This window comes from Paramormyrops kingsleyae, chromosome 24 (genome assembly GCF_048594095.1).
Source record: "Paramormyrops kingsleyae isolate MSU_618 chromosome 24, PKINGS_0.4, whole genome shotgun sequence".
NCBI lineage: Eukaryota > Metazoa > Chordata > Actinopteri > Osteoglossiformes > Mormyridae > Paramormyrops > Paramormyrops kingsleyae.
Genome location: NC_132820.1, coordinates 14,059,901 through 14,203,329, shown reverse-complemented (window position 1 = coordinate 14,203,329; position 143,429 = coordinate 14,059,901). Strand labels below are relative to the sequence as shown.

Below are 143,429 nucleotides of genomic sequence, written 5' to 3'. Positions count from 1 at the left end.
CCTGGAATTTAGGCCCTGTGATATGTGCATGTGTGATCCTACATGCCTCTGTAAACAGATCGATGCAGCCATGCAAGATGGGTTTAGTGAGTCAGAGGTCGTTTGAGCAGTGCTTAAGATCACCAAACCTGGTACGTTCAGGGAAATGCTCATCAATCACTCTGGCCTTACTGTGGATGGGTTAAAGAGGTTTCTTCGTTCTCACATCAGAGATAAACCCGTAACTGAGCTCTTTCAGGAATTAAATAATGCTAGACAACATGACAGGGAAAGCCCACAGCAGTTTCTCTACAGAGTTATGGGGTTAAAACAGAGAGTCCTTTTCGAATCACAACAACTTGGTGCAGAGTTTAGCTATGACGAACGGCTGGTCCAGAGCACCTTCTTACACACCCTATACCAAGGTCTTAATGAGAGGAACAGCCATGTTAGGCACCACATTAAACCTTTCCTCTCAGACAGGCAGGTCAGTGACGACTTCCTCTTAGAACAGATAACGAAGTCTACCGCTGAGGAAGAAGGGAGGTTAAAACGCCTGGGCATAGTCACTAAATCCCGACCCGTGACTGTAAGTGCCGCCCAGCAGAACCGTAATGACGAGACTAGGCAGACTCAAGTTGACACTGAGTTAAGAGCAAACCGTGACGCTATTAGGGAACTGACCATACAGGTGTCTTCACTGACCAGACACTTCACCCTGAAGGAGGGACCCACTGAACTCATGAGACCAGCCAGTACCAGCACGCCTGTAAGGCGTGCCCAACCCATTCCCACTGAGAATAGGGGCCGATGTAGTGACTGTGAGGCCAACGGGGTTGTAAGCTGCCCCCACTGTTTCATCTGTGGCCAAGCAGGACACAGGGCTATTGGCTGTCTGCAAAGGAAGTTGTCGGGAAATGGGAGGAGGTCGCTGGAAAAGGGTGGCCAGTGACCTCAGGCAGTGAAAAGCCCGCTGAGAAGACCAAGCCTTCAACGTTTGCCCAGTACGCCACACCGTGCTCACAAAATCCAAAGAAAAGAATAGCTCAAATCATTGGAAACCGATGCACGGTCTCATGTTTAATCAATGGCAAGCCTATTGAAATGTTGCTAGACTCAGGGGCCCAAGTGACCATGGTGAGCAAAGCCTGGCTAGAGGGGGCATTACCTCATCTCCGTATCTGGCCGCTTCAGTCACTCTTCAGTAATCAGCCCCTTGAAATAGCTGCCGCTAACGGGACGGCAGTGCCGCTAGATGGGTGGGTAGAGGCTGACCTTCAGATTTACAGTAAAAACCATGGAGCCATGACCATTGGAGTACCCCTCCTCATCAGTCAAAACTGTCACTGTCCACTGTTGGGTAGCAATGTCATCACTGAGATCATCAAAGAAAATGAAGAAAAGGGCAACACGGTGAATGTGACTGCTCTTTTGAGTGAAGCTCTGAGTGTCACAGAAAATACTGTAGAAGCCCTGATCTCTGCCCTGCAGGTGATGGCCACTGATGAGACACCAGTATACACTGCACGCCTTGGGAGGAAAGGTGTCACTGTTCCCGCTGGTAAAATTTATGAGGTCAGGTGCAGAGTTAGGAGGTTGCCTGAGAGGCGCACCATGTTGTTCCAGCCTGTCTTTGAGAACACCCTTCCCGAGGGTTTCATACTGTTTCCTGCTTTAGTAGACAGTCATAGGGGGTTTCCAAAGTACATTAAGATCCCCATTCAGAATGCCACCCGGCATGACATCTACCTTGCCCAGAGAACAGCCTTGGGCATTCTTGAAGCCACTGCCGAGGTGACACCCATCTTGAATCCCTCTTGTCCAGAGCATACACAGCACCATGGTGTCCAAACATCTTTGGTCCAGCTGAGCACCAGCCCCTCCACTCACCTGCAGAAAAGTGAGGACAGCCAGACTCCACTAAGGATGACCGACAAGTGGCACCCCCTTGTTGACGTCTCACACCTGGGAGAGGAAGAACGGAGAGTAGTCAAGGAGATGTTATATGACCAGTGTGACGCGTTTGCCAGAGATGATGCTGATATTGGTTGTATTCCAGATCTCCAATTGTGAATCACCTTGAAAGATGAAACACCAGTACAAAAGTCATACAATGCCATTCCAAAGCCCCTGTACAGGGAGGTAAAGGAATATGTCCAGAACCTGCTCGACCGAGGGTGGATTAGGAAGTCTACCTCTGCTTACTCTTCCCCGGTAGTTTGTGTCAGGAAGAAAGACATGAGCTTACGTTTTTGTATTGACTTTCGGGGACTGAACTGTAAGACCATACCAGATCGCCATCCACTTCCGCGCATCCAAGACCTGCTGGATAACTTAGGGGGTAATTCATGGTTCTCAATACTGGACCAAGGCAGTGCTTACCACCAGGGTTTTGTTGAAGAGAGTTGTAGACACTTGACGGCTTTCAGCACACCATGGGGTTTTTATGAGTGGATTCGCCTCCCATTTGGCCTCACCAATGCCCCAGCAGAGTTTCAGCGGTGTATGGAGGGTGTCCTGGCTGGTCTGAGGGACGAATGCTGCGCGCCCTATTTGGATGATGTGCTCTGTTTTTCCAAGACCTTCCAAGATCATGTGGAGAACCTGAGCAAGGTGCTATGTCGCTTGCGAGAGCATGGTATTAAACTTCGGCCAAAGAAGTGTGAACTGTTCAAGCGCCAGGTGAGGTATGTTGGGCGGCTGGTGACAAGCGAGGGCGTTCAAGTAGATCCTAATGATCTGGAAACTGTACTACAGCTGAAGGAGAGGAAGCCAAAGAATGTTGGAGAAGTCCGAGCTCTGCTTGGCTTCTTGGGCTACTATCGCTCGTTCATTCCGGACTTCTCCTGGATCGCCCGACCACTTTTCAAGCTTCAAGAGAGTTCCCCTAAGTTCAGCAACAGTCCGGTCAAAGAAGAATCCTCCAAAAAGGCTAAGAACGGTGGCCAAGTACCATCCAAGACACCAGTTCGGTGGAACCCCGAACATAGTGCTCTTGTCTCTCGCCTGGTGGACATGTTAACTAACCCTCCCATCCTGGCTTATCCCGACTTTAATCTGCCATTTATTTTGCATACAGACGCATCTAATGAGGGCCTGGGTGCTGTGCTTTACCAGGAACAGGGGAGCAAACTCAGAGTAATAGCGTACGGGTCCAGGACACTTACACCTGCTGAAAGGAATTATCACCTTCATTCTAGCAAGCTTGAGTTTCTCGCCCTTAAGTGGGCTGTCTGCAATAAATTCCGTGATTACCTGTACTATACCCCCACCTGTCTACACCGATAATAACCCCCTTACCTATGTTTTGAGCACGGCAAAGTTGAGTGCTGTAGGACAACGCTGGGTGGGTGAATTGGCTGACTTCCATTTTACTATTAAGTACCGGCCAGGCAAGGTGAATACTGATGCTGACACCCTCTCAAGGTTCCCAGTGAAGCTCCAAGGCCACCTGAAAGAATATACCGAAACTATGTCACCGGAGGTTGTGTCTGCTATCTGGCAAGGGGACAAGGCTCAGGAGGCAGGGGATGTACCCTGGGCGGCAGCCCTTCAGACAGTTGCTAATGATGACGCCTCCCTACAATCCATCGCACCCATGTTCACCTCAGAGGACATTAGGACTGCCCAGAACAGAGATGAATCTATCCGTACCATCATCGGATTGAAACAGAGTGGCTGGGACACGAGGAAGAAAGACAGGAGACAAGTGGACCCAGGGGCACGACGATTACTACATGAATGGAATAGGCTTGGGCTGGAAGGGGGAATCCTGTATCGGCAGGCAGGACAAAACCGACAGCTGGTCCTTCCGAAGGCATTACAGACAACTGTTTTAAAAAGTCTGCATGACGACATGGGGCACGTGGGGGCTGACAAAGTGATTCACCTCGCAAGGCAGAGATTTTATTGGCCTTTTATGCAGCAGGATATCGAAGACTATGTCATTCGCCAGTGCCAATGTATTAAACAAAAACGCCCGGCTACCTATGAGAAGGCACCTATGGGTTCCATTACAACCAGTGCGGCATTCGAGCTCCTTTCTGTTGATTTTCTGCACCTTGATCCCAGCAAAGGGGGTTATGAGTATGTTTTAGTCCTGGTGGATCACTTTACGCGCTTTGCACAGGCCTACCCACCCCGAAATAAGTCTGGAAAAACTGCTGCTGAAAAAATCTTCTATGACTTTATTCCACGCTTTGGGTATCCTGAAAAGCTCCACCATGACCAGGGCAGAGAATTTGAGAACACCCTGTTCCAAAGACTCCGGCAGTTAGCAGGAATTTCCCACTCACGAACTACTCCCTATCATCCTCAGGGGAACCCAGTTGAACGCCTGAATAGGACACTTCTTCAGATGCTCAGAACGTTGCATGAGGACAAGAAGAAAAATTGGAAAGACCATCTTCCAAGCATAGTCCATGCGTACAACTGTACGAGACATGAGGCAACGGGTTACTCACCTTTTTTCCTTCTCTTTGGAAGACACCCACGGTTAACCATTGACTTGATCTTTGACCTTAAATCTGAACAGCAGACACAGGCACGACAAGAGTATGCACAGACATGGGCTTCTCGTATGCGGGAGGCATACAGAATTGCTTCAGAAAATAGTAAAAAGTCCTCAGCAAAAGGGAAAAGGTACTACGATTGGAATGCCCGAGGGGCGGTGCTCCAGCCGGGAGATCATGTGTTGGTCAAGAACCTGTCGGAGAGAGGTGGCCCTGGTAAACTTCGCCCTTACTGGGAAAAGAGGATCCATCGTGTCATCGAGAGACTAGGAGGTGGACCGGTATACCGAGTTCAAGCAGAAACAGGTGACCGTACCCTCCGTGTGCTCCATCGTAATCTTCTTTTGCCTGTCCATGATTTGCCCCTACACTATGAGGGTCAGGACCCCGCTGTGGAACAGAACCAACCAAGGCAGAGACGTCAGGTGAGCTCTCGACGGCCACCTGACCTAGACTCCAGTGCATCTGATGATGAGGATGACGGCGCATCCCACCCCAGACGACTACCAGTGTACCAAAGAAGGGCAGTCAGGCCCCATTCACCTCAGCCCGCGTTACACAGTAAGCTGAGAGCTGTGGCTCCAGATTTTCAGCCCTTGAATCAAAGACCCGCAGTGGAAGAAGCACTGCCTATGGAACCGCCTGTCCCGCTAGTGACACTAGAGAACGAGCAAGCACCAGTGTGGGCAGAATCTTTGCCAGCAGCGGAGAACCAGGAACAACCCAGAGATGAGGCTGTGGAAACTGAAAGTCCACAGGAGTCTGAGGTGGGGGTCCTCCCGGTTCCGGTCCCAGGAAGTGGAGCAGAGCAGCCCTTCCGGAGGTCCACCCGACCTGTTAAATCCAGGAGTGTGTTCACATACAACCAGCCTGGACAGCCCACATATCAGCCCTGGAGAATGGGAATGAACGCCGTATATGCTTGGGTTCCGTACTCCATTCCTGTTTGCTCAATAGATCCGAACTTGTGCTACTATCCTCCATCTGCAGTATGGGCATACTGATCGGGACAAGGACAGTGACACAGCTGTACTTACCCGCTACTGACCCACTATAGACATGCCGGACAGAAAAAAATGACTGTTGGCCGTTACGGTACTTACCTGACTGATGCCTAAAAGCCCCTGTAATGGTCTGACGAATGTCTGAGCTGATATCCTTCTGGGCCTACTTCTTTATCTTACCCTGTGGTTAGTTTAGTTCTAGATATCGGGAGACATCTCTGAAGTGGGGGAGAGTGTAATGGAATTGCAGATTATCCTTAGTGAATAGCTACCCCCGTTTTATTTTTTTGATTGGAGCTACTGTGGCTAACTGCCGTGACCATTTCACCACCACACCAATGGTGGGCGCTATCGCGTCTCTGTGGGCGGCTTGGGAGACAGTAGCTCAAGCGCCAGCAGTATTAAACCGCGATCAGCTTGAGCAACACGTAACGTTTCACGCCTCCTTATTGTCACCCACAGCGCTACTCTGCCTGTGGGCCTTGTGCCGGCACGGATTACCCCTAGGTCGGGGCCGGTAACAAAAGCATAACTGCAGCATTGAAGATGACAGAGGTGGTGATGGTTGCTTCCCATTCCGTGGCTCAGCTAGTCCCCACCCCTTTGTGTCTTACCACTATCCCCTGTCTCCTTTGGAATCCAATTACTTCCCCGCCTCTATAAGACAGAGCTGCCAATCATATTTTCTGGAAGCACAATCATAGCGAAATGGTCTCCACAGTGCTTTGTATGCTCATGTCAGCGGGGGCGGAGTCTGCCAAGGGCACTGTGATGAAGACCCAGACAAGACGCCCAGAAGTCTTGTGAGAAACCAGGTGTTTTTAATATAATGAGCAGTAGCAGTCTTTGGAAGTTTTAACTGGCCACATATTACAGCCAATTATATTCTTGAGAATCAACATGGAGAAGCTGCAGAGCTGAATAATGCACATATCATACAACCAGGGATAAAATAAGATATACAGTGCCTGACAAAAGTCTTGTCGCTTAACCAAGTTGTAGGAACAACAAATAATAACTTGACCTGTAGTTAATCAGTTGGAATCAGAAATGGCTTATGAGAAAAGGCAAAGCCCTCTAGATTATGCTTATTATACCAAAATAAAGTTTTGCATCATTCATTGAGTTTTGTCATGTAATTAGGACAGAAAGGTCAACTTTTGCCTGGACAAAAGTCTTGTCATATGCAAAAATAATGTAGAAATTATACATATACTTCATTTAGAATACACAAACATGCTACAATAACATCAGAACATAAAGTCATGGTGCCTTGGAAAAAAAAAATTAATAATGTGTATGACTCCCATGAGCTTGGAGGACCACATCCATACGTCTTTTTATCAATGAATTGATCCATTCATTGTAACAATTGATTGATTAGAAATAAAGTTATATGCCTTTTTAAGTTACCTTGACTATGACTGAAATAACTTGTTGATGAAGTCATCAGGAATGGCAAAGAAAGCAGTTTTGCAGGACTCCCAGGGTTCGTCTAGATTCTTTGGTTTCGTCTTCCAAGCCTCCTCCTTCATCTTACCCCAGACATGCTCAATAATGTTCATGTCTGGTGACTGGGCTGGCCAATCCTGGAGCACCTTGATCCTCTTCAGTTTCAGGAACTTCAATGTGGAGGCTGAAGTATGAGAAGGAGCACCATCCTTCTGCAGAATTTGCCCCCTCTTATGGTTTGGAATGTAATTGGCAGCAAGAATATCTTGATACTTCAGGCTGTTGATGCTGCCATCCACTCTGCAGATCTCTCGAACACCCCCATGGATGTAACCCCAAACCATGATTTTTCCTCCACCAAACTTGACTGTTTTCTGGGTGAATTTTGAGTTCATGCGGGTTCCAACAGGTCTCCTGCAGTATTTGCGGCATTTGGTATGTAGTTCAATGGATGATTCGTCAGAAAAATCAACCTTCTGCCACTTTGCCTCTGTCCATCCTTGCTGCAAGCTGTGGGCCTTGGCAAATTCAACATGCTTTTTTTGTTGTGTTCTTGTTAATGCTGGTTTCTGAGCACTAATTTGACCATGGAGACCACTGCGTGCGAGAATTCGAGAATCTGTTCTTGTAGACACAGCGGTTTCTGGTGACCAGTTCTGATGTAGCTCTGCTGCAGTTGAAAAAGGGTTGGCCCTGGACTTTCGAAGCAACAAACGGTCCTCTCAAAGAGTTGTCTTACGGGGTCTGCCTGACCTGGGCTTGTCATGAACATTACCAGTTTCTTTATATCTTTTTTTAATCCTCTCCACTTGATGTTTGGATACATTAATGATGTCTGCCACCTCAGCAGCAGACTTGGTCTGTGGTTGAATCTTTGGCATGTTGTCAGAAGTTAGGTTGCACTTCAAGTGAAGGTCTGGTGTGCTGGGGTTCTTTTTATACACACCTGGGATTATGTTAATTACAATATTTGTCAAAGGTGAACCTCTAATTTGTGATTGGTTGAATAATTAAAAGACATGACAAGACTTTTGTCCTTGCAAAAACAGGTGTTTTGGACTTTAACAAGCTGTGAACATCAGGACACTTTTTGACTGTTTCATTTTGCACCCAGTTATTAATATGAAAGCCCTTGGCATTAAATTGATCCATTCATTGTAACAATTGATTGATTAGAAATAAAGTTATATGCCTTTTTAAGTTACTATGTCCTTATGTGACAAGGCTTTTGTCAATGACTGTAGATAGAGATGGATAGAGCAATAACTGGACTACATTCTCCAAAGGTTACATGGTTATATGGCATTTTGCAGGTTGCATCTTTATAGTGTTGTCCTAAGGATTACATTTACTAAGCGTTATACAATGCTAAGAAATATGCCATACAGTTTGCAAAAAAGTATTATTAAGAGACACACACCCATAAATTGAGAAATGAGTGAAACAAAAAATTATGCTGGGGTCTCAATTTTTTCTGCGGCTGTATATAAGTTCATAGCTTGGTGACATGACATAAGATAATTGTATTACCCCAATCAGTTAGCAGTCTGTGTACAGGGGCCTAAGTACAGCTAAAATAGCAAGCTAATAGCACACTTTGATAAGATCATCAGAAGAATGTCCATGTGACACACCCTTTTATAGGGTTACAGTGTGTATCTGATTATATCTCAACTTTATACACACATCATATATGCCTGAGTGAAAAGACAATTTTAAATCCCTATCTCTCTGTGTCTTCCTCAAAATTGGCTAAGAAATCATTAGATAAGCGTAGCATTTTCTGCATTGCGATGAGAAGCAGGATGTCACAGCGCATGTCCAGCTCAACCTCGCGGCAGTAATTCTTCACTGGAAACACATTTGACACTTGGATGCCCAGTAATTGACTCGCTTTTTCGATCTGCAGAGAGACATGCAATTAACATATACATTCCTCATGAAATGTATTTTCATCAGCTTCTTTACGGGTTGCTATTATGCCAGAATTAAATAAATAAATAAATGTATCAATAATTAATTAGTTGTCTCATGAATGATTTAAAATGGTAAATAAAACAATTAATGGAATGTATCATGAATTATTTAAAATGTGAAATAAAAACATTACAATTTTCAAAGTCAATGTAAACTTTATTGTTATCTCTATTATATACATATACATAGAGAGGTGTCATATATAATTATTCCACTATTTATTTAAATTTGGCACTTTTGGTACATCATGAATTAATTTAATCTGTCAGTCTGAGCCATCAAAATGAGTTGGCGGGACTAAGGGCAATCTATGCAAGGCGGTTGGCTGTGTCTTTAGAAACATGCTGGTTCTGCCAATCGGCTTGAGCCAAACGGAAATAGTCCCGCTGACTGAGTTTGATGGGTCAGACTGACAGATAAAATTAATTCATGGTGTGCCAAAAGTGCCAAAATTAAATAAATATGAAATAATTATATGTGACATTAAATTCATAAATAATATTTTTATTTCCTGTTTTAAATAATTAATGACACATTTCATTAATGATGTTTTCCAAATTTTATATAATTCATGACACATTTAATTAATTAATGATGTTTTTATTTCCCATTTTAAATAATTTGTGACACATTTAATTTTATTATTGATGTACATTACTGTGCAAAAGTCTTAGGCAGGCAAAGAAAATTATGTTTAAATTATCCTCGTGTTGGTGTAAAACTATAATTCCTGTCAAAGTGTGTCAGCTTAGCGATTTCAGAACCTCTGCTAAAATCATCCCAGTATTTGCAGCAACTATCCAGTACAGCCATGCATGTTTGACTTGGCCACTAGCACACCTCATACAGCTAGTCAATCTGTCACTGACTTTTTAAGCCAAATTATTTTATTTTTATTTTATTTTTTTTTATTTATCCTTTATTTTACCAGGAATGTCCCATTGAGATACATTATCTCTTCTTCCAGGGAGTCCTGGCCAAGGTGGCAGCAATAAGTTACAAAAGTTCCAACATAAACAAACAACTTACACACTTGTAATATTTACACCTAAAGTCATACAAACATACCAATGAATACGGACTATCAAACTAAAATACATGGAAATTCCAATTGTCAAAAAAGGCAGAGAGAGTTATGGACAAGGAGAAGAGAAAGAATGAATAAAATAATTAAAAATATATATATATAAATATATGGGCTACAAATTATGAAAAACAATGGCACTGTTGTATAAGAACTGATTTTAAAAGATTTTTGAAAACATTTAGAGAGGGTAGGGAGTCCAAATTTAGAATGTTTTGTAATGAATTCCACTCATGTGGTGCATATGAGCAAAAAGCGGATTTGCCTAGCGCTGTCCGAGTTATTGAAGAACAAAGAAGAAGTTTTACTGATGAACGCGTACTGTAAGTATTAGTGCGAAGTGTCAGTAGATTACATATGTACTGCGGTAGTTTACCCATTAAAGCCTTTGCAATAAATACTAGGCAGTGAGATTTCCTTCTAAGCTGTAATGATGTCCATTGCACCATGTCATAAAGATCACAGTGATGTGTTCTTGCTGCAGCTCCAGTTACAAATCTCAAAGCAGAATGATAAACAACGTCCAGCTTTTTCAGATGGGCTGTGGATGCATGCATGTATATTATATCACCATAATCTAATACTGATAGGAAAGTGCTCAGTACTAATCGCTTTCTGGCAGTAAAAGGAAAGCATTTTTTCAAACAATAATAAAAGCCTAATTTAGGACGAAGCTTTTTCAATATACTTTCTATATGGACTCCAAATGACAGCTTGTCATCAAGCCAGATTCCAAGATATTTGTAAGAGTTTACCCTTTCTAGTTTAGTGCCATCTAGTGTTAAAAGAGTATACACAGAGGAAGAGCATGAGCGATTAAAAATCATAAATTTTTTTAGCATTTAAGTTTCGATTTGAGAAGGGTCAATTGTAAGAAGTTGAATGCACGCTGTAAGAAATCCATTGCTACTTGTAATGATGATGCAGTTGTATAAAGAATTATATCATCAGCATATAAGTGAATTTTTGCTGGGTCTAACCCCATGCACATATTATTTATGTAAATAGAGAATAAAACAGGCCCTAATATTGAACCTTGTGGCACACCAGTTTTTACTGTAAGTAATGTAGATCTAAAACCTTCTATCGCTACACACTGAGTTCTCTCATTTAAATAATTGGAGTAATTGGAGAACCAGTCCAAAACAGTGCTACTAAAACCTATAGCCTGTAATCTTTGTTAAACAAGACCATGGTCAACAGTATCAAATGCTTTTGTTAAATCTAAAAATAATGCAGCACATGATTTTTTGTTGTCCAAAGCAGTGATTATATCATTTGTGACAGAAGTTACTGCAGTTATTGTACTGTGGCCCTGTCTAAAACCAGACTGATTAGGGGATAAAATATTATTTTCAGACAAAAAGGTTTTAAGTTGTTCATTTATAATACATTCAAATAATTTAGCTATAACAGACAACCTGGAAATAGGACAATAATTGTCTAAACAGGAAGGATTGCCTCCTTTTAATAATGGGAGGACAAATGCTGATTTCCAGGAGCTAGGGATTACCCTACTTCATAAACTAAGATTAAAAATAGAGGCAATAGAACCAGCAATCAAATCTGCAGCCGTCTTTAAAAAGTAAGGTTCAATTTGGTCTGGCCCAGCAGACGTTTTGCAATCTAAATTTAACAGAGCCTTGCGGATCTGAGCAGAAGAGATGGAGGAGAAATTAAAGGTCACAAGACTATTGGAGTTGGTGCCTAGACAATCCCCATAAGTTCCAGTGAGACTAGACTGAGTATTTAATTATTTAATTGAGCTGTTGGTGACATTTAACAAACTCATGGAACGGCTGAGGTGCCCTTGAAGAGAGGTTTGGGAACTGAAGTGGTGTTCATCTAGCCGTCCGACTAGATATCAGTAACTTTTTAGAAAACAGAAGAAATTATTACTAGTTTTTATTGTTACTCTTAATTTGCATATGTTGTAATGTTAAATTGTGTTTTTTGTTCTAAGCCAAAGTACACTTGCTACTCAGACAAACAGCTTTAAACATTTCTTTGGACTGCCTAAGACTTTTGCACAGTACTGAATATATTTATTTAATTTTGGCACTCTTGGCCCTCCATATGCAATAAGCTAATTTTGAAATGGTAGAAATTTGTCTTTAGCAGATGCTGCTGAACATGGATGTGCAATTAAAGTTCTAAAGCTCTCAAAGGCAATTTAATGTAAGACACAGATTTGTCATCCATCCATCATTGAGTCTATCCCAGGAAACAGAGGACCTGAGGAAGGAGACACCCAGGCCAGGATGCTGGCTCATTGCAGGTCACCTTTCACTCATTCATTGTGCTGCATTTATTTGCTGCAGAAATTCAGGTCCATTTCCTAGTCGAGAGACCTGGTGCAAGTATCCACCAATACTGTCCTGATATGTCACTGCAGCTTTCAGGACCGATTCCAGCGTTACACCCTGATACTCACCTGCTCCTTCAAGTAGTCACTCCAGTACACATTCTTCAAGTCCTTTCCCGTGTGTGGGCACACTTTGTCCACTTTGGTCAGTAGAACCATTACAGGGACATCTGAAAATATCAATAGAAAAGTTTTATTAGTGACATATTGTATGTTCTATGGAATAAGCCATCATTAGTTGACAGTATTTCTTAAGAAAAATCATAGCAATCAGCACACTGATGTCTGTCTTACTCAAAAGCACCTGGCAGCATAACTCTGCCCTTCCTGAATCCACATGTGTTCAGCTCAGCTCATGTTCATGTCCCAACATTCAGTCGCAACTGTTTAAATGGGCTTTGTGGGAGCCATTTATAACTTTGGGGTGTATTATGTATTTTGGCCACTGGGGGGTGTATTGCATGGGGTGGTTTGATCACATGAGGACAGGTGGGTATGAATAGGTGTTTTCCGCTTGGACGGGAGGATGGCGGAGGGAACACGGTTCTTACCGTAGCACCTGTAGAATAGACAGCATGTTACAAATAGCACACCACCAGCACATGATACAGCACAAGTGTTGTAGGTTAAAGCAAAAGATCATTTTTATGCGAACCGAAGATTTGGAATAAACGGGAACATCACTCAACTGCAGAGACCGCTTGGACATTGGTTATTTAAAGCTACGCATTGAGAACACTTGGCCTTCCATTCTGAGGCTTACAGGAAAGCCTCTTCAGGCTCTATGTGACAGAAAACCCTCAAGTTTCTCACAGATGTAGCGGCTGTGTGTGGAGGAGCATCCAGGAGCTCCTTCAGTTACTGCATGAGAACTGTTTCTGCCAAAGCCATGGAAAACATTTTATTTGCCATTTTCCATTTTCCAATCCAGAAACTGAATTTCTCTGGGTTTATGTTGAATATTCAAATATATTATTCAATGATAATTTTTCATGTATCTGGATGATTATTTAGTATTACTCATGTTTCAGGAAAGGCAGGTTGAGTGCAACAAAACACACATTCAAATCACTTGTGCGACGGCCGTCACTAACCCAGCTCGTTAGCTTTCTCCTTGATTTCAATAAAATTTTTATCTTTCTCATCTTGTGAATTCTTAAGTGGAAGTGTTGAGGCGTCCACGACAAACACCACACAGTGGATCCAATCCTTAAGAGGTGGAATGTGTTCTTGATCATCTTCTTGGCTCCGTGGTTTTTCAGATTTAAACTAGACAAACAAAATGAGGTACATTCAGACAGACACTGACATTGATATCATGAGAAACAGCAGCGAAATGATAAGCGAGTCATTTCATATGACATTTATGAAACAACAGTATATTATTAATACCAAAAAAAAACTGAATATGAAAAAGTGAATGATATATGATTTCCTCATAAAAGGGTTTGGGAAGAAAAATTATAAACATGTGACTTCTGTAAGCCATTGATCAGACTGCAGGTGTTTTTGAGGCTTGGTTAGATACACAGCTCTTACCGGATACCTTTCTTTTATGTAGCCCTTCAGGATGCTCTCAATATCTTGAATATTCATCCCTCCATCCTGCCTTGCTTCCAGTCCCATGGTGTCACACAGTAGGAATGCCAGAGGCTGTCCACCTCGGCCCTTCGTCACCTTGTAAGTGCGATACTGTAAGAAGACACATGGTGTCATTCATCTACTGACAGCTTATCCAGTAGGGATAGTGGGGAATAAACTGATTCAGTTACAAATCACTATTCTTAAAGGAGGCAATTTTTAGATTGTCTTGAAAGAAAAATAGATTTTTAAATATTATGGTGTGGGTGTTGGACATGGTACACAGAATAACACTGCGGCAGACTCCAATGCAAAAAAATTGTGTTTAATTCATTAAAAAAAAACACTACACATAACATTATGGATGGTATAATAATATCACAATTCATAATAAATTCACAGAGCTTATTGTTTACATTACATTTGCTACCAGTCCAGCATACTGCTGCGCTGTCCAATGGTTACCACTGGTGCTACAACATCAGTTTAAACATAGGTTACTTTTGGTGTGGCCAACAGGTTAGCCCATCCTGTGGTGTGTCTGGATCTCAATGCCCCAGTGCAGCAATGGGGACACAGACCTGTCCTTCAGATGATGTCATTCATCTTCTGAATTTATGAGGTAATAAAACATCCCAGGGCATCTTTCGAAAGAGTAGAGATGGTACCCCGATGCTCTGGCTAAAATTGCCTTTTCAAATCTAGCCTTTAATCATCCCTTGTATTTAAACGGTGAATTCTCTTCTGCCAACCGGATATTGGTTCAGCATTTTGTGTTGAGTGCACATCCCTTGGTTTTCCAGATAACTTTACAGGGAAATTTTTATTCGTATTTGAATGCACACTTCTTGTTCAATAGCTGGTGCGGAATGGACACAGTGCAATTATTAATAAAGATGTATAGAAATACAGAATCTGAACATCAAGCGAGATGCATTGTCCCTCAGTCCATTGTTTAAAACACAATTATCTTATATATGCATTTACGATGTCAGCAATCCACTGCCAGCATGCCTCTCTAGCTTTGGTGGCAGCCATGGTGTCGCTCTTCGTCGTCATTGAATTTCGCAATTCTTTATATTCTACCGTAATAATTCTCTCTTCAACTGCACTGAAATATGTAGGCCTGTCCCAATCCATGCTTATGTGTTTGCTGAATGTTGCAGCGCGGCACTCTTGCATTTGCACATGCTCAGGCAGTAAGTCTCAGTAAGAAAACCTGGCTTGAAATAGATTGCTGATAGTCAACATCGTGATACTAATTATCTTGGATTGCATTTAGTTTAGTCAAGCTGAAACTTTTTTGAAGCCTGACTTCATTGTGACACCGGCCCCATGAGAGGAAGATTTATATGATCACATTACCTTCAGGGTCAGGCTGGAGGGATTGTCTCCTGCAGTGGCTTGGCCTGTTATGTAGCCACAGAAGACAGAGCTGATGGAGTTGAAGAAGCTTGATTTTCCAGCACTAACATCACCAACCAGAAGAATCCGAGTCTGAGGTACCGACTTAATAATGGGTCTGTATTCTTGCACAAACTTCTTGAGACTGTTTCTTTTGCTAAAGGAATGAATATTGGAATTGGAAATAGGAAATAGTCAAAATAAGAATACAAATAATCCCATATATAGTAATATATTGCTTTAGATTCCATTTAATCTCTTTGGTCATCTGCTATTGAAACTACATAATAAAATAAATCTTACATTATTATTAGAAATTGTTTATTTATCTGATACTTTTACCCAACATGATGCGCATTGACCCAAGATGGCACTGCGTGCAAATGTGGCGACTACTCAAGGGCTGAAAGAATCTAAATGTGTTAAATGTAGTTTTTTTGTTTGGATTTCTGTAATTTGGTAGAAATCAACATCCGTCGCACCTACTGTATAATCACCAGATGCCACTAGAAATGGTGGAGCACAGCTCAGCAAACAAGAAGAGACACTGGACAGCTTTGGCGTGCTGCACAGACCAGGCCTCATGACCACAGCCTCACTTTTGGTGACTGCTTGGGTGAGTATTCGATGTGAGCGCTGCGAGCAGAAACAAAAGCTTGGGCAGACAAGCCGGCACCTGCAACAGGCTTAAAGCAAACCCGACTATAAACTGACCCATAAGAGCACACCACCCATCTGCGGCAGCAATAATTCTACACTGTAAAAAAAAAAAAGTCATGGTTTGATTTGTACCCAGGTTAATCTAACTTGTATTATAGTGTTGCCTTAACTGAAGTCAAAGTTAGCTGAACCTCTGTCTATAGGTTTGTTGAACTTTTGTAATTGAGTTGACTAGCTTAACTCAAAAATGTATTGCAGCATGTTGCCTTGAATTTTTGAGTTGGCTGAACATTTTTTTTAAAGTGCAGTAATGTTTGATACAGTGTACTTGTTTGCTAATATAATGTGAACTGGAGCATACCGAACTAGAGATTTAAGTATTTTCAGGAGAAAGAAGTAGAAACATTAGGTTAACTAAATTTGAGATCAAGTTATAAAAACTAAAGGGTTTAAATACACCTGAATTAATATCATGTTTACTTGACGTGGAAAGTTAGTTTGTTTTGAACCATTAAAAATCACACTTGTTTTCTTACGTTATCAGTACAAAAGGATTTAAGTGTACTTGAATTAATATCTACAGTAGTTCATTTAACTTGGAAAGAGTGTTTGTTTGAAATACTTTAGAAATCACCACAACTCATTATCTCAAATTTGGTAAACTGAAAATAGTTAGGCAGCCCGGACACTAACTTTTTTAAGTAAAAACCATGACTTTTTTTTACAGTGTACGGATGGTTCGATGCCCTGAATGATACACCTCCAAGGAAGACCATCCCTCCTCCTAAAGAAGATATACTGTACTGTGTTTGTCCACAGTTGACCTGAGATGACCTCTGCTGAGAGTAAATCATAAGAAGCTGCTGGACTAGATAACATGCCTGCCCATGTGCTCAGGGAATGTGCAAGCCAGGTGGCAGATGTCTTCACAATCATCTTTAAAATTTCCCTGAACCTGCCTCAATGACTACTGCCCTGTAGCACTCACATCTGTGATCATGAATTGCTTCGAAAGCCCAGTCATGGGGCACCTGAAAGCCCTATGACCTGATCCAATTTCACCAACTTCAGTTCAACATTAAACACCATCATCCCACAGAAGCTCATAGGGAAGTTAAGCCTGATGGGCTTCAGCACTTTCCTGTGCACCTGGATCATGGACTTCCTGGCAGACAGACATCAGAGACGTCACCCCCAGATGTCACCACACTGAGCACCAGCGCCCCCCCTCCCAGGTCTTCTCCCATTCTCACCACGTTCTGCCTGGAATAGGCATTTCAAGCAGAATTTTTAGTTAAATTTTGCCAGTTGTTATTTGAATAATATTTGATTAACCACTGTAGGATCATACATACATGGCGATTCAGATTACAATGCTCAGGAAAGCCAGCATTCCAACTTATATGGCTCAGATTTGGAACAAAAGTCCTGAGCTTGTCCTAAAGTATTGTGAAACTGCAGCCGTGAGCCGAGTTTTGCTACAGACTTGCTACATACCTGGTGAAAGTTACTCTCGCGGGACGAACGTTCTAACCAAGTTTAAGTAGTTATACTGTAATTAATGAATTCCATTTATATTCTGGAACTAAGTCTTCCAGTAACTGACTAACTGGGACTTCCATGATATGGTTTATTGGAGAAGCAAACCATTCCAGTATAGTAATTAATACTAATTCAGTAACTAATTACTTTCCCTACATATTGATGGAGACACAAATTATTTGAGCAATTTTTTTCTACATCACACCCATGACAATGATAAAACTAAAATCCAGGAGCACTACTAGACCCATCACTGAACTTTGATCAGCCCTCTCTGTAACATTGCTTGCCTTCGGCTATTTCTCTCTTCTAATGATGCGCAATGATGATTCATGCTTTCATCGTGTCCCATACTAACGTAATTCCCTTCATTAGCCTTCTTGATAAGTCTTATTTAGAACTGTGCAAGAGTCCTCACAAATAACAAGCACCCTACCCACATCACTCCCATTTTCTAGTTACTTTCACACCAATGTTCTGGAACCTGGTCCCTGTTTATAGCTTCCTGGGGTGCCTGGATTTGTAGCTCCTGGCCATTTCTGTGTGTTGCTTTCACACCACACAACAGGTTCTGGGACCTTTATGCTAAATCAGTACATGGGAAACTGAGATGCAAAAAGTTTGTAGGTTAAAGTTCACACATAATTTTAATCAAACCTGCACTGCCACTCCAAAACAATGAAGGATGAACAGGTAATTGTGTTAGTCATTGGGGAGATTGATCGCCATCAAAATGGTACACAGCCTTTCATTTATATTTTATTTATAAACTAAATAAAAAGTGATAAAAAGTGATAAAAGTTCCTGCAGTGTGAAAGTGCCGGTGCACTGGTTACAAGTTTTGTGCCATATCAAATTCAAAACCTACTTACTCACCTTCAAAGCACTACATGGCCTTGCACCCCCTTACCTCAGTGATCTCCTGACCCCTTACGCTCCCCTCACACTTCTCCCTCTCCCCTTATGCTCCCAATCCCTGTCACTGATCGTCTAACTGTAATCTGCTCCTTGTCCCTCAACCAGGCTTCTCACTATGGGTGGCAGGTAATTCAATGTCATTGCCCCTGTTAAGTGCCAGTCTAGGGATAGGACACCTGAACAAACAAAAGGAGATGGTGAAAAACCTCCAACACATGACGAACAAAATAATCAGTAAAACAAAAAAATTACAAATAGTAAGAATAATGGCTCGTATAACAAAAGACGGAAAAACAAGACCCAACATGAAAAATAACAAGGTACAACGCCAAAGTCATGCCTGTCTCTCACACTAGCAAAAAGCGATCATCATGACAAAACGTGACTGGAAGAGCGCAGTGTCCTCTCTCAAGGGAACAGCACCCATTTTATACAGCCGCGCACCCAATTACCGGTAGCAGGAACAGAAACAATTAGCCACCGCCGTCACTGGAATGTCCTGCAACACAACACACAGTCACAGAAGAAAGCACTGCAAGTGCACTGCAAATGCACTGAGACGTAACAACCCCAAACTGAGGAATTCTGTTCCTCTGTCTTTCTGTGTCTGTTCTTCATTCACCATTTTGAAATCTGACTTAAAGATCCTCCTGCTTAAGGAACATTTCTATCCCTGAACAGCTTGATATTGTTGGGTTTTGTGTTTTTTATTTCTTTTCTACTTGTAAAGCAACCTTGTGTTTGAGAAGTGCACTATATAAAGGGTATTATTATTACTATTATTATTCTTATTATTTTTTAATTATTATTATTACCCCCACCATACACTGGGACAATGGAGTATGGATCAAAATTAAAAATGAGATATTACTGGTTACTGCAAAAACATAATGTAAATCATTCAAAATTAGCTTGAATAAATTAAATTGAAACAAATTATTAAATTAAACTGAAGCGATAGCTCAAGTGTAGTTTCATACAACATTCAATAGCCTTTATGTTGGGCAATTATGGTAAATGGTGATTTCTTTGTTTTTAACAACACAATCCTGACAATACTTCTCTAGCTTACAGGTTATAGCATATAAAATGACCAGCAGCAGCATAATGAGATTCTCTCTCCCAGCACAAATCAATACCAACAAATCACATTCTTATGTCCAATACCGTCTCAATTTCAGAATCCAAAATATTTCCATACAGTGAAAGACGAATGTCCTCTGACGATCAGGTCTTGTTCACCTCACTCATTTTTGTTACATTTCTCACAAACGTGCCACACTATGAGTGAGAAAAATGAAAATGATTTGCTCAGAGAGTGCAGGCAGAAATAATCATTACAACTAGAACTACGATAGTGGAAGTAAACATCAGAAAACAGATCAATCCCAACTGATATTATTGCTGCTAAAGAATACTTAAAATAGCTCATTATTATTAAATTTGAAGGTTTTTATGAAATGTATATATATTATTGAATATCTGAATGTTTGACAATGCCAACTTATTCCTACTTTCCACAGAGGCACCATCGAGTGTGTCCAGACCAGCTGCATCACTGTCTGGTTTGGGAAGTGCTTCATCTCTGACTGCAAGACGCTGCAATGGAACGTACATGCAGCCTAGAAGATCACTGGGACCTCTCTGCCCTCCACTGATGATACCTTTCTGACACAGTGCCCCCGTAAGGTCTCCAGCATCGTGGAGGATGGCCCCCACCCTTCCCACAGTCTTCCTGTCTCCCTCCCATCTGGCAGGAGGTGTCGGAGAACCTCAGCCAGTCCTGCCAGTCTTTGTAAGAGCTACTTCCCCATGGCCATTCAGACTCTGAACTCTGTGCTGGCCGCCTGTCCATAGATTTAACTTTGAAACTAACTTTGCCATCCAACAGCACCTTTTTGCAATTTGCACCATTATTGCACTGTTTCCAAAACTCATCATTTATCTCAAATACTTATTAGGTTATAACTCATATATATACTCATAGGTTCCACCTGTCCTCTGCTGAGTCCATGTGTGTTTTCTTTTTTCCCCTGAACTTGTCCTGTCTATCACTGCACTTTATGTACACATATTGCACCGCAGTCCTGGGAACATTATTTCACATTGTCGTATGCAGTGAACTGAATTTGGTTTATGTGACAATAAAGCCCCATTTGACCTGACTTAACTGAAAAAGCAGTGGTCGCTTGCTTTGTCAATCCCTGAAACATTGGGATTAATATTTAAGGGGTTAACAGCCTTGTTTGTTTTTTGTAACTTTTACTTTCATTTTACATTTGTGTTCCAAATGACAACATTTTACTCGAATACATTCTGCAGAAGACCATCATAAAGACCCAGCAAAGAAAATTAAAAATCAATTATATGCAGCGTACCTCAGTAGGGCTGCAGGATTCTGGGTAAAATCACAATTTTTTCACTCTGAACAGCTATCATGATTTTCTCTCACAGTTCAATAAAATAACATACCGAAATTGCTGTCTGATACTTAAATCAATATTCAAAGATATCAGCACTTGAGCTAATACTGAACTAATGGCGATGACTGCATTGGACGATCAGTCATTTCCTATCATGGAGGGTGAGGGTTATAATTGGCTCATTCACCACTTATAAGAGGTCTCAAAGTACTGACCTGTGAAATGTTAATTCATTATTAAATCTGGCCTCTAGATTAATCTTTTGTTTTCCAATGAATTAAAACATTATTCCACTATTTATGCTGGCAAGCTCAGCAAGTTTCACATACTTACAAATAAAAAGAAAATATCCACTTAGCCTCTTGTATTGTTTTCCTAGTGTGCCACACTGTAAATTACAATGCTATTTTTTGTCTTGGGTGAATTTAAAAGGATCAGTTGCTTTTTGTAAGAACAATAGATTTGAATGTATAGTACTTTTCACTTAAGTATTTTTAAAACCAGGTATTTTTTTGTAATTTTACTTCCATAGTAGTGTACTGGATGACTTTTGCTTTTACTAGAGTAACATTTCAATGTGGTATCTGGACTTTTACTTAAGTATGAAAATTGAATGTGAAACAGCTAGGATGAGGATCAGCATCTCCTAGTCTTAAATCATCATTCTCAACCAGAAAAGAGTAGGTTGCCCCCTCCTAGGTAGGGAAGAGTTACTGCCTCAAGTTCTGCAGATTAAGCCTCGGGGTCTTGTTCATGAGTGAAAGAAGAATGGAGCAGAAGATCGACAGATGGGTTGGTGTAGCGTCAGCCTTTTGGTGGATATTGTATTGGTCTGTCTTAAGAGAGCTGAGCCAGAAAGCGAAGTTATCGATTTATTGGTTGATCTACATTGCTACCCTCACCTATGGTCAGGAGCATAGGGTTGTATCCAAATGTATGAGATCAGAATTACAAGTATCAGAAATGAGTTTCCTTCACAGAGTGTCTGGGCTCAGCCTTAGAGATTAGGGAGGGGGCGGGGAGCTCAGACATTCAGGAGGGGCTCAAAGTCGGTCTGCTGCTCCTCCTCATCGAAAAGAACCAGCTGAAGCGGTTTGGGCATCTATCTTGCATGCCTCCTGGATGTCTCCTTGGGAAGGTGTTTCAGTCATGCCCAAACAGGAGGACACCCCAGGGCAGACCCAAGACACGTACACTGGAGAGATTATAGAGATTATATCTGGGAATGCTTTCGTATCACCCTGGAGTAGCTGGAGGAGGAGACTGGGGATAGGGAGGTCTGAGTATCTCTGCTCAGATTTCTGCCCCCATGACCCGGACTTGGAAAAGAAAATGGACAGAAGGATAAAAATTGGGTGCTTTTTTCCCAATACTGCAGCCACAGAATTTGAACTATATGATCCTCTGATCATGGGCACAGCGTCCTTACCTGCCCTGTACAGTCTTTATTTGCATGTGTGTGTGTGTGTGTGAGAGACGAGAGAGAGAGAGAGAGAGAAAGAGAGAGAGAGAGAGAGAGAGAGAGAGAGACCACGATGGGGGATATAGTACTCATGTAAAATTTAAGAGTGTTTGCACAGAATTATGAAAGTGACACTGGTGAAAAAAATTATACTGCTTATAATATCTGATAAAAAACAGGTTCCATACCTTTCTTCCCACTCAACATTCCTCCATGGTTTACTGTACCAAGTTCCCATTCTCCAGACTTCAACTTGCAGACCTGTTCAATAAAACATTGTGTTTTCATTATCTGTTCGAAAACATTTACATGCATTTATTCTGCAGACACTTTAATCCAAAGAATCATAAATGAAACAGCCTGGTCAGTCTGTCCCTGGTAAAAGTTGGAGTTAAAAGGCATTTTCATTTAATCACACAGATAACTGTGGCCATGCCATAGTTCAGGAATAGTTAATAATGCAGTAATTCTCATTTCAGGGTTACTGAACAGCAGTTGGCAGAAAATACTGACCTTATCAAAGCAGCCTTCAGGTTCCGCAGTTTTTACAGATTTTTGCAAATGTGAAAGTAGGAATTAAAACATTGTGTACAGTATTTGCAGCAACCATCCAGTGCAGCCATGTATTTTTTGACTTGGCCACTAGCACACCTCATACAGCTAGTCAATCGGTCACTGACTTTTTAAACCAATTTAATTAATTATTTAATTGAGCTGTTGGTGAAATTTAACAAAATCATGGAACGGCTGAGGTGCCCTTGAGGACAGGTTTGGGAACTGAAGTGGTGTTCATCTAGCCATCCAACTAGATATCAGTAACTTTTTAGAAAACAGAAGAAATTATTACTAGTTTTTATTGTTACTCTTAATTTGCATATGTTGTAATGTTAAATTGTGTTTTTTGTTCTAAGCCAAAGTACACTTGCTACCCAGATAAACAGCTTTAGACATTTCTTTGGACTGCCTAACACTTTTGCACGGTACTGTATATATTTCGCCCATCACGTAATCTCACTCTTGTATTTCTTGGACGAACTCACCTTTCCCAAAAGATCTTCAACTGGAACAGGTTTTACAGACTATTATGAAACTAGGAGTTAAAAAGCCATTTTATATAGCCACACGGATAACGGTGGTAAAAGGTTAAAAATTAAGTACGTATGGGATTTACCAGTTACTTAATTGCTACTTTAAATTATTATATTAATAACGATTTTGAAATCCTTCTATGCAGTACATCTACCGGGGTTTCATAGAAATAAAATAGCTTGAGAATAATGGAAACCCCCAGTTCCCCCAAAAATCACCTCAAAAATATCTCTCAGGTGAACTTTGCATAAAAAGACAAAATTAACGAGTTTTACTAGCCTACATTCTGTACACTACTGAAATATACATATATTTGTTTGACAAACTCACCTTTTTCAAATGACACTGAAAAGCTGCAGTTTTACAGACAATTGTAAAAGTGAAAGTAGGAGTTCAAAACATTTATACACACAGACAATGGTGGCCACACCCTATATAGCTTGTGTAGATTTCCCATCATGTGTGCATCTTGCAGTTCAGCATCTGACAACCTTGTGTTTACCGTCTATGTATTTGGGTTTGGTGCTCATTGGGTGCCTGTTGTGATCCTTCTATTTACAATTACACGTGGGGCATACTGGGACATGCACCTCGCCAGTGCTACACTAGTATATAAAAAAGAAATCTGGTCGCCAGAAAAAGAAATCTGTTTGTCGACCAAATGTTGTACGCGAACCAATGCATTTTTTCACTAAATTTTTGGTCGCAAACCAAATTGTTTGTAGGCCAAAGCATTCGTGAACCGTAGACACTACTGTATATCCCTGGTATGTCTCCATATCCATGCTCATATTACTTATACAGATAAAGATCAACATTCGGATGAGAAGGGTGTTGCATTCTCCAAGTTAGAACAGCTCAACAACACTCGCATGAAGACACTAACTTCAACATCACAGTATTTACAGCTACTGCTTTAGCCCATGCTTGAAAATGTAGGTTACATGTAATAACTATTTCTAATCTAATAAAACAAGTTGGTTATGTTATTAAGTAAAATGAAAATGATTCTTGCTAATTAAATTTATTTAAAAAACATTTGTAAACGTATTTTATGTAATATCCAATAAAATGTGTTACTATAAAGTCAAACGTACATTAATAACCTAATAAAACAGGTCAGTTGTACTATGGAGCTAAATGCTTCTTAATAATTAACAAAAACACACTTTTTAAAAGACATTTATAAACGTAATTTATTGATGTGAACTTGCGGCAGCAGAAAGGGTTAATTTCAAAGTTTCGTGTCATGTCCCAATCGTACCTCTCCTCCTGTGTGCCACGCCCCCCTTTAACCACGTGTGGAATCCCCACGTTACCAGCTGTTCCTAGTCCTGTCTGATTAAGTTTCTGTATTTAAGTGCTTCCCTGTTAGTCTTTCCCCAGTCCTGTCATTGATGTTTTGACCTGTTTTGCTGTGTATGCCTCTCCGTTTACCTATTAAATCCCTCATCCCTCATTCCCCGATCCTCCGTCTCCTGTTTCCCTGGTTCATGCTCCCCATGTCATAACATTTTGGGGTAACTTGAAACTTATGAGGTTCCTTGAAACTGCATCATAGCAATTGCAACTAGGGCTGGGCGATATCGTATCGATATTATATCGCGCATGCGCAATAATCACTAGGGCTTCAGATGACAGGCGCAACATTTGGCAGTGCGCCAGCTTTTCTGTGATATACGGACATTTATTTACGCCCACAATTTAAGCAGCTTAGTATGGCTAAATTATTAATGAGGCTTTGTATCAGAGCATGTGAGCCAGTGGAGCAGTGAGAATTTCCGCTCCTCGCCACAAGGCTGTTGGCTCCGCCCGCTTCTCCGCTGTAATTCGCAGTAAACCGCTCCGCTCAACACCGCTCCTCACTCCAATAAAATTTCCTCCCGCTCCAGTCAAATCGCTCCACGCTCGCTCCAATTTAAAAGAGGGACAAATAATCTGCATGCCTAACAAATGTCACCTTAAACCGAAGCCTTATATCATACAGAAATATGAGCAACGGCAACATTGCCAAGCAACATATAGGCAACAACGGACAAGTTTGGCAATGGCATTCCACACAAAAATAGGCTTAAAAATAAAGGAATCAGTGGGCTTAATAGCCTAAAGAATATACAGGCTAAACATCCACGTTTTAAATTCCTCAATTTTTTTCTGCTGATGCTGCTGCTGCGTCTCTATAAAATAAAATTTCACTGACAGCGTTACGTGAAATTTAAAGAGTCGTATTAGACCTACTTTGAATGACAAAACGAATTTATTTGATTACCAACATTTACTTAATAGGATTTTATACTTTAAATTACTTTATAGACTTGATATGCTACAACCACATAAAACTTGCTCACGTTTTGCTTGCTTCCGCCTGTTCGCGTACACTCTAAAAATCTATTGTAAAATGTCAGTCAAAAGTCTGGCAGGTCCTGAAGACCAATAGTGCTGATGTATATTTGCATAGCATGACAGGGTGCTGCCTTTATTTAAACTTTTTACCATGATGGTGTTGTATAGGGCAACAGTATAAATTCCCCAGCCACGGTACAAAACATCTCCTGCCACAGCAGTGTATTCTTGTAGGATCTTGTTTAGTGGCAGACATAAAAATCGATTCAGTTAAGTTTTTCTACTGCTCTTCTCACGTAGCGAACTGTTTCAGGCACATGAGCTATACCCCAAAAGACCAGTGAGTTTATGTGTAGTGTTGGACTTACCCTTGTGCCCACTTATGTTTAAATTTCCAAAGCAGGCTAGACGGAGATTGACATCACACGCAAAACAGAGTAGGATTACTCCTGGTATTCACCGGCAATAGAATTGTCAGATTGCTGACACTGAACCCTAGATTTATAAATATGGGTTTCCAAAAATCAAGCCTAATAAAAAATTTAAATATTACATGAGCAAATTGATTTCATTTGTTCTTCTGTCCCAACTTGTGATCTAAATGCAATGAGGCTGCCACACCGCAAAAATCTACTGTAAAATAAGTTAAAAGTCTGGCAGCAGGAGTGCTAGATAAAACCTGTTAACGGTGAAAAACATTTTCACCAAATGTACATCAGCACTATTGGTCTTTATGAGAATGGGCAGGTTCAGAAGCTGCAGAGAATAACAGACTTCATAACCTGCATCAAAATAAACATTGAGAAGATTTTACCAATAATTACTGTCTTTACAAGTCTGCTGCTGTGGCAGAAATTGTTTCGTATCGTGGCTGGGGAATTTATACTGTTGCCCTATACAACACCGTCATGGTAAAAAGTTTAAATAAAGGCAGTACCCTGTAATGCTATGCAAATATACATCAGCACTATTGGTCTTCAGGACCTGCCAGACTTTTGACTGACATTTTACAATAGATTTTTTTAGAGTGTACGCGAACAGGCGGAAGCAAGCAAAACGTGAGCAAGTTTTATATGGTTGTAGCATATCAAGTCTATAATGTAAATTAAAGTATAAAAGCCTATAAAGTAAATATTGGTAATCAAAAAAATTCGTTTTGTCATTCAAAGTAGGTCTAATACGACTGTTTAAATTTCACGTAACGCTGTCAGTGAAATTTTATTTTGTAGAGACGCAGCAGCAGCATCAACAGAAAAAAATTGAGGAATTTAAAACGTGGATGCTTAGCCTGTATATTTTTTAGGCTATTATGCCCACTGATTCCTTTATTGTTAAGCCTATTTTTGTGTGGAATGCCATTGCCAAACCTGTCCGTTGTTGCCTATATGTTGCTTAAAAATAAATATTTTCTGAGTGGCAATGTTACCATTGGTGATATTTCTTTGTGATATAAGGCTTCGGTTTAAGGTGACATTTGTTAGGCATGCAGAATATTTGTCCCTCTTTTAAATTGGAGCGAGCGTGAAGCGATATGACTGGAGCGGGAGGAAATTTTAGTGGAGTGAGGAGCGGTGTTGAGCGGAGCGGCTTAGTGGGAATTAGAACGGAGAAGCGGGCGGAGCCAACAGCCTCGTGAGCTCCACTCCGCTCACATGCTCTGATACAAAGCCTCATTAATAATTTAGCCATACTAAGCTGCTTATATTGTGGGCGTAAATAAATGTCCGTATAGCACAGAAAAGCTGGCGCACTGCCAAATGTTGCGCCTGTCATATGAAGCCCTAGTGATTATTGCGCATGCGCGATATAATATCGATACGATATCGCCCAGCCCTAATTGCATCATTGGTCTGACAGCTGAGTGATACGTCACAGCCGGAAGGAGTTTTGCAGGCGGAAGAACTTTCACATGTCAGAGCCACTCTCACCCCAGTCACCAGACCCATGGGGACTGACACGGTCCTAAAAGCTAGTCCTATCAGTGCTAGTAGTCAGGACTTGTCCTTTAAGGTGCGCAATTGCGCGTGCATGCCATCACGCGCCTAAAATGGTGAAGAGCTGCACAAAGAAATGCGCGCCTATCAATAAAAAAGAATTAAGTTGTACGCGCCTCATAATTTGTCACGTGACCACTCGACGCTCCACGGAATTATTCATGACAACAATGGTATTGAAAAAAACCATGGATAGCAAGGGTCATCCGTGTCAGAATGCAACGTTTTTGGGGAGGGGAGGGATGGTTGTTGTTAAATAATTAATTCATAACGAATTAATTAATTGTAGCCTACCGTTTCCACTACCTGACCCGCATGGTCTTTGTTTTACCCATAACCAAACCATAAATAAATAAAGATAAGTTACACACAAATTACCACCTGTCAATCACTTTTTCCGCGGGACTCTGGCATGAATAGGCACAGTGATCTGTGTCGTTATAATGGCGTCAACAAACTTGGTTGGTAAAAAAGGTGCAAATTCACCGAAATTTCTGGCAATACTTTGGCTTTAGACCGAATGAAACAGGACAGCCACGAGATACGTCTGAAGTGGTGTGTAGGATTTGCGGTCAAGTTATCCGCGCAAAAGATGCGCAGACGTTCTGTTCGTTATGGTAAAACCATGAAAAAGGCATATTTGGTGTAGTTTATTTAATCTATTTTAATTAAAATTATTTAGATTTTTTTTCTGCTGTTTCTGTATGCCTCATTTAATGTAAACGAACTAGTTCGTGTAATTCGTTTGGCGTTCACTGTAATTTGTATTGTGATCGCTAACAACTTCCTTGTTATTATTTCCTCATAATAATAATAATAAAATAAGTAAAGATGTGGAAATTGAAAGCATGCATTTAATTTGGCTATAATAGTGTGTGTTTTTCTTGAGCTGGTTGCTGCTGCGGCGGGGGTGGGGCGGAGGATCGCGATGTCAGCTCAGCATCGTGATGTCTATCGGCCATCGGCGATGGACGATGGCATCGTCTATCGACCCAACCCTATTGTCCAACTCTTAATATTGAGCTATCCCCACTCCTAGTCCTAGTCCAACAGCAATATCCTTGGCTACTGTCATTACTCACCCCTGTGGTCTAGTTGCAGATTCTATCCTGGAAGGCAACCTACTCAAAACTACTCAAGCACTTAAGAGATGGCATCTTCATAACTAGTTAGTATTAGCTGTATACATGTTAAGGATTGGCTGCTGCTGGGATTGACTGCTGATGTGTTCTTCATCCAAGAATGAAGTTTTCAGAGAAGACACTGGCTAACAAATGCAATTTTAGTGGAGAAACAGAATTTGGCTCATACAAATTATTGGATGCCATCTCTAAGTTTTGGCCCATATAATCTTAATATTATGGTGCTCTTCCCCTCTGAGCCTTCTGCAGCAAGTGTTATGCAAATTGAGGACAATCCCCAAAGTATTGATGCAAAAAAGACTGAATTCTGAATTGCAAATTTTATTCACTAATAAAAAGTGATTCACTTTAAATGGGTTTCTACAAAACATGTTAAAGCATTAAAACTAGGACAAAATTCTCAACTAACACTAGGACTACAAAAAAACAGAAATATGTACAAATACAAGTACATTTTGACCCATTGCACCAAAGTCCAACCACATTTTAGGCGCACAAAAAAGGTAAAATTGTGCACCTAGCACTTTTAGGGTGCACAAAAAAAATTGTGCACCTAGCACTTTTTAGGTGTACAAATTTGTGTGCGCCTGCATTTTTCAAAGGACAAGCCCTGTAGTTGCATTGAAGTCACCCATGACCAGGGGAGTGTCACCCATCAACCACCAAGCAAAGTTGTGAGTAAAATGTCTCCCTCAATAAGACATCACTCACCTGAATAGGCTTCCTCAAATTGGGACCCAAGTGCCGCCATGCAGCAGGTGACGCCTCAGCACCACACCAGCCCCGATCCCCAACAGTCCTGACCATATTAGCTCTCTGACGGTTTCGTCCAGGGATGGGGCTCCCAAAGACTTTCCCCCATTCCCTTCAAGATATGTGCAGCCTTCCTGAAAAAGATCTTTCAAAAAAATATTATTGTCTTAAAGGGATAAGGTGTCAAAATTGCCCTTTTTTGCTATCAGTATGTGGTGCTGCTTCAATTGTGGGGTGATCTGTCTCAAATTGTAATCAATTTCAGTTCCTCAACAATATACTACCATTGCAAAGTTTGAAAAAGATCAAAAAAGGTTATGGGCTAACATACCAAAGTGTCTGCTGTGGCTAAGTCTGCCAACCGGTAGTAAAACCGAAGGCCAGAGACTACAACTACCTGCCATGTAAATATGTAAGTGGTAAGTAAATGACATGTCCATTCAAAAAGAATGCAGGGGAATACATTTGGAATGGGAGATATATTATGCATTATTATAGAAATATTGGGCTCAGAGATTTATATTGGTTATTACCTCACGCAGTTATAAGAAATTGATAACCATAATACCTAATTTCAATAGCATTGGTTGAAACTTTGTTTGGACAATTGCCAGGTATAGCAGAATAAGACCAATGTGGACTGGGATACATATTATGCATTTAAGTATTACAGTAAGTATTACAAGTAATACCCATTGCCTTGGGTTGGGTCTAGATAGATTTCGCCCATCTGTGGCCACTCTGATCCATTGATAGAAGATGTTTGTCTAATGACACTAGACTAGTATATTTAAACATATAAAAATAAGAGTAATATAAATGACATTTAAGGTAACCATATAATTGGTAATCACATAATTGGTGGGGAAAGATTTTGAAAATTTGCATGTAATTGGAATGAACAATAAATGAATAGGTGTAGTTTCAGAGTTGCATGTCACAACAAGGACTCAGATGTGCTCAGATAAAAACACATTTATGGACTTTCAGTTGATCCATGCGAGAAGTATGGATTAGATGGATGGAACAGGTGACAGGGCTGTCCGGGGAATATGATGCTCTTATTCTGAGAGCACCTCCTTATAGCTTTGTTGGTGTGTGATTGTGTGTGTGAGTCCGTGCTCTGCTGAAATGGAGGAATGCCATGATACCATCTAAGCAGAGGGGAGGAGAAACAGGTAAATCCTGTAAGTTAAGTGACCATAAATTTCACCACAGTTCTTGGAAATGAAGCCAAAAGCTGTCCAATCCTGGCTTATGTATCTGACCTCATACTGTGAATCAGACCTGCAACTTCACAAAAAACCTTAAAATGCAAAACAGGAGCAACTGACCCAGTTCTGGCAGGTTCAGCAACAGTTTCTGTCCCGAGGGGGTCAAAACATTAATACCCATCTTACACCCCCCCCCCCAACTGTTTATCTATTTATCCAATCCACTATGCTTTTTGCTCCCTTTAATTCTGCTGTATGTATTGTTTAGAGAAATTTAATGTTTCCAGTTCTGCTCTGTCATTTCCCTGAAGTCACCTGAATTTGGTTCATAGTAACTTGCAGCAAAACCATGCAAAGCAAACTACATTTCCGAATGAATCATCAACATTTTTTACCTCGGGAAACCACAAAGCTTTCAAGATCTGACTTGTTTGTTAGGCCAATCTATAACACGTAGTCAGGTGATTGTGATCTAAGCTGTCCTTAGTGTGAGATTGTAGATGTAAGTGTGTGCTCTGCTATAAACTAGCATCCTGGCCTTTGTTCCCCCTGCTCTGTGCTTCCTGTTATGGCTCCCAGGCTCACCCAAGGGCGTAACTTTGGCTGGAACATTGGGAGGGTCCAGGTCTCCACCCATTACGGGGGAAACATGATTATTGGGGGGGTTATATTGGCTGGATCTGATTATTGGGGGGGGTCATGACCCCGCTAACCCCTCTGGAAATTACGCCCATGGGCTCACCACAACCTGTACACAATAAGTGGTTACTTAAAAGTCTCGAATCCGTTTTTAGGATTTTTTTCTTTCTGTTCCTAGGCTTTAATAAAGTCTTTAACTTTATTTTAAACGTGCTATTTTAACTTAGTAGTCCTTAGTAGTGGGTCTGACATTAAACTGCATCCAACCCTGCAAATGGAACTTGCAGGAAAACATTTTTGGAGTTGGTGGTAGGATTGGCACTCCAGCCACTGTAAAACACTTTATGGTAGCTTGGTCTAAATAGACACTACACCCTTCTGCTCTCTGTGGGAGTAGCTCTGCTGTAGCTGCCCGCAGGAAGGCTGCACGCATTATAAAGGGGATGGGGGAAAGCCTTCGGGAGCTTCATCCCCAGAAGAGTCAAAACCGTTGGAGAGTTAATAGGGTCAGGCCTGTTGGGGATTGCGGCTCTTCTGGTGCTGAGGCATCGCCTGTTGCATGGTGCCACTTGGGTACCAGTTTGAGGCAGCCCATCCAGGTAGGCGTGTGGGACATCTTGTCTCTCCAGCAAGATGACCATCTTCCTCTGCTGTTGGGGGAGTGAAACTGCATTTCGGTGGTACATAGACTGGGGAGTGGTCAGATCTCTGTAGGTGGGTACACTTACTTTTGGTCTGGTCACCCTGTTTGCTGTCATACTCAGGGAGTAACTGTGGCTGTGGTGGATCAGCTCCTCCTGATGGTGTCTGATGTCACTGTTTCAACAAGCGTATTATGACTCTTTGGGTGTCTTGTCTGTTGTCTCAGTGTATGCTCCGACTGTGGTAAATGATGTCTCGCTGAGGGAGACATTTTACTCACAACTTCCCTCTGTGGGTGAAGGTTGCCCACGAGGTGACACTCCTCTGGTCACGGGTGACTTCAAAGCAACCATTGGCACTGACAGGGCTGGCTATGAGGAATGTCAGTCCCCATGGGTCTGGAGACCAGGATGAGAGTGGCTCCATGTTCCTTGACTTTGCAAAAGATCAGGGGTTGCAGGCACTGCATCCTGGCTCCAAAGCCCTGAACTGCATTGTTGGACTTGGTACTCAAGTATTGGTGGTGTGTCGAAGGAGATTGGTCACATCCTTGTGGGCAGATGCTGGAGATTCCTGAAGAACTGCAGGGTCTATAGAAATGCCCAGCTTGTGAATTCTGACCACAGACTTGTTGATAAAGATTCAGCTTAGATGTACTAGGCTACCACCTACTAGGAGAATGAGGCTGGACTTAGCCAGACTAGTTCAAGCTGTTTGTGATGAGTTTGCATGCAGTTTATGTGAGGAACTTGCAGGCTTGGGTGCAACTGCCAACTCTAATGTGATCTGGGAGACTTCCTGTGATAAGACTGTGAAGGTTTCTGAGAGTTGTGCTGGTGTTGCCGGTGTTCCCAGAAGGAGGTGTTTCATTTAGCAAGGCACAATGGATAATACTGAGAGGAGTTGAAACACACGACTTGATGGCAACTCCAGACTGTACCAGGAACTGAGGAGGACAGCTGTGACAAGGCCTCCTTCTTAGACAAATCTGTGAGCAGGTGACACATCACCTGTAGTCTAGTCCCCATGTCCTGCTTACAGAGAAATCGAAACATTATGTACATCTGAATCTGTTCCTTGGAGACTTGCAGTCAGGGCGGGTGATGGAATGATCTTTACACATGGCACAGCAGTTGTGACCTGTTTGGCCAGATACTTTGAGCAGTTGCTTAAAGCTGATCCTCCGGCTAGGATGTTGGACATCACTGGGTCCACGGTTCTGGAAGCTGATCCTCCAATCAGCTGTGAACCACCCAGTCTCATTGAGATTGCACATATGGTGAATCTCGCAGGGATCTGTGGTATCTGGGGTGAAATTCTCTAGGCTGGTGGTGGCTGTCCTCCTGGCATTGCGGGCAATCTTTGCTTCCATTTGGGAGTCATGCATTATCCCAAGTGACTGGAAAATGGGACTTCTTGTCCCTTTCTGGAAAAGGAAGGGTGATCGCCAGTTTGGGGCAACTATAGGAGGATAACACTGCTCTCAGTGCCAGGTAAGGTCCTTGCTAGGGTCATCATTAATAGGATCTGTGATCATTTGCTCGCCTGTCAGTGACTGGAGAAGTTTGGTTTTACACCATCAACCGCATCCTACTGCTGAGGGTTCTCAATTAGCACAAGCGCGAACATCAGCACAGGTTCTTTGCAGCCCTTGTTGATTTTCATAAAGTGTAAGACTGCCATACAAACCTTGCGATAATACCAAGATGACTGAAAAACAATACTGCCAATGCAGAGGGTTCATCATTTCCCAGCTTCAGTCTTTTGCTGTTTCCAAAATGATTGTTTTTCTGGTATAATGCCCCCATCTGGCCAAATTTCATAAAACTTAATGGGTACACATTATTCCTGCTGGCAGTGAAATATACCAGGTTTGGCTTGACTCCTTCCAAGCATTCCTGACATATGACTCACTTCTTATGCAAAATTCTTTGAATACATTTTGGTCCTCTGCAGATGATACTGTACCTACCAAATATAATGATGATAGGATCAACATCTAGGACTTCTTCACAAAAGTAGAATTCAAAAGAGTGGAGAACCTGATAATCTCTAATCTCCAAGAACAGTCAGAGCAGAGCCAGCAAAGCTTAAAAAAAAATAAAAAAATAAAAAAAAGAAAGAAAAAGCTGTAAGGTCCTTTTTGGTCAGTCTTTCTCATGATGGTGTGTAAATCTGGGCTGGTTCTTCTGATCCTCATGACTTGTGCGCATAATAAAATGGGGGAAATGTTTGGAGGTGGAGACTCATTGACTTACCATATGGTGTAAATTGAACACTATTAGAGTCAATAAACATTAATACTGTAAAAACAACACTCACTGCACACTGTAAAGTGTTAAAGGTAACACTGAATGGTGTGGACCCATATAGACACCATGCAGTGTTAATTTAACACTGGCACATTTACTGTTACATAAAATATCAAAATGTTGTGAACACATGTGAATTACAATAATAACGCATAATGAATGAAAATATTTTGCAGAAAAAACATAACTTGGACATTGTCAGTTATTTTCTTCATTAATCATTTTGTATTCATTTGGGTTTAGAAATTGAAAATAAATCAACTGTTGTCTGGAACTGAAACCATTGGCTGCCAGGAAAATGGGAGAGTTGTTTTGCTGCTCTAAATTGTAATGATGGGAAAGAAAAATTCCATCCAATATTCAGTTATACTGTTTAGTTGTATAATATTCACCTGCTGTAAAAACTGGTATTTTTGTTTGAAAGGAGTTTTGAAAGAATTTTGTTTATAGCCCAACTGTTATGCACTTTTTAAAATGTGCTAGCTGTTGCTCAGTGCAATTTTGACAACTTGTTAAATCAACATAGTTATGAACATTTCTTGTCATATCTATACATATGCATTTTGTGCATGTTTCATTTAGAGAAATGGACAAAGAAGTCATTTATATGGTTGTGCATAATAAAATCTGAAAACAAAAGATTGTACCAAATATTTTTAGTAAATGCATTTCATGGGAATTTTAAATATATTTAATATAGTAAATGCAAGTATACAAAAAAGACTTCTTGAAATCATACTATAGTTTGTTACGGTGCAGTATTTTACTTTTCTATAAAGCAAATAACTGTATTATAAAAACTGCAGACTTTAAGTTGACTTGTCTAAAATTTCAGTTGCATTAATAAAAACTATTGATTTGAATGTAATCAGATTATTCAGTACACCTAACTTAAAACAAATGGGTTAATTAAACTTGTTAACTTGATTTGAAAAAACTTAATTAATTTGTGTGTTACCAATTGAAGCAATTTTTTAAAGTTGGTCCAACAATTGTTTTTTCAGTGCAATTTTTTTTAAGTTGGTGCAACAATTCTTTTTTTTCAGTGTACCCCGGGCGTGTTACGGCTGCGGATGCGGGGTGGGACAGTAGGAAGAGGCGTTGTGGTGTCTGATGGCAGCAGGCAGTACGGATCACCTGTGGTGCTTTTTAGCGCTTCGTGTTGAAATGAGCCGGTGGCTAAATGTGTTCCAAGCCCCTGCAGGGCGTGGGCAGAATTGTTCTTAATATTGTTCAATTTTGTTAGAGACCTTTTATTAATGGGAGGTATTTTCTGCAAAAAATAAAATGAAAACGAAAATTATAAAAAGAAAATACAATCCACACTTTGCCATTTAGTTTCCAAAGTCTGTGCGCAAAAATCCTGCAAAAAATAAAAAAAATAATTTGTTACAAATCAAAAATCACATCACACCCAGGTAATTCCACCATTTTCAATACAGGAAGACTTTCTAGTACGAAATAAATATACGTTCTATAGCTCAAACCTTTTATTCATACGTTATTTTGTATTTCCAAAATGTCTTTTAAAAACTGCATCATGCGTGAACATTCCCTTCTAGCGGTGCTGCGAATAAGAAGCGAACTTAAGCCCCGAAATAAGACGCTAGGAATAAGAAGGTAAACGAATCGGAAGGTGCAGATAAGTAGCTAACTTAAGCCGCGTGTGACTTTGCCATTAGTTTGGGCGACAAGTTTGGACCATGGCTAAGAAACACGAAGACAACGGAATCTGCCCACGCACTGAGAAAGCGCGGCAGTGATCCGCAGCTCCGCCCACCGCCCCGCTGTGAATAACATATATTTGCATGTCCTGTTCATCAGGACGGTATCGTGTACCTTATAATTACAGTAGTTTGCACTATGTTTCTTTTTTGTTTGCAGTATGTGTCCTTTGCACCTTGTCTTTTGCACTGAATATATGTTCGTATGTGCTCTACATGCTCGCTGCTGTATGCACTAGAATTTCCCTCTGGGATCAATAAAGTTCATTCTAATTCTAATTACACCTAATAATGCATGTACGCCTATATATGGACTGTGGCACTAGTTTTGGACTACAGGTTGGATTTCTGTACAGACTGTAAAGACTTAAGAATATATGTATCTGGATACCAGTCTTGTCATTACTTGTTATGGCACCGAAAAGAAAATCAGCGATACTGCCGATCCCTATTCCACAGTAATACTGCGCCATCTATCAGCTGAAAGATGGGCTACCGTCTCTGTTCCCAGCTGCGAAATCACGTGATTTTCCATCAGCACCAGGCATATTGCATACGTGACTAATTGCATCGATCACGTTAAACATAAAACGGAGAAAATTTTAATTATTGTGAGGGGAGCAGAGAAATTCTTGGCAGTAAAAGACCTTTCCTGGGAACATGTTACTAGAAAACTAGAAGTAGAATCGAAGTCAGATGGACCATGTGATGGGACAAACTGATTATTTTACAGTGGAATGCAAGAAGTCTCATAGCAAATGGACAAGTTTAAAGGCTTTATTAATAATCTCAGAAGGAAATCAAATGTTATTTGTATTAAGGAAATCTGGCCTAAGCCCACACTGAACTTTGTTATTAAAGAGTACACTGAAAAAAAAGAATTGTTGGACTAACTTAAAAAAATTGCACTGAAAAAAAAAAATGTTGGACCAACTTAAAAAAATTGCTTCAATTGGTAACACACAAATGAATTAAGTTTTTTCAAATCAAGTCAACAAGTTTAATTAACCCATTTGCTTTAAGTTAGGTGTACTGAATAATCTGTTTACATTCAAATCAATAGTTTTTATTAATGCAACTGAAATTTTAGACAAGACAACTTAAAGTCTGCAGTTTTTACAACACAGTTATTTGCTTTATAGAAATGTAAAATACTGCACCATAACAACCTATAGTATGATTTCAAGAAGTCTTTTTTGTATACTTGCATTTACTACATTAAATATATTTAAAATACCAATGAAATGCATTTATATACAATCTTTTGTTTTCAGATTTTATTATGTGCAACCATATAAATGGCTTCTTTGTCCATTTCTCTAAATGAAACATGCACTAAATGCATATTTAGAAGAGATATGACAAGAAATGTTCATAACTATGTTGATTTAACAAGTTGTCAAAATTCCACTGAGCAACAGCTAGGACAATTTAAAAAGTGCATAACAGTTGGGCTATAAACAAAATTCTTTCAAAACTCCTTTCAAACAGAAATACCAGTTTTTACAGCAGGTGAATATTATACAACTAAACAGTATAACTGAATATTGGATGGAATTTTTCTTAACCATCATTACAATTTAGAGCAGCAAAACAACTCTCCCATTTTCCTGGCAGCCAATGGTTTCAGTTCCAGACAACAGTTGATTTATTTTCAAATCAGCAGCTGAATACAAAATGATTAATGAAGAAAATAACTGACAATGTCCAAGTTATGTTTTTCTGCAAAATATTTTTATTCATTATGCGTTATTATTGTAATTCACATGTGTTCACAATATTTTGATATTTTATGTACACAGCAAATGTGCCAGTGTTAAATTAACACTGCATGGTGTTTATATGGGTCCACACCATTCAGTGTTACCTTTAACACTTTACAGTGTGCAGTGAGTGTTGTTTTTACAGTATTAATGTTTATTAACTCTAATAGTGTTCAATTTACACCATAGGGTAAGTCAATGTGCACTGTAAAAAATGAAACATTGGATCAACTTAAAAAATTACTTCATTTTTTCACACTTCATTTTTTCAAGTTGGGTTAATATAATTTTTTCAAGTCAGTTCAACTTAAAATAGTCAATCTAATACATTAGATTTTTTCACTTAGCACTGTAAAGAATGAAACATTGGATCAACTTAAAAAATTACTTCATTTTTTCACACTTAATTTTTTCAAGTTGGGTTAATATAATTTTTTCAAGTCAGTTCAACTTAAAATAGTCAATCTAATACATTAGATTTTTTCACTTACAACCAATCATGCTCAACTAATGAATATAATTTGAAACAAATAATAAAACCAAGCCAGTTTACTGTAACAGTCCACTTTATTTTGACGCATTATTCATAAACAAGCCATAAACAAGAACGTGTAGGTGTGTAACGCCCTTTCCCCATGCCACCTGTTATTAAAATTGATTTTGATTGGGAGGGATCAGTGATAGGGCGCGAACAGTGAGGCTAGAGATAGGCCAGTATGAAATGGGATGGGATTTTGTGGATTGGGGTGAAGAAATAGCCATTCTAGGACGAACTGAATGGGAGGGGGAAAAAAAGTTGGTTATTAGCGGTGAGCGAGTGAAGGTGCAGCCACTAATAGCTACTTGCGCGGAAGATCTGTTATTTTTGTGGGTAATTATGACACCTTTCTTCACTCTGCGAAAAACAATCACCTATAATTACAATATAATCCTGTCCACACAAACACTACTTTAAAACATTTGTGCCCACATAAAACGCAAAAAATGGCTGTCCACAGCATGTTAAACCAGCTTCTGATAATGTTCACTCTGGAGTTTTGCAAAAACTCCGTTTCAATGAACTGAAACTCAGTTTACGTGTGGATGAAAGACCAAAAGGTTAAGAAAAAGCAACGTTTTTTAAACATTCGTGTACATGTTGAGAAATCCTTTTCCCCGTTTCTCTACATGCGACACAGAACTGTTTTCTTAACAACTAACTCAAAAATCGCACCTTGTACCCTTGCTGTGGTTCTTGACATTAATTCAAAAGGAACTAGTACTTAATATGGCTAGCTAACACAGAATAATATCTATATATTAATACTAATATTCACATTGAGCATTTCCCAATAAACGGCTAATGGCGACCAATCTATGTAAAATAAACTTGCTAGGTAGATGTTCTACATAACTATGTTCTACCCAATACTAACTTTAAAACGTCAACATGCAATCATGTTCTCGACTAAGATATAAGAACAAAAAAATTAATTTACAGGTTCCATTTTTCATTCTTACCTGAGGACAGCATATACACTCACCTAAAGGATTATTAGGAACACCATACTAATACGTTGTTTGACCCCCTTTCGCCTTCAGAACTGCCTTAATTCTACGTGGCATTGATTCAACAAGGTGCTGAAAGCAGCAAAGTAGTTGTACATTTAGAAATGTTGGCCCATATTGATAGGATAGCATCTTGCAGTTGATGGAGATTTGTGGGATGCACATCCAGGGCACAAAGCTCCCGTTCCACCACATCCCAAAGATGCTTTATTGGGTTGAGATCTGGTGACTGTGGGGGCCATTTTAGTACAGTGAACCTATTGTCATGTTCAAGAAACCAGTTTGAAATGATTCGAGCTTTGTGACATGGTGCATTATCCTGCTGGAAGTAGCCATCAGAGGATGGGTACATGGTGGTCATAAAGGGATGGACATGGTCAGAAACAATGCTCAGGTAGGCCGTGGCATTTAAACGATGCCAAATTGGCACTAAGGGGCCTAAAGTGTGCCAAGAAAACATCCCCCATACCATTACACCACATGCCAACAAGGCATGATGGATCCATGTTCTCATTCTGTTTACGCCAAATTCTGACTACCATTTGAATGTCTCAACAGAAATCGAGACTCATCAGACCAGGCAACATTTTTCCAGTCTTCAACTGTCCAATTTTGGTGAGCTCGTGCAAATTGTAGCCTCTTTTTCCTATTTGTAGTGGAGATGAGTGGTACCCGGTGGGGTCTTCTGCTGTTGTAGCCCATCCGCCTCAAGGTGTGTGAGTGTTGTGGCTTCACAAATGCTTTGCTGCATACCTCGGTTGTAACGAGTGGTTATTTCAGTCAAAGTTGCTCTTCTATCAGCTTGAATCAGTCGGCCCATTCTCCTCTGACCTCTAGCATCAACAAGGCATTTTCGCCCACAGGACTGCCGCATACTGGATGTTTTTCCCTTTGCACACCATTCTTTGTAAACCCTAGAAATGGTTGTGCGTGAAAATCCCAGTAACTGAGCAGATTGTGAAATACTCAGACCGGCCCGTCTGGCACCAACAACCATGCCACGCTCAAAATTGCTTAAATCACCTTTCTTTCCCATTCTGACATTCAGTTTGGAGTTCAGGAGATTGTCTTGACCAGGACCACACCCCTAAATGCATTGAAGCAACTGCCATGTGATTGGTTGATTAGATAATTGCATTAATGAGAAATTGAACAGGTGTTCCTAATAATCCTTTAGGTGAGTGTATATAGTAACGGCAAGCTTTGTGGCGGTTATTCTCAGAGATGTGCAGTAGGACTTGCGCATGTGCGATCCAAGCACACAAGCAATTTTAAGCTTTGACCGAAAGGATCATTCTGCTTTAGTGGTGCAGTTTGTCTAATTGAGTCTGTTCAGCTAAAAAACTTAAGTTGAACACATGACAGAAAATAATACATCAATTCTTCATGAAAATTTTAGGTCAAACCAGCTACACCCTTGTGACACTTTTTTCAGTGTGTCTCCACCTCTTCCCAAATTGCAAGCCCATATGGGTGGCACACAAGTACAAAATGGGTGGCCCATATCTGCCCCATTTTAATGTACTCACATTTAAATTCATTGGGGCATTCAGCTGCTGTGTTTTACTAACCCACCATAATAAGAAAGACTCAGACCAACATAGCCTTTTCTCTTTTTATGCAAATTTTATTTCAGTTCAGCTCTTGATACCCAAAGAACTGTGCTCATGTTGGAGGGCATTGAGAAACTGTTGCTATGAATGTATTTGTTTAAGTATCAACAAGGTTTCTTCAGTTAGAGTAAGAAAGAATCAGCCTAGTTTTCTTAAGAACTGCCTGTAGTAAAAATGTGAAATAAAAGGGCTGAGAAAAGGTAAGAGCTACCTTAATGGTTGAAGGAGTGTATTTCCACTAAAGCATATATAATAGGTGGTGGCCTTATTGCTTTTAGACCACAACTTGGGATAGAAGAACAAATCAAATCACTTTGCTCATTTAATATTCAGATTTTCATTAAGCTTAATTTGTAGAAACCCACCATGATTGAGGATGGTATGGCACTGATATTAGTCTTTACTACAGTTTATTGTTAGTTCTTATGAGTTGTCTGATGCACACACAGTATAAAGTTAAATGTGAAATGTATAGTTAGTGTTTAAAGTAAATAAAATTAAAAATGGAATTTGTTCCCAAGTATCCTGCATGTGCACTGGGTCTGAGTTATGTAAAAACTCCCGTAAGATTTATGCTTGCAGTTTGAATGAAGACTGTGATGCTTACTGTGCTCCAAGTTCAGATTGTGCAATTTGGAGATTTTTGATCCTTAACACTAGGAGGCGATGTTGTCAATTGTTTTAAGGTAAACATATCATTTGCTTAATGGAAATTTTATCGCTTTTAATCTTTCCTTTGGTCTAGTAATACAGAATCCCTGTGATAGAACCAAGAAATGAATTTGAGGTGTAATAATTCAAGAAAAACAGCAGATGGCAGCAGTGCATCAATGGCCAGCTATCCTGTCACGGCATTCTACGTGTGACTCTGCTTGTGCTTTTTTTCTAATAGCTTAGAGGCAAAGGCAATTCCTGTTACAAAATGTGAAATGTCCCAGCTTACCCTTTTGAGCCTGGGAGACGTATCTACACATGCTCACGTCCAGGAATGAAGCACAGTTCTCTGTCCCCCCAGGGTTTCCTGCAGGTTGTGTGTTCACAGCTTCTGGCCACATTCTGTGTGATTCATCTTCCTCAGAAGCCGATAGAAACACTTTGCTTGGGGCATTTTCAGTGCTGTGTAAACCTTCTACCAAGCATCTGTGCTTTTAGACTCCACACAAACTCCACACAGCTTCAGTCAGCACAATGACAGTGTAACTCAATTACCCCCAACATGCTAGCAGTGTTACCACAGTTTCAAGCACATGCAGAAGAGCCTCATAAAGACAAGCCCTGGGAAACCATTTCCTCAACATTTACAGTTTATCACCCAAGCAACAGGACTCTAGACTCTATTTAATATCCAAGGTAATTTAAGGAACCTTTAACATTAACAAGCCTGTATGTTATTACAGCACACAAGGTGTAACTAGCCCTCAGGGATTAAGGAGAGCAGAGCACTTTGTCAGGAAAGGATGAGCCACACTAAGGGACACACTGTCAGGTGTGGTGCAAGTCACACTGAGGGATGTACACAGTCACTGGGGTGTGATGTGAGCCACTTACAAACAGCTTAGCTGTCCTATAAACATCCAGAGAAAAGAACTGCCATTTTATGACTTGTTTTTCAAATAAATGTGTGTTGATTTGGAACAGCTTGGTCAGTCACCCTTAGATGATTTGCTGTCCCTTTTGAGAAATCATGTGACTTCCCATAAGCACCAGGCACTAGATGATCAGCAATTCTTGTAGCCAAAGATAAGGTGCATTTTCATCTAATCCCACCCCCCCTAGAAGGAGAGTGAAGCAGCGCAGGAGCAGCATGGCCTTGCAGGGGCTGTAATGCAGCGGCTGACAAACAGGAGACTTTTGCATGGGGGTGGCTATTTAAGAGGCTGTGAGAGTCTCTGTGCAGGACCATGTGTGTAGACCGGAGATCAGAAGTTAAACCATGTGGATACTTCTGCATTTAAAATGTCCAGTGTGTGTGTGTGTGCGACACATCAACCCAGTGTTTTTATAACCCAGTTTTTATGCCCAATCTATGTGTGACATCCCTGCCCAGTGTATGAATGATGTACCTGCCCAGTGTATGAATGATGTACCTGCCCAGTGTATGAATGATGTATCTGCCTGAGATTATTAAAGCAGCAGGGGAATAAACAAGCATTTGGTGATGATGGAGCTTACAACACAGAAGGACTGTAAGTCTGTTTCTGTTTCTAACTCATTTCACCTAATTTCATTGTGACGTGGAAACCATGATATCTAAGGTTAAAGTGTGTTTGGGTTTTGAAACATATTTGGTATAAAATGCATATACATCTTCTGGTTTGGCTAATTAAAACCCCGAGCACCTGCCTGGGTGGGACATCAAAAGCTTTTGGTTTGTAATTTTGATACTTTCTTTTATTATAGAAATAAGTAATACTATACATGCCTCTCAGCCTATTTCCTTTATCTGTTTATCTGCCTGATTCCTGTCCCCACACCCCCCTCCTTGTTCCCCTTCCCCACCTGTAAAGCAAAAGGGGTTTGGTCCACCGGTGCACAGATCTGTCATGTAAATAACATATGCAGTCAGTAGCTCTTGCCAGTTCTGATTCCAAAATGAAACTGAAACTAAAATCATGATTTCAGCAGCAGAAGGAGAGCAGAAGGTCAAGAGGGCAGGCAACTGCTGACAAGTTTATTTAAAAAAACTTTCTCAGGAGGGGCATAGGGGGGTGATTGGGGGGGCAAGGGGAAAATAGGGGAGGGGGAATGTAATGCTTCAGCATGGTCAATGACAATCCTCTGAGCAGTTTACAGAAAACAAGGGGATTTTAATTACAAACTCAACTCAGGGGAACAAAGGACTATGAGGGGTCTAAACACAGATGGGAAGGCAAACAAAAACTAACCCAAGAATAAATCAAATGAAGGACTGCTTCAAAGTTTGGTTCATTCAGAGAAAAAAAACGTGATCTACGATGTTTGAAGAAGTTTGTTTCAGTCAGGCAGTGAATCACCAAAGTGGTTCAGTCTGATGGGAGGAGGTTCAGTCGGGTAGGGAGCTACTCAACTGGTCGGCTTGTTTTCAACAGGTGGGGCTTTGCTTTGAATATTGGTGGGATCATATGAGGGAAAGAGACTCCAGATGATGGGTTTCATTTTTCAGTCCATATTGCCGATACAGTGTGTGTTTGTGAACATCAAAGTTACACTCATGGCCCAGTCAAGAAAACAAGCCCAAGTGTGAGAATATTATGAGTTGGTACCCTGAGAATGTACCATAACCAATAACTTAGACATCGGTGTGTGTAACATGATAGCTGCTGCAAATACATTAGAAATAAGACATGCTGTCTGCATTGCTCTAAATCTTATGGTAAAAAAACAATTCATACTATTACTGGAATCAATGCTGTTAGAAATAAAGGAAGGAAAATAGTTAGTTATTACAAATCAAGCACTACATTGAAGGAGCGACTAAAGCCTAAGAACAAATGGGTCGGCCTGTAATGAAGGTAATTATGGAAGCTGAGACACAGTGGAATGACACACATGATATGCTGCAATGTCTGTATCAGCAGGGGGAGCCTGTGACTGCAGATCTTTCAGCACTTCAGACTGATTTGTCCCCACTAACAGCTCATCAGTATGAGGCCACAGCACACTGCATAACATGCTGCCTGCTTTCTGTGTAGCAACTATGGAACTCAGAGTATCGGGATCAAAGACACTCCCACTTATTCATATGCTGCACTTCACATTAAATTAAACAATGTATCAGACCATCAATGACATGGCCAGCCAACCTGGAGGAAATCTTTACAGTTCTTAGTAGATAAACTGTCTGTAGCAGAAATAATGAGTGTTTTGTGTCTGGCAATACTGTTAGACCTGAGAAATAACTGCACTCACACCCACTGAGTGGCAGCGTTAGCACGCATCTCGAATGCTGCAAAACAACACAACTAAAATGCAGTTAGGGCTCTCAAGTCTCACGCATTGGCCGTCAGACACACACATTTCAACCAGTTCACATGCTGACATGCCACACTTTGTTTCTCACATTGAGAAGTAAGGCATAACCCCCACCAAGGTGTCCCTTTTATAGAATTAATGGACGAGGGGCAGGCAGATGGAGTGGAGTTTTCAGCCGAGTTCATAGCCGTTATCAGTTAAACAGAGTTAATAGCTAACCTACCAACCAATCAGAAAATAGCATTTGTTGTTTCTGGGTAAATTGCAAAATAACTTGAATGTGATCCCGCTGCAAGCACATTATTACATGGATGCGCACATACATGGAGTGCAGACAATGTGGAAGAGGAAGATCCGGTGACTGCGGTAGGCAGGGCTCTGAAGTGTCACGCATTGACCTTGAGACACACGTTTCAGCCCTAATGTAATCTCACTCCAAACTTTTGATGAAGCTTGAGAGCCAGGTAATAATGGGAAGGAGCTGTTGTGCAGTTGATTGTATAAATTGGTTTTACAAGAAATAGGAGCTATCTTTTTACAGACTGCCGAAAATTATGTATCAGGCATGGATCGGTTGCATACGGCTGATACCCGATCCGTATAATTAGGTATGGATCAGTGCCGATACTGATCTGAATATCAGATCGGTGCAAATTGCATGCAGCCCACCTGAGTAGGGTTGCACGAAACTCTCTCACAATTCTTGAGCAATATTTTAACTTACCAAAACTGCTTTCTGATGTTTAAACTTTATCAATATTTAAAGTTTTCAGCGCTAGAGGTAATACTGAAATAATGGTGATGATTGCATTGGACGATCAGCCATTGTCCATTGTGGAGGGAGAGGATTTTAAATTCATTAATAAATCTGGCCTCTAGATTGATCTTTTGTTTACCAAAGAATTAAATCGTCATTCCACTATCAATAATGTCAAAAAGTTCAGCAAGTTTCAGAGGATTTTTTGAATAAAAAGAAAACATCTGCTTACCCTCTTGCAATTCAGTTTTCCTATTGTGCTGCAAATACTAAAATACTAACTTAAAATACTATAATACTATATTCAAACTTGTTTTGGATGAATTTAAAGGAATAGCTAGGTTGCTTCTTGTAAGAGCAATAAATTAGAATGTACAGTGGTACCTCGGCTCTCGAACTTAATCCGTTCTGGACTCTGGATCAAATCCTAAAAAGTTCGAGTTCTGATCGAATTTTTCCCATAAGAAATAATGTAAAACCAATAAATTGGTTCCCGGCCCCCCAAAATTACACCTAAAGATGTTTTTTTTTTAGCATTTAAACACAAAATGAACAGGATAAAACAAGAAGAGCATTCATTTGTCATTTGTATTTTTTTTTTACTTGTATATGTAATCATATGTAACTGCTTGTTCAATGTCTGGTGTGTCTAACTCAAATTTTTCTGAAATTGTACTACGCCATTTATGTCTGTTAAAAAAGCTTGAATAAAAAAAAAAAAAAAAGTATTAAGTCCGCATTTCAGTTTGTTTCCCCAGTCCGGTCATTGGGTGCGTTCGACTTGGTTACAGCGCTGGCTTAAAGCAAGGCATTCTGATCTTGACGCAATGCATTACGGTTAGATGCATTGCGACCTCTCACTCGGCTGCACAAACTGGAACCGCCTCCGTGACGACACACCTTTGCCCTTATTGGCTGAAGAGTTTAGTTACATGCATGACGTTTGTATCCCAGGCAGTTCCGATGCGTAATCTGCTATTTCTCCCGAATATCACGTAAAGCAGTGAGAACTGGTTTTCAGTTAATTTACCTGGTAAAATAAAGTTTAAATAAATGACATAAAAGCTCTAATAGTACACGTAAGTTAGTGGTTAATTTATTGTTAATTACTGTAATGTTGCGCTGCTTTATTTGGTTAATCGTCCAGTCTGTCAAGAAGGCATTCAAGTAAGAATTGCATTGTAGTATGTATGACTCATTTCCTGGCACGTACAATTTATATTAGGTCAGCGTTCACGGTTCGACTTCTGATATTCAGATCGAGTTCTAGGTCAAACCAGGTATTTTTTTTTATAATTTTACTTGTAGTATTTTACTGGATGAGTTTTACTCTTAATTGAGTAACATTTTGTTGTGGTATCTGCACTTTTACTTAAGTAGAAAAATTGAATATGAAACAACCTGAAGTCATAGTTTTCAACCAGAAAAGGGTGGATTTCCCCCTCCAGGGTAGGGAAGAGTTACTGCCTCAAGGTTATTGAGTTTATGTCTCAGGGTGCTGTTTACGAGTGAGGGAGGATTGGAGCTGGAGATTGACAGGTGGATCGTTGCAGCACCAGTAGTTATGCGGATGCTGTACCAGTCTGTCTTGAATTAGCTGAGCCAGAAAGTGAATTGATTTATCAGTCGATTTATGTTCCTTCCCTTACCTATGGTCAGGAGCTTTTGGGTAGCGTCTGAAATAATGAGATCATAGATACAAGCTTGGACATTCAGGAGGAGCTCAAAGTGGAGCTGCTGCTCCTACACATCAAAAGGGAGCAGCTGAGGTGGTTTGGACATCTGGCTCGGATGCCTTCTGGACGGCTCCCTGGGAAGGTGCTTCAAGTGTGTGCAACTGGGAGGAGATCCCAGGGCAGACACAGGACACACTAGAGAGATTATATCCTCCTGATACCCAAGGAAAAAAGTGTCCTCCAGTTTTAGGTAAATTGTGATTTTCTATGTCTTTGGAGGAAATAAGACATCTTTTTTGAAATTTATTTTTATTTTAAATTTTGCAGCATGTCCTCTTTAGTGTACAACAGGAATAAATATGTTTCCTTACATCAGTGAAAAGATATATGCAAAAACAAAATGTCCGCTGCAATGGACATAAATGAATGGGTGGGGTCTCAGGAGGTTACGGATTATATCTGGGAATGCTTTGGTATCCCCCCAAAGGGGCTGGATAGAGAGAGGTCTGGGCATCTCTGCTCAGGTTGCTGCCCCCATGACCTGCACCTGTATGAGCAGCACAAAGTTGATGGATGGATGGATAAAAATTGGGTGCTTTTTTTCTATACTGCAGCCACAGGATTTGAACCAGTGATCCTCTGATCATGGGCACAGTGTCCTTACCTGAGCTGTATGTGTGAGAAAAAGGGGTATAGAACGCATGTATAATTTTAAAATATTGTATATGTATTAAAATTATAAAAATGATGCTGGTGAAAATAAATAAATATAAAACAGGATCCATACCTATCATTCCACTCGACATTCCTCCATGGTTGACTGAACCAATTTCCCATTTTCTAGACTTCAACTTGCAGACCTGTTCAATGAAACACTGTTTTCATTATCTGTTTAAAAGCATTTTGATGTATTTATTTAGCAGACACTTTAATCCACAGCAATGAAACAGCAGGGTCAGCCAGTCCCTGGCAAAAGTATCCTTGTAGGACATTATCAGTTTTCCAATGTTGAATGGGTAACCTTGACAATGAACAAGATCACTGAAGATCACTCCTATGGCTGAAGAAGCACTGTTAAAGTATTTTAAATGCCGCTATTGGCTGCCCTTCACACGATTTAGCCCCCATTATGTGAGGAGATGTGCCCTATAGAGCAAGAAAGTGTGAAGAAGTGCCTTAATGAGTGTCCTTCTAGTGGAGAGAATGCGATGCAGTGCCCTATTAGATGCCCTTACAATGGTCTAAGTGCCCTCTATGGGTAACCATCCAATAGAAAAGGGTGCTGCTATGAAGTGCCCCTGTAATGGAGAGAAAAACCTCTCTGAAGACACTGCCCTTCCAGTGAAGATAATGATCCCTAAGCTTCCTACACTTGCGATAAAAGTAGATGAATAACATACCTTTGAGATGTTCCTACAGTATGTATACGAAAGTGTGATATCAATAGGTCGCCTCTGTAGTCCACAAAACAGTAGTTGGGCAATCTAAATCAAGGACTAACCCAAACATATCGTACCATTCTAAACATGTAGGGGTGGGGTGGGGTGGGGTGGGGGGCACGTGTCGTAAAATAGGCGCCCTTTGTATTTTTTCGCCGCTGCCCTCTAAACAGTCTGAGTGCGCCACTGAGCAAGATCAATGTTAAAACAATGTTGAAGATCATTATTGTTTCAATGATTTTGTCTGATGTTTAATCAGTGTTGTTTCAATGGGACTTTGCTATCTAGGTATTATATAGTCACATACAGTATATAATAGTTTTAAAGGTAAAATATAGGCTTAAGTACATTTAGGATTTAACAGTTATACAATTGGAAGAATAAGTTATTATAATTCAGATGTTGAAAAATCCTTTTACACATCTTCATGAGTTCCCTAGCAATGACATGATTTGAGAATGTTTATTTGGTATATTGGTCAGTGTTGAGTAAAGGGTATTTAGAATTAGGTTATTAGTGGTCATTGCTGACACACCACAACACACAGTGCACATCAACAAAATGTGTTCTCTGCATTTAACCCATATGTGACAATATGACATACACTGTAAAAAATGTCCGTAGATTTAACAGTAAAATACCGTATAAATGCTACCGGATAAAACCATATTCCACAAAACATGCGATAACCTTAGAATTTACAGTGAAAAACCGTAATTAGTTTTACAGAGTAAGACCTTACATTTCACAGTTAAAAACATATGAAAATATGGTTTATTGCAGTAAAATTAACAATATACTGCACTGTAATCCCGAATAAGTTGGCAAAACTCAAAAAATTTGAGGTAATCAGTTACATCAAATTTTTTAAGTTATGAAATTTCCAGTTTTAAGTAAACAGAAAAATCTAGTTTTGAGTTTGTTGTACTCATGCAAAATAATTTGTTCTTACTTAAAATACCCAAGTTACCCTGTTTATACATTTTGAGATCAATTAACATTTTTTTTAATATCTCCCAACATTCACTTGTTCACTTTTTTTAAGTGTACTTATATATTTAAGTTAACTCAACATGAAAATGTAACTTAAAGCTGTTTAACAATGTTCTTATATTTGACTGCAAGTCCCCATGGGGAAACTGCCTTTTATGTCTCCCTCAACTTGCTCTTTGTAAGTAAGTTGTCCATGAAGGGCAGCCACTCATGGCTGTGCCCAGGAAGCTGGGGGTTAAGGGCCTTGCTCAAGGACCCACAGACATGCTGAAACTGGATTTGAACCGGTGACCTTGTGATTATTGGCACACAGGCTTAGCCCACTGAGCCATACAGAACACATGGACCCTGTTGCTTGAGTACAAGAACTTTTATAAATAAATTACAAATATCAACTCTAAACACAGAAAGCATACAATAGGTATTTTAGACATCCAGAAATTGTGCAAATGTTGCAAAAGTAGTCAAGTAGAAAACAATTTGAATAGTGGAATATAATCGTGTGCATTATATGTGTGTATGATCAGCAGGGTTTAAATATGAGTACAGTCAATCAATTTCAATACATCTATATTGTACAGCACAATACTATATACAGTACTATATGCTATATACAATATCTATACAGTATCTAAGTAGTATTGCATTTGTAAAATGCAACTAGAAAACCGCTTGTCTCATGCTGTCTTGCCATGCTTCCCCGAAGATAATACTTGTTACAGTTCGCATCAGTTAGCATAGCACTGCGCTAGCAGACCATAGCTGCTCTGGGTAAAATTGTTCTAAAATACGTTACACAGCAAATGTGCAAGTGTTAAATTAACACTGCATACTGTTTATATTGGCCCACAGCATTCAGTGTTACCTATAATACTTTACAGTGTGCAGTAAGTTTTGTTTTTACAGTGTTAATATTTATTAATTCATATAGTGTTCAATTGACAACCTAGACTGTTAAGTCATCAGCTCCACATATTAGCCCCATTTCAATATGCACACAAGAAGTCATAAGGATCAGAAGAGCCACCCCAGATTCACCCACCATAATGAGAAAGACTCTGACCAAAAAAGACCAGCTTTTTCTTGTCTTATGTTAAAGTGTTGTCGGCTAAGTTCTGTCTGATCTTGAAGATTAAAGAGCTGTGGTTCTGGTGGTTTTCCACTGATTTGTGGTTTTATATTATATATGTCTGGTCAAAGAAAGTTTTGTGGAGATGTACAGGACATGTCTCCAGAGTGATATGTATTTTAATGGGGTGGGGGTGCATTTGATTGCTAGTCTGGCCCTTGGATGATTAATATATGCGGAAAGGTGTTAGGACAGTTGTGATACCCTTTTCTTTGCAGCTCCTGGTACCGCCCACTCCACTGTAGACCAATGGTACTGGATGTATATTTGCATAGCATGACACGGTACTGTTTTTGACTTAATAGATTTTTTTTTTTCAATCCACCGCGATTGTGATGAATAGGGCAAGAGAATAAAAACCACAGAAATGCCACTTGTGTGCTTGCCAATGACTAAATGAGATTAATTAGCCTATATGCTTTGACTAAAGGCAGCACTAGGTGGGAAAGAAAAGGCTATGGAAAATCAATATATATTTTTTTTTTCTCCTTTTCTAAGCCTGGGCTCTCTAGGTAAAGTATCCAGATCACATGCACCACTACAGTTAAGATTCCAGCACCAATACACCGCTCAGACCAACTAGCATACACAAGTAGCAAAATGTGGTGAAGACTAATATCAGTGCCATACCATCCTCAGTCGTGGTGGGTTTCAAAAATTAAGCTTAATTAAAATCTGAATATTAAATGAGCAAAATGATTTTATTTGTTCTTCCATCACAAGTTGTGGTCTAAAAGCAATAAGGCCACCACCCATTCTGGCTGCTTTAGCTGAAACACACTCCAACCATTACCAGAGCTCTCACCTTTTCGCAGCCCTGTTAAATAATTGTTATGCGGTTGAACACAGGCAAGTTTTGTAATCTGTGTTTGGTGGCTGGTGTTATACATTTCACACACATTAATACCACAAGCAGTTCATAGATGAACTTAACTGGTTCTTTCTTATACAAATACAAAAAACCTATTAGTCATGCTTAAATGAGAAAAGGCAATGTTGGTCTAAGTCTTTCTTATTATGGTGGGTTAGTAAAACACAGCAGCTGAATGCCCAAATGAGTTCAAATGAGTGCATATTAAAATGGAGCAGACATGGGCCACCCATTTTGTACTTGTGTGACACCCATATTGGCTTGCAATCCAGGAAGAGGTGGCGACTTACTGACTTAACAGTCTATGTTGTCAACTGAACAATATAAGAGTTTTAAGAAATATTAACACTGTAAAAACAACACTCACTGCACACTGTAAAGTATTATAGGTAACACTGAATGCTGTGGGCCAATATAAACAGTATGCAGTGTTAATTTAACACTGGCACATTTGCTGTGTAACGTATTTTAGAACAATTTTACCCAGAGCAGCTATGGTCTGCTAGCGCAGTGCTATGCTAACTGATGCGAACTGTAACAAGTATTATCTTTGGGGAAGCATGGCAAGACAGCATGAGACAAGGGGTTTTCTAGTTGCATTTTACAAATGCAATACTACTTAGATACTGTATAGATATTGTATATAGTATTGTGCTGTACAATATAGATGTATTGAAATTGATTGACTGTACTCATATTTAAACCCTGCTGATCATACACACATATAATGCACACGATTATATTCCACTATTCAAATTGTTTTCTACTTGACTACTTTTGCAACATTTGCACAATTTCTGGATGTCTAAAATACCTATTGTATGCTTTCTGTGTTTAGAGTTGATATTTGTAATTTATTTATAAAAGTTCTTGTACTCAAGCAACAGGGTCCATGTGTTCTGTGTGGCTCAGTGGGTTAAGCCTGTGTGCCAATAATCACAAGGTCACTGGTTCAAATCCAGTCTCAGCATGTCTGTGGGTCCTTGAGCAAGGCCCTTAACCCCCAGCTTCCTGGGCACAGCCATGAGTGGCTGCCCTTCATGGACAACTTACTTACAAAGAGCAAGTTGAGGGAGACATAAAAGGCAGAATATTACAATGTAAACCCTGGAATTTGACAGGTATAAACTGTTTTTATAGCAACATAAATATGTTAATTAGACAGTTATAAACCGTAATAAAAACAATTAAAATCCGTAAAATATACAGTACAGTGGGTGCAGTCCTGTAAAACCAATAACGTTGCTACCGTATTTTTGACGGTAAAGTTCTGGCAACCACAGCTGCCAGTTTTTTACCGTAAAATTTACGGTTTATTTTTTACAGTGTAGCAGGGGGCAGCTAATTCAGCGCCCGGGGAGCAGTGCTTGGGGGTGGTACTGTACCTTGCTCAGGGTACCTCAGTGGTGCCTTGCTAGTTGGGGATTCAAACTTGCGATCTTTCAACTACTAGTGCACTTCCCTAACCATTAACGCTGCCCAATTTACTATTGTAATTTATATTTTTTATAGCAACTAGTAAAATCTTTGGGTAAACTCATGATATGAGTTTACGGTACGTATATATTTTTCATAGGACAAAACTGTGCATCTTGCTTTGTACAGGACCATATTGGAAAGTTCTAGGACTGGAATGTGTTATGTTACATATTAAGGTATCGTATACCTGAGTTTAGTCACAATACATCAATTTTGATGCTTTTGAAATGAATATTTAATAAAAAATCTATACTTCTGTACAATTTTTTAAAGGAAAAGGTGAGTACTGCATGTGATATTCTTTTTATTTGGAGTTTTTATCTGGAATATAGTATAATATAGTAAACAGATCGTGGAGATTGCTGCTATATGGCATTTGATTTGTTGAGGTTAGCTTAAGGCAGGTTTGTTTACATTAAGTTCAGTTAGGTTAGTTTAGGTTAGTTAGGGACCTGCTGAGAGAGTCTGCCTTGATTTGGTGACAAGCTTACAAATGTTTTGCCCAAAGTCTTTTACTTGACAGAAGCATGAAGTGGGCAGAATTTTACTTACTATGGGGCCCGGAAATTTCTGCCCGCCATTTTTACAAACAACCTTCCACCACTGCAGTCTATACAAACTATTGTGAAAGTGAATGTAGGTGTTCAAACACAGATCACACAGATAACGGTGGTAAAAGGTAAAATATAAGGATGTTTGGGATTTAACAGTTATTTAATTGCTATAATTTGTTAGGCCTATTATATTAATATAGAATTTAATATCTTTCTACACATCTGCATGAGTTCACTAGCAATGATATAGTTTCAGAACAATGGAAACTCCCAGTTCCATCCAAAACCATCTCAAAAATTATGGTTCAGCTGAGCCTTTCATAGAAAATAAAATTAAAGATTTGTGTGGTTTACTAGTCTGCATTTTGTATGATATTGAAATATTCAGCCACAGAAAAAATGAAGAGACCATATATATTTTTTTTTAATCTACATTTTTATATCATGGTATAATTGTGGCAGGAGGCAACGCGGAGCAGCAGGATGCTTTCAGGTTCAACATTTCTAAGACAGCAGTACACAAGAATAAGGTGAAGCAGGAGACACTGGGAATGACGAGAAACCAGCCAGGTACAGGGTGGAAGCGACGTTCTAATGTCAGAGATGACTGTTGTCATGACCTGCTCATATGATCCTCGTGTGTGCCACGCCTCCTCATTACCTACACGTGCTACCCTGATTGTGATCACCTGTTGTCTGTTATTTTCTGCTTGTCTTGTGTATTTAGTCCGCGTTCAAGTCTGTTTCCCATTTCTGTTTTCCCTGTTTCATTAATGTGGTTTTGTTGTGTGCTGTCTGCCTTGAATAAAACCCCATTTTTGTCCTATTCACGGCTCTCTCGCCTGCTTCCCTGCTCGCCCGCACACCGCATATCAGAACTGTTAACTTATCCAGGATGGCTCTTCTGATCCTCATGACGTCTTCTGCGCATATTAAAATGGGGCAGATATGTGAAGGTGGAGACTCCTTGACAATACTCTAGGTTGTAAATTGAACACTATAAGAGTTAATAAATATAAACACTGTAAAAATAACACTTACTGCACACTGAAAAGTGTTAAAGTAATACCGAATAGTGTGGACACATATAGACACCATGCAGTGTTAATTTAACACTGGCACATTTGCTGTGTAATAATAATTTCGAAAAAGTTACTGATATCTAGTTGGATGGCTAGATGAACACCGCTTCAGTTCCCAAACCTCTCCTCAGGGGCACCTTAACTGTTCCATGATTTTGTTAAATTTCACCAACAGCTCAGTTAAATAATTAAATAAATTGGTTTAAAAAGTCAGTGACAGATTGACTAGCTGTATGAGTGAAAGAGAAATGAATGAAACAAAAAATCTCATTTTTTTCTGCGGCTGCACATAGTCTATATATCTTGGACAAACTAACTTTTTTCAAACTACCCTTTAAAGCTGCAGTTATACAGAAAATTGTGAAAGTAAAAACATCATTTTATGTAGTCCCACAGTAAAAGTAAAATGATCACCTCAAAGACTTTCTAGAATGAGTTATTATAGTAATATGGATGCTGAAATCTTTCTTCATCGACATAAGTTCCAGGAAGATCCCCGGAGAAGGTCAGTAACTGTCAATTCCAGCCAAAGACTTTCATAAAACCAATAAATGTATGGGTTATAGTGTTTCTTTCATTTTGCACGGTATTGGAATATATATGAAAACTCACCTCTTCCAGACGACCTTCAACAGACAATTATAAAAGTGAAAGTAGAAGTTCAAAAGCATTTTATATAGTCACACAGATAACGATGGTTAAAGGTGAAATTTATTTAACAAACTGCAGCTTTACAGATAATTGTGAAAATTAAAGTAGCCGACACCTTATCATGGTGGAGGGGTTTGCGTGTTCCAGTGATCCCAGGGGCTAAGTTGCCTCGGACTTTATACCCCTGGTAGGGTCACCCAAGGCAAACAGGTCCTGGGTGAGGATCCAGATGAAGTGCAACTCATTAGACCTCTTATGATAAGTTATAACATGGATCCATGGGGCCAAAGGGGTCGGGTGCAGTGTGAGTTAGGCAGTGGCCCAAGACAGAAGCTAGCTCAAGGGACATGGAATGTCACCTCTCTGACGGGGAAGGAGCCTGAGCTGGTGCATGAGGTTGTGAGGTTCTGACTAGATATAGTCTGGCTCACTTCGATGCATTGCTTGGCTCTGGAACCAGTCTCCTCGAGGGGGGTTGGACCCTCTTCCACTCTGGAGTTGCCCGCGGGAAGAGGTGCCAAGCAGGGGTGGGCATACTTATTGCCCCTGGCTGGGCGCCTGTGTGTTGGGGTAGCCTCCCTTCACCATTGAGTGGGGGGACAGGCCCTGACTGTTGTTTGTGCTTATGCGCCAAACAGAAGTTCAGAATACCCACCCTTTTTGGAGTCCTTGGAAGTCGTGTTGGAGAGCACTCCTCCTGGGGACTCTCTTGTTCTGCTGGGGGACTTCAATGCTCACGTGGGCAATGACAGTGAGACCTGGAGGAACCCGCTGGTGGACACCGGCTGTGAGGGATGCCGTCAAGCTGAATAAGGAGTCCTATCAAGCCTTTTTGTCCTGTGGGACTCCAGAGGCAGCTGATGAGTACCGGTGGGCCAAGCGGAATGAGGCTTTGGCAGTTGTGGAGGCAAAAACTTGGGTGTGGGAGGAGTTTGGCAAAGTCATGGAGGATGACTTCCAGACAGCTTCAAGGAGATTCTGGTCCATCATCCAGCGGCTCAGGGCGGGATAGCGGTGCTGCATCAACACTGTTTATGGTGGGGATGGGGCGCTGCTGTCCTCAGCTCGGGTCGTTTTGGGTCAGTGGAAGGAGTACTTCGAAGACCTCCTCAATCCCAACGACATGTCTTCCAAAGAGGAAGCAGAGTCTGGGGACTTGGGGGAGGACTCCCCTGTATCTGGGGCGGAGGTCGCTGAGGTGATTAAAAAGCTCCTCGGTGGCTGAACCCCGGGGGTGGATGAGATCCGCCTGGAGTTCCTCAAGGCTCTGGATGTTGCAGGACTGTCCTGGTTGACACCCATCTGCAGCATGGCGTGGACATCAGGGGCGGTGCCTCTGGATTGGCAGACTGAGGTGGTGGTCCCCCTCTTCAAGAAGTGGGACTGGAGGGTGTGTTCCAACTATAGGGGGATCACACTCCTCAGCCTCCCTGGTAAGGTCTGTTCGGGGGTCCTGGAGAGGGGGGTCCGCCGGATTGTCGAACCTCGGGTTCAGGAGGAGCAGTGTGGTTTTCACCCTGGCCGTGGAACAGTGGACCAGCTCTATACTCTCCGCAGGGTTCTGGAGGGTGCGTGGGAGTTTGCCCAACCAGTCCACATGTGTTTTGTGGGACTTGGAGAAGGCATTCGATCGTGTCCCTAGGGGAGTCCTGTGGGGGGTGCTCCGGGAGTATGGGGTACTAGGCTTCCTTATCAGGGCTGTGCTGTCCCTGTATGACTTTTGTCAGAGCTTGGTCCGCTTTGTTGGCAGTAAGTCAGACTCGTTTCCGGTGAGGGTTGGACTTCGCCAGGGCTGCCCTTTGTCACCGATATTACTCATAATGTTTATGGACAGAATTTCTAGGCGCAGCCAGGGCTTTGAGGGTATCCGGTTTGGTGACCTCAGGATTAGGTCTCTGCTTTTTGCAGATGATGTGGTTCTGTTGGCCTCATCGGACCGTGACCTTCGGCTCTCACTGGAGCAATTCGCAGCCGAATGTGAAACGGCTGGGATGAAAATCAGCACCTCCAAATCTGAGACTATGGTCGTCAGCCAGCAAAGGATGGAGTGCTCTCTCCAGGTCGAGGAGGGAGTCCTTCCCCAAATAGGAGTTTAAGTATCTCGGGGACTTGTTCACGAGTGAGGGAAGGATGGAGCGGAAGATTGACAGGGGGATCGGTGTGGCGTCAGCAGTGAAGCAAAAGGGGGAAGAAACTCCAAGCTTCCCCAACTTGTGCACAAACAGTTATAGCTTTATAAAATAGTTGCAGTAGACAGTATATAATATGTTATGCGGTAGTGCAAATGTATAAGTAATCATGTTAATCATACTAATCATATGTTAACCATTTATTTGCAGTGATTCAATGACAATATGTCAATGTGTTAATCATTAATCAATGGAACACCCAAACATTAACAGTGATGCAATGTCATATACTCACCTAAAGGATTATTAGGAACACCATACTAATACGGTGTTTGACCCCCTTTCACCTTCAGAACTGCCTTAATTCTATGTGGCATTGATTCAACAAGGTGCTGAAAGCATTCTTTAGAAATGTTGGCCCATATTGATAGGATAGCATCTTGCAGTTGATGGAGATTTGTGGGATGCACATCCAGGGCACGAAGCTCCCGTTCCACCACATCCCAAAGATGCTCTATTGGGTTGAGATCTGGTGACTGTGGGGGCCATATTAGTACAGTGAACTCATTGTCAAGTTCAAGAAACCAATTTGAAATGATTCGAGCTTTGTGACATGGTGCATTATCCTGCTGGAAGTAGCCATCAGAGGATGGGTACATGGTGGTCATAAAGGGATGGACATGGTCAGAAACAATGCTCAGGTAGGCCGTGGCATTTAAACGATGCCCAATTGGCACTAAGGGGCCTAAAGTGTGCCAAGAAAACATCCCCCACACCATTACACCACCACCACCAGCCTGCACAGTCGTAACAAGGCATGATGGATCCATGTTCTCATTCTGTTTACGCCAAATTCTGACTCTACCATTTGAATGTCTCAACAGAAATCGAGACTCATCAGACCAGGCAACATTTTTCCAGTCTTCAACTGTCCAATTTTGGTGAGCTTGTGCAAATTGTAGCCTCTTTTTCCTATTTGTAGTGGAGATTAGTGGTACCCGGTGGGGTCTTCTACTGTTGAAGCCCATCCGCCTCAAGGTTGTGCGTGTTGTGGCTTCACAAATGCTTTGCTGCATACCTCGGTTGTAACGAGTGGTTATTTCTGTCAAAGTTGCTCTTCTACCATCTTGAATCAGTCGGCCCATTCTCCTCTGACCTCTAGCATCAACAAGGCATTTTCGCCCACAGGACTGCCGCATACTGGATGTTTTTCCCTTTGCACACCATTCTTTGTAAACCCTAGAAATGGTTGTGCGTGAAAATCCCAGTAACTGAGCAGATTGTGAAATACTCAGACCGGCCTGTCTGGCACCAACAACCATGCCACGCTCAAAATTGCTTAAATCACCTTTCTTTCCCATTCTGACATTCAGTTTGGAGTTCAGGAGATTGTCTTGACCAGGACCACACCCCTAAATGCATTGAACCAACTGCCATGTGATTGGTTGATTAGATAATTGCATTAATGAGAAATTGAACAGGTGTTCCTAATAATCCTTTAGGTGAGTGTATAATCAATATCTATATACATATCTCAAGTAGAGTCTAGAAGCAGAGCCATATTCCGGTAAATTGAGCAAGATGGGTGAACTTTACCTTGCTACCAAGGTGAACCAATGGAGCAGGAGAATTGTGTTTGTTATACGTTTCAGCTTAGTTTGTTGGTATTTTGTGACCAATCAGGACTTAGAAGTCCTTATAGGGAATTGGGAGTTATGGTTTATTAACTGGTTGCTCTGTGTGTTGGGGGTGACTTGGTACCGAGTGCCAGAGTGTGATGGGAGCGCTTTGCTGAAATCGCTGGAATAAAAGAGATTTTCTTTACTCACCAAACTGAGACGTCCAGACTTTTATTCTAAGTGACTCTCTGTGTTATCAGAGAGGTTGATTCATAATTTTTCTACCACACCAGCTTAATATTTATCGGTATCATTAATATTTTGTATTATCCTGTTCATCGGGACTCTAAAGTGTGCCTTATAATTACAGTAGTTTGCACTATGTAACTTTTCGGGTCGAATTAATTTTGTAGCACTTTGAGATTTGCTTTCAAATATAAAGTGCATTATAAATTAAATGTATTATTATTATTATTATTTTTTGCTTGCACTATGTGTCCTTTGCACCTTGTCTTTTGCACTAAAAATATGTTCGTATGTGCTCTACATGCTCGCTGCTGTATGCACTACAATTTCCCTCTGGGATCAATAAAGTTAATTCTAATTCTAATTACACCTATTAATACATGTACGCCTTTATATGGACTGTGGAACTAGTTTTGGACTACAGGTTAGATTCCTGTGCAGAAAAGACCTAAGAATATAGGTATCTGGATATCAGTTTTGGTATTACTGGGACCAAAAAGAAAATCAGCGATACTGCCGAACCCTACTGTACAGTAATACTGCGCCATCTATCAGCTGAAAGATCTCTGCCGAATGATCTCTGGGAAAAGACATCTCTTTTCCAAATTGCAAAATCACGTGATTTTCCATCAGCACCAGGCACTAGACGATCGGCAAATTTTGGCACCAAAGACGAAGCGCTTTTGTGCCTAATTCCCTTCATTGAGTCTCTCTGCCGGCTTGCCCTGGAATAACCCCAGCAGCGACCTTTCCCCCCCTTCCTCAGCTCTCCGCAGCCTGCGCGTCCCCGTGCCTTCCTGAACGCGCAGCCGCGGCGAGCGCTCGCAAAGATGGCGGCCTTCAGCAAGTCCATTCCGCATACGTGCTACGAGATCGGGCACACTTGGAACTCGTCCTGCACCGTGTCTAGCCTGCAGGTGACGGCTGGGGCGCTGGAGGTCTCCTTTAAGATATACGCGCCGCTGTACCTCGTAAGTATCGCCGTGACCGCCCGCGGCCTCGGGTCTCTGGCGCGCCCGGCGGGGCCTGTGAACTGCTGGCTGTTCGGAGCTTCATTCGGAGGAGGGGGACTTCCCGACCTCTCCGCGGCACCCAGGGTTGCTGTTTTTACAGGATCGAGTTCGTTATAGTATCTATAAAGCCATGTCGGTAATGCGTCCGTGTCTGTCGTTTGCTTCTCATTTCTTACGGTTACGGTCAATTTGAGTGTGTGAAGGACAGCGGTGCATTACAGAGCCCGGTCACAGTCCGTGTGCTGGCTGTAACTCTAATACCTGTAACTGTCATAGGCATAACTCTCATAGGGAAGGTCCTGTCTGCTCTGGTGTGAACACAAACCCCCCATACACACAAAGACATGCATGTGTGCGCACACACATACACACACACAGAGTCACCGTGGATAACAACATGGCTCAGATCCCATGTGGGGTGAGGGTTAATACCCCAGGACTGGGTATGAGCTCAGACCCCGTATGGGGTGAGGGTTAATACCCCAAGATTATATATGAGCTCAGGTCCTGTGTGGGGTGGTGGTTAATACCCCAGGGCTGTGTGTGAGCTTGGATCCTGTGTGGGGTGAGGATTAATACCCCAGGCTGCCCCCATAAGTCCCTGCTTGGGGGAACCCTAAGAGACTCTCAGCTGAGGACAGATGCAGCAATAACGGAGGAGAGCGCCACATGCTGGCTGGTACCCGTCCGCAGTAACTCTCTCTGCCCACAGATCGCTGCCATCCTGCGGAGGAGGAAGAGGGATTACTATGTGAAGAGGCTGCTGCCTGAGATCCTGCAGAGCGCCTCCTTCCTGACGGCCAACGGGGGTCTCTATATCGCCTTCTTCTGCATCCTCAGGTACGTGCAGTGTCTGTCTGTGTGTCTGTGTGTGTTGGGCCACTGGGGGTGCGAGTGCAGGGCTGAGGCGCCTCCTATGTCTTGCCTGGGTTCCTCAGCACATCGGGGGTTAAAGTCCGTGTAACACGTCAGCCGCGTGTTCAGCCAAAGGTCACTCGGGAAGTGAGATTTCCACATGCATTCCATGCTTGGCCCATTCCGAAGGGGAACAGGGATTTGGAAATGACATGCAACACTGCAAACGGCAAATTAAAATATCCTGACTGTAACGGGGGTTTGCTGTTCAAGCTCTGTTACAGCCCAGTGGATACACAGTAAACTGCTGAATGTGAAATATATAGTTTGTGTTTAAAGTAAATAAGATAAAAAATGGAATTTGGTCCCAATTATCCTGCTTTTGCACTGGGACTGAGTTACGCTGAAGCTCCTGTGATTTTTATGCTTGCAGGTGGAATGAAGACTGTGATGTGCAGTGTGCTCCGAGTTCAGATTGTACTGTTTGGAGACTTTGTTTTTTTTGCTTTTGACTCCCAACACTAGGGGGCGATGTTGCTGATTGCTTCTTGGGCGTTGGTTTGCCTCTCACAGCGTATGTGAAGCCACAGGCCGCTAAGCCATACACCTGAAACTCTTTTTGTCCCATGTCCCCCCCCCCTAGTTTTGCCGTACCGCATTGTTGGGATGGTGAGTGATAATGCACATCCCTCTGTCTCCCTCCCCTCCCCTCCCCCCACCCACCCCGCTCCAGGAGGATTCTGGGTAGGTTTTACTCCTGGTCAGCGGGATTTGGAGCAGCACTGCCTGCATCCTACCTCGCCATCCTGATTGAGCGGAAGAGCAGGTGAGGGGTGTGTGTGTGATTGTATGTGCGAGTGGGTTTACCTATCCTTATGGGGACATAATGTCCCCGTAACGTGATAAATATCCGTTTTTTTTCCCTTATGGGGACCGGTTTCCTGGTCCCCATAAGGGAAAACTCTATTTTATAAAAATCGGTGACTGCTATGAAAAAACTAAAAATGCAAAAACTCTTGTATTTTGTTAGGTTACTTATGGTTATGGTTAGGGCAGGGTAGGGGTTAAGGTTGTCATAGTTAGCATTAGCATTTTTCTCATAGAATTGAATGAGCGGTTTCCATAAAGATATGATTACAGGTCTGTGTGTGTGTGTGTGTGTGTGTGTGTGTGTGTGTGTGTGTGTGTGTGTGTGTGTGTGTGCGTGCGTGTGTGTGTGTGTGTGTGTTTGTGTGTGTGGGGCAGTGCAGATGCTGACTGTCCCCCTCCCACTCTCTCGCAGGCGGGGGCTCCTCACCATATACATGGCCAACCTGGTAAGAGCCTGACCCTTGTGTGGAGCTCGACTGCGAGCCACTAGCTGTTGTTCATGTGGATCTTCTTCTTTGCTGCCGTGCTCCCGCCTGTCCAGGCCACGGAGACGATATTCCGCATGGGTGCCACCAGAGGAATCATCACTCCAATCAAGCATGGCGAGGTGAGCCCCCAGCATGAGGTCACACCATGCCCTCCACCAATCAGAGCAGGCTGTTTACTCCCCACACTGGCTGTCACACCACATTTCCAGCCAATCAGTGCAGACTCTGCCTGGTGTCCTGCCCCTCCCACCCTTCCCCACTCAGGGCAGGGTGCTGGAGCGTAGCTTTCATTGAGAAGTGGGTATCACATCCGATTTCTCAGGAGGAAGTTGATAGAATGTTCCGGAGTGAGCCGTTGACAGCCTCGGGCCCTTCAGCACTGTTCCTGAAACACAGCCACGTGAGAGAGCGGCCTGGCTGCTTGTTCAGGATCTGCCAGGGCTTCCGGAAGGCTGCCGCCGTTTCCGGCCTGTGCGGGTCTCCTCTGAGCCCTTTCTGCTCTCTCTGCAGGTCCTGCTCTTCTGCATCACAGCCGCTCTCTACATGTTCTTCTTCAGGTGAGGAAAACTCTTGTCCGCAGTATTTGCGGCTGTCAATGGTGCACGTTGTGGATAGTAGCTCAATAAGACAGGACTGCCCGTGTTTGCCAAGTCCGCAGTTAGAATCCCCTGGATGACAGACTAATGCCGTCATTGTGCCCTTGACCGAGGCCCCTAACCCCAGTTCTTCATGGGATGCTGCACGTTGACTGATCCTGTGCTCGTCCCCAAAACGTTCGCCTCCTATACAGATTTCACCTGTATATCCATGTGTGCACAATGGCATATGTGGAAATCAAAGAATTTCTGTGTTCTTTACCTGTAAAAATAGCGAATTAATTTTCTTTCATATTTCTTTTAATTTCACTCATTGATAAGGGCTTCATTTCTGGCTCAGTGCTGCCCTCTGCTGTTAAATCGATGTTATGACTGATTGCAGTAATGTACTGTGATGCAATATCTCAGGAAACTAACAGCCAGTCAGAAAGCAGTGCAAAGGGGAGACCATGACGATGTGCAGGCATGTGGGAGGGGGGCAGCTTAAGGACAATTGTGGTTACATTGGACCTACTCAGGCCGTCTGCCACTGGACAAACTGTGTTTCTTTTGTTCCCCAGGTGTAAAGACGGACTGCAGGGATTTACGTTCTCTGCCCTGAAGTAGGTGAAAGACACAAGGTCTGCCCAGTGTGGTCCTATCCACAGAGCACTGCTAAAGTTGAGTCTCTTCTGTGATGTCTACTAGGTTCATTGTGGGCAAAGAGGAGATTCCCACACACTCATTTCTGGCAGAGCACACATACCCAAAGGGCCCAGAGGGGGGCACTGTGGAGCCAAAACAAGACCGGCCTCGTGTCCTGTCTACCTCCAGTATTTCTTCCATCACGGACCTGACCAGGAGACTGCTGGAGTCTGTGTGAGACGGGTTCTGGGCTGCATGGGGACATATCCTCTGGAGTTGGTCCGCCGAAAGATGCACCAACTTCTTTTCTCTTGCTTCCCTAGATGTAAACACGGCCCCCGGCACAGGTGCTGCAAGCACTACGGTGACAACTGCATCAGCTACTGCGTGAAGGTGCGAGCCGCTTCCATGCTGCCCTCACGCTGCCGCCGCACCACCCCTGCTGGCCTGACCCCACGCGTCTCCCCCCCCCCCCGTCCCCCCCGACAGGGCTTCGTGCGCATGTTCAGCGTGGGCTACCTGATCCAGTGCTGCCTGAGGGTGCCTTCAGCCTTCCGACACGCCTTCACCCGTCCGTCCCGCCTGCTTTCCCTCCTCTACAATAAGGAGAACTTCCAGCTGGGGGCGTTCCTTGGTTCCTTTGTCAGCATTTACAAGGTCTGCCCCCCCCACCGTAGCCCAAAAGCTGTGCATACTCATAATGAGATTTTAAATCCCAGAATCCTTTGCTGGTTCGCCGTTGATCTTGGTCTCTGCCTCGGCCTTTCTGTCTGTCGCAGGGAACTAGCTGTTTTCTCCGGTGGGTGCGTAACCTTGACGATGAGCTGCACGCACTCATTGCTGGTATGTCGCCCCCCCTGCCGATCAGTCTCACTGCGTTGCCATGATGACAGCGGATGTGACCCCTGCCTCTGTAGGTCCAGTGACATCCACAGTGATGAGTCCTACCTAAATTAGTATGTTTTTTCCTTCTTGTCTCCTATTAGGATTCTTGGCTGGGGTCTCCATGTTCTTCTACAAGAGCACCACCATCTCCATGTACCTTTTCTCCAAGCTGGTGGAGGTAGTGACCCTGCAGTGACCTGTGTTCTGTCAGACTGCCCTTGCATGACTGTGGAAACCCTAACCCCTGACTCCTGACTCCCTCCTCCTCTCCACAGACCGTTTACTTTAAGGGCATTGAGGCAGGCCGGGTCCCCTACTTTCCACACGCTGACACTTTGATCTATGCTGTCTCCACAGCAATCTGCTTCCAGGCGGTAAGTGGATATCACTGAGAGTGTGTCTGTGTGTTTGTGTGTCTGTGTGTTTGTGTGTTTGTGTGTCTGTGTGTTTGTGTGTCTGTGTGTTTGTGTGTTTGTGTGTCTGTGTGTTTGTGTGTCTGTGTGTCTGTGTGTCTGTGTGTCTGTGTGTCTGTGTGTTTGTGTGTCTGTGTGTCTGTGTGTCTGTGTGTTTGTGTGTCTGTGTGTCTGTGTGTCTGTGTGTCTGTGTGTTTGTGTGTCTGTGTGTTTGTGTGTCTGTGTGTTTGTGTGTCTGTGTGTCTGTGTGTCTGTGTGTTTGTATGTCTGTGTGTTTGTGTGTCTGTGTGTCTGTGTGTTTGTGTGTCTGCTTTCTAACTAGCAGGCGCTGTGTGTTTCTCCAGGCTGTGATGGAGGTACAGAATCTGCGGCCCTCTTACTGGAAGTTTCTCCTGCGGCTTACAAAGGGCAGGTGCGTGGGGGCTGGGTCCTGCTGTCCCATGTGACTGATCTCATGTAACTGATCCCCAGTGTAGCATCAGCTGGTATGGGGGTGGGATCAGGAGTCCCATGTGACTGATCCCGGGTGTGATGTCAGCTGATGTTTGTGGGCGGAGTCAATAGTCCTATGCGACTGATCCCCGATGTGATGTCAGCTGGTGTGTGGGGGTGGGATCAGCAGTCCCATGTGACTGATCCCCGGTGTGATGTCAGCTGGTGTTTGTGGGTGGGATCAGCAGTCCCATGTGATTGATCCCCGGTGTAATGTCAGCTGGTGTGTGGGGGTGGGATCAGCAGTCCCATGTGATTGATCCCCGGTGTAATGTCAGCTGGTGTTTGGGGGTGGGATCAGCAGTCCCATGTGACTGATCCCTGGTGTGATGTCATCTGGTGTTCGTGGGTGGGATCAGCAGTCCCATGTGATTGATCCCCGGTGTGATGTCAGCTGGTGTTTGGGGGTGGGATCAGCAGTCCCATGTGACTGATCCCTGGTATGATGTCAGCTGGTGTGTGGGGGTGGGATCAGCAGTCCCACGTGACTGATCCCTGGAGTGACGAGTGTTCCTTTTCCTGTGTGTGCCTCTCCAGGTTCTCCCTGATGAACCGCCGGGTTCTGGACATCTTCGGCACTCAGGCCTCACAGGAGTTTCAGGATTTTGTGCCCCAGTTGGACCCCAGATACACCTTAATGCCCCCCGGTGTGGAGGGGCATCTCGGCTGAGTTGGGGTGGCCCTGGGGTGGGTCTGGTGGATCTAAGGACTCGACCGCACCCCTCATGCAGCGTGATCAGTGTTACCTTCATGTGAGCCTGTGGAAACGCTTTACCTGAAGTGCCTTCAGTTTGACCGCCGTGATGCCAGCCAAACATGCCCCCTATTGTCACGGCACTAGGGGGTGCCACTGAGTCACCTTAAGCTGGTATAACGTGGGCTGTGCTGAAGGCGGTCAGGTAAAGGGTTCCCATTAGCGTGTCTGACATAGAAGGACTGGGCAGAGACCAACTTAAACCCAACACATGTGAGTCCAAATGCGATTTTCCACAGATCCTTCACTGAATGGTTTGGCATCGATGATTGTAGTACTTTGCAGTTACGTATTGATATATTGAATATGGATCGAACGGCAGGTAAAATAACGAAAATCTTCTTATCTGAATTCAAATGCAATTATGTGTTTGAGTTTAATCTCATTAATTTACAATCAAATCTAACCAGTATGATTAGCTAAATCAGGCTCTCCTGAGATATATCTGTAGATGTCTTTTTAAACAGTGGAAGCAGGGCTTTTAAAATCCCTGTATAAAGTGAGGCTTTTAGTTTCTCCTGACTGCCCATTTTAAAGTGATGTCACACGTATGGATGGGAGACCCAGACCCACGGGCCTGTAGTGCAGTATGACTGCCCCCACGCTGGGTTAAATGCGAAGGGCCCTCCCCCACGGCCCTTGCGGGACTGTGACTGTGCAAGCTGCCAATAGCTGACAGTACCCTGAGATCTGAGATCTAGCAATGAATAAATGAGAGGCGAATTAAGATCAGTCTAATAAGGAATGTGTTCATCTTTCACAGAACTGGATGTAACATCGGGAACAATAAAGCAGCCTGTTTGAGCGGCTTTCGGGTGACATTTCCTGCTGTCGTGTCAGCCTTCTTTTCGTCTCGTACGTCACAGTTGACCCCTCTCAGCGTTTGTGGTTATGCTGACCTTGTCGTGGGAGGGTTTGGGGTTAGAGTGAGGTATAGGTGAGCACTGAATCGAGCGAATAGCCTCAGCAAGTGAGAGCCACATATTTGGGGAGACTGAGGCCAATTGATGAACGAGATCAGTCGTTCGAAAGGATACAGTAATCTTCCTGCATAACTTAGATTCCCCCAAAAACCACTAAAAAACACTACAACTTTTATTTATTTTTTTCCATTGTGTCATTTTTCTACATTTTATGGAAATGACATGGAAAAAATTCCACATCTGTCCACGGTCTCCTCTATACAGAGTACAGATTACTTCCCATCATTCTTAGCAGGTTACTTCCCATCATGCTTAGCAAATTGCTTCCCATCATGCTTAGCACCGTGTATTAAGATGCGGTGCTGGAAGACCGAAGATGCCGTAAGGAGCACAGGTGCAGGTCATCGGAGGAGGAGGTGTCTGTTGTTCCGATGAGTCATCTCTCTCTTCCAAAGTGAGTGCGGGTGTGGCCTCCATGCCAGTGGCTGTGTTAAGGTGTTGGTGCATTTCCCTGCCATGGATTATGTTCGCTGCACCGTTTAGGGACCCACCTGTTTCCCATGACTGCGTAGCTGGTCCCGTGCCGCAGGGGATGCCCCGGATGGAATGTCAGTAAGGGGATCACGGTGAAATGCGGAGCTGTTCTCAGCCGCCTTACGCATGCTGTGGTGAATCTTACAGGATGTTTGTGTTTTTCCGTCCCCAGTGAGCGACTCCTTTCTCAGCGGTTTGCTGTGCAGCCTTTGTGTATCTCACTCTCTCACAGCTTCCCATGAGCATTGGTCCCATAAGGCAGCAGCAGGAATGTCCAGGGACCAGAACAGCTTTTGGAAATTTCACTTGGTCCCTCTAAGTCAGGGATGGGCAGTCTTATCTGCAAAGGACTGGTGTGTATGCTGGTTTTTGCTGCAGCTCCATAATTAGATTACTAATTCGAGGACTGATTTGGCTGAAAAGTCCTCACACCTGCCTTTGAACAGCTGACCTAAAGGTTATCCCAAAAACCTGCATACACACCGGCCCTTTGCGCATAAGATTGCCCACCCCTGCTCCAGGTGATATGTTAATGAGGAACATGCAAATTAAATAAGTACCAACAGGGGGCACTGTGAGGCAGACCAGTGGACACCTTCCTTCTGCTGATGCTTAACATGAGCAAAATGCTGCATCTGTCTTAGTCCAAAGCCTTCGAATGCCTGGTCACTGATCAAAATCCGTGCTCATGTTGTCTCACACTCTATTCTCTGCAAACTTCGCTCCACACTGCCCTGTGGTGGAACAGTGATTTTTCAGATTCCCTGGACCTCCAGGACTGGCAGTGTGGCTCTGCATCCGTCGTACACTTTAGTGATGAGGTAGGTGAGCCTGGCTAAACCACTGTAGAGAACTATGGTTCTGTAATTGGAACATGCTCAACAGAACATTGGACTGGCATTGCTGATTGGCAATTGATGAAGGCATCTGGTGATCCCAGATTAAGACGCTACGTGGCTCAAATGTGACCCAGAAGGCTGACATTCCTCTGTAGTGAACACCTCCGTGACAAACTAATCAAAGTAAGTCAGAAGGCCCAAGTTATGTGATGATCTGGAGGCTTTTAATTGGATACTGTTTCAGTGCTCCGCCCCCTGTGGTTTCCATCTAGATGCCATCGCCCTCAATTTGTTTCTCTGAGCATAGATGGGCTTTGAGCTTCGATTACTGAGTCCCTCTGACCTCGAATCAACAGAATGACGTAATCTAGCCGTCCCCTGTGAGAACTTCCTCTAATTATCACAGTGTCTTTGAAACGACCTTGCAAATTATACTGGAAGGCATTTAAATATCGAACAAACCCCAGTTTCTCTGGGTTTTCCTGGAGGGCGCCCAGTTAAAGGGGCCACAGGCAGACGCAGAGGGACCGTGTGCTGTATCACTTACATGTCCTGCATGTTCCTCTATGGTTCCTGTCAGGACCGTGTGCTGTACCACTTACGTGTCCTGCGTTTTCCTCAATGGTTCCTATCAGGAACAGTTGCTGTGTCACTTACATGTCCTGCGTGTTGTTCTATGGTTCCTATCTGGAACATGTGCCATGTCACTATTATGTCCAGCGTGTTCTATGGTTCCTGTCAGGAACGTGTGCCATGTCACTTGTGTCTCCTGCGTGTTCCCACATGTTTCCTGTTGGGAACATGTGCTGAATCACTTGCATCTCCTGCGTGTTCCCCCATGATTTCTGTTGGGAACATGTTCTGAGTCACTTAGGTCTCCTGCATGATCCCCCGTGATTCCTGTTGGGAACATGTGCTGAGTCACTTAGGTCTCCTGCGTGTTCCCCCATGATTCCTGTTGGGAACATGTGCTGAATCACTTGCATCTCCTGCGTGTTCCCCCATGATTTCTGTTGGGAACATGTGCTGAGTCACTCGCATCTCCTGCATGTTCCCCCGTGATTCCTGTTGGGAACATGTTCTGAGTCACTTAGGTCTCCTGCATGTTCCCCCGTGATTCCTGTTGGTAACATGTGCTGAGTCACTTAGGTCCCCTGCGTGTTCCCCCATGATTCCTAGTTGGAAACGTGTTCAAGTCACCCCAACTCTGTCCCTGTCCCCTGTTTCACAAAGGTGAAGGAAATCTGGCCAAGATCCTGTGTCTATCAATTCAGCCAAATAGAGTTCCTCGTGAACTTTACACCACTTGGTCAGCTGCAGGAGGGAAGGCTTAAGGTTACAGTGTTAGCATTAGGGACTTAGGCCACGTAAAGTGGCTCCCAGTTGCTCCTCTGCTGATGTCATCCTGAGAGGTCCTGCCTCAGACAGTAGCTCTGGTTTCTCCCGTGGTCAGAATCCATCCACACAGCATTTTGCTAGGATGTTGGGTGCATCACGATGTCGCTGCTTGCTGCCTGCAGCCTGCAGCTCACCATCCATGAATAGCGATTGTGAGATGTGGTGCGATCTATGTAAGATCCACATGCACAGAGTCACCCGAGTCTATACCGAGGCAGTCTATACCCGGTGACCTGCTGTGTCAGTCATCCATTCACACGACCCCATTACGCTGAAATATAATCAATTATGGAGCTTCATTGGGTGCTTGTTTCCTCTCATCTCCCACATAAAGATTATGCAAAAAAAAAAAAACAGAATCCAGCACTCTCAATGACCTGACATTGCTCTGACTATTGAGCGTTTGTCTTTACATGTCAGAATTCCAGAACTCCCGAGTAAGACAAGCTGTCAGGAAACAAAAACAAGACAGTCCCCTCTCTTGCTGAGCTTATACGCACCAGAACATTAAAATATTCTGCAGATATTTTTGCCCACAGCCACATGCAATGGAGGAAAGCTTGTGGTCAGAGACCAGGTCAGCCAGTGTCCCCAGTGCTGTTAAAGACCTTGCTCAAGGGCCCAACACTGATATTATCAAATGCTACCAGCCACCAGAGGTGGAAAGTTCAGGTCCAGAAAATACAAATCCAGACCAAAGTTTTGTGTCAACCAACCAGTTGAGTATAAAGAGTCACAGAGTACTCAGCTGTTTGACTAAACAAAACTATGGACTGGATTTTCTTCCAAGGGTTTGAACTCATGATTTTCTAGAGGTAGGTTCCCTTCCCTGACCATCTAAGCTACCTACCACCCCAAAAATGGATGAATTGAGTTCATTTGGTCCCAGAGCATAAAGACTACAGAGTCACTTCATTCATCTGTGTGGAGCATGTACTGTATATATTACACAGTAAGGACCAAATCTCCCCACAATGTGATAAAAACCTATTATTTTGACAGTCTGGGGACATTTTTTCAGTCAGAAAACTAAACATGCCATAGGTCTTGTATTTTGTTTGGTTACTTATGGTTAAGGTTGGGTAGGGGTTAAGGTTGACATAGTTAGGATTAAGGTAATGCCCATAGAAATTAATGGAGACTCCTCACAAAGATTTGGATACCTAATCTGTGTGTGTGTGGGAAGTCAGCGTGACTGAACTCTGTAGTATATCCTAAGAAATGCTCACTGTGTAAGGACTATATATTGCAACAAGCAGTCATTATGAACTTGGTGAAGCAGAGATTATATAACCCCACACTTTATGCAACAGACCTTGAACACGAGCCGGCCTGATTTTATACATGTTCTCAGGCAGACACGCTAGTATAACTGCTGTTTGCAGCGAACAAAAGCACTTATTCAGAGTTACTGCCATTGCGGTATGCGGAATGTTATCTACACCCCCCGTGACTAGCTGGTAAACTATGGTGAACATGGCATCTTAACCAGCCATGTTCAACCCACCCAGAGTCAGCAGCAGGACAAATCAGACACTCGGGCCTAAGATTTTCATGGGTAGGGGGACAACAGTAAAAGGTGGCAAGTGGCAGCACATGAGACAAATAAGGAGACATATGTCTTCATAGTTCTATTTTAGCACCTTTGGGTTATTTTCCCTAAGAAGGACTGTGCTGACTGAGCTTTAGACAGGCGGGATTCATCAAGGTACGTCACCAATGTGACACAATGCGCATCTAACCCGCCGGTGTCACTTGGCGTGAGATTTTCTTCCTAAGCCGATTGCTTGAGTGTGACTCTGTGAAGAAGCTCTGAAGCTTCAGGCAGCTGCTAGACAGTTGGCTTCAGCACGTTCCTCTCACTGAGGTGCTGTGGAGTTGGATCTGTGTGCATTTTTCATGCACGGTTTGTGTGCTGCACACAAGGCTTTCATTAGTGGACCTTACGGGCTTCAATACTGCTCTCAGTGTCTCCATCACCTCAGTCATGGGACCCGGCTTTGTTGACTTACTCAGTTAGTGGTGGAAACAAACAAACACGCATAAACTCACAGACTCAGTATCGCTGTGATTACTGTCATGGGACCTGTCCTGCAAACAAACTGGACAGAAAGTGTAGGTATTCAAGGGATGATTCTGACCAACATCAGTGTGAAAATGGGGGGCTTTGGATGGGCTATTGGCTACACAGGGGAGTAGTGTGCTTGGTGAGCTCGGGGTGGGCGGTTTGCAAGAGTAAACAGCAGTGAAGTGAGTGTTTCTATGGTTGCATGGGTCACATTCCTCAGTGAGCACCATCCAATCAGGAACACTGGGCCTCAGGGTGTCCATGTTGGACTGACCACAGAGGGTGGAGGTCTGGATCCCTCCCCCCACCACCACCACCATCATTAATCACACATGCAACAGCCTGGACTTGGAGCCATTGATTATATCAGCTTGCTGGCCGGCCTGTATCTGACACTATGGAATAGCAGGTGCCCTCACGCTGGCATCATAAAATGGAACCACAGCAGCTGGTGCTCAGTGACTGAAGCTGGCGCCCCCTGTTCCCCTGGGGGACTCACTGCTGTCAGGGACACAAATCAGTGGATCTACGGACATGGACCAGGGCAGGAAAGCTAGAGGGCCCCTGCAGTCTACAGCTGGTGCTCAGTGAGTCACGCTGGCACCCCCTGTCCTCCTGGGGGACTCGAGAGACTATTCCGTGGATCTATGTAGGTATGTGAAGAAAAATTTCAAACTCAACCAAATTAAATGCCAATGGTACCATTGGAAAGAGCTTGAATAAACAAAGACAATGACACCAAAATCACTCAGATATCTTAACAAATAAGGAAATTATTGGCAAAAGTAGTTTGCTAATTAGCCCTATTTTTAAAAATGGAATGTGTGTAGAAAACTGTGACCAAATACCTAACTTTTTATATAAAAACGCTTGTAGTTTCCTTCATAATCAAGATATCTCAATGAAACTTTCAGGGAAGGTGTATCTCTTTATATTCTTCAATCTGAAAGAATAATATATATTCCAAGTATGTTCTTAGTCTGAAATAAAATGGATACAAGGTGAAGACTGGAATGGTGTATCAACAGGCGCCGCTGTTGGTTTAGGTCACGTGACCATGTGAATATCTCTTATCTTCTGCTTAATTAAATGCGACTCAGTGGATATAATCATCTTTTTCACATCTTAAGATATTTCCCTAATATCATGGCATATTGATGCAACAAATCACTGATGAACATACAGCAGATTTCAGGATTTTTGGCCCGTGACGATCCTGTATGCTGCCGGTCCTGGTCAGTAAACTTTTTTTCTGATCCATAGAAAGCTATGAAACTGCAGGATTAGGAAGATGAAATGATGAACAATATGTCAATTTAGCTTTCAAAAGCGTCACTTAATCCTTTGAGGTGGTTTTTGTATGTTGAAATCGAGTGTATTTTTCAACGTTTCCGGAAAAGGTCTAAATGTACACAGAATTGAAAAATTCAAAACGGGGGACGAAGAGGGGATCCTCATCTATGTTATCAGTGGGAATACCGCGGAATTCCGCAATGCGATACAATAAGAATGCGTATTTTCCGGGGTATACCCAGCGCTCAGATGACCCGATGGTGGAACAGGAATCTGGAACAAAAAAGGCGGCCATGTTGGTCGCGCTCTTCACATACCTAATCTATGTACATGCACTAGGGAGAGGAGTGTGGCATAGGGCCCTACAGTACACAGTTGTTGACCAGCTGCTTGGTGGGTCCAGATTTCAGGCTTTGGAACCATTTTATCTACATGCGCTTTGAATAAGACATTTGACTTTGAGTAATGGTGGTAACCAGCTGTACACCAGATTTTGCAGAGGCTTGTCTGTGAAAACTGAGGATGTGTCTAGACTGAGAAGAAGACGGATGTGGAGAGAAAGGGTAGGTAGGTTTAATTAGCCATTTATTCAAGGTCATGGTGACGGAGATGAAATGATGCTTTATTTGCCATTTGTACAGGTATGAGTACAGGTGCATTACAGCACTTCTTTCTGCGTTGCTCCATTTTACCGTGCTGACCACCCCCTCGTTAAACCTGTCCCCCGTGGTAGAAGTGGGCCCACTGTCAAATTTATGGAAGGTTTCAAAAAATGTTCATTATTTTCTCATTGTTTCAAATGCTGCTCTGGCTGTTTCAGATGATGGAAAAAAGAGCATTTACCAGGAGTCTTTTGTTTGATCCATGGAGTGTGTAGAGCAGGATGGGGAACCTAATTCATGGAGAGCCAGTGTGCGTGCAAATAACAGCGAGTCCTCCGGACTGGAGCTGAGAACCACTGCTTTATAATCAACCGATTGAGAGATCATCCCAAAAACCCCCACCGGCTCTCCATGAATCAGATTCCCCACCTCTGGAGTAGAGGAACCCTGAGGCCCAGAGGAAATAAGGTGCCATTCTGCATTTTAGCCACAGCATTTAATAATCGTGCCCTTCACCCAGCATGTTCATGCCCCCTGAGTAGCCACACCCCACAAGTAGCCTCCCTTCTGTATGTGACCACACCCCCCCCGCTGGCCCTCACCCCTTAAAACAGCCAGAGCAGGCGCTGTCCTTGACTGCACTGAGCTTTGGTGAGATGATGTCAGGCACGACCGACTTCACCACGTCCTTCTCACTGGCAATGATGTGCTTCACCAGGCAGTTTGCCGCCTCATTTATGTTGATGTTGTCCTGACAACAGGAGAGAGTAGAGTTCATGTTATGGATCACTGTTAGAGTGTAAAAGAGATCAACAAAGTGCAGAGCACATTTGTAAGCCAGAAACGATGCCTTTGTCTTACAGTTTGACTGCAATCTGAACTGCCATTCTGATTGGCTGGCATAATGACCATAATTAATATTCATGAAGGAATTAATTATATGTCCCAAGTGTTCTCTCATATTAAAGTTTCTTTAGAGACCCCCCAGGGACTTCTGCAAATGTCCTACTTGTTATAAAAGCTGGGAGATGTAGGACGGAGAGGGACCTGTGGTCTGTGTGACTCTCTTACTGTGTGAATATGTGACTGTGTCACTATGTGTGTTTCTGTGTGACTCTCACTGTGTCTCCCACCGTGTGAGTGTGACTGTCTGACTCTCCCATTGTATGTCTCTTACTCTGTGTCTACCTGACTATCTATCTATATGTGAGTCTGTGTGACTCTCCAACTGCATGTGTGTCTCTCACTATGTGTGTGTCTGTGTGACTCTCCCACTGTGTCTCTCACTGTGTGTGTGTCTGTGGAACCCTCCCACTGTGTGTTACTCTCTCACTGCCCGTGTCTCTCACTCTGTGTGTCTGTGTGATTCTCTCCTTGTGTGGGTCTCTCACTGTGTGTCTGTGTGATTTTCTCTCTGTGTGTGTCACTCACTGTGTCTGTGTGGCTCTCACACTGTGTGTGTCTCACTGTATGTGTGCTGATGTGATTCTCCCATTGTATAGGTCTCTTGTCTGACTCTCCCACTGTGTGTCTCTGGGTGACTCTGCCACTGTGTGAGTGTGCCTACGTGACTATCCCACTGTGTGAGTGTGCCTATGTGACTCTCCCACTGTGTGTCTCTGGGTGACTCTCCCACTGTGTGTCTCTGGGTGACTCTCCCACTGTGTGAGTGTGCCTATGTGACTCTCCCACTGTGTGAGTGTGCCTATGTGACTCTCCCACTGTGTGTCTCTGGGTGACTCTCCCACTGTGTGAGTGTGCCTATATGACTCTCCCACTGTGTGTCTCTGGGTGACTCTCCCACTGTGTGAGTGTGCCTACGTGACTATCCCACTGTGTGAGTGTGCCTATGTGACTCTCCCACTGCGTGTCTCTGGGTGACTCTCCCACTGTGTGAGTGTGCCTATGTGACTCTCCCACTGCGTGTCTCTGGGTGACTCTCCCACTGTGTGAGTATGCCTATGTGATTCTCCCATTGTGTGTCTTTCTCACTGTTTGTACATCTGTGTGACTCTCCCATCGTGTGTGTCCCTGTCTGACTTTCCCATTGTATGTCTGTCTCACTGTGGGTGACTATCTCACCATGTGTTCTGGGACAGCAGAAGCTGTGTTTCTGACCTAGTGAGGAAGTACCTTTGCTGATGTTCTGAACCAGCCCACGAAGCCACTGTCCCTGCAGAACTGCTCCATCCTGGCTGCGTCGTGACTCTGCAGTTCACACCCGTGGTCACACTTGTTGGCCAGGAGGACGGTGCTGACTCTCCTGCCGTTTGACAGGGTGAGCTTGGAGTCCAGGTCCTCCTTCCACTTGGTGACCGCCTCAAATGTGGCACGCCGGGTCACGTCAAAGACGATAAATGCACCCACGGCCTCTCTGTAGTAAACCCGGGTCATGTTCCCAAAACGCTCCTGACCTGGAAACGCAAGGCAACCTGCTCACCGGTTCAGTTCAGCTTGCAGTTGTGCTACGATCCTGTACTTTTATTGCACTGAAACCAGTTAAATCTGTGCCTCATAACATTATACAGTCCAGGCAAAGAGGCAAACCAATGTCCTGCCTTCTCAGTTCCACTGGATTGTCTGTATCTGTGACAGTTGTGCTGTCTTTTTCTCATCATAGACCTCAACAAAAGTTAAAGTTTTAAACTGTGATTCCTTGGTTTTTGTAGTGGTGATGGTGTCATTTTTTATACGTTTATTATATACATTTATGACACGTATCTGAAAAAGCAGGTTATCGAAATGACGTCAGGGAGATCAGCAGTATTCAGCAGAGTCATATTAAACCTTATTACGGTAACCGCTGTAAAGATTCGCCTTACAGAAGAAGAACCGCGGAAACCGGGGCAGTATAGCCGAATTACGGGGTACAACTGACGTTCAAAGCAGGACAAATAAGCTGCGGCTAAAGACTAAAATAAAGTTATTCTGTTGTAAAAGACTAACTTTATGGGGCATGTTTAAAAAGCAAAGATTAAATGGGCTAAACACGATTTAAAGAAATTGTTTAGGTGCATCATACACTTTGTTTTATTGGTCTTCATTTGTTATAAAGTGAGCAAAGTTTTACCAGAAGCTTCGGTTTTCAGTGTTTTAAGTAAATGAGTTCAATGTGACATGATTACCGGCGATGTCCCATAGCTGCAGGCGGACGGTCTCCCCTCCCCAGCTGAGCACCTTCAGCGCGAAGTCCACCCCAATGGTGGCGCGGTAGTTGCCGGAGAAACTCTGCTGAACGTAGCGCTTGATGATACTCGTCTTACCCACACCCAGGTCCCCGATTACCAGCACTTTGTAGAGACGCTCCTTGTGGCTCTTCTGCATGGCTGTGTATGTAAGAAATGCCCCCGGGACCCACACTGCCTTCACTCCTGCCTACCCGCTGCCTCCGAGGACCGCCCCCCGGACGGTGGGGCGACGGGGACAGGCGACAGCGGAAATTTTATAGTTATTATTGTATCGGCGTGATAGCTGTTATCCCGTGAATCACCCTAGCCGCGCAGTGGGTGTAAAGCGAAACTCTTGACTGTCAAGGCATGAAACTTTCTTTTTCTGGAGTTCGTTCCTCTGTGTTCATCTGCGGGAACTTGGAGCTCCGTCGTAATTTTACTAACCTACTTTATAATAGATGGAAATCGCTTTCCAGAAATTTTAACTTGTCAGCCTCCGGATGCAGTTTCTACGCGGTAAATAAAGGGAACATCACATCCAATTGTTCGGGAAGTCTAATTAAATGTTACGGATGATAGCTGGAGGGAATCGACGTATTTAATGGCAACAGAATCGTTGTTACGGATGTATTCTTAGATTACTGCTTTCTGGTGTTCACAATAGTCTCAAACCTGGAGAAGCAGGTTTTACACAGACAGGTGGATTCAGAGGACATTTTCAATGTTTCACGATCACTGTTCATAATATTTTCCGTGCATATATGAAGCCCAAACAGAGGGTGTCTGTGTGCCTATGCGTGTGTTCAGATGAACGCAAGGCAAGCACTGAATTAGCCTTTATAGATGCGGGGGGAGCGTCACTGAATGACTCAGGACACACCACAAACCATGTGCTGTCATTTTAAGCGTGACTTTAATAACGTGACTAGGACATGCAGCATTGTGATCACATGACAAGGAAGACGTCGCCATGGGAACAGCACAGCCAAAATACACAAACACAGCCGCTAAAACCTGCTTCGTTTACCGTCCGTCACGCAGTAAAACAGTCATAACTACGTTAGTTTTAAAAAGCACAACAATAAAAAAGTCGTCAATACTCTTACGGCACAACGAGGTGTCGCAGAACCAATGAAATTCCAGGATCAGTTTCTGTCCTCGTGTCTCCAGGATTTTACATCTGTCTGTACAGCGCTTTAAAGTAATTCCTGCGAAAGCACATTTAAAATATGTAAAATATGACAACAATAAAAGAAATATTTTGAATCAACAACATTCCCAATAAAAATATCAGCTATTTGAATGTAACAAACCAGCATACTATATGTAAAACAGTAAGCCTTATAGTTGAATTTGAATTTAGTGATCAATTGTCATTGTTGACACACCACATGACACAGTGCACAACAACGAAATGTGTCCTCTGCATTTAACCCATATGTGACAATGTGACAAAGCAGGGGGCAGCTAATTTAGCATTTTGTCAACAATTACACTTTACATACATTGTCATACATTACACTTTACAGGATATTATGTCTACTGCTTTTGTCATCAATATTTACACATACACAGATTTGTAATTATATCTTTGTGGGGACTCTCAATTAATTTCTATGGGGAAAACTCTAATCTGAACATGATGATCTTAACCCTTACCCACCCCACAACCTCAACCAACAAGTAATCAAACAAAATACGAGACTTTTGGCATTTTTAGTTTTTTGAATGCAGTCATAGATCTTTGAGGGGACCTGAGAAATGGTCCCTGCAGCATCAAAATAATAGGTTTTTATCACATTGTGGGGGACAATTGCTCCCCATAATGTAATGCAAACCTAGTCCACACCCCCCACCCCCCACCCCCCCACACAGACACACCATATTGTGTCCTGCGACAATATTATTGTAGGTGTCATATTTTTATGTCTGAAGACAGAATATTAATTGTCCTCCCACATGACTATCAGTGTGCATCTAGACAACTGATATGCAGAGATGGGGGAACGTTTCCAAGAGCAATAGAAATATTCCTTGGTCACCAAATCCATCTTGTGTCAAACACCTTATGTCAGGGTAGAAACAATACCACACAATAACAATGGTAAGGCAGCATGAAAAGAACACCTTTAGTAAGCCTAGTTTTTTTATTAATAATAATAATAATAATAATAATAATAATAATAATAACAAACTAGTATTTAAATGGTATTTTTCTCCAAACTTGTACCAGTCAAAACTATGCTAATCAACTGAATATCCCAAACTCTTGTCTAAATGGTTTTTTTCACATACTGGGAGAAGAAACAAATGTGAGACTATGTGTAAGTGAGAGGCTGTATTTCCTGTACTCACTTTGTGATAACTTACATACACATCAGGCATGTATTAACATTTCAACCCCGTACCGAAGAAGAAGGGCAGAGGTCCAAGCTAAGTGGGTGGATTAGTTTGCATTAATGTTACAGGGTAAACAGTACTGTATGCATTAATATTACAAGCTAAACACAATTGGGTGCATTAATGTTATGGACTAAAATAATAATAATAATAAAAATGGCAATTTATTGATCCCTCGTGGGGAAATTCCCTTTTCACTCACCGCATCTTACTCTCCATGACCCACATGTAGGTGAGAGTAAGCTTGGCAGTGAAGGGCAGCCACCTGCAGTGGCGCCCATGGAGCTGGGGGTTAAGGGCCTTGCTGAAGGGCCCACATATGTGACTATTCTGCCAAGGCCAGGCTTAAACCAGCAACCTTCTGAGTATTACTCAGCCGTGTTTTATTTGTTAAAAGGTATATAGCAGGGGTCACCAACCTTTTGGAAATTGAGAGCTACTTCATGGGTACTGAGCCATACGAAGGGCTACCACATTGAAACGCCCTCCTAAACTTATCTAAACTTCATGTATAATACACATGTTTTATATGCTTTTTTTTAGATATTATAATTTTTAAATCTATATAAATGCAAATGTGATTAAAGAAGAATAGCAACAGCAGGACACTGCTCACTGGTGAGTTGTGCTATTTTTAGAACAGGTCCGTGGGTGACTCATGTGGTCCTTGGGGGCATCCTGGTGCCCGCGGGCACCATGTTGGTGACCCCTGGTATATAGTATAGTGTGCATTAATGTTATAAGGTATAAGGTATAGTGCATTAGTATTAGGGGGTATAAAGTATAGTAAGCATTTATGTTATGTACATTTAAATTATAGAGTATAGAGTATAGTGTGCTTCAATGTTATGGAGTATATATCCAAAAGTCACCTGGCTGTATGACAATAGAGAACCTTGAATATTCGAAATAACATTTAAAAATAACCTTTTAAAACTATTTAAATCAAACAACACCACATGACATTTTCTTACAAGATATATTAACCATGCTTTTATATTTATATCGCCCACATTTCGTTAGCATCTTTGTGAATAACAGAACAGAAGAAATGACCTGACATTTTCTGAGGATTTTTAAGATACGGTATGTAAGTATTCCTCTGTGTATTTGAGGCAATCTGACAAGGCAGGAATGGTACCATAACGACCCTTGTAATGGTGCCGTCAGATTATGCAGGCAGAGGTGGACACTTCAACCAACCGGTGGAGTATTCTGAATACTCTTTATGCTCAGATGATTGGTTGAAACAAAATCTTGGTTTGGATTTTTACCTTCTGGACCTGAAATGTCCAACTCTGTATCAGGAATGCCCTGGTATTGTGTGTGTGAAAGCATGACTGGACTTTGGTCAAAAACCCTGTATTTAAATTCAGATGGTTTATCTGTTTATCAGATTTTAGCACCTGTTTCATGCCATACCGGACCAAAGAGTGTAATATAGACAGTAAGCACACTCTGCTCAGTGTGGTTGGTCCAAACAGCTGCTGTGCATCTTCCCACCCACCCCCACCCCCCTGCTCGAGTCCTGAACTGATGGTTCAAATATACAGTAAGTGACATCATGCAGGTGAACAGCCACCTGACCCCTCTCTGTCCAACAAGGTCACCACGCTAGTTTAATGGCAGTCCATCGCGTCCTGATTGGTCCAAGGCTGTATTGTCATTCTGGGCTGTGTCCATGACCTATCAGAATATATCTCCCAGCAAACCCCACCCGACAATGTAGCCACACCCCAATCGTGTAGCTCGCTCACAGGGATGAGGAGCTGGGACCAAACTCCCTCAGCAGCAGCCCCTCATACGGGGGGGAGGAGGGCATGCAGAGGACAGAGGTAGAGTTAGCCAGCTCTGCTTGGTCCCGGAAGGGAGAAGGGGGCATAAGCCCGATCAGATCTTCCAGGGCGCCTGACCTCCCACTGGGGGCTAGGCTGTGGGAGTGGCCTGTCCCCTCCTGCTCCAAACTAGACTCCTGCTGCAGGCCTGTATCCGCAGTCTCTCTGGTAATGCTGAATCTGGGCGTCAATGACGGGGAGCCAGGCAGCATCATGCTGTTCAGCTCACTTATGTTAGCAGTGAAGCGGTCGACCATGGAGCTGATTTGCTCCATGATGGAGACCCGGGAGGACTCCACTGGCCGCTGGCTCATGTATGAGGACAGGGCCACTTCCTCCTGTTCTTCCTCCTCCTCATCTTCTTCCTCGTGCCCCATCGAGGGCCCCGCCATGGCGCTGATTGATGACGGTGAGGGCAACTGCGAGTGGTAAGTCACCGGATAGTGCCGCGCCTCGGCCCCCGGCTCGGGTGCCACATCTCCGCCCTTGTGGAATGGCTTGATAACAGCAGTCTGGTTGCTCTCCTTCTTTTTGATATGGATGGAAATGCGCTTCCACAGGCTGTGATGGTAGCTTCGCTCATTCTGAACCCAGGTCATCGACTTCCCATTGGAGCTGCATCCAAGAAGCACAAGGTTAGAGCTCCTGATTGGTCCGTTAAAGGAACGGCCCCCACTGACTCTTATTAAGGAAAATGCAAAGTAGAAGTGCCTCACAGACTGAAGAATAAAGCACATCTTCCAGTGTCCCCAGGAGAGGCTCACTGATGTGCCAAAGCAACGTGATTATGTTCAAGACTTGAGGGAGGACTTTAGGGATATGTGTTCTCTAAGGCTGTCCTGACTCTTAACATTTACTGTTTTTATCTGTGTTCTGACATCCATCCATCCATTCACCCATCCAGCCAGCCAGCCATCCATCAAATTTCTGTAACTGCTTTACAAGGTCACTGGGGGTCCAGACCCTATCCCAGTGGTTACAGGCACAAGGTAGGGAACAACCCAGGATGGGGCACCATACCATCGTAGAGAAGTGTTCTGACGTGTGATTGCTAAATGTTTATTTCTAAATTCAGGGATAGTTAGCTGAGTGTTAGGTTGAAGTTAGGGTTAGGGTGAAGGTTTGGGTTCAGTTACAACTCACCAATTCATCACCAACAACTATAAATAGTGAAATCCTTTGGGTCAGTTCATATATCTGCTAAGTCCAGACAGCCCAAAGAAGAGCCTCCCCCCAACTCTAGATACGCAATAAGCCTGATCCTCACCTCGGTGCCTCAGCCCCGGAGCTTCTGCGTTTCCAGAGGTTTCTCGCACTACCAGAGCCACCACTGGCAGTAGAGGAGGAGGCAGACTTGCCGTCGCCCACATGCATGCGCACCACGGTGGAGGTGGTGAAGGCACTCCTGACGTTCTTCTCTGGCTTGGCCAGCATGATGTAGACCTTGGGAGCGAACATGCAGCCCAGTGCCACCGAGGCACTCAGGCTCACTGAGAAGCACATGGTCACCGTCTTATAGTCGCTGCCAAAATAGATGGGTACGAAGGCCAGCCAAACCACGCAGGTGGTGTACATGGTGAAGGCAATGTACTTGGCCTCATTGAAGTTGGCCGGCACATTGCGAGTCTTGAATGCGTAGAAGGTGCAGCTGAGGATGAGCAGCCCATTGTAGCCCAGTGGCGCCACCACACCCAGGGTGCTAGTATTGCACACCAGCCGGACCTGCCGCATGCTGGGGTGGTCATGCACGACGGCCGGTGGCTCCTTGACAAACAATGTCACCACAATGGCCAGCTGCATCAGAATAAGCAGCGTGGCGATGACCAGTTGGGCGCAGGCGCTCATGAAGCGTGGCTTGCGCGTGCAAATCTTCTTTTTGCTGCCGGCTAGGATTCTCGCGATTCGGTTGGTCTTTGTCACCAAGGCCGAGTAGCTCATGGCGGGAGACAGCCCCACCAGCAGCCTCTGCAGGTAGCAGTAGGCAATCCGTGGCCTGGTCACCAGGGAGAAGGTACTGAGGTAGGCCAGGAAGATGCCAGCCAGGATGATGTAGCAGAGCTCACGGCTGGAGGACTTCACCACCGGCGTGTCTCGAAACTTGACAAAGACAGAGGTGACAAAGGCTGTGGCCACGAGACCCAAGCAGGCGAAAACCACAGCGGCAATGGGCTCAGGGTCACCCCAACGCAAGTACTCCACAGGAATGGGTTCACAGCCTGCAATGGGGACAGAAATTACTAAATCAAAAACAGAAGAAAGAATCTCTGAAGATTGAGCTTTGAGGCTACTGAGCTGAGGATCTCAAGCTTTGGGAAGAATGTCAACCTTTCATCCATCCATCCATTTTCTGTAACCAGGGCCGAAGGGGTCCAGAGCCTATTCTGAATGCCATGGGTGCAAGGCAGGGAACAAGCCAGGATGAGGCGCCAACCCATCACAGGCTCTCATCAACCTTTCATGCACAATTTAAGTCCAACAGATGTGGGAATTTCAGGTCCATATAGTAAAAATCCAAACCAGGATTTTGTTTCAACCAACCAGAGTATAAAGAGCCTCAGTCACAGAGTACTCAACTGGTTGGTTGAAACAAAATCTTGGTCTGAATTTTTACTCTCTGGACCTGAAATGTCTACCTCTGAAATCCAAAGGAAGCTCTCAGTGTGACATTTGCTTGAAGTGGAGCGAAGAGTCACCTGTGAGGTCATCAGTGGGCCAGGATCCCAGGGCACAAGCCTGGCAGGTGTGCTCATCAAATACAAACTCATTCTCCTTGCAAGGAGTGCAGGTCCAGCAGCAGCTGACCTCACCTTTGCGGATCACCTGGGAGGGAGCACAGAGTTGTGTGGCTGGGGTGGGGCTCAGGAAAGCATTTAGGAAGGGAGACCAATGACCAGGAAGCCTTTAACCCAGTTAACATCCCACTTGATTGGAAATCATGTAACATGAGCACAGCAGATAACAAAAATTACGTTTTACAATAAAAGCGAATTCCTTAGCCTCACCTTGATCTGGGCCTTCTGGCATGGCTCGCTGCACACTGACTGGATGATCACGCTCTGGTTGGCCCACACCTCATCGTCATCCATCTTCAGCCCCTGGTTGTCCCAGCTGCCTACGCTGATATAGCTGTAGTCATCTGCTTCTGGACCCGTCTTCTTGAAATTCATGATCTCGTACCTGAGCAGGTCAGGAAATCAAGGGCCATGTATTCTGGGGTACTGCAGGTTACTCAAAAACACAAATTTGAGGTGCCATTTGATAAGCTGATGCTAAAATGTGAATGAGTGGCATGTATATGACATCACAGCCTGCACCTGGCTGATAATCAGATTATGAGAAAGCGACACTCTAGGACCGAACAGAAACTCGTCAACAAGGTGAGTGCATTTAGCCTGGGAACCAATCACTCTCCTTCAAACACAAATATTTTGTTGCGCTGTATCTCCAGCTACCCCGTTTGCTTGTTGGTTTACTTCTCTGCAGGATAAAGGCATGTCAGTCTTTGAGTCATTAGGTTGTGGGAGACAGTCATCCATATTTTTCCCATAGTTCCTAAATGCAGTAGTGTGTGCAACACTCCTAGTGGCTGCTTTGTTTCCTCACCGCCTCGGGGAGTCCCCATTCTCATCGAACCAGACCAGCTCCCCAGACACTCCAGTGAAGTTGGTCTTCATAAGATAGTCGAGCAGCGCGCGGCCATCAACAGGGTGCATGGCCGAGCAGAGGCCATCTCCGCCAGGGCAGAGCTCCCTCTGCATGTTGTGCAGGCCGTAAGCCATGGAGTAGATGGCATCAATCACAAAGCCCATCTTGGTGTCCTGGGCATACTGCTGTCTCAGGGACTCCTTATCTGCTTAGGGGAAGACAGTTAGACTAAGAGGGAGGCCTCATTCATGCTAAGGTTAGCTTAGCTGTGGAGTTGCTATGGGGCGCTCACGTAGCTGGTTAGCTTAGCTGTTTTTGGCTAGTCCACAACATTTTAGTCCAGTACTCTTGTAATGTGACGGTCAGCTCACCACTACACGTGCGATTATACTGCCGGTTCTCCTGCGGGTGACCTGCCAATCGGCACTGGAAACGGTGCTGCCAGAACTCGGGGAACCAGGGATTGCGCTGGTTGTTGTGGGGCCGCAGAGCCAGGTAGTAATCATCAAACCATCTGACGTAGGCTGACTGGAGCTTGATGGTGATGCCACCGGCAGCCTCCCTCTCATAGCCGTCGGTCACGTCATACCGGTCGGCCCAGCCATCGCTGAGAGCAAGGAAGGAACAGAAGGAAAAGCAGAAACAGAGCTTTGACTGGTAACATCTGTAGACCAGAGCCCATAACATCTCAACCATAGACCTGGCAATATATAAACCATCAGTACCACAACATTTCCTATATGATGCGTATGTCGCATAAGCTGCAGCAGCTGAGAGTCGCTGGGAAAGGTTCCTGAAGCCATGTACTTTCCTGGTAGAGTACAGGCCACCTCACTGAGAAGCTGTAAAATGCTGAGTAATATTATTCCTCCTGCTTAGGGGACACTTGATTTCTATGGCAATGGGCCTTTCAGGGGGGTGGAACGGTGATGCAGTGATTTTTGGGACTGTGGTTTGAGTTTCCACATGGCTCCATGTGTGTGGAGTTTGCATGTTCTCTGCATGTCATTGTGAGGTTTCCTCCAGGGGCTCTGATTACTCCCCGATCCACAGGTTAATTGGAGTTACCAAATTGCCCGTGGTTGTGCATGTGTAAATGGCTGGTGTGTGAGTATGCCCTGCGATGGAGTTGTACCCATAGCCTCTGGGGTAGGCTCCAGACCCTCTGTGACCCTGAATAGGACAAGCCTTTACAGATGGGCCTTTCAGGGCTTTTATTGGTCACAAAACCAGTGCAACAGATGCCTCAAATTGGGCAAGTTAAAATCATTGTGCATCCCCAGGCAGTTATGATAAAAATTAAAATCTCAAGAACTGCTAAACCCGTCTTAGCTTGTCATGTACCTGAAGTGAGTGTGAGTGAATTGGACTCATTGCTCACTGATTGCCGACAGATCACAGAAAGCTGCTACAGGCCTCAGCCTGACACTGGTTTGCTGGTACTGTTCAAACAGCCAGACACCACACAAATTCCACAGACATTACAGACAGACAAGTGCTTTGGTGCTAGTGACAGAAATCTTGGTCATTTGTGCCTTAAAAGGCAATTGTATTCCCAATTGTCTTCCACCCAATTAATATCATTACATATTTCTTTGTCAAGACTGTTGATGATGATGTAATGAGGTGGGAACAGCATGGTGGCTCAAATGAACAAAAGGTGAAGGTGAAAAGCATTAATTCAGAGACACTCGTCAGTCAGTAATATCCAGAGACCTGGTACTAGGGCAGATAGGTCATGATTATGTGAATCAGTCCGATGTGGTCACATCCCTGGAGCGGAGTAGATCGGAAGGAATGTGAGGATCTTTATGTCTCAGTATTTTGTTCTTTCTTGCTTTTGGCATGTGGAACATTGAACCAATAGCGGTGAAGGGCTGCGTCGGAACCTCCAATCAGCCAGAGGCCACGTTAGGACACGGCAGATGAAGATCAGGCCTGTCTGAGAGACTCAGCTGTGATGCAGGTGTCACACAGGCACAGAGGCCGGCGTCTAGGCCAGGGGGAATCCTCACTGACATCTCCATGGAGTCGTGGGAACAGAAGAGCCCGAGTCCACGTCAGCCAGACGTGGCTGCCATTACTTCCCGGGCTCCACAAAGCCTGTCAATATGTACCTATAAGTAAACAACAGCCCATAACACTGTGGGTAATGACCCACACTTTACCCACCCTCATTTCAGTCATTATTAAAATACCCACAAAACCAATACCTGCTAAATCTGGTGAACACAAACACAAATAATTTGTATCATGCTTTTTGTGTAACTTCGGCCTTGCTTATGTAAAATATACAGAACTCTGGGGTATCTCTGGCACCAGCAAATAGGACAAACCATCCTGTTATCTGGGTTTCAGCAGCTCTCAGAGGGTCTCGTCCTGGCAGACACAGTCGTGGCAAAATCTGGATTTCAGGATTTGCCAGAGGTGTGATTTCTGCTGGTCGGGTACATTTCTGCTCCATGGTACATCCTCTGTGCAGGGGTTTGACCTCTGCTTCTGAAGCTGAGGATTGAAATACACTCAGAAAGGGAAACCAGACAAAAAAAGAGATGTTGGAAGACTGTGCCTCTTAGGAAAGAGGGAATTTAACACCACGCCTGAGGCTGCTAGCAAATTCTGTGTTACTTTCCCTGTAAGTTCTATGCTATTCATTTGTGAATTCTGTGTTACACTCTCCGTAAGTCAGTGCTCTCCAACTTTTTTTACAGCGAGTGCTACTTTTCTTTACAATGAAAATACTCTGGCGGGCTACTGAATCTTGATGGTGCTACCCCCTTGGTATATTTTCCCAACTGGAGGGGATTGAAAGTTGTGTTGCGATCGACTAGAAACATCTTGTGATCGATCGGTTAGTTCTATTCAATTCTCTTTGTGAATTCTATGTTACTCTTCTGTTTTTCTGTATCTCTCTCTGTCTACTAATTTTATTCTAGTCTTCTATCCTTCAAGTGGTTATTGAGGCAAAAGAGGTACATGCCCAGTATTAGCTAGCTGCACATAATAAAGTGGCCACTGAATGTATTTTAAACTGTGTTAACTTATTGTATAATTTCTGATTTTAAGAGTTACATGTTTCATTCCTTAATCAGACTTCAGATGACACTTCTTGAATGCTGGGGTTCTTCTGAGACTGTAGTGTGAAGATGTGATCACTGACGCGAGCAAACCTGACCATACACACACATAGCTGCTTGACCAATAATCAAGCAGGTTACAGAGCATCCACTTAGTGAGAAAAGGTGGATTACACACAGACGAGAGAGCAATATATGATTGGGATTTATACCCATTCAAATAATGATGAACTTTAGAGAGTCTCCGATATACAGCTTCTTCAGAACTGTAACCGACTCGTATTCATTGCTAGAAATAAAAGAGATCACCAAATTGGATGCCGAGAGAGTAAAAGTTAATGAGAAATTTGTGTTTTTTCATAAAATCAGACTAAGAATAGACCAGTTTTCATTTCTGACGATGATAGCCTTAAGGTACATTCACAAAATCTTTTTTTCCCCAGTATCCAATGGAATGTGTCATCTTGTAAATTGACTCTTTTTTTAGCCAAGGATCCTCTCTGTGGAAATTAAGGTTGCATTAAAAGCCAAGATAATCTGATTCTGTGTTATGGATGTTACTGTCAGCGAATAAATACTGGAAGTTGAAGGGCAATTACCTGCAAAGCGCACTGGAAAGGTCTAGTCACTGTGCAGGGAGTCTGTCTCCTAAATGTCTTCAGCATGTTACTGTGAGGGTAACAGGATGGTGATGGCCTCTGAGAGAATGATAAGAATGATGAAGACAATGAAGATGGTCTTGGTAGAGGAAGACACAGGTGAATCCATCTCATATTGAGTACCAAAAGAAAAAAAAACAAATCAGGTTAAATATAAAACATGCACGCAGAGGCTGTGTGGACCCGGGTTCCACTGACCTGCCGACCAGCAGGAACTGGTCCACTAGGTGGCGACGGCGCATGGCCATGAGGATGCCGCGCACGGTCATGCCCTCGCAGAAGCAGGCGACCACGCGTGCGCGTGGCAGGTGCGCAACCAGCTTATCCAGAAGCCGGTCGAAGTTGTGCTCCCCAGCGTTGCTGTAGATCTTGTCGGAGTGGGCGACGCAGATGCCCTCTTTGGTCGCCATGTCCTTGAAGGCCTCCATGCCACTTTCGCCATAGTTCCCTGCAGATGAAGCCCAGAATTTTAACTAGCACTGCTTTTAGTTGCAGTACCGCCTGATGCCACAGCTCACATGCAAGGCTAATAGGTCACTGCATTTACCTCTGGGGTAATAATGGAGAGTCATTTCCAGGAACCACAATTCACTCACAAACCCATATTATACATGACACTACTTGCACATGTAGGTTCTCGGAGGTAGGGGGGCACATGCAGTGTCCCCATTTAGGGGAATGTCAGGAGTATACCCCCGTTTGCATAAAACCCATTTGCATAAAATCCAGGTCACCTACTTTTTAGCAGAATCTATTTTAAAGGGGTTTGAAATAATGTCCTGTACTAGAGACTCTCTATATGCAAATTTACACTCAGCCATATTTATATATTGATAACAGTAAGTGTTGATTCAAAGAGAGCCATTCAGAAGCACGGCCAGATGTTTTCTCAGACCAACAGGGTATTCAGCCACAATGCTTCTAAAGCATGGTACCTCGATGTCTGTTGACAGCGTACTTAAACATCTGGGAACCTTCAGGGCGAATCTCGGTTACTTAACCGTTGCACCTCCTGCTGCTCAAACTCTAAAAACCGCCCAGGTACCATTTGGATGCCAATGGAGCAAGATGAACTAATATTAACTGAGTCTCTCAACCAACCAAAGCAGCGACAAGAACTAATGTTAACTCTCAACCAGCCAAAGGAGTGAAGAGCTAGTTTTAACTCTTGCAACTAGAGCGAGATGGACATTGTATGTGTTGTTCCCCTGACTTACCCTCAGTGTGGATAGCTGAGACATAGGTCCAGCTGTACCTTTTGACAATGTCGACCATAGCCCTGGCCTGTTGGGCATCAGATGGTACCACCCTCATGAAGTACTGGTACAGGGACTTGTCGCTGAGGTCCATGCTGGTGGCAGAGTAGGCGATCTGGGGAATGTTGAAGAGCTGCAGTAGGTTCTGCACCTGGATGGCCACAGAGCTGGAGCCTGGTCCGATCAGTCCGACGATGGGCTTCTTAGAGCCTGCAGGCCGGTCAGAACTGTCAACAGTGCAGCGTGCAGTGGCTGCAAAGTCCCCCTCAGCGTCCTCCTGGCTGGAGACCAGCGAGTCGCGGATGAACTCGATGCTCTGCTCCAGGGCCACGGCCGAATGCCAGCAGGAGTCGCGGATCTCGCAGCCCAGCATCACACCAGGCAGGATGCGCTCGTCAGCGTTGATGCGGTCCAGAGTGTGCAGCATGGCCTCCACCCTCTGGATGCCATACTGCTCCCGTACTGCCCCACACTTACGCTCATGCACCTTGTCTGCAGGAGGCTGGTGGTGCACAGAGAACAGCGCACCAATGACAAGGTCTCCAGGCACGTGTGCAAGAGTGCGGCGCTCACTGGGCTGGGCGCCTACCAGGAGGTTAGAGGGAGCTGCCCCCCACTGCCTTCCTGACAGCAAGAGAAGCAGGAGCAACAGGGACCTTTTGCTTAAGGTGGAGGGGTGCAGGAAGTGCGACACACTGCTCATGGTTGCTGGCCAGAGAAATTTGTCAGCAGGCTTCTGATCCACACCAGCAGCTAATTACCGAAGTGATTCCAGGATGACGACATGCATGATCGGGGCAAGGGTGTGAGCTTCCCAACCTAGCAAGATAAACCAGGAGTCAGCATTCACAGGTCTTCTTTTGGAGGACAGGTCGGCAGTTATATGTCACTTTGTAATACCTCCAGAAGACTAAAACTCCCTATGACTTAACGCGAGATCAATATGTGCTGGAGATATTAATGACAAGATTATTTTACGGTACCAATTTCCGGTTCCTAATTCGTGGTGTGGAGGAACTATGGAATTTGTGGACATGCATTAAAGAGACCAATCATTAGGCAACTTAGTTTCCTGAAAGACTCAAGTACAGTAACATGCAAAACATGTACATTCTTGACACAAGTCAGTCGTGATAACAGCCTTACAGCTTATGGCCTAAAATCAATAAAGTTTCTTATCTTATCTTATCTTATCTTATCTTAACCCATCCTACAGTATCCTATCCTATCCTATCCTGTCTTGAGTTGTTGTCTTGTCTTGCCTTACGACTTTCTATGGTGATCTTGTCTCTCTGTTCCCACAGCATGCTTAAACTGTTCAGTGTCATTTGGGGATATTCATGCCTACTTCATAACTTACGCTTAGTTTTTACACTCCACAACGCCACCCTGTGGGTGTACCAACTTCACATCATACTTATTTTAAACTGAAAAATTGATGCCAACATGTGCCTGTTTTATGCTGGTGCCATACAAAGTATTAAAAGCTGCAGTATTAATGTTCTAAACTACGTTTGCTGTCCACGCAGAAGGTATATGCGTAAGTATGTAAGAATGGTGTTTTCTGGAAGACACGGCTGGTGCCTCAGAATCCCAGCCCTGGGAGCCTTGCCTTCTCCCAGCATGCACCCCGGGAGAGCTGCCCCTTGCCTCATCCCTCCCCTGCAACATGGTTTGTGCTTGAGAAAGAATTCCATGCACTAAGAGCGACGGTTCAAAAGCATTCAGAAAAAAAGCCTCGTGTTAATCTTATTTCAAATAAACTATTTTCACTCAATGAAAAACAAAATCATCCTCAGTAATTAAAGCTACAGGTTTTCTTAAAGAATAGGCACGAGCCTTTCCTTAACATTATGCAATATAAAGAAAATTATGTTTTCAGATACATTATTATGAAGGTCTGTGTCACAGAAGTGCAGATATGCTCATAAAATTACCTAAATTAGTTCTTCTTGCCATTCTGCTGACCTAAATACTTTGTGCCACAGCTGAAGATAAAGGAGTGTCTACTGAGGATGTTAGTTTGGGTATATGTGATGCCAAAGCTCTTGGCTAAATTTTGGCTTCACATCAAACTACAGCCTGCACTCTTCTGGCTGTCCAGCACATCACCTCCGAACTCAACAATTCTACTTCCAATTCCAACAAAATTATTTGACTGCTGTGGCAAACCTGCACACATAGTCTTATTATTCTCAGGGTGCTGTAGACAAAATCGTTTTCTGTTCCCTTATTCGTCCATAACAATGCCAAATTTCCTCAAATCTAATTCTTGCCTTCACCAGTCATAGAATGGTGCGTACTTGTAAATGATTTTTATCACCATGAAGATTTTCTCCTTCATTTGGACATTTCCCCACAGAGATTAATAAAGTATCACCCTTAAAGTCCTGTGATCGTGTTTGGCAATTTTATCCCAGGTCCTGTTTTTGAGCAAGTTTTCCTGGCTGTCTAAAGCCACACTGACAGTTAACCAGGCTTTAGACGGTTGGCATTGGATTTTATTAGGCTGTTGCAGGTATAGTTAATTATTTAGTTACTGGACTTCAATTTCACTATAAAACATATAATACACCAAATATTACAAGACACAAAATTATATTAAATATTAATAAAAATCATCATTCTGTTCCACTATGGCGACTTTTAGGTAAATTAACGTACAAAACATTACTTTTTTCATAATGCATGAATGTATTTAAAGGCATTTAAAATTAAAACATCTTATATTACAATATATTGTCTTTAAAAGCTCTACAGATTTTTCAGGACATGTTTACAAGGAGTATGAATATAAGCAGGTTACGTACCTTGCCGGTTCAATGGACTTCCATCACATAAGTGCCGAGCGCATCTGAACACCAGCGATCTCCAGTGTCCGACCATCGCCGCCGAGCGACTTTCTCTCCATGGCAACGTGGCTGCTCCACTGCGCCTCCCCTCGGTCACCAGAGATTTCATCTGCATAAAAGCCGCAAAGTCGCTCCCGCTGCATTTGGCTTAATGTACATGACCGGCAGGATAGATGGTGAATTATGGTACAGTAAAACGCATACCCCGTTATATTATCCATCCATTTTCTTTGCCCTTTTTTCCTATGCAGGGTCGTAAGGATCCGGAGCTACGGGCGCTAAGGAATATCGTCCGGTCTAATACCATAATTTTATTTTTATTTAGGGGTCCAAGCAAGGTAGCTGCTGGATCCATATAGTTTGTTATTATTATTCTTATTAATGTTAAAACAACTCGATACGTCACCTTTTCCAACTCAACAGGCATAGTTCTGAGTATGGTTGGAAAAATAGGCTATAGTGACAAACACAAAGTATGAAAATATTTGCATTTAACGTGATAAGTTCACGTACATACGTGGCGGCGCGCTTCTCCTCCAAAGTGGGCTACCTGCAAATGAGGGAGAAGGCCGTGGAGATGCATGTCATTAGTGCAGGGTTCTGAGGAGCAGAGAGGCAAGATAAGATGCATGAAGAGAAGGAGTTAAACTATATTAGCTCTGCATGATTTTAATATCATTTACAGTTATATTGCTATTTTATAGGTCACACATATTCAAACCTTCGACTGTTTTTTTAAAGCGCCAACATGGCACCTTTTGACAGACTGGTATGATAACTTTTGTGCCCTCCGGAAATCAACGGGACCATCCGTGTCCGCGTATTTGTGCTTGTAGTTTGTTACGAACATCGAATTGATTATGAAACTATTGCAGGCGTTATAGTCAGAATGATCCATATTTAATTAACAATTAATTCAATTGTACAGAGTCCAGCTTGATGTCGTAATACTTCCAGAGACCAATACATCAAAAAGTTAATTGCTACAAATTACAAATACTAAATCATCAAATGTAACAAAATACAAGTACAAAATACTGGTGTGAGAAATTGTATTTAAGTAAAATGCAAGTTATTTTAAGTAATTTGAAAACATAGAAAAAATAGTAACGTACACGACGCATGGACGTAAATTATGTCTACTCCTAAATGGGCGGAGACCTCAAACCTCCCCGACCCCCATGTTGAAACCAAAGTTACGCCCTTGCTATAACGAATACCATTAAAGTCCTAGTAATGTGTAATATTTACAAAATACACAGCTTGCCGTAACTTTAAATGGAATAATAATTTTGTGAAACGCATACCCCGGTATATTTCCATCCATTTTCTTTGCCCTCTTTTCCTATGCAGGGTCGTAAGGATCCGGAGCTACGGGCGCTAAGGAATATCGTCCGGTCTTAGTAATGTGTAATATTTACAAAATACAGCTTGCCGTAACTTTACATTATGATTAGTAACACATGCATGACTATAGGAAACTGACCAATCAGCACGCAGCAAGAACTCTGATATGGAATAGGTAGCCACCCTGGGGGGTAGCGGTTACCAGATCGTAGATGTATCATGGTTTTAGTCTATTTCAGATCTGTGACACCGTTATTGCACTCAGTGTTTCCCACTGAATTAGTGCAGTGGCTGATGACTGGGGCGCCAGTGTGTGGGCGTGCACGCGCAAATTGATACACAGACGCTTTCTTAAATTAATTACCATAAGGCGTGAATTTCCCGGTTTGTCTTACAGTAGTTTGCCAAACATGCCTTACTTAACGAAGAAACTGTCCCCCCCCCCGCGGGATCAGCGGCCGTGACGCATGTATAATATACAACGTGAACCTTTTAAATAGCCTCAGTGGCTCTAAAACGCCCATGTTCGACTGATAGAAATTATTTTTGACCTTAGGAACAAAAGTAGCTAGTCTGATTTATCGCTAATGAAGGCTTCCATATATGACAAACCACAAAATGCCCCTGCATGGGCATGCCGGTTGAAATAAACTAGAATGGCAAGTTAAATACAAGTTAATTCAGAAGTTCTAGAGCACAGGACTGCTGTTTGCTAGTCGCTCTATTTTTCTGCCCTATACCGACATTCAGTGAGCAGTATACCTGAGTTTATTTCACTACATACTTCACCATAAGGCAATTTAATTCAAGTCCTAAAGACGTCGGTCTGTTGCGGGAAGCGGTACGCAACAGGACGTGTCACGTGATTTACTTGCATCTAGCCAAAGATGGTGATAGCCTGCATTTGAAAGTTTGTAAGCCTGGCGATGAAGGTTCTCAAAATTACAGAAAATAAAATTTTTAATGCAATAATTAAATACAATCTCTCAAAGTGTTTTGTTACATAGATATCTGACTTTTTTCCGACCAGCAAAATAAAAATTTCAAAATTCTCAGAATGTAATTAAATACATATTTTAAACGCATTTAAGTGAAATACTGCCCATCTCTGGATACTTTAAATGTTTACCTTTGCGTTAAATTATAATCCCCTTTAAAGCCCTAATTTAAGTTCTGTACGCTATATATAAACCTTTCGTTGCAAAGATTTTGAGTTTGTTAATAAGCGATAAGTTGTTATTACTATAATGAATTCGTTTTCCGTTTGGTGGACTGTATGGGTGCATCAGATGCTGCGCTTTATCTCCTGGGAATGCATGTTCTGTTCATTCTCCCGTCAGCCCCGGACCCGAGGCTGCCATACTAGCATGTGACGCTTCACTACAGCCCTTCGGGCAAACACGTGCTTCGTTGGCCGGCCCTGTGACGGGCTCGTGACCGCTAAAAGCTTTTAGTCTCGATGCACTCACAATGCGACCACTCCTCTCTTTTTACCACACAAGAAAATGAGTAGGAGGACATGATGATTTACTGTCAGTGAATTTCTGTATTGTTCCCTACAACTTTTAGAATAATAAACCAAAAGTACTTTGGTCTTCCCTGCTGGTATGCATTAAGTGGATTTATGGGAATCTATATTTATTTATCTATATTTATTTATACACACACACACACACACACACACACTAACAAGACGTGAACAAAGCAAGTTTACCTATTGTCCATGGGATTAAATCAATCCATGTCAGTTTTTGAACATTAAATTAATGATTTTGTCATCTTAGATAACGCATTTCATCCATCTTTATTATTACTATTATTTTTGTGATGGTTGTTATCTTGAATATTAGTTATTCTAATAATATAATATTGATATTTTCTAAAAATAGTTCTTCTTCTTCTTATTATTATTATTACTACTACTACATTTTAACATGGGTTTTGTACCATATTTAAGCGCACACAAACACCTAAACATGAGGGCTTTGTGTACAGGATAAACTGAATATTCTCAGTTTATCTGCAATCCATGTACATCACAGTTTAAGTTACAGTTTTTCGGGAAATCTGCGTTTTTCAGCTTTTAATGAACTCCATAATATGATTTATTCATCAAAAGTAAGAATGACACAATGCAGTGTTACAGGGAAATATACAAATTGTGATAATAAGTATATAAACAAACAGTCAATGAAATCACTGGAAACTACAGAGGGTGCAAGCGAGCGGGATGCCTTTTCAGTGGCCATGCCGCGGGGGGGGGGGATGGGGGGGGGCTTATCCTGAGCATGTGACAGTGCTGGGGCCCTGTGGGGAGCCGGGGGCTTTGCCTTCTGATGACACTCCTCATAAAGCTCCAGTCCTTCCAACCCCTTGGAAAAGTTTTGCTCACCCGAGAAATGATGTTTTGTTTCGCTCTCCTAAGTTTTTTCTTCCTGCTGCGACTCACCAGTCAGCAGTTCCCAAGGCCCTGTGCGACCACTGAGGTGCTGCGCACCAAGCAGTGCTGCCCAGTGTGGGACGGGGATGGCTCGGCGTGCGGAGTCCTCTCTGGCAGGGGCTCCTGCCAGGATGTGGTGGTGTCTGACCTCCCCAACGGCCCCCAGTACCCCTTCTCCGGCATAGACGACAGGGAGAGCTGGCCCTCCGTCTTCTACAATAGGACTTGTACCTGTACGGGAAACTACATGGGCTTTGACTGTGGGCGCTGCAGGTTCGGGTTCGCCGGTGAGAAATGTGACCAGAGACGGGAGTCTGTCAGGAGGAACATCTTCCATCTGTCGCTTAGCGAAAGGACGAAGTTCATCTCTTACTTAAACTTGGCGAAAAACACCATAAGCCCTGACTATGTGATTGTGACCGGCACCTACAGTGAGATGGGTAACGGTTCGGTTCCCATGTTTGCAGACGTCAGTATTTATGACCTCTTCGTATGGATACACTATTACGTATCCAGGGACGCGCTTCTCGGGGGACCCGACAACGTGTGGACGAATGTGGACTTTGGGCACTGGGCACCAGCCTTCCTGCCCTGGCACCGGCTCTACCTGCTGCTCTGGGAGGATGAGATCCGCCGGCTGACGGGCGATCCGGGTTTCGTCTTGCCCTACTGGGACTGGCGCGACGTGCGAGACTGCGAGGTGTGCACCGACGAGCTGATGGGGGCCCGGAGTCCTCTGGACCCGAACCGGATCAGCCCCGCATCCGTTTTCTCTGCGTGGAAGGTAAAGTAAGCAGAGTGATCTGCAAGCGGGTGCTTTTAAGCACATTTCCATAAAAATGAGGGTGAATCATAGTGACTAAGGACATGAATTTGTACCATGAATGTTGCATCAAATCCTATGCATTCCTGGTGTAGCAAATTGGAGTAGAATATTCAAGGCAAACAAACAGCATGCTGATTAAGCTAAGCGATGGCTTTAATTTTACGTCATATTGTAGGCCTACTGCAGTAAAGGTAACATAAACTAGAAGCTAATTTGCAGTGAGGTTCATTAGTTATATCTGCTGGCAATTTAAGAAACATAAAACTCACTCGTACATCTCATTGGATAAAAGTGTCTACTAGATAAAATAAATGTGAAAGTAGGCTAAATAAAAATGAATAGCAGTCATTTACCGCAGTAAAAAGGCGTCCGCCACACAAACGCACAGTGAATTTATACAGAAGTGAAACAGGCCTAAAGCTACCCAGTGAACAGCTACATTAAGTATATTGCATGGTACTGTGGTTTCGGTGTAACTTTAGACACCACAAAGCAAATAATAAAATATATTTATAATTAACTTACAGTATAACACATTACACGCCTTGGTACCTTTGTATTGATCAGTGCAGCATAATTTGACACAGTTATTAGAGTTAAATCAGGGGATCAAAACTACGACCCTCACATGAATAAAAATGATTCAGAACAAGCAGAGGGGATAAGGGAATGGGCTCCATCATCAGCATGAAGCCCTGGATGGTGTCCTGGCCAGACTCCCCTGGAGCCTAACACCCCTGCGCCATGTTATCTAACTGCTCCGTGGGCGACACGCGTGGGATCCGTTGTATAATACTCAGCAAGTTATACCGAGCACCCTACACAACGTATCTCTCTACTTTTTACATGTTAAAGTGAGCCTATGGGTCAGATCTGCACTTAGGCAGCTTTATATAAGCTCTCGGTGTTAACACTGTGTAGTGGCCCGGCAAAATGAGCGCTTAAAGTAGGTCTATATGCAGTCATCCCTCAGTGCCTGCGGGGGCTTGGCTCCAGGACCCCCCGCGGACACCAAAATCTGCACAAGTCCTTTATTTATATAAAATGGAATAGTATTTGCATACAACCTACACACATCATCTCGTATAATTTAAATCATTTCTAGATTACTTGTAATAGCTAATACAATGTAAATGCTATGTGAAGGGTTGCTATACTGTATTGGTTAGGGAATGATGACAAGGAAAAAAAGAGCTTTTCTGGATTTTTTTTCTGAAATATTTTCGCATCTGCGGATGCGAAACCCGCGGATACGGAGGGCCAGTTGTATTCAGTGGGTGGCCTTGAATGCAAGCACCTGCAAAATATATTATCCGTAAGTTTCCAGCTGGGAATGGAAATAGGGAGGCATAAGTTATTACGTGCATTTGCTAAAATGGTAAAAACATACCGTTACGTGCTGTGTCGTAGGTTTTCGGGAGTGACTATTTGAGCTGAGGCATAAAGGGAATTTAACATCGCAGTTATTGCGTCTCTATTACATTGCTTCTTAGGCAGTGGCATTATTTCATTAACAAGCATAAATGTCACTGGTTATATCTGAAAGGGTTCACACTGCCCACTTCATACATGTGAACACGGAGAGCCTTCCTGATGAAACGGGGGGTCGCTCTCCAGCAGCGCGTTAATCTCTCCCCCTTAAACCACACAGGTGATCTGCTCTCGGGCCCCGGAGTACAACAGCCGAGGCGTGCTCTGCGACGGCGCGGGGGAGGGGCCCTTGCTGCGTAACCCCGGCAACCACGACCGACAGCTGGTCAGCCGGCTGCCCACCTCGGCTGACGTGGAGTTTGCCCTCTCCTTGGAGGGCTATGACACCGGCCCCATGGACATAACAGCCAATAGGAGCTTCCGGAACACTCTGGAAGGTCTCCTGCACCATTTATCTTCATATTTCTGTCAAATCCCCATCCCAATGCCTGATTCCATCCCTTTAAGCCTGCAAACTACCATAAAGCCACACTGTAAAACAGATCTGTGGCTGTACCTGTTCCCTTAATGCTTTATGAATGTCGCTTTTCACATTACTGCTGGCGCACCCCAGGCCTGTAAGGCCGAGCTCGGCTAACGTCTGCTAACTCTTGTCATATAATCAGCTTGTGTTCACCGGCCTCAGAGGTGCAGCCAAGGCCTGAGGCTGAATCTGGCTCACTTCCGTAAAACACCCAGCTGTGTTAATAACTCACGCTCAGTGACATATAATGACAGCAGAATTTTAATCTTCATCAGATTGTCTGGCACTTCCTCCTGCTAAATTTCCCCCCGTTTATTGTGTGTGATCCTTTACCTGTTTTATTCAAGACATGTTGGCTCGGACATTATTTTAAATAAGGAGAAAGAGTTCTTTTTTGAGGTTTGAGTGTGGGTGTGTAGATTTCTCTATGTTGGGCTTGTCTGTTCACTTTTTCTAACAGAATAGCCTAACTGCCAATAGGCTTGGGGGATACTTGTACCCCTGACCTCTGACCTTTGCCCTTCGCCCAGGCTTTGGAAACCCCGAGACCGGTCTGGGCAGCAGCCCACAGCTGATGATGCATGCCTCACTGCACGTCTACATGAACGGCTCCATGTCCTCAGTGCAGGGCTCAGCCAACGACCCCATCTTCCTCCTCCATCATACCTTTGTGGACAGGTAGGTCCTATCTAACCCCCCCCCCCATGCACACTAAGTGGTCAGGTGAGTCCCACCTACCCCTCCTCACTTAGGTCAAGTGATCCCCGCACCCACACCCCTTCACATTGTGTGGGCAGGTGATCCCCACATACCCCCCCACCCCAGGGAGAGCTATGCCCCGCCTACCCCTCCCCCCGCCCCCCATGGTCACTCTGTGGTCAAGTGATGCCCACCCACCCCCAACCCACAAACCTTGTGGTCAGCTGATGAGGAGAAGCATGTGCACATTTGCACCAAAACATCTCCCTGTCTCCTCAGCATCTACGAACGCTGGCTGCGGAAGCACCAGCCCAGCAGGGGGCAGTACCCCGAGGCCAATGCTCCAATTGGCCATAATGGCGCCTACTTCATGGTGCCCTTCCTGCCCCTGTACCGCAACAGGGACTTTTTCATCTCTAGCAAGGAGCTGGGCTACGAGTATGCAGACCTGCTGCCGCCAGGTGGGGCCAACACATGCAGACGCGCCTTTGCTATCATTTTAACTGCCCAGAACATCTAAAAGCTGAAAGTGCTTTTGAGTCCCCAGCTGCTCCTGCACTGTTCAGAAACCTCACTTTTCTCCTCCGTTCTTCTCCATCACTTCCCCTTTCGTTTCTTGCCCCCTCTCTCCTCTCTCTGTCTTCCCCCAGCTGAGTATTTCATTCAGGAGGTCCTCGCTCCGTACCTGGATCAGTTTAGAAGGATCTGGCCCTGGCTGCTCAGTGCCACTGCCCTGGGGGGTTTGGCCGCCATGCTGACAGCGGTCGCTCTGACCAGTTTGCCTTCGACCCCCTGCTGGCCATGGCGGAGGAAGATGAAGAAGGGATCAACATACATGGAGAAACAGCCACTGCTAAGTGCACACCCCATGCTGTAACCTGACCTCCTCGGGGGGGTGGGGAGTACTGGCTTACAGAGAGGAAGTTGCAGAGGAACCCTTTTGCACTGATACATGTGCAAATAGGGCGTCTGGTGCATTTCAATCTGGCAGTCAATCATGACAGCCCTCAGGGATTACAAGCAGGCCTCAGATGGCCTTCAAGAGAGACAAGTAAAAGCTGAAACCCAGTTTATTACTGACCTCACTGCTATAGAGAAGCTCACCATCACCATCCTAATGTCTGTAACAGCTGCAGTTCTGAATAAAAGTTTGAAATAAACTGTCTGTTGATTCATCCCTATGTGATATAACTGCCTCGGGTAACACCCCCGCTCTTTGCGAGATTTACAGGCCAAAAGGTTCTCATCAGTAATATACTGTTCCTATGTTCCTTATAGGACTTTAAGTTTACCCATTATTTATGTTTTCAGGTGGAATGCCTATAGAATACCTGTACTGGGTAATTATAAGCTGTAAAATAATGCCATTAATCATCAATATAATTTACGGTATAATTTGCTCGCAATGTAAACGGGAGAAGCAAAAAAGAAACGTCCTGTGAGAGTCTCAAGTTCACGTGCAATCACGCCGAAGCCAAACACCTGCAGGCGCGTCGCCGCGGCCATTTCATCCGCACCGGTGCACGATCGCGGTGCGCGTTATTTTTGAGCAGCGGGTGATTGGGGTGGATCCGGCCAACGACACAGTTGCAGGTATTATAATAATAATAATAATAATAATAATAATAATATTATTAATAAAATGTTTCATGTGCCTGGGTGTTTACTGCCGTGTGAAGGGTGTCTGACCGTCTTCTCGCACTAGGTTTCGTTTTCAAACTCCCCGTAAATCCGTGTTCATCATGCCGACGGCAAACGTCACCGATGCGCGAATGACCAAGTTCAAGAACAAAGGCAAAGAGCCTTCCGTGAGTTAACGCATAGTTTGCCCTGACGGTCTTCCGTTGCCCTGCTTCACGATCCTATGATCTTCACGATCTTTTTGCAGAAACTCCGGGAGCGTCGCATTGCTGTGTGTGTGGAGCTCAGGAAAGCTCAGAGGAGTGAGAGCATTTTGAAGAAACGAAACATTTCTTCCTTGCCCGACGATGAAGCTCTCTCTCCGGAGTACGCAACCGATAACAAAGAGGTGACTTCTTCCCTGCTTGAACTGCCCTAAACTACTTTGAGGTATAAATACTTTGCCCTTTCGCAGCGGGGCTGACGCGCATATGCTCTTCAGGTCATTTCGATTGCCATTGAGGAAATAATCTGCAATGTGAATAGCAACTCTAAGGAGCAGCAGACCCGAGGATGTCAGGCAGCCAGGTAAGAGGGGGGTAGGGGGTGCCATGACACGCTTCCTTTTAACTGGAAGAACTTGAATCTGTTCTCTGCAAGGCCTTGTCTGTCCTTTGCCTAAAACCTTGTAATTGTTCTGTTGGAGTTGTGATTTTGTAGTCATTGCTTTCATCACTGATGCTGGTATGCTGTGCCATGTTCCCGCCCCCATAGAAAGCTGCTTTCCAGAGAGAGGAACCCCCCTCTGAAGGAGATCATTGATGCTGGGCTACTTGCTCGTTTTGTGGACTTCCTGGGGAGGGATGATGACCCCACCTTGCAGTTCGAGGCCGCCTGGGCTCTCACGAACATCGCCTCCGGGACATCTTGGCACACGCAGCAAGTGGTGGAAAATGGTGCTGTTCCTGCTTTCATCACCCTGTTGGGCTCTCCCATGCTGCACATCAGTGAGCAGGCTGTCTGGGCCTTGGGCAACATCGCTGGTGAGTGCTGTGGGCCAAGAGCAGCCTGGGATGAGTCTGGGCCCTGGCGTGAACCCTGCTCTCCCTTGCTCAGGTGATGGACCAGCCTACAGGGATGCCTTGATAGCATGTAATGTGATCCCAGCCCTGTTGGCCCGACTCACCCCAGATGCTCCAGTGAGTACCAAAAAAAACTTGTTTTTTTGATGTGGTGGCCCAGAAATGGAATTTTAATATCTGATTGTAACCAAAATGCAAAATCTCATTTTGTTTAGTTGTGTGTGGTTAAGGTTGTCATTGTTGGGATTGGGGTTATGTCCTAGAAATGGACCATCCCCACAAAGATATGAATGTCTCTAACCTCTGCTTCCTCCCCAGGTGGGCTACCTGCGCAACCTAACATGGACACTGTCCAACCTGTGCCGCAACAAGAACCCTTTCCCACCCCTTTCTGCAGTGCAGCAAGTCCTGCCCTCCCTGGTGCAGCTCCTCCATCTCTGCGACAAAGACGTTCTGTCTGATGCCTGCTGGGCCATCTCCTACCTCACTGACGGTTCCAATGACCGCATTGATGTTGTGGTCAAGACTGGCATTGTTCCTCGTGTGGTTGCCCTTATGGAATTTGAGGAGCTGTCTGTTCTGGTAAACCTGCTGTAGTTTTCTGGTCTATGTCCAAATGTTCTGTATGGGACTAGTTAAGAATGCTTTGAATAACCTGTAGCTATTAGAGTGCCACAACTAGCGTTGATTGTGATGCCTTTCACTGAGCACTGATCTCCTTCCAGACCCCAGCTCTGCGCTCCATGGGAAATATTGTCAGTGGCTCAGACCAACAAACGCAGGTGGCGATCGATGCGGGGGTGCTGTCGGTGCTGCCACGCCTCCTGCGCCACCCCAAGCCCAGTGTGCAGAAGGAGGCAGCCTGGGCTGTGTCCAACATTGCAGCTGGACCATGTCAGCAGATCCAGCAGCTCATCACCTGTGGCCTGCTGCCACCACTAATTGACCTGCTGAGGAATGTAAGCTGTGGTGGAAGGTCTCTGCTTGGGGGTGGAGAGCTTAATTTGAACATCTGCAGTGACTAATTTTAGTGGCCTGCTGTAGATGCTTCAGGTTGATGGTAATCCTGTCTCAGTGGGACCTTTTTATGGAGTAAACGGCCTTCAAGGTGATGGGTGGTAGAAGGGAACCCACCACACCCAAATATACCTTTTGGTTCTATGCATCTTCAGATCCCTTCCTAACCTAGTCATGGGGGTGAGGTTAAGCTCAGCTTTGTGTACTAAGCCTAACGCCATGCTCCTGGCAGGGTGACTTCAAGACCCAACGGGAAGCTGTTTGGGCCATAACCAACTACACCAGTGGGGGCACAGTAGACCAGGTAGTGCAGCTGGTGCAGAGTGGGGGTCTGGAGGCCATTCTGGATCTTCTCCACATCAAGGATGCCAAGACCATCTTGGTGATTTTGGATGCCATCAACAACATGTTCTTGGTAAGGGAGTTTGGCCTTCAGCTGTACTTAAGAGCTATTTCAAGCATCTGAGCCTTGAATGACACTGGTTTACCCCTGCCAAAAAAAAGGTTGTGGGTCCCCTTCATCCTGGACTTTTTAGCAGTATAACGTATGGTTCTGAAGTGGTTGTACATGGACTGGATTTCCAGACTGCTGAAGGTTGTGAACCTAGCCTGATGCATAGGGTTTGCACTTGGCTCCAAGATGTGAAAAGGTCCAAGAGCAGTGGGTCTGCTGGGCTGCAGACTTGGAGGATCCTTATAGATGGGTGACTTGGATAAGACTGCATCAGGAGCTGGAGCTTCAGGCTGTTTCTGTACCAGCAGGCAGCCACTAAGCTGGGAGAAACTGAGAAGCTATGCCTCCTGGTGGAGGAGGTTGGGGGCTTGGAACGGATAGAGCAGCTTCAGAACCATGAGAATGATGCTGTGTATCGTACTGCCCAGGAGCTCATTGAGAAGTACTTCAATGAGGTAAGATCAGTGCTGCTAATGGCTATGCTTGGTGTACAAAGTGGAGTGTTGGGCAATCTGGTACAAGGTTCCACATCCAAGGACTCCTTGATTTTAAAGCAGTTTTGTGAGCTTGTATGTGGAATGCTGGTGATCAGCTAGTGTGTCAATCTGCTTGACTGGCATTGCATGCAGTAGGATTTCAGAATCTACCATAACTCTTTACCACTAGGATGTGGAAGATGAATGTTTCAAGACTGAAGCTACAGAGAGAGACTTTGTCTTCAAGCCTGCTGAAGTTGATAAACAATTTAACTTCTAAGGTTTTTAATGCTTTTGTGTAACTTAACTAATATATAAATAAAGCTGCTTTTTCCCAACTATATGTCCCTGGATTGGCTCAAAGATTCTGTCAAATGTAGGACACAGCATTTAAGTAGTACTGTCTGGTTGAGTCTCCTTCCTCCCCCATAGGTCTGCATTGGGCATTGCTGTCCATGATGACACTCCTACATACTTGGGGGTTTTTTCCTTTCCTACAAGGGTAAATATGGCCTTGTGGAGGCTCAATAGTACCAGCAGCAAAGGTAACTCCAAGCTGTTCCAATTCAACACTTATTTGGGGGAAAGTCATAAAATGGCAGTTCTTTTCTCTGGATGTTTACACCACACCCAAGCTGTTTGTAAGTGGCTCACATCACACCCCAGTGACTGTGTACATCCCTCAGTGTGACCTGCACCACACCTGACAGTGTGTCCCTTAGTGTGGCTCATCCTTTCCGGACAAAGTGCTCTGCTCTCCTTAATCCCTGAGGGCTAGTTACACCTTGTATGCTGTAATAACATACAGGCTTGTTGAGATGTTAAAGGTTCCTTAAATTACCTTGGATATTAGATGGACTCTAGAGTCCTGTTACTTTGGTGACAAACTGTGAATGTTGAGGGAAATGGTTTCCAAGGGCTTGTCTTTATGAGGCTCTTCTGCATGTGCTTGAAACTGAGGTAACACTGCTAGGATGTGGGGGGTAGTTGCGTTACACTGTCATTGTGCTGACTGAAGCTGGGTGGAGTTTGTGTGGAGTCTAACAGCACAGATGCTTGGTAGAAGGTTTACACAGCACTGAAAATGCCCCAAGCAAAGTGTCTCTATCGGCTTCTGAGGAAGATGAATCACACAGAATGTGGCCGGAAGCTGTGAACACACAACCTGCAGGAAACCCTGGGGGGGACAGAACTGCACCACATTCCTGGACGTGAGCATGTGTAGAAACCCTTCTGATGCTGGGATTCCTCCAAACACTGCTGCTTTTTTTTGGGGAAGGAGATGTTGAATTCTCAGACCAGCATTGACGTTTCACGTTTTGTAACGGGACTGTTTCTGCCACTAAGGTATTGGAGAAAAGCTCAAGCAGTCAGACACGTGAAATACCATGACAGATGGCTGGTCATTGGTGTACTGCTGCCATCTGCTGGTGTTGCTGATTATTACACTTCAAATCCAGGTTTATCTCGTCAAATTGCATTAGAACCATGAAACCATGATTGAAGGGATAAAACTTGCTTTAAGCAAATGAAATTTTTACTTTAAAACAATTACATATGTGCATTATCGTACATACATGCATACTGTCTAAGTATCGTAGCATCCTCGTCTTTGGAAGGCTGTAAAAATTGCTGTTCCTGGTAGAGAGCAAAATGATTGTGGGGGACTGTGACAATGAATCTGGGAATTGGAGCCATCGACGGAGGCTACTTAAGTGGGTGTTTCGCGGGTTTTCGCGCCCTTGGTGAGTTGGAGTTGATAGTAAGCATATTTGTAAGGGATGGCTGTGACTGACAATAACCAGTATTAAACCGGTTAAAGAAAAAGTTTGATGTATTTAGTACCAAACACTACAGTATGTTGTGAAAAGCTTTAATGAATTTGTTGAAAAACATGCAGGCAAAAATAATGCATTGTTTTTCATCCTCATTTCTACATTTCCAGCAAATAGCTTGTTTCACTGTAGTTTGTGTGTGTATGTGGTCATGAATATATTACATTGTGGGGACCAAATGTTCTGACATAAACAAACCTGTTATTTTGGCCTTGTGGGGACATGTTTTTTGGTCCCCACAAGGGGAAATTCAGTTTTAGAATAAAAACAATGCCAATCAAGTCTTTTTTTTCTTATGATTGAAGTTAGGGCTGGGTGGTGGTTAAGGTTGTCATTGCTGGGATCACGGTTATGCCCATAGAAATGAATGGAAAGTCGCTGACAAAGATATGGATACAAACACGTGTCTGTTTGTGTGGCTGTGTGTGTGTGTGTGACGGTCTGTGTTTGCTGTATGTCCTTGGGTAGCTTTAGTTTGACTGGGGGGGAGATCAGATTGTACATGGGTGTAGCAGATGTAAGTCATTTTTACAGTGATTTTTTTTTTCTTCTGGTGAGGTAAGCTGACTTGTTTTTCACCAGTTTCAATTTATCTGTGCTTTTATGATTCTATAAAATAGATTTCAACTGCGATTGTTTTGTGCGTGTGTAACTTGCAAACCTGCACTCTGATTCTTTTTTTGCTTAGTGTTTTATTATGAGGATGATGGTTATGGCTGCATTGTATAGCAAACCAAAAAAAAATGACAAATAAATGTAATTTTAGACTAATACAAGCATGAAAACAGCCATGTAAACAGGTAATACTGACTGAGCCTTTTTACTTACAGACTTATTTGCTGCGTACAGTATGACACCACTAACATCTTAAAAAACCTCTTAATTTGATCTTAATTTTACTGGTTTATTAATATTTCCAATATTCAGTGCTGTGAAAGTTATGGTAGCTCTGTATATTATATTTTAACTGGAGGATGGGATGCAGGCTGGAGATGCATTTGTGACAGTGTGGTTATACAGAGGCTGTCAGAGTGGTATGTTGTTCTGTGACTCCTGTGACTGCGTTGGGGAAATAATATTATCGGTCTATGAAACCCCCTGGAAATCTGGTAAACCCTATCAGTCCTATAAGTCAAACAAACATGTCAGGTCAGACTAGTAAACAAGTGGCTCGGTCTAATTCACCCTAAACTGAACCTCCAGGAACCTCCAATGTTCTGTGTTCTCCTCCCTTCAGGATAGGTCAGTGGTTGTGGGTTGTGGAAAGGTGCCACTGGGAAGCCATGCGGACCAGTCTACTGTGCCTCGCCCTCCAGTTCTCCCTGCTGTCTCTCAGCCACTGCCAAGTTTCTCAGAGTTCTGTACCTGGCCTCACTTTTAACTTCACACACTCGCTCTACAATGCCACCATCTACGAGAACTCTGCAGCCGGGACTTACATTAACAGTGAAGTGCGGATGGGAATTACGTTAGTCGTTAGGTCCTGGAAGGTCATATACAGGATCTCTGCTGGGGATGGTGGCCTTTTTCAGGCTGAAAACTACACACTTGGGGATTTCTGTTTCTTGCGCATTCACACCAGAAGTGGGAGCTCTGCAATCCTGAACAGGGAGGTTAGAGACACCTATATACTGACTGTGACAGCCGCCACCCCAGATGGCCTTGAGGCACTAGCTATGGTTGCTGTGCTGGTCCTGGACACTAATGATCTTCGGCCTCTTTTCACACCCACCATCTATTCTGTAACCGTGCAGGAGAAAATACCATTGGGGACCAGCGTGGTGCAAGTGACAGCAACTGATGCTGATGCTGGTTCCAATGCAGAGCTCTATTACTTTTTCAGAGAGAAGGTGGAGCTTTTGGCCATCCACCCTACTAGTGGGGTGGTCTTCCTCATTGCTCAACCTAGTCCCGACCAAAGGGGTTTACAAGAGATAGAGATACTGGCTGTTGACCGGGGAAACAATCTATATGGTGATGAGAGTACGAGCAGCACAGCAAAGCTCTTCTTGCAACTGGAACATGTCAATAACCATTCACCGACCATAACCGTAGTTTCCAGGGTTCCTTCCAGGCAGGATAAAGATCCCGTCTTTGCTGAGGTCATTGTGGAAGACCTGGATGATGGATTGAATGGGGACATTGAAGGAGTCTCCATTGTGGCGGGTGACCCCCAGAAACTGTTTGTCTTAGATAAATTATCAGGAGGTAATGAGTACAAGGTAGTAATGTCTGAGTCAAGAGACTGGGATCAATTCACTTACGGATATAACCTTACACTCCAAGCCAAGGACAGAGGCTCCCCACCAAAATTTTCAGACCTTCAAGTTGTCTGGGTATCAATTCAGAGCCCCCAACCTGTCCAGAGGAGATTTGAGAAAGAGTTGTATGACGTCATTATTAATGAAATTTCACCTCCTGGTTTCATTGTGGAGGTCATAAGAATTTTCCCAGAAAAAAGCAATGCAAGATATATGCTGAATCCCACTACAGATTCTACACATTTTGACATAAACTCCTTAACTGGTGTGATAACCACTGCTTGTTCCCTTACCACAGTTAATCAGGAGTTGCTTGCACTCGAAGTGGTTGAGGTGGAGAGCAGACTCAGGACTAAGGTGTACATCACTATCGAGGACGCTAATGATAACAGTCCTGTGTTCAGCCAGGCCTCCTACCAGGGGACAGTTAATGAGCACTCTCCTGTAGGGACAGTGATCCTGGTGGTGTCGGCAGTGGATGGCGACAAGGGTGAAAATGCTTCTGTCATCTACAGCATATCCAGTTTTCAGCAGCTGCCATTTGCATTGGATCAGTATACAGGTGTTCTGAAGACCATCAAGGAGCTGGACTTTGAGTCTTGCCCTGAGCTCTATGTGTTTGTTGTCAGAGCGTCTGACTGTGGCACACCATACCGCCGTGAGAGCGAAGTCAACATCACTATCAGTCTGGTAAACATCAATGACAATCCACCCCAGTTTGAGAAGGTTGCCTGTAGAGGAGCTATTTCTCTGGATTTTCCTGTGGGACAGCCGATCATCACTATGTCAGCTATAGACCTAGACAAACCAGAGTCAATTATATACAAAATCCAATCGGGAGATGAGCAAGGTTTTTTCAATCTGAATCTTGACACTGGAGTCTTATCTTTAAAGAAATCTCTGGTGACAGCTAATCCGAAGAATGGTGTGTTCAGCCTGGAGGTCATTGCCAGTGATGGTGCGATTCTCTCTGATCCTACATTTGTGAATATCTCACTTCTCCGTGGCCAAATGTCCTTCAAGAGCCTGAAGTGCGAAGAAACCAAAGCTGCTGAAAAGCTTGTGGGAAAGCTGCTCAATAAAACTAGAATAGATGATAGGTCTACAGTCATTGAGAGGTTCTCTGATGTCTTCACTATGAACAGGCAAAGCCCACAGTTTGAATCTCTGCCTTCTGAAATATGGGTGCGGGAGGATCTTGCAGTTGGTGCAAGTGTCTTTAGAGTTCATGCATATGATGGTGACAGTGGCTTCAGTGGAAAGATTCTGTTTGCTATATCTGATGGTAACAAGGACAGCTGTTTCAATATTGATATGGACAATGGTTGGATAACTGTCCTTCTGCCAATGGATCGTGAGAAAACCAACAAGTATGTTCTCAACCTAACAATTTATGATATGGGCTTACCTCAGAGGTCCACTGCACGATTGTTGATTTTGAACCTGGAGGACACCAATGATAATGCGCCACAATTTGAGCAAGAGAGTTACAACACAGTGATACTTGAGAACACCACCATTGGTACAGATATCATCCAAGTTAAAGCCACAGATAAAGACCAGGGTTGGAATGGCCAAGTCTATTACACTCTGCTAACGAGCACTACTGCATTCAAGATCAGTAGCACAACTGGGATAGTTCAAGTTTCTGAGAAGCTTGACAGGGAGTATATTCCAACATTTTATCTCCAAATAGAGGCTCGAGACGGGGCTGAGACTGGCAGCCAGAGATTCTCTTTGACCATTTTGAGTATATCTTTGGAAGACGTCAATGACTGCTCCCCTACCTTCATCCCAAAAGGTTACAGCACCCGTGTTCCTGAGGACCTGCCATCTGGCACAGTCATCACCTGGCTAGAAGCCCATGACCCTGATCTGGGACCTGGAGGCCAGGTCAAATACTCTCTAGCTGATGATTATGATGGCATGTTTGTGGTCAACAGAGACAGCGGGACTGTGCGATTAGTTGGTGACCTAGACTACGAGAAACACAACTTCTATAACCTGACTGTGATAGCAGATGATAGGGGCTTCCCGGTGCCCCTTCGGTCTGTGTCCTTCATTGTTGTGGAGGTGATTGATGTCAATGAAAACCTCAACGCACCCCATTTCACTAACTTCACCCTCAGTACTACGGTCAAGGAGAACTCACGAGTTGCAACCAGCATTCTTCGGGTTGTGGCTTGGGATAATGACCAGGGAAGGGACGGTGAGATCCGATTCTCAGTAAAGGCTGGGAGTGGACTGGGCAGGTTCACCATTGATGAGGAATCAGGTATGTCCCCAGAACCCCTTAACCATGCATTATGGATTTTCAGTTGAAGTTCTTTAAATGAAAGAAACAGATTGTAGTCATTAAAAAACACACAAAAAATGACTGTTAGAGAAAGTAAAATTACAGAGAGAGAGAGAGCAATCGTTGCCTTGCCTAGTGTAACTGATGTAACCTGTGTGAGGCAGAGCCTGTAGCGTGAACATGTATGCATACTACACTCTAAAAACTATTGGGTTAAAAACAACCCAATTTGGGTTATTTTGGTAACCCAGCGCTGGGTAAAAAAGGGACTAACCCAACGCTGGGTTATTTTGACCCAACAAGTTGGGTTACACGTTTAACCCAGCATGCTGGGTTGTGATTTTTAACCCAACTATTAGTTAAAAATGACTACACTGCTGGGTTGAATGTAACCCAAAATGGGTCAGAAATTTAATCTAGAAACTTTGGTGATTAAAATTACTAAAATAAAAACAATTCTACAGCAATACATACTTCAGTAATGGAATTTTATTTATGACAAAACATGTAAAAAATGTGTCCATATGAATTTAAGACATTTTCCCATCTCCACCTCAGCATTAAGACAATTTCTATTAAAATGTATCAAACTGTATCACAGAAACACTGTGACTGAAGTCAGTAACAATGCATCAGACTGAAGTCAGACAAATTAACTTTAGAAAAACACAATTTGAAATATGAAAACTTTTCATAACATTTACATCATGCATAAACATTAATATATCCTGAGATATACAGGAATCATCAGTAAGAATCAATTGCAATGTAATTGCAGAGTAGAGGAAAAATAAAAGTATGTAGAAGTAATAATGAAAAAGCATCTAACTGACTGAAGTCAGAAAGATTAACTTTAAAATACAAATTTGTGCATAAACATTGACATATCCTGATATATATAAATCATCAACTGCAATGTAGAAAAAAAAAATATGTAGAAGTAATAATGAAACGGCATCAAACTGACTGAAAAAACAAACAAAAAAAAAAACTTAAGAAAATACAAATTTAAGATTAGGAAAAAATAGGAAAACATTTTATAACTTTCCCATTAACAATTATGTGCAAACATCAATATATCCTGAGATATAAACTGACTGAAGTCAAATTCACTTCCAAGAAAATATGTATTTAAAATATGAAAACATTTCAAACATCCACTGCAGCAAGTAATGTACTTTGCTCAAATGCTGTGCCATTTATTATAGCAAAGGCTTGAAAGCAGTGGTTGTCTCCAAGCATGAGAACATAAGAAAATTCAATGGACTCTTCTGAACGAAGGTACTCAGCCATATTGGTCCCAATCTGAAAAAAGGAAAAATAAATAAAAAAGAAATGGTATAGATTCATTAAGAACTCAAAAATGTGTAAAAGTTAAATATCCTTAGAGCTACCTTCAGAACACCTAAAAAACCTTTAGGAGCATTAAAGACCATAACACACCAAGCTATCAGCATTAGTTAACCACTGACCATGGCCTTAGCACTATGCTTAGAAAATGTCCGTCGAACATGCTTAGTTTCAAGCCTCCTTTAGCCTGAGCTGAGCTCAGACATTCCCCGCCTGCATCAAACCATTTACAGGATTAAAGAAATTACATGTTCGTAGTAAATTAACATCGTTTGCTGTCGAATGTACAACTAAGTCAAACGAATTGAACGAAATGTACCTTACAAGCAGAGCGGGAAATTTATGTGGATGTGCTGACAAAATCAAATTAGTTAAGTAAACTCCGCTATATCAAAACCGTATCTAACATATACAAAAGTAATATTTAAAATTTTACGTTATCCTTTCCAAGGCGGAGCACGGCCGTCGCTTAGTCGTTAGGTAATCTCAGTTCAACTGACCGAAAGCCTAAAATTTGCGTGTATATATATTATACAGTAAAGCAAATGTTTTATTTATTATGAACATTGTTAAATACACACTGAATAACTTACGTTTCAGACAGAATTTCACTGGCTTCCCTCTAAAGACGGCGCAAAACTCCGTCAACTCTCGCTGATGTCCCTGGATGTTGACGTGACGTGCGTGCTCTCTTTCACGTCCGCGTTCCCAACCCAGCACTGCTGGGTTATAGATCAAGACCGATTTTCAACCCAAATTGGGTTAAATCAACCCAACTTTGTTACCCAGCAGTCTCAACCCAGCATTTGGGTTGAAAAAACAACCCAGCGTTTTTTAGAGTGTAATGCATCACCGTTAACAGGATTTCAAAGCACTAAACAGGGTGGAACCTATCAAAGTCAACCTGTCCTTTGACATGGAGCTAGCCAGTCAGGGATTAGGATAAACCAAAATGCAGACCAATCAACAGCATAAGTATTTCACTGCCTAAATGGACAGACACCTCTGCAGCTCCTGTACGTTACATCTGCGCATGTGCTGGTGCCCTTGCTACCAATCTCTGTTTCAGTTTCCTACATGTTGCTTATAGTATCTAAAATATTCATAATCTGATTCCAATTTTTTGCTAATTCTTTGTGGCGAGTGTCAGGGTCAGCACCCATCCAACCTTGCCCTTTGTGTCCCCTTCCAGTTTGGCCAGCAGGTGTTGCTGGGCATCCTGTCCTGTCCCCCGTTTCTTGCCATTCAGCCCCAGTGTACCTAGTCCCTAGTACTGCATGGGTCAGTGGGCTGAGTGGGCGGCTCAGATTGAGAACCTGTGAGTTGCAGTTTCAAAGCTGATTATGAACCAGCCTTTTTCTGGTTTTCCCTCATGTTATTGGTTAGCGGTGCTTTCCTGTTTTTTGGCGTTTTTGGATTTCAGTTAGTTCTTTGTCTTTTGCTCCTTGTTCTCGTTTACTCAGTTTTCCTTGTTTTAGTTAACCTTTAGTGTTTGTTAATTTTCCATAGTCTCCAGTGCCATTTAATTGTAACATTCCACACCTGTTCCCTGTTTTCCCTGAGTCCTCGTGATTGGTTTATTGGTTATGATTCTCGTCTGTCCTGCATTGCATCTTGTTAGCTGTGTATTTAAGTGACTGCTCTGGTTTTGTTCTTTTATGGGTCATTGTAGTTGTGTGTGGTCCCTGTGTTTGTTACTTAACTCTGGTACTCAGTTCTGTTCCCTGTGTTGCTTGGTTTCCCAGTGTATTTGCTTTATGGTTTCTTCTTAGATTCTCATTTCTCCCATTTTTGTTTTGACCCCTTGTGGTCCTTTTTTTTGCCTTCCCTATTGTATTCTATTTAGTTAATAAACCCTTTTTGTCACCGAGCCGCAAATGTATTATCACCTTCCCGTTTCATATGCATCATGCCGCGCTGCAATGACAGAAAATAATGCCTCATATAAGTATATCTGAAAGTACATGCTATACCACTGTATATGTACAGATGTACATTTTTCTATTTATCTATCACATGTATATATTGTACAGCTGATTCTAGCACTTTTGCAGTATTTTGCACTTTCGGATTGGATGTCAAACTGCATTTTGCTGTATGAGTATTTTATACTTCATCCAATGGCAATTGAGTTGTGTCTAATCTAATCTAATGTACATGGTACAGTTTCCCCTTAACTGATGATAACTGGTAAATGAGCACACTGCCCTAGGTGTAATCCATATTCTCATCTGGACACCCAATTTCTGGCATGCAGAAAATTGCCCAAGGCTGCCCAATAGATCATGACCTTTCTACAAAATAGGTCAGTGGCTTTTTTTCATTTTCATTGGATCACCAGTCTCAGGGTGACAGAGAGAAAGACATCCTGGCTCGGACAGGGTCCAATGATGTAAACATGCTTGCATTTATTCTTCCCCATTTTTCTGAGCATTTCTATGTGTCTATTTGTTTCCCTGAAATGTTTTTTATCCACACTGTCTGGCTGTGACCTCGTGACATCATCAGCTTCATGCTTGTTGGGGTTGATCCAGCCCTACACAACACACCATCCCAAAAACAAGCCCGTATTCAACTGTACATGGTATCAGAAATCATGTGACTGTAACCAACCTTTCAGAGAGATCTTAAAATCATTTGGAGTTGTATTTTTTTAACCCATATTAATGTACATAAATGTCTAAATTTTGAAAATAGAACACTTTTATCTAATCTGTTTCCAGGATTTACTGAATCACATGTCTGTCTCCTAATAGGGATAATCTACACCATGGACATATTGGACCATGAGATAAAGGACTCCTATTGGCTGACAGTACAGGCCACGGACAGAGGTTTGGGGCCACTGTACTCTACCATGGAGGTGTACATTCAGGTGGAGGATGTGAATGACAATGCCCCACTCACCAGTGAGCCCATCTACCGCCCTGCCATCATGGAGAACTCAGCCAAGGGCTTGTCAGTCCTGCAGGTGCAGGCACAAGACTTGGATACCACCACTTCCGTCAGCCACCTCAGCTACCGCATCGCCAGTGGAAATCCCCAGAACTTTTTCACCATCAACCCCAAGACAGGTGCCAGCATTTCCACACAGACCCTCATAAATGAGATTGTAGAGATTTTCCCCTTGTCTTCCTGTAATGGGAAGGTGCAGAGTTAAAGTGCTGTGTTTCTGCTATCTGTCACATTTATCTGTATTTGTATGAATGATTCAATGTGATGTGACTCTTTTTCTGCTGCTTCTTTAGCATGGATTCACCTTGAACTGTCCAAATTATTATTTGTGGTAGATCCAAAGCTTACTAATTAATCCCTGTTGTAGCTTATAAGTGCTTGGAAGTGGTTTATGAATCTATGTGTCCTTCAGGTCTCATAACCACAACCTCCAGGAAGCTGGACAGAGAACAACAGGATGAACACTTTTTAGAGGTGAAGAACACAGACACTGCATCAAACCAGACCTTTGTTGGTTTTCCAGTTAAGGATTTGGTTAGTCCTAGAAAGGAGATGATATGTGTTAAATGTGTTTGTGTGTGGACAGGTGATAGTGTCAGACATGGGACCATCTCCCAGGCATACCCCTGTCTGGGTGACTGTACGTATCCTGGACGAGAATGACAACGAGCCACATTTTCCTGAGAAGCTCTACCAATTGTGGGTCCCAGAGCATGACCGCAGCAGTAGGGGTGAGCCCCTCTGCAGGGTACTTGCCTCGGACCGGGATCTTGGGCTAAATGCTGACCTCTCCTACAGCATTGTGGATGGGAACCAGGACGCCAATTTCGCCATTGACCCCAAGACTGCTACGGTGATGTCCAGGAAGACGATGGCAGCTGGGAGCTCTGCCCTCCTGACTGTGTGTAGCAGTGCCACAAAAGAGCTGAGCAGCTATAGAGCAGATCCCATCCTAGTTCTTCTCATAGTCTTTGACCTTATATTGGATCTTCTTCCAGATCAGAGCTGCAGACAATGGGGAACCACCTATGTCATCCACGACTCAACTGTACATCAAGTGGATCAGCAAACCTGTGCCCTCACTGCTGCCCCTGCTGTTCACTGACTTGTACTACAACTTCACCATCCCAGAGAGCGCCCAGGTTTTTGAGGTGGTGGGTGTGGTCTCTACACAGCAGAGTGCCACGCCCCTCTGGTTCGACATCAGTGGTAAGGAGTGGAATGTGGTAAAAATTATAGATGGCACAGATCCAATACCCATAATTCGTATTGGGCTGCAAAAAATACTGAACCAGATATTGGAGGGGTGGGCAATTAGGAAACCAATCTGATTTTCAATCAGAGATAGGTCTAGCCTGAAAAATTGCGAAAATGCCTTAGCCAACATATCGTAAACAGAAGTGAGGGTCATGTGGTGGCTAATTGTTCAGCCACACCTGTGCGTCAGAGCTGTCATGTCAGCAATCTGGTTCCATGAAACGACTCGAGACTATCAGAGCACAGAGTGACTGCTGTTAGCTGAGAGAGAAATAGGCTACTGCTGACGTTCAATAAAACCCAAGCAAACACGCTTTATTTGCCATCTCTCAGGTACATTGGAATGCTTCGCTTCAGCAACCCCATCTTACACTCATAGCTTGGGGGGGGGGGTCACAGTACAGGGTCAGCTAATGTACAGCACCCCTGGAGCTGGGGTTTAAGGACCTTGTTCGAGGGTCTACAGACATGTGACTGTTCTATCAATGTCAGGCCTCAAACCAGTGATCTTCTGATCATAGGCACAGCCAGCCTGCTGAGCCACTCACCGCCCCATAAAGAATTTAAATAATGCTTAGTTATGTCAACTGGAGTTTGATTTGGGAACTTTAGGAACTATGGCTGAACATTGTAGAATTGTTATATAAATTGGCTTGGCTTTGTTGCATAATACTCAATGCAGTTGCTCTGTTTAAAGCTGTTTTCGTTATCCAGGCACCTGCTACGAGGTGCTTATTCAGGTTCTGAATTTAATGTCTTGTTGTAGTAACCGAACAGAGTAGTTTGATTTTTATAGCTGTTGAGGAATGTCAGTAGGATCACACAGCAGGCCCACACATGTACTTTACATGCTGTTGAGCTATATTGGATTGCGTGGCCCACACACAATTTCATTTTTGACTACACCAATGGTTAGCTGTTTTTGTGACCGTGGAATCTCAAGTTTCCCAGAGTAACTTTTAGAGTTTTCAATGGCGTTAATGTTGCACCTTTAATAATGAACACAGTTAAATTTATACTAACTAGATGTCTTCAGACTTGTATTCTTTCTAAAATTTGATTTGTATATTTTGTACTAGAGACTAGTGTGTACTTTTTCCACCTGAAATTCTGAAGACCTTGTTGAATTCAAACGTTGTATGATGCCACCTTTGCAATCAATCAGTTCATGAATTTTTTTTTCCCTGCTAGATATTCCACAGTCAACTGTAAGTGGCATTATTGCAAAGCGGACGTGTTTATGGACAACAGAAACTCAGGCATGAAGTGGTAGGCCACATAAAGTAACAGAGCAGGGTCGGCAAGTGCATAAGAGTCATCAACGCTCTGTAGCCTCAATAACTCCAGAGTTCCAAGCTGAACCCCAGCACCAAAACTGTGCATCGGCAGCTTCATGGAATGGGCTTCCATGGCCGAGCAGCTGCATGCAAGCCTCACATCACCAAGTGTAATGCTAAGCGACAGTTGGAGTGCTGTAAAGCACGCTGCCACTGCACTCTGGAGCCACAGAAACATGCTCTGTGGAGTGATGAATCATGCTTCTCTATCTGGCAGTCTGATGGATGAGTCTGTTAGTCGGATGCTAGGACAATGTTACCTGTCTGACTGCATTATGCAAACTTGTTTGGTGGAGGAGGGAATAATAGTGTGTGGTTGTTGGGCTGGGACCCATAGTTCCAGTGAAGGGAACAATTAATGACTTAACATACCAAGACATTGTGCACAAAGCAAGGTCTATAAGAACATAGTTGGGTGAGTTTGGTATGGAAGAACTGCATAGAACCCTGACCTCAACCTTGGAATGAACTAGAACAGAGATTGTGAGCCAGGTCTTCATGTCTAACATCAGTGCTTGACCTCACAAATGCTCTTCTGGATGAATGGGCAAACATTTCCACAGACACACTCCAAAATCTTATTCAATGCCTTCACAAAAGAATGGCATCTGATATAGCTGCAAAGGGGGGACGAGCTCCATATTGATGCCTATGGATTCAGAATGGGAAAAGTTCCTGTAGGTGTATAATGGCCAGGTGTCCTAATCGGATTGATATAGTTATCAGCAGATACTAAAACTTTTAATATCTGTATCAAAACAAAAAAATATATGTTGTGCCATCTCTAGTATTACTTCATACCTTATACAGCCATACCACCTACAGTACAGACTAGGTATTTCATCTGAAGGTAAGCAAGTTTGGGCCCAGTTAGTACTTACATGGGAGATCAACTAGGAAAGCTGGGTGGCTACTGGGAGAGCTGTGGGTGTGGCTAACAGGTTAGCCCATCCTGTGGTCTGTGTGGATCCCAATGCCCCAGTGCAGTGATGGGGACACTGTGCAGTGAAAATGGTGCGGTCCATTGGATGAGATGTAAAACTGAGGCCCTGGCCCCCTCAGGTCATAAAAGATCCCCGGACATTTTCTCTCCTGCCCCTTCACCAGCTTAGTTACTGTGTGGTGAGCGTACTGGTGTGGATTGGCTGCCGTCGCATCATCCAGGTGGGGGCTACACAGTGGGGGTGGTTGAAGTGGCTCCCCATTGGTTCTGTAAAGTGCTTGAAAAGAACTCTATATAAATTTAACATTCATTCATTTCTTTTGCGCTTGTGTTTTTCGTTCATTATGTCACTCAAATTACAACTTTTTTTCTATCAATATGTTTTGAGGAAAATTACATTAAAATTTCTGTTCTCATAGAGAAGTATCTATTTTGTAGTTTATAACCCCCCCCTTTGTCATTCTTGCACATCAAGGAGACCAGCTGTCCTGTGAAATGTTCTACATTCCTCAAAAAGCCTGCAGTGCCAACTGTTCTATACAAGGTACCTTGACATACCTCATAGATTTAGTATCATCAATTGAATTCATCTTACTTGAAACCTGTCTTTAACCACACCATAGACATTGCTTTGATTCTTTGGCTGGTGGCCGAACCTGAAGTCTTGCTTCTGTGCTGGTTTTTGTTTGATGACTGCTACTCCATTTTCAGGTGGGGGATACAGTAGCCATTGTGATATTTGTAAAGGGGTGGGGACTGTTATTGTGGCAAAGCCCCTGGATGCTGAGCTGCGGTCCTCCTATGAGGTAACGGTGACTGTCACAGATGGTACCCACACTGCCTCCACTCAGGTATTCCTGCCCATACATAATCGATCCAGAGTAACAATACTGTTAATGATTATTAATGTACATGTTATTTTGTAAACAAAAAAAAAATAGTTCATAAGATATGTCAGAGATTTCCTACTAGTCTACTGTAATGTCTTCATCTCTTCTACCTGTCCTCAGTCTGACTCCTTTTACGTCTCTCTAGCTCTATATCACTGTCCTTGACATCAACGACAACACGCCCACCTTCTCTCAGGCCAGCTATGTCGTCACAGTTTCAGAGGACACTCCTAGTGACACTGAGGTGCTCCAGGTCAGGGCCTCGGACGCAGATGGCAGGAGCAAGCTGAGCTACTCCATACACAGCAGCCTGGATCCGGGCAGTGCATATACGTTCCGGATTGCCCCCGAAACTGGAACCCTCTACACAGCTGACCGACTGGACCAGGAGGCCCAGAGTCAACACATCCTTACAGTCATGGTACGAGAGGCTGGGAAATGTCAGCTGAGGGGAGCATAGCTCTATATATACAGGTCTGCTGCACCTGAATTCCCACATCTGCAGAAAATGACAGGATCGCTTTCTCTGGAACCAGGTCAAGGACCAAGAGTTCCCCTACCGCAGAGACTTAGCCCGCATCCGGGTAGCTGTGGAGGATGCCAATGATCATGCCCCATACTTCACACAAACGGTGTATGAGGGGTCTGTTTTTGAGACGGCCATTGCAGGCACCTATGTTCTCCAGGTCACTGCGCTGGACAGGGACCAAGGGAAGAATGGTGAGCTCCTCTACTCATTGGAAGCAGGTGAGCCCCCCCCCAAAAAAATCATTCAGCATCTTGTTCAGTTGTTAATATTGCTAGAGCATCAAGCACACATCTTCAGTTCTAGCATCATTGTGTTGTTGCCAACCTAAAAGCACCTATTTAAATGGTGATATTTTTAAATAAAGCTTCATCCAACTTTGTTTGTATCTGTTTCAGGAAACTCAGGAAACATGTTCAGGATTGATCCGGTCACAGGTGAACTCTGTGTAATCAAGGAGCTGGACCTGAACTCACTTGGTCAATATGTTATCACTGTCAGAGCTACTGACAAAGGCTCTCCTCCAATGGGAGCAGTGGCCACTGTACGCATCACTGTAGCACTGTCTGACAGCTCCATACCGAGGTTCCTCCATACAGAATACCATGCTGAAATCAGTGAGAACATGCCTGCTGGCTCTTTTGTCATGGCTGTCAGTGCCATGAGCAGATCTGCACCGTCGTATCGAATAAATCGAGAGGGTGAGCCGGGCAGCTTTCGGATCAACCAGTTCACAGGGGTCATCACCACCTTGAAACCTCTAGACTATGAAAGTGTTACTTCCTATGAGCTGATAGTAGAGGCTTATAACATGGCTGGTATGGCCTCCATCACTTCAGTCATCATCCAAGTGGTAGATGCAAATGATAACTCCCCAGTCTTCCAGCACCTGAAGTACAGAGGAAGCATCAGTGAGGCTGCCCCTGTCAATAGTGTGGTCCTGAGTGTAGATGATGGGATGCCATTGGTCTTAGCAGCCACAGATGCCGATAAGAACCTGAACTCTCTTCTCATCTTTCAGATAGTTGACAATGTAGCTCAGACATTTTTCACTGTGGATTCAGGTACAGGATCCATACGTAGCATCTCGAATTTGGACCATGAGACTCATTCTGAATTTAACTTCAGCATCATTGTGAGAGACAGTGGTCAACCACAGCTGACAGCACAGAATCTAGCTGAGGTCAGAGTATGGGTGCATAATATTAATGACTCCCCTCCTAAATTTTGCCAGGACACCTATGAGACAGTCCTGCTGCTTCCAACCTGCGTGGCAGCAGAAGTACTGCAGGTATCAGCTGTGGATCCTGACACGTGTGACTCAGCAGGTCTGAGTTATGCCTTGACGGACAGGAGTCTGGAACATTTTGCTGTCGACCCAGAAAGTGGTATTCTCATGGTGAGAAGCAGTAACTTTTCCAAGGACCGCTATCGCTTCAGTGTGGAAGTTACAGATGGAAAGTTCTACAGCACAGCCCTGGTCACAGTGGTAGTCCGAGAAGCCATGGATGGTGGTCTGGTCTTCCTGCGGCCTCAGTACTCCTACACGGTGGTGGAGAACAGCAGCAATGTGACCACAGTTGCCATAGTCAATGTTATGGGAAGCAGACTTAACGAGCCTATCAGGTACCGCTTACTGAATGCAGGGACCCAATTTAAAGTAAGGCCCACTTCTGGAGTTATCCAGACCACAGGCCTTCAGTTTGACCGGGAAGAGCAAGAGATCTACGAGTTGGTTTTAGTGGCCACTCGGGAGAAGAACCATTTACAGGTTGCAACGACAACAGTAAGGATTCAGGTGGAGGATGTCAATGACAACCCACCAGTATTCATAGGCCTGCCGTACTATGCTGCTGTAAGGGTGGATGCAGAGCCAGGATCTCACATAATTCAGATCAATGCCACAGATCAGGACAAAGGGGTCAACAGCCAAGTGTCCTACTACTTAAAGGATGAGTACCAATACTTTGAGGTCAACCCACTGACTGGAGAAATATCTTTAAAAAACCCTTTGCATGTCAATTTGTCCAATGTGGAGTACCAAGTGGTTGTCTTTGCTAAAGATGGAGGAGTCCCAGCCCACGTCACTGCTGTGGAGTTCTCCATCACTGTTGTGAACAAAGCTATGCCAGTGTTTGAGAAGCCTTTCTATCAAATCTCTGTGAGTGAGGATACAGCTATGCATACCCCAATTCTCAGCATAAATGCCGCCAGTCCAGCTTGTGACAAGATCATTTATACCATTGTGGATGGGGATGCCTCTTCACAGTTCAGCATTGGTTATGACACTGGTATTATTAGCATTGTTTACCCTCTGGACTATGAAGCTAATTCATATTATAGATTGACCGTTAAGGCAACAGATACTGTCTCTGGTGTTGGAGCAGAGGTGGACATAGATATAGCTGTTCTAGATGAGAATGACAACCCCCCTGAATTTGAGAGAAGTTCCTACGAAGCAATTCTGTCTGAAACTTCCATGATTGGAACCACAGCTCTGCAGGTTGTTGCAGTAGACAAGGATTCAGAGAAGAACAATGTTGTGCAATATCAGATAACACCAGAGATGTACAGCAGCACAGATTATTTTCACATTGATAGCATCAGTGGGCTTTTATTCACAGCCCACTTGCTTGATTATGAGCTCATGCAGCAACACAATATTATTGTCAAGGTGACTGACAATGGCTTTCCTCCTCTGAGCAATGAGGTCCTAGTGACTGTCAGTGTTAAAGATGCTAATGATAATCCTCCTATGTTTAGCCAGACACTCTACATGGCTCATGTCAGTGAACTTGCACCCAGAGGCCACTTAGTAACCTGTGTCCAGGCTTCAGATGCAGACCGGTCTGATACCAGCCAATTAAGATACAGCATCCTGACTGGGAACGAGAAGAACCATTTTGCCATGGATGAGGAGAAGGGGATGATCTGCTTGTCCAGTCAGCGCATGCAGCGAATGCAGCATCTGTACATCCTGAATGTGTCTGTGTCTGATGGAATCTTTACCAGCATGGCTCAAGTGTACATCTCAGTCCTTGAGGCTAACCTTTATAGCCCTGTCTTCAGTCAAAGGTTCTATCTGACTCAAATTCGCGAAAACGCTGCTGGTGGGACAAGGGTCATCCAACTAAAAGCTACTGATGAAGATTCTGGAAGGTTTGGTCAGATGACATATTGCTTTGTCAATGACTTGGCAAAGGATCAGTTCATTGTGGATGCTACTGGTCAGATTTTGACCGCAAGAAAATTGGACAGGGAGAACCCAGTTAACAAGGACATTGTCCTAAGGGTCATGGTTTTGGACGGTGGAGGTAGAGCCTCCTTCTGTAGTGTCAGGGTGATGCTAATAGATGAAAATGACAACCCCCCACATTTTAAAGCCACAGAGTACAGGGCTAGTGTCAAATACAATGTGGCTACAGGTTTTCCTGTCATTCAGATCCAGGCAGTGGATCCAGATGAGGGCATGAATGGCAAAGTGACCTACTCTCTCTACAGCGAAACCAGAGTTTCTGTGGTCAACATTCTGGAAATTGACACAGACAGTGGCTGGATCATCACAAAAGGAAGCTTCAGCCACCTTCAGGGTGTAGTTCTCTCCTTCTTTGCTAAAGCAGCTGATGGAGGTGTCCCTGTAAAGCACTCCCTGGTGTCTGTCTATATTCATGTTCTTCCTCCTGAGGTACCCATCCCTTCTTTCACACAGCCTCAGTATTCTTACACCGTGCGTGAGGATACACTTATGGGGATGGTCCTGGGCTCGGTCCACCTTAACCCCAGTCGAAACGTAGTCTTCGGCCTCATCAGTGGGGAGACAATAGACACCAACCGCGGAGGCACGCTGATGGTGGAACGTGACACCGGTGTTATTCGGCTCATCAAGCCCCTGGACCATGAAGCTGTTGAAGCCTTCCACTTTAAAGTATCGGCAACCATAAAGTTGCCCCAGCTGGAGTCAGTGTCCACCGTGGATGTGGAAGTGAAGGTACTGGACCTGAATGACAATGCGCCTTCTTTTGAGACAGGCTCCTATGAGGCGGTGATCATGGAGGACATGCCGATTGGAACTAGAATAATCCAGGTCCGTGCGCTGGATCCAGACTGGGGCTCCAATGGACAGGTCACTTATAGTCTAGTTAATCCACGGGACCCTGAGGTAGACCGGTCTATGAACATGTTCTCTATAGACAGCAAGACAGGCTGGATCACCTCCCTTAGTGACCTGGACTATGAGTTATGGCCATCCTACACATTCACAGTGGTGGCAACTGACCTTGGGGAGACAATCTCCCTGTCTTCCACTGCTTTGGTGACAGTGGCCGTGGTTGATGTTAATGACAACCCTCCCTGCTTTAAAATGGACCACTACAAAGCAGCAGTGATGGAGACTGGCACCCTGGGGGAAGTGGTCGCCGTGCTGGGCACACAGGACAGAGACAGTTCGGACAAAGTGTCCTTACACATTACAGGTGAGACAGGCGTGTATTGGAGAGTTTTGGTGCTCTTTTGATATTAATAGGTTACGTGATTCCCAGTACTCATGCAATTATCAATTTACACTTTTTATATGCAGTTAAGGTTGCAGTGAGACCATGATAGGGAACATAGTGTAGAGACGTAAGTGTGTAACAGGGGATTTGGGGAGAAGGGAACACATGTCCATCCGTTAACTCAGGGGTGTCAAACTCCAGTCCTGGGGGGCCAGATCCCTGCACATTTTTGGGTTTCTCCTCATTTAACACACCTAATTTACCTCCTTGAAACTCCTTGTGCTAATTGCCACACAGCTCTTGAGTTCAATCATTTGTGGGGGGAACAGAGAAAGAACTAAGCTTCTCAGGGCTCCGGCCCCCCAGGACTGGAGTTTGACATCCCTGAGTTAACTGTTTACATTAGGGCTGGGCAATAAAATGATAATGATAATTCACAATATAATTTTCCTCAATATCAATACAACAGATTCTCCCTAAAAGTTCTATATAATTTAAGACCAATCATGTCGCCAGCGAGCTGCTTTACATCACTTAAAATGATGTCACTTTCTCTGTGATGTCCTTGCAGATGTGTGGTGGTGGCAGATTCCTCAATTTTGGAAAAGTGAAATAAAATTGTAAATATTCAGAATTGTCCATACACATCCTTCAGGTCACTTAAAATAAATACTTGAAGAGCAATCTCTTTTCATAAGGGACTCAATTTTATATTCGTAGGCTGCTATATCACCTTTACAACTGCATGCAATATCTGTCATGTTTTATAAACATGCGAGACAAGTCCTTTTCTTCATTAGCTTTTTATTTGACTCTCCAAACTTAATGAATCTGCTTCCATATCTTCCATATACAAAAATAAGCAAATGCATGTTGCATGAACACTCTTGTCAACAGTTAACAGGGTCACCAGTTGCACCATAACATCGGAAATGGAGCACAAGCGCAACACAGACGTGAAAACAAAATGATTTACTGAAATATGAAAATGCAATAGGGCAGGCAGGCAGATGACAGACAAAACAGTTAAAACAACAGGGCAACTAACCAGGAGAGCAGGTAAGTCCAAAGCAACCTGTTCAATAAGGGTAATCCAGAAAAATCTAAAACAAAAGTCCATAATAAAATTCAGTCCATGAGAAATCACGACAGTAATAACCCACAGAACATTAAAAAACGTTAGAAAGAATGTGAGTGTTTTTTTGTACTTACTCAAATAACCTGTTCAACGTCTATTTCAGACTTCTTAAATGTGACATGCTATTTAGTAGTGGTGGCCAAAATGACGTTTCATGAACCATTTGTGAAATTGTTTTGACCGCGCTACATTGTATTTTTGGCTTTGCTCTGAGCCCTTTTTTGAAACGAGAGCACCATCTAGTGGAGTTAGAAAATAGAGAAAATGGTTCCAAAAGCCTCATTTTGGCCATCACTGCTGTTTGGCCAACCCGATCTCACGAATTTTCGTGCAGCCATCACGACATAAAATCAACCCGATCTCACGAATTTTCGTGCAGCCATCACGACATAAAATCAACCCGATCTCACGAATTTTCGTGCAGCCATCACGACATAAGATCTATTTAAACGTGCTGTGATCACGTTTTCGGCTTTTTTTACGTGCTGGGGTAACGTTTCCCCTCCCTATGTGTTTTAATGGGCAGTGCCTAACACCGCCACTATGAGCGCTAACTGGTGACTAAGGGACGGGAAAGTCATGCATGGCCAGAATCATATTTTGTTTTTTGTGATCTGATAACGCTTTCCATAACGTGTGACGCGACCTTGCAAAACAGCGCTTGGATTTTACTTCTGTTAATAATTCCTTTTGAATAAGATCACAAAAAACAAAATATGATTCTGGCCATGCATGACTTTCCCGTCCCTTAGTCACCAGTTAGCGCTCATAGTGGCGGTGTTTTTGGCTATATCGACAAGCTGTAGTTTTCATTGTTCAACATTATACTGAAGTATTTCAGGGAGAGTATAATTTACATTTGCGTTTATTTAAGAGACTGTTTTGTCCAAAGTCGCATACAGTTAGGCTAATAAAGCATCAAAAGCATAAAGCTGTTATGGAGCCAACAAGGTGTAAGACCAGCTGGGCTGAGCTTCCAATGAATGATCAGTAGTTAGTGCAAGTTAACATCAGAGAAAGACCCATAGAATATATAACACAACGTCATAAAAACAGAAGAGTTATTCAAATCACATACCATGAGGACTGGTACCATGGCATCCATCCAGTGTGTTTGCATACTTATTGTTTCTGCATTTACCTCAGGGGGGAATCCTGGAGGAGCCTTTGCTCTTGAACTTGTTCAGGATCAGTGGAAAATGTATCTGAATCAACTCTTGGACCGCGAAGAGCAGGAGCAGTACTTCATTAATGTCACAGCTTCTGACGGGCTCTTCATGAGCCAAGCAGCAGTGGAAATCACGGTCATGGACAGTAATGACAACAGTCCCGTATGTGACCAGGTGAGGAAATGTGCTTCAGGAAACCTTTCCTTAGCACTGACTGTTTCATGTCTGAAATTGGGCTGCTGCTCCCATAATGATATATAGCAAGGCTATAACACAGGGGTAGGCAATCCTAGAGTCCTGATCCTAGACTGCCGCTATCCAGGAGGTTTTCTATCCTACCTGATGAGTTACTATCTTCCTGAAATCAGGTGTGGCTCATCAGAGACCAGGTAGGATAGAAAACCTGTTGGATACTGGGACTTCAGGGTTAAGGTTGCCTACCCCTACTATAACAAATCAGTTTGATTTATTGATTACTCATTGTGTGTTTCTTGGTGCCATGTCCTTATCCCAGACCATATATTCAGCCTCCATCTCAGAGGATGTTCCTCTCAACACTGTGCTCCTAACAGTAGGAGCCACAGATGCAGACTTGGGCGAGAACTCTGAGATTCAGTACTCACTGTTTGGCATTGGGGCGGAGGACTTCTATATGGATGCCAATACTGGTAGATGCATAACCATTTGTTCAGTGTTGCTGTGTGTTGTGTTTTGTGTGTATGAGTTTGTCTATGTTCATTTCTTCTGTCTGTCAGGTGATGTGAAAACAGCCTCAGTCATCAACCGCGAGAGGATCCCAAGGTACATGTTTGTTGCCCAGGCGACAGACGGCAGGGGGCTTTTCTGCCGTGCAAAGGTCCTTCTGACAATCTTGGACGTGAATGACAATGCACCCACCTTCCCCAATGCACGCTACACAACCAGCGTTTACGAGAGTGCTACACCCAAAGCTCTGCTGACACGCCTGCAGGCCCTCGACCCCGATGAAGGTCAGAAACCAGCCTTGTGTCTTGACTCTTGACAGTTGCACCACCAGCTAACTCAGCTACACAACATGAGCCAAAGCAGCAGGAGTCCACTTCACTGTTCCTTATTTTTCTCAAACTTCAGCTTTTACCTCAAAACATTTTTTACTCTCTACTACCTGTGAGCACTTTTACGTTCTTCTATTTATGCTTCTTTTTTTTCAAACACCTTGAGGAATTCTACTCCAAGCCTATTTCTCATGCTGTTACTAATTGTTTCAGGTCTACTTGTAATTTTCTTTTGTATTGCATGTTAGCAGTTTGAGGTGCCTATTGGGGAGAATGTGGAAAGTCATCACTGAACCATCATCATCTTTTACACTGGCTCTGTTTCTGCTCTCTTTTCAGGCAGCAGTCGGAAGGTGATATACTCCTTACAGAACTCAGCAGGAGGCGTATTTTCAGTTGATGAGTCCACAGGGATTGTGGTCCTCGAGAAAGTGCTGGACCATGAGCTGCGGTCATCCTACACTGTCACTGTCCAGGCTTCAGATGGAGTGCTCCACTCTACAGCTGACCTTGACATCTTGGTTTTAGACGTGAATGACAACCCGCCTGTGTTCCAGGGAAGCAATTACTCAGCCTCTGTGCTCGAGGATGTCACTCTGGGAACAGAAGTCCTGCGCGTCTACGCCACCAGCGCAGATGCGGGCACTAATGCTGAGATCTGCTACAGTATCCGGTCTGGCAATGAGCTCCAGAAGTTCCAGATTGCAGGAGCAGCAGGTATGACTATTGGATAATGTGCTATTTTCAGAAATAGTCAAACAAACATATAGGAGACAGAACACTAATAATCTTTAAATAAAAATTTGTAATTACATGCACCACAAATCAAGTATATCTTTTACTCAGGTACCATCTCCATCTCTGAGGCTCTCGACTACGAGGTGTGTAGATGCTACCTCCTGGTTGTTGAAGCCTGGGATGGTGGCCTTCCACCCCTAAGTGCTGTTGCTATGGTAACTATCAGTGTAACAGATGTGAATGACAATGCTCCAAGGTTTAGCCGAGACCTATATAACACCATCATCCCCGAGGATGCTAGAATTGGACAGTCCGTCATCAAGGTGCTCCATCTTATTCTCCATTATATTATTATTTTTGTCTGCTATCATTGGAAAGCTGCCTGATTATTGCAGAAGTGAAAGGAACACCTTTGTCATGTTGGAGCTCAGAAACATCCCTTGCTACTTGCCCTGTGTAGCTACAAGCAGAGGATGTGGACAGTGAGGGAAATGGGCAGATCATGTACTTCATCGTGAATGGGGATGACAGAAATCAGTTCTCCATTGAGCTGAATATGGGACTAGTGAAGGTCAACAAACCGCTAGACAGGGAGAAGGTAAGAGATGGTCCACAGGCGGGGTGTAACCAGATGATTGTATGGGGTGTGGCATGTCATGCAGACTGGCAGACATTTGGGTCTGGAGGAAAAGACCACATGTTGCTCTAATGAGGAAAATAAAGTCAGGAGGGATGGTTTATGGATAACTGGGGAAGTAAAGAAATGGAGATGAAAATTATGGGACTGGCGTCAACACTGGGCTTAGTGTTACCTATATACACACAGCTGGAAACAAGGGCAATGGACCTTATCGATTGATACAGTCATTACTACCGCTTCCCTTTAAGACACAACAGCCAACAGCAGTATATTCCAAGAGTGACTTTTTTGGCATTGTGTTTTGATCTTAACACTCTTTTAACTTGGCTCCTCTCCAAGGTGTCCAGATATTCCCTAACTGTCCAGGCTCTGGACAAGGGATCTCCTGCTCTATCATCTGCAGTCACAGTTAGCATTGACATCTCTGACATCAATGACAATCCACCCCTCATTTTACCAGTTAATGCCAGCATTGTGGTTCAGGTAAGCGCCTACATTTCTGCAATCAGTTATCTTTCGTAGTTCTTTCATGTGACTGGGCCTTGTGGGCAGTGATTGGCTTTATGATTCACTGTAGGGGTGACAGAAGCAAAATCTACATTTGGTTTCCTGTGCTTATTGTAAACACAGACCGATGAACCCTTGGGCAGCAACGTTCTGCAGCTATCTGTCACAGACAATGACACAGTGCTGCATGGCCCACCTTACGAGTTCAACATCATCTCCGGGAATGAGGGGGAAGCGTTTGTCCTCGACCAGGAAGGGCTGCTCCGGACCAACCGTTTCTTTGTGCAGGAAGTAGAGAGTGAATACCACATCCAAGTACAGGTGAGGTCCATTTTCATCAAAGGTGGAGTTACTCTCTATGACAGTGATTCATACCACTTCACAGGAACTTTGAATACTCCATTGATCTAGATCACTTCGATGGACTCCATCTCCAGTCTCCTCTTTGATTTTGTATAACTAATTAAGGAACTAATACTATCCCTGCTGTTTTCTATCATTTCCTTTATTTCCCAAAGGTCCGAGATTCTGGAAGGCCCCGCCTGTCATCCTCCACCTTTGTCTTTGTCCGTATTGTCGAGGATAACCTCCATAGGCCTGAAGCCTTTCCTCTGGAAGTTTACATCATCACTGCCGGGGGTGAGTTCCCAGGTGGTGTCGTAGGCCAGATTCATGCCATGGACTATGATGGGGATGCTGCATTATCCTTTAGCCACTGGTCCCGGCAGAGGACCTTGTTTCAGATCAACAAGCAGGACGGGCGGATCGTGGCTCTGACTGGCTTGCGGCCCGGTAGGTACCGACTGAACGCCACGGTTAGCGATGGCCGCTATGCCGTCGCAGTGAAAGTCTCTGTGCTGGTAGAAGAAGCTGCCGACCAAGCCTTGTGGGAAGCCATTGTCGTGCGCTTTGAGGGTGTTGCTCCTGAGAACTTCGTGCAGCTATACCTGAGCAGCTTCAGGAACGCTCTGATAAGCCTCGTGGGCACCCCCTGCAGAGTTCTTGGTATCCAGCCAGTGCCCGGCTCGCATGGCCAACTGGATGTACTCTTGGCTGCAGAGGCTAAAGGTGGGGGCTTCCTCCCGGCCTCTGAACTGGCCCGGATGATCACTGTCTCGAGGAAGCAGCTGGAGGGTGCACTAAGGATCTCGACCATTCTGGAGCAGGGCTGCCCCGAGGTGCAGTGTGGGGAGCAGTGGTGTGAGTCAGGACTCATGCTTGACCCCGGGGTCACAGTGACCTACAGCATGCCAAAAGCCAGCTTTGTGTCACCACATTTCAGCTGCTCATGCACCCGTGAGTATGTCACATAAGACTCATCACTCACTAGCCCATTCCAGACTGGCCATGTTTATTTGTGTACTTTAAATTCAACTACTATGGTTTTGGCGAACACTAATCATTGAGTCTCAGCATCTTGGGCAGTGAATGTGGAACTTGATTGTTGTTCATCTTGGTTATTATACAAAGCCCCTCTGCCCTGTCTCCCCCTCCCCCTGACTGCAGCACTGGGTGGCACTTGCCACACCCATCCAATGTACTGCCAGGTGCAGCTGTGCCCGGCTGACATGCAGTGCATAAACACCCAGAGCCCAAGAGCATCACATGCCTGCCAGTGTCCTGTACCCAGGCCGGGGGAGTGTGCAGGTCAGGGAACTGGAGGCTGCTGGTCCAGTACCAACCCAGTGATAACCAGAATATACAGCAGAACATTATGGAGCAGAAGTGCTAACGGGAATGCTTGTGTGTGTGTGTGTGTGTGTGTTGTGTCTCCTCTCAGGTGTGTCCACTCTGAGCTTCATGGGGAACAGTTACATCGAATACCGCGTGTACGAGAAACTCATAAGCAGTGGGTTCAAACTGGACCTCATAATAAGAACATTTCAGAGCCAGGGAATTATCATGTACATGAACTCTGATCCCTGCACTCTACTAAAGGTGAGACCGACATTCACACACACACACACACACACACACACACACACACACACATACACATCTAAGACTCATGTGATCACAGGATACCTTTAAGAGAACAGGAAGCTAATGGTGACTTTCTGATGGCACTGTTCGAAGAAGAAGATCAGCAGTGAAGACTACCTGAAATCAAAACAAAGAAGGCCTTTTAAGCTGCCTACTGTAGGCTGTTCTTTCATATTTTTCTCACACAGGTAGTCTTCACTTAGGTATTACACATCTAGGATGGGCAAGGTGGTCTACACTTAATTACTACATATCCAGGATGGTGGGATCTGTAATGTTCCTTATGTTCTTACCTTACCTTTCCTGTCTCTGCTCGGCCACCAGGTGAACCGCAGTGAGCTGTGGTTCCAGGGGGACTGTAAGAACCACCAGGAGGGTCTGAGTGTCCCAGGTTGGCCCGTTAATGATGGCAGATGGCACACTGTATCCTTGGAGATAAGTGGGGATGTGACCACACTAACACTGGACAGTCGATATGTGGAGCGAAGTTCACGTGGCCTGTCCTCCCGCCCCTGGGCACCAGGGGGCAGTGCTAGCCTCGTGTTTGGGGCCCGCCTGATCTCTCCTGACTGGAAGCGGGGCAGCGGTACGCAGGTACTGGATGGGCTTCAGGGCTGCCTGGACTCTGTGGTTCTCAATGGGCACGAGATGCCGCTGCTGAACGAGCAAGGCCACCATGTGGAGGTGACAGCATTTGCACAGGTCAGACCTGGATGTTTGCTGACCTCTGACCCCTGTCAGGCAGAGCCCTGTCAGAATGGTGGCAGCTGCTCGAACCTGCCCTCTGGTGGTGAGTCATGGCACTGTACTGATCAGCATATATTGAAAATAGTGAGAACATTTGTGTATAATGTGTATCACTTGCAATTTACCATTCGGATTACATTTGCAATGACTGAGAATCCATCATTTTTGGTAAGTTCTAAGTCAGATCACATACTCCTATTCAGAATTTCAGTGCAGCTGTCCCTCCCCATACACTGGGGGGCGCTGTGAGGTGGAGATCACAGTCTGCAACCCCAGTTCCTGTCATAATGGAGCTTCCTGCCAACCAGCTGGGGAGAAGCTTCGTTGTCACTGTCAAGGGGGAGAGGCCAAGCCAAAGTGAGTCCGCACTGACACCGTTTTCTCAAGGGGTTACTGGAGTAGGAGATTAAGCGTTTATTAATGTCGCTACAGAACAGTGCAACATAAAAGCCAGTATTTCATATAATCGGAGAGAAAAAGACAAGAGAGCGGCAACAATGTTACTTATTTAAGCATTATATTTGTATTTTTGTGGAATGTAAACCTTTTCAATTGGCATGCCATTTTTGTATATGACTTACCACTGATTAACTTTATGACTGTACCGAGAATGAAAATACATGAGCACGGCTGAGCCGCGTCTCGTGCTGCCCAGAGTGTATGACAGTCTCCGCCACAACTGCCGGTTGCGCAACCGTTCGCACGAGACTCTCATTCATGCATCTTGTGCTCAGGCTACTGTTCACAGCTCACAGAACAGCGTACATTCCTATCTTAGTGTCTTAGTAGCTTAAATGGTGATAAAAAAGGTTAGAACAATAATGAACTAAGAAAATGGTGATAGAAAGGAAACACCAAACAATATGACTTAAAGATGATATAATTTTGTTATACAGGATATGATACAAATGATAATTTTTGCATATGAAATAAAGGGCTGGCTTATGACCAAATTGACCTACGACCAGTCAGTAGGAATTTAAGCTGTGCTTCTGATTTAGGGCTGCATTTCTGTAGCTGAATCCACTTCCATTTTTGAGTGACGATAGAAAAGTCCCTTGTGATATGTCAGACTGCCCCAGGCTGCAAACCGATAAAGCTTCCAGCTTGACTGGGAACGTTCCCTTTTCTGGATGCCATATTAAGCAGAACAATTATTAACAGCATAGGGAATGTCTTTAGCAAGACAAACGATGTCACACCTCCTGGTTCTGGTCCAGAAGGTCTTGTATTTTTACGTAATGTAACGAAGCAGCCAGGGTCAAACATGAAATCTGATTTCAACACACGGCAGTGTCTGAGGAGCATTCCAGAAGTATGCAGCAAACTGTTCCAGGCTGAGAACATTTCCACACGTGGGCGCGGCTTCTTCCCGGACAGGTGTGAGGGGGGCGCATGCGCCGCGGAGGTGTGCGTGAACGGTGCCGTGTGTCACTGTGGCTGCACGCCGGGCCTTGGCGGCGGCTGCGGTACACCGGGTGCCCCAAGTTCCCCGGGCCTGGATACGCAGGTCGAACAGTTCCCTTACCTGGGCCATGACGAGCTGATCGGCATGGCAGCCATGCTCTGCTTCACCTTCATCTTCGTCGCGCTGCTCGTCACTTTCCGCCGGAGGAGGATCTCCGCTTGCCCTCCATCCTGCCCTCCGCGGGATGAGCCCCCACCTCCCCCGCCCACCATTCTTCATCCAGCCCCGGCTCTTTTGCATGATTCCGATTGGATGCAGGCTGACAACTTATACTTTGGCACCATGCAGCCCTTTGACGCCTGCACTCTGTGCCTAGAGCTAAAGGACCCGTCCCAGGTTGGGGTCCAGCCCCTTCCCCACTCTGGCCCCTGGCTCCATAACGTGTCACCGGGGATCCCAAATGAATCGGTGAGCATGTGGGCGGACACATCCCTCCCCTTCACTGACCCGCGGGGATTGGCTGTGTGCAGAGTGACCCCCCTCTCCCTAGGCCAATCCAACAGCAGCGCTCTCCTTGGGGGAATGTTGAATGGAGGAGACGGCATGGAGCAAGATGTTTACCAGGAATGGACCGGCCCCCGAGACAGAGATATGGGTAAGGACAGGGGGACAGAAAAGGGGATAGAGTTAGAAGAAGCGCATGTAAGAGTCACTGCGAGACTGAAGCAGCGTGTGGGATCATATTTATTGTAGGTTATATTGCATGATTACTCCAGCCTACACTGAATGGAATTTCCTCAGGGAAAATTTTCTTTCTTCCCTCCTTACACTCGGGTCTTGCCATTAGGTAGCATGGAGGGTATCGCTGATGGCCAGTCTCTCAACTCCTACCTGACTGAGTGCTGCAGTGACGATGGTAAAGCCATGCAGTGCATGTCACTGTGTGTCAGCGTGTGTTTATGTACAGCTGTCTTTGAGGAAAGACGTGATTGGTTCGTCCCTCCTCTAGTGGTTTTGACTCACCTCCTTTCCAATCTGATTGATTATCTCTATGAACCAATCATTTATTGTTCTGCCTTCAGAACATTTTAGTGTAAGAAAAACTCTCAGGAGCAATCAGCACATGGTCACATTATATGACTAATCATACTTAGCCTGGTAAAAACTGTGAAGAAACCCCACGCACAGAGAACCATGAAGTGATGTTAGTGATCATCAAATCCTCCGCTGACGTGAATGTTTTACCAGATGAGGGACTAGATGATGTTTGTGGCTCCTTGCAGACCTGCCATGACCTTTGATCTCACACACGTCTTACTCATAGCTCACTACTGCCAGCTGAAGGCTCTGTGCTTATAGGACACCCAATCATGAATAAGGATGTCCCGTTTTCCCCAGCTTACCGATGGGACACAGCAGAAGGTCCACTGGATGTGAAGGACATCCCGGGATGCGAAGCAGGAGGATCTTCTCTGGCGTCCTCTTATGACTGGGACGGCTATCTGGATGAGTTTGACAGAGAGAGTGACACTGACCCTCATTCCACATGCGGCTCCTGCCTGCCACCCTCATCACCCTCCCCGGGGGATCCCGCCAGCCCTGGTGTATATGACACGTTGCCAGCCGTGCCTTCATTCAGAAGGGCATGGAGTACGTGGGGGTACCAGGAAGACGTTCTGGCTTCGGCACCTGCGGAGGTGGGGTCAGAGCACTGCAGCGGCTCCCTTTCTCCGGGTCGCCTAGCGACCAGACGCTCTGCATCTTTCTCCCCGCTCCACACAGGCCATGTGGCTATTCCCAAGCCGGGGAGGGCAGGTGGGCAACAGGCTGGGACGGGAGGGGTCGCCTTCCCCATCTAACCTCCTGGCAGCTACTCACCAACACGCAGATGTGAAGAACATCAGCAATGGAGATCCAAGAGCTTCTCCGAGGCTGAGGGCTGCACCCATGACCTGTACCCGCTAATGCCAGCCCTGCTCGCATGATATTATTAGCGGAGCGCTCTCCATATTCTTGTCCTTATCTGTAATTTAATGGTCTTAGTCTGAATGTTCTCTTTATTTATTTCTCTTTATTATTGATTAGCAATAGACAGTCCATTGTAAAAATACATACACTATATATTTATATGAATGTGTAATGTTCCTACCAAGGAAGAGCTTATTAAAAGTTCTGTCGTGTGTGTCACCTGCAACGGTCAGTAACACTGATACTACAGAACGGCTCTGCATCCTGCCCTGTGCTTTGGGCGCTTTTACACAGTGCCAAATACTGAACTTTTGGTACTAAAAATTTGGTAGTTCCCTTTTTCCATTGATTTTTGGTCCAGTACCAGCACTGAACTAGCAAAGCAGCTGTTGATTGGTTATGCAGACATCCTGTCTCGTAAACACAAAATACACCCACTGCCCTGAAAAAGCGTAGTTATTACTGGTTTACAAATACTGTCTATGTAAAGCCTCTAGGGGGCGCTGCCATTTAAAGGCACCAGTACTATGAGTATAAATATGGCTGTTCCTCAGCCCACCACTTGGCCACTATGGTGAGCCGGGGGGGCTCTGGGTGTTAGACGACCACCGCTACAGACCCCCCAGTACAGCGGCACCACAGCCAGTATTTAAATGCCTACTACTGTGACCTTTGGCCAGCTGAGCAGCAATTGGCATCACTTCAACACCCCCTTCGGAAGGAAAGCCTATTGTCCTCAATGCCTTTCGTATAAACAAACCCCCCTCCCCCATATTCACACCATCGATTCAAGAGTAGGGAGCAACCGAGAGGGAAATGAAGGACAAGCAGTACTTCCTTATACATAGCACTACATTTGCAATGTAATTGGAAATTATAAAACATTGCAAATAATTATTTAGTCTTAACTTTTTATCATTGCATTGTTTTTCCATTTCATTTATTGGTGTACTGTGTACTTTTTTTTTTATCTCTCTGAACCACATTTTCTTTGTTCACACTATGTGTACTGTCTAATTTACCCTGCTTACCTCTGTATAGCAATATATGTATGTTCATCTATGCACTGTGCTCTTGCTGCAGTATGCACCATAATTTACCCGTGATCAATAAAATTAATCTCAATCGACACTTATCCAAATCAATGTACATTTTGAGAAATTGTGGTCAGACGATCCCTGGAGGAATTGAAGGTTACGTGCCTTAATTCGAGACCCCTGTTGCCGACAAATTACTCAGCCACAATGTTAAAGAACAAACATTCATCCAGGTAACTGACTTTATTCAAGGATCAGACATATGGGCCTAGTGAGGCACACAGTGGGGATGAAGGCTCCACGGACACTCAGTCAGCCATTCCCACTGGGCAGCATTGGGAGAGCTGGAAGAGAAGAGCAGTTTACCAAGGGTGAAACTAAACTGTCTGGACACGGATTAATTCCTTGGCTACACACAGTTCTGAGCTCAGTTCAAGTGTAGAAGGCATCATTTTGAGATATACTTCAGACAGAAAGAATTTTCATCATAGCTCAGAGTAGAAAGCCGATAGCACACGCACATACATACATACACACATACATACACACACACATACATACATACATACATACATACATACGCACGCGCACACACACACACACACACACACACACACACACACACACACACACACACACACACACACACACACACACACACAAACAAACAAACAAACAAACACAGCTTCTCTGCGGTAATCACGAACGCCGCGGACAAAGCGACGGACGCTCAGATTTGGCTAACACTCATCACTGACCCATCCGCTGAAGGGAGGATCTCAGAGGGAAAGGCGACATTTTCAGCTGCGCACTCCAATAAAGCATTCTTATTTCCACACACTAACCTGGCAGCCCACGTGTCCGAACACAGGAGCCAGCGCAGGAAGGGAAAGTAACGACGCCTGCAGATTGTCGAGAACTATTTCGCCAAAGCTCTGTTCGCTGCGGTATTTTTGCTAAACTACGCAGACACCGTTAGTTCGTGCTTTTCGTTTATTTCTTCTTCTTCTGGTGGTTATTAAAGGCAGGCAACCAACACTAGTTCATCTCTTCTCAAACTGTGTCGCTTTTAAAACCAGAACATTTAGCCTCTTCCGGAGCGTCCTCACGCACTCCGCTCGCCCGGAAATTGCGTCACCACGTTAGAAAGCGAATAAGCCCTATTGGGAAGAAATATAGTAAAAATAAACCCCAGTATTCTGATCTGTATGGTTGAACACTGTATAAACAGCGAGCTATAGAGCTCGATACTGCTGCGTGTGGGATTCCAACATCACGTACATACGTCGAAATGTATAGTGATTATAGCTGGTTAGTTTTCGCGTGGAAAAAAACGCCTGGAAGATGCCTGGATGTTTACTGAAACCTTTTAGATCTGTGCTCCTAGGAAACAGATAGTGGGTCAAAAACCGCGCAACATTCTGGCAGAAATGCACGGATTTCTGTACTCACTACATCGTTTCTGACGTCAAGCTTCAAGTAAATCTCCACTAGATGGCGCTTTGTGTTGATGTATCCATGAAGCAGGGTGTATCTCTAGCATGGTGAAGCATAGTGCTGACATAGCCCTGCTTTGGTGATGTTCTCTTTTTCTATTATCGTGCACAAAGTAACAGTGCCTTTGCATTCTTCGGGATTGCTGTATGGAGACTGAGGTTAAGAATGTACCCTTATACCCTGCTGATTATCCGATCTTAACATGCATCATGTACCTTACATGTTCACATCTTATTGTCCAGTTTTTTTTTTTTTTCTTTGGGGGGGGGGGGGGGGGGGCAGGAGTCTCTCCCATTCACCTTTAGGCAGAAGGTGTGGGGACAGCCTAGTTGGGATGCCAGTCTATCAACGGGGACATGCTGAATTACAAACAGAATTACAAACTACAAAATCAATACCTGCTTACTGACACATTGTTCTTGTAATTCCTGTTGTTGAGATCCCACGTAATCAATAGGAAGTCTGACATTATACTCTCTGACTCTGTAAGCACTTAGCTGATGTGCTGGTCTTGTTTGGCCTTGATCTCATTGGCTTGATTTCCAAACAGATACTCTTACTTGATGAATTGGAAGGGACTGGTAGATGACGCGTTTTCACACTTTTGTTCTGCTCTTAGCTGAGGTCCTTGGATAATTTAACTTTGACGGTAGTTTTTCTGATTTGTGAGAGAGGAATCATATGTATGTAAATAACTGAAAAATATTTGTGCCCATGTGTCTATGGTATGCATTTTTGAGGAAGAACTGTTATGTTCTACTTTGATAATTGTAAGTTAGCGTTTAAATGAAAATATTTAGTTAAAAATAACTTTTCAAATTGCTTCACATGCATTTTAAGGTGCTTGAGTAATGGAAAATGAGAAATGGTTTAAAGGCTTGTTTAAATACTTACTTCTCCTTTGATGTAAATGTTATAACTTCTCTTACTTTCCCCCAGCTCACTGCCGCCAGTAAAATAATTCTATTCGTTGACAGTATAAACCCAGAGAAAATTACAGTGAAGAGTCATATGAGGGAATTCTTCTGTGGCACCTCATCTCTCCTTGCCAGATGAGGTTTCATGGAGTACAAGGAACCTAAATTGTATTCAGGACGGTGCCTCTTTAGTAGATTAGTGGCAGCATGAATTTGAAATGAGGCTGGTTTGGAATGATAAGGTTCACTTACCACAGTCATAGACACAAATACATGTAGGTTTATTTGAGTGGGTTCTAGAGATGAGGGACCACAGAAGAATTTGCAGTTTTTATGGTTTTGAACGTAGGAGGCAATTCTGTAATTGCAGCTGTAGAGATTAGTGATTCCATTACTGTGTTTGTGTAGATGACTGATACTGCGGAACTGGCGGCATGACTGTATTTTCTCATGCGTTTTGTATTTTGTGCAATTTATAGCATCCATGAATATCTGCAGACTGAAGCTTTTTTTCTGGCTGACAGTTAAATTAGTTTTATTCATAAGAGCACTTCTTCATAATGTGTGTGTGTGTGTGTGTGTGTGTGTGTATGTCTGCCTGTCTGTCTTGTGATAGACTGGCATCCCGTCCAGTTTCCCCTGCCTTGCAACAGACCCCATGATTCCCAAAAGCATGAACTGGATTAGTGGATGGAAGATTGATGGATGGTCTCCCTTTGAGTAATATCAAAACCTGACATGAAAGTTAATGTTAAACACCAGGGGGCAGTATTCCACCAATCAGCTCTGACTGAGTCATAAATGCCCTGTGTGACAGTGGAGGACAATATGGTGTAGGCTCTGTGTGGCAGCAGAGAGTAGTATGCTCAGGACTACCCCCTAGCAGGGTACTATGTGCCCCGCAGCCAGAGGAGCAGGGTAAGTGAGGGACAGGCTTCCTGAAGCCCCCATTTCACATGCTGGGTTACCTGCCCACTCCCGCCTCTCCCACTCGCAGTGATCCCTCACTGGGAAACATCTGTCTGAGAGTCATGATATGATACTCACACTGGAAGCAATTTATTATGGTATAATGGTGAGAGAAAGGCCCTGGGAGGTGGTCACTGCCACCCTCCCCCCTCTCCCACTGATCCACTGTCAACAGCCAATCCCTCTTCTCCTAACCAGCGTACATCACCCCCCCCCCCAACCAGCATCGATCATCCTAGTGCATCAGCATCCCCCCACCAGCCTATATCTTCGCATCAGCATCCCCTTAGAATTTACAATCCTTCCTCCTGGGCTCCTCATCAGCTTTGAGGAGCCTGCATTTCCCCTGGGCTCCTCCTCAGGTTTGAGAAGCCTGCCTCTCCCCTGGGCTCCTCCATAGCTTTGAGGAGCCTGCCTTTCCCTTGGCTCCTCCTCAGCTTTGAGGAGCCTGCCTTTCCCCTGGACTCCTCCACAGCTTTGAGGAGCCTGCCTTTCCCCTGGACTCCTCCACAGCTTTGAGGAGCCTGCATTTCCCTTGGCTCCTCCACAGCTTTGAGGAGCCTGCCTTTCCCTTGGGCTCCTCCACAGCTTTGATGAGCCTGCGTTTTCCCTGGGCACCTCCTCAGCTTTGAGGAGCCTGCCTTTCCCCTTGGCTCCTCCTCAGCTTTGAGGAGCCTGCCTTTCCCCTGGGCTCCTCCACAGCTTTGCAGAGCCTGCCTTTTCCCTGGGCTCCTCCTCAGCTTTGAGGAGCCTGCCTTTCTCCTGGGCTCCTCCTCAGCTTTGAGGAGCCTGCCTTTTCCCTGGGCTCCTCCTCAGCTTTGAGGAACCTGCCTTTCCCCTGGGCTCCTCCACAGCTTTGCAGAGCCTGCCTTTTCCCTGGGCTCCTCCTCAGCTTTGAGGAACCTGCCTGTCCCCTGGGCTCCTCCTCAGCTTTGAGGAGCTTGCCTTTCCCCATGGCTCCTCCTCAGCTATGAGGAGCCTGCCTTTCCCCTGTGCTCCTCCACAGCTTTGAGGAACCTCCCTTCCTCCCAGGCTCCCACTTGGAGCCTCCTTTTCTCCTGGCTTCCTTCTGAGGAAACGGGGACCAAAAAAGAAGCAGATATGGCTGGAAAGTTCCAGAAAGAAACAGCTGGCATCCTTGTATCTCCGCCCCCAGATTTACATGCAGCGTCCATCACATTCTCATGCCGTCGTTCCTGTCAGCTGGGGTAACAGCACGCTGTCGTCTGTGTTTACGTCACAACCGGGGGCTGTGTGACCAGGGACTCTGCATGGATTCCCGGAGACAGGCCAATCATGGGAACCCTGGCCCACAGCTAATGTAGCAGCCTCAACAAGGTCACATGATGATGGACGAACGGTATGTTTCTGCATGAGTGTGACTGCATTTAGGTGTGTGTTTACAGTAACTTCATGTTTGTCAATGTGTGCGTGTGCCTTTGCTGCGACTGTTTGTGTGTGTGAGTATGTTTACGTGCCTGTTGTCAGCATGTAATATCAGCATGTTGGAAAATGCAGCAAACCAATCAAAGAAAGAGTGTCCCGCAGGCTAAAGCAATCAAAGATGGTGACAGTCAGGCACAGAGTGACAGTAGGACACACAGTGACACTCAGATACAGTGCCTTCCTTCTCCTCCTCTTCCTCTTAGCCACTTGTTCTTTCCAGTCTGACAGGCAGTCATGCACATTTAATCTCCTAAGATGCTCCTGCTTATCGCATCAGGCTGCACTTGTTTTTTCATCTCATACATGCAGTGCAAATTGACTTTTTATATTGACAGTATATTAGTGCCCAGGTTTTTTCAGGAATGTCCAGATGACAGATCACAGCACAAAATGTGGGCCTCTACTGTCTGAGAAACGAAAGCAGACAGTAACAAAGGAGGAGCATAGGCCCATGTCCGCCACCACGGCCCAATTTATGAATCCCGTTTGGCATCAAGCTCCGGGTTCAGCTGCTGTTGCTGTTGCCATGGAGATGGTTGCTGATGGTTGTGTGGCTTGCTGGATGAACAGGCTGTTTGTGTCGCTGAGAAGCAGTGAGGCAGGGTCTTGGGGACAGGGGACACTCCTTCAGATGGGCCAGGCTGATCCAAGCAGAGCCGCTGCTAACCCATGTGCCCAGCTGGGAGAGCTGCTGCAAAGAGCAGCCAACCTTGGGGACAGGAACAGGAAGTGAGGTGGCGCTCTCAACACAACCAGGAAGTAAACCCTCTATGGGAGTGAGGCCTTGTGAGCGTTATTGCTTTGTTACTCTAATTATTCATGTGGTTCTTGTACTCTGTATGGCAGCCTTCTCATCCTCCCCTCCTTCATCCTCCCTCACTTGCTCCTCCCCCTCTTCCTTCTCCTCTTCTCCCCCTT

At 43.9% G+C, this 143,429-nt stretch overlaps 6 protein-coding genes and 1 long non-coding RNA gene across 8 annotated transcripts; 4 read left to right on the top strand and 3 right to left on the bottom strand.

The window, feature by feature from the left end:
- Nucleotides 1-60,475: 60,475 nt before the first annotated feature.
- On the top strand, nt 60,476-67,528 carry tmem135 (transmembrane protein 135). Its single transcript, XM_023832233.2, has 15 exons — nt 60,476-60,685; nt 61,440-61,567; nt 62,316-62,408; nt 62,865-62,898; nt 62,994-63,059; nt 63,451-63,497; nt 64,097-64,138; nt 64,224-64,394; nt 64,484-64,553; nt 64,650-64,817; nt 64,940-65,003; nt 65,147-65,223; nt 65,321-65,419; nt 65,803-65,870; nt 66,488-67,528. Exons 1-15 carry the CDS (start codon nt 60,545-60,547, stop codon nt 66,618-66,620), a joined length of 1,401 nt encoding a protein of 466 aa, XP_023688001.2. The 5' UTR covers nt 60,476-60,544; the 3' UTR covers nt 66,621-67,528.
- A 6,799-nt stretch (nt 67,529-74,327) lies between these two features.
- On the bottom strand, nt 74,328-77,777 carry LOC111854386 (ras-related protein Rab-38-like). Its single transcript, XM_023832289.2, has 3 exons — nt 77,487-77,777; nt 76,495-76,775; nt 74,328-75,112 (listed from the first exon to the last, which is right to left on the bottom strand). Exons 1-3 carry the CDS (start codon nt 77,683-77,685, stop codon nt 74,960-74,962), a joined length of 633 nt encoding a protein of 210 aa, XP_023688057.1. The 5' UTR covers nt 77,686-77,777; the 3' UTR covers nt 74,328-74,959.
- Nucleotides 77,778-81,423: 3,646 nt separating this feature from the next.
- On the bottom strand, nt 81,424-93,984 carry grm5a (glutamate receptor, metabotropic 5a). Its single transcript, XM_072706734.1, has 10 exons — nt 93,769-93,984; nt 93,214-93,364; nt 90,365-91,222; nt 89,346-89,595; nt 85,783-86,018; nt 85,370-85,616; nt 84,769-84,943; nt 84,460-84,586; nt 83,034-83,982; nt 81,424-82,381 (listed from the first exon to the last, which is right to left on the bottom strand). The coding sequence occupies exons 3-10, from the start codon at nt 91,104-91,106 to the stop codon at nt 81,685-81,687; spliced, it is 3,423 nt and encodes a 1,140-aa protein (XP_072562835.1). The 5' UTR covers nt 91,107-91,222; nt 93,214-93,364; nt 93,769-93,984; the 3' UTR covers nt 81,424-81,684.
- Nucleotides 93,985-96,967: 2,983 nt separating this feature from the next.
- Nucleotides 96,968-101,682, top strand: LOC111854373 (tyrosinase-like). The gene is made up of 5 exons (XM_023832268.2): nt 96,968-97,826; nt 99,520-99,736; nt 100,353-100,500; nt 100,801-100,982; nt 101,172-101,682. The coding sequence occupies exons 1-5, from the start codon at nt 97,002-97,004 to the stop codon at nt 101,396-101,398; spliced, it is 1,599 nt and encodes a 532-aa protein (XP_023688036.2). The 5' UTR covers nt 96,968-97,001; the 3' UTR covers nt 101,399-101,682.
- A 296-nt stretch (nt 101,683-101,978) lies between these two features.
- kpna7 (karyopherin alpha 7 (importin alpha 8)) lies at nt 101,979-105,506 on the top strand. 2 transcript variants are annotated; one of them, XM_023832236.2, is made up of 11 exons: nt 101,979-102,114; nt 102,227-102,329; nt 102,410-102,550; nt 102,644-102,729; nt 102,916-103,184; nt 103,258-103,340; nt 103,542-103,805; nt 103,949-104,182; nt 104,473-104,655; nt 105,000-105,149; nt 105,361-105,506. In XM_023832236.2, exons 2-11 carry the CDS (start codon nt 102,264-102,266, stop codon nt 105,448-105,450), a joined length of 1,566 nt encoding a protein of 521 aa, XP_023688004.2. In that variant the 5' UTR covers nt 101,979-102,114; nt 102,227-102,263; the 3' UTR covers nt 105,451-105,506. The 2 variants fall into 2 exon arrangements, with proteins under 2 accessions (XP_023688004.2, XP_023688005.2); XM_023832237.2 differs by having other exon boundaries at nt 101,980-102,114; nt 105,003-105,149.
- Nucleotides 105,507-108,288: 2,782 nt separating this feature from the next.
- LOC111854347 (protocadherin Fat 3-like) lies at nt 108,289-137,774 on the top strand. The gene is made up of 26 exons (XM_072706901.1): nt 108,289-111,541; nt 115,669-115,986; nt 116,280-116,341; nt 116,454-116,768; nt 116,866-117,076; nt 119,880-119,948; nt 120,116-120,255; nt 120,440-120,715; nt 120,831-121,041; nt 121,219-125,292; nt 127,598-127,794; nt 128,135-128,288; nt 128,376-128,609; nt 128,994-129,371; nt 129,501-129,715; nt 129,853-129,990; nt 130,372-130,515; nt 130,663-130,860; nt 131,058-131,835; nt 132,046-132,186; nt 132,320-132,477; nt 132,847-133,312; nt 133,473-133,626; nt 134,650-135,332; nt 135,525-135,593; nt 136,076-137,774. The coding sequence occupies exons 1-26, from the start codon at nt 108,289-108,291 to the stop codon at nt 136,534-136,536; spliced, it is 13,497 nt and encodes a 4,498-aa protein (XP_072563002.1). The 3' UTR covers nt 136,537-137,774.
- Nucleotides 137,775-137,910: 136 nt separating this feature from the next.
- LOC111854356 (uncharacterized) lies at nt 137,911-138,828 on the bottom strand. Its single transcript, XR_002840660.2, has 2 exons — nt 138,528-138,828; nt 137,911-138,026 (listed from the first exon to the last, which is right to left on the bottom strand). It is a non-coding gene; the product is annotated as an uncharacterized lncRNA (long non-coding RNA).
- Nucleotides 138,829-143,429: the final 4,601 nt, after the last annotated feature.

Bases quoted from the DNA above. Each gene is read 5' to 3' on its own strand.
- LOC111854373 (XM_023832268.2), top strand. From the start codon at position 97,002: ATGATGTTTTGTTTCGCTCTCCTAAGTTTTTTCTTCCTGCTGCGACTC. The intron at 99,737-100,352 runs GTCTCCTGCACC...CCCTTCGCCCAG, and splicing joins CTTCCGGAACACTCTGGAAG to GCTTTGGAAACCCCGAGACC. The intron at 100,983-101,171 runs GTGGGGCCAACA...GTCTTCCCCCAG, and splicing joins TGCAGACCTGCTGCCGCCAG to CTGAGTATTTCATTCAGGAG.
- LOC111854347 (XM_072706901.1), top strand. From the start codon at position 108,289: ATGCGGACCAGTCTACTGTGCCTCGCCCTCCAGTTCTCCCTGCTGTCT. The intron at 120,256-120,439 runs GTATTCCTGCCC...ACGTCTCTCTAG, and splicing joins CCCACACTGCCTCCACTCAG to CTCTATATCACTGTCCTTGA. The intron at 133,313-133,472 runs GTGAGTCATGGC...ACTCCTATTCAG, and splicing joins CTCGAACCTGCCCTCTGGTG to AATTTCAGTGCAGCTGTCCC.
- grm5a (XM_072706734.1), bottom strand. From the start codon at position 91,106: ATGAGCAGTGTGTCGCACTTCCTGCACCCCTCCACCTTAAGCAAAAGG. The intron at 86,019-89,345 runs GTCAGTGGAACC...CCTTGCTCTCAG, and splicing joins CAGTTCCTGCTGGTCGGCAG to CGATGGCTGGGCCGACCGGT. The intron at 83,983-84,459 runs GTGACTCTTCGC...TCCCCATTGCAG, and splicing joins GCCCACTGATGACCTCACAG to GCTGTGAACCCATTCCTGTG.
- kpna7 (XM_023832236.2), top strand. From the start codon at position 102,264: ATGCCGACGGCAAACGTCACCGATGCGCGAATGACCAAGTTCAAGAAC. The intron at 103,341-103,541 runs GTGAGTACCAAA...CTTCCTCCCCAG, and splicing joins GACTCACCCCAGATGCTCCA to GTGGGCTACCTGCGCAACCT. The intron at 104,183-104,472 runs GTAAGCTGTGGT...TGCTCCTGGCAG, and splicing joins TAATTGACCTGCTGAGGAAT to GGTGACTTCAAGACCCAACG.
- tmem135 (XM_023832233.2), top strand. From the start codon at position 60,545: ATGGCGGCCTTCAGCAAGTCCATTCCGCATACGTGCTACGAGATCGGG. The intron at 60,686-61,439 runs GTAAGTATCGCC...CTCTGCCCACAG, and splicing joins TATACGCGCCGCTGTACCTC to ATCGCTGCCATCCTGCGGAG. The intron at 65,420-65,802 runs GTAAGTGGATAT...GTGTTTCTCCAG, and splicing joins CAGCAATCTGCTTCCAGGCG to GCTGTGATGGAGGTACAGAA.
- LOC111854386 (XM_023832289.2), bottom strand. From the start codon at position 77,685: ATGCAGAAGAGCCACAAGGAGCGTCTCTACAAAGTGCTGGTAATCGGG. The intron at 76,776-77,486 runs GTAATCATGTCA...TTGCGTTTCCAG, and splicing joins GCAGCTATGGGACATCGCCG to GTCAGGAGCGTTTTGGGAAC. The intron at 75,113-76,494 runs GTACTTCCTCAC...TCCTGTTGTCAG, and splicing joins GGTTCAGAACATCAGCAAAG to GACAACATCAACATAAATGA.